A 144,179-nucleotide genomic window follows, 5' to 3' on the forward strand; every position below is an offset into this window, starting at 1 on the left:
GTTGTGTGGTCCAGTGGTTAAAGAAAAGGGCTTGCAACCAGGAGGTCCCTGGTTCAAATCCCACCTCAGCCACTGACTCATTGTGTGACCCTGAGCAAGTCACTTAACCCTTTGCGGTCCATTGTCGGACTGGGTCCGACACTGCAATTATTCCTCACAGGTCCTTTGTCGGACTGGGTCCGACATCATTATAGCAACGCAATAAACTGGTGTTTAGTCGTTTTTTCTCTGGAAAAAGCCGAGAAAACCATTCAATTGCCGAGTGGGAGCGACAGGAGCCGAGACAAGTCGAAAAAAAATAAATAAATAAAAAGGCGTATCTCATGAATAGTCATACATGGTATCAGGTATCAGATAACGGGGCGTTCATAGTAAACAAGCTGGCTGAGTGCGTCAGCGCACAGAGACTATCATGGACATTTGCAGAGCTTTTTTCAGATGTTATAGTAATAAAATAATGACTTGGATCGCATTATTGAGGAGTTTGGTGATAAAACGAGTGATCCGGAGATGATCGATCGGTATGTATGACTATTATTATTATTATTATTTATTTCTTACATAGCTGAACGCTATAGCAAACGAAAGGGTGGGGCGGGGCTGGAGAGCCTAGTGAGTGCTTTGTTGATATGCAGGGCCATTTAAACCCGTTTGACTGTGAAAAGAAAAACTTTTAAACAGCGCGTATAAAATTAACTGCGCGTGTGAAAATTAATTAGACCTGGCGTGCCTGACGCGCAGTTAATAAATGGACTGCAAAGGGTTAACCTCCTTGTGCTCCATCTTTCGGGTGAGACGTAGTTGTAAGTGACTCTGCAGCTGATGCATAGTTCACACGCCCTAGTCTCTGTAAGTCGCCTTGGATAAAGGCGTCTGCTAAATAAACAAATAATAATAATAATAATAATAATAATAATAATAATAATAATAATAATAATAATAATAATAAAGTGGAAAGAAGTTTTAACAAAGTGCAATTAAATCGTTCTGCAGCTCCATTTCCCGCTGGGTGATATGGAGTTGTATGACTCTTTGTTACTCCATATAGTAGACAAAGCTCTTGTATCAAATTTGACTCAAAATTTGGCCCTTGGTCTGAATGGAAGCGGCGAGGACAACCAAACTGTTGAATCACTTGTTTCCACAACACCTGTGCAGAAGTGGCTGCTGTTTGGTCACGTGTTGCCGCTGCCCAGGCAAATTTTGTGAAATGATCAATAATGATCAACACATTGGGGGAAGGATCTTCAGGTCGGCCCACTGCGAGAAAGTCCACAGCAACCAATTCAAATTGGGCACCATAGTCTGAATTGGCACCAAAGGAGCAAAAACTGGATTGGGAGGTAGCTTTCTTAAGGCACAATTTCTGCAAGCAGCACCCCAGGCAGATACTTGACTAGCCATACCAGGCCAATAGAATCTAGCACAAATCAACAAGAGGGTCTTCTCAACACCACCGTGTCCAGCTTGCTCTAGGCTGCCCAGCTTTGCTGTCTGCAAATGTACAAAGGGGTTGTTATCAGTGTACACAGAAAAATTTTATCCAGAAAGATATTCATGAAACTTCTCTGTAACGGCCCAGTGAAGAGCAAGAAATTCGAGTTTAAAAGAACTATAGTTACTGTCATTACGTTCAGAGGGGTGAAGACCATGGCTTGCATAAGCAATAACATGTTCTCTTGAATCTTGCACCTGTGCCAATACTGCTCCCAAACCCTGATTGCTTGCATCTGTGTATAAAACAAAGGGTAAGTTAAAGTCAGAATAAGCCAAAATAGGCACACTTGTCAAAATATCCTTCAATCTACCAAAAGCCAAGGCACACTCTTCACCCTACTCCCTCAGCTTTAGTGCAGAAGGGTTACGTTACATCAATGAAATCACAGTCAGTAACTTGTGGAGGTCTGCTATTTTTGCAAAGTCCTTCACAAAGCGACGATAAGAGCCAGCTAAACCCAAAAAGGATTGCAGTTGCCTCACAGTGGTAGCCTGTCCTCGCTACATTTGGCGTAGAGTCGGCAGGATTTGGAACCAACCAGAGGAGACCAGTACAGCACAAAGGTTTTATTTGGATTCATGTTTTTCTTTTTTTTTTGTATTTTAAGTGTATTATTGGAGAGGTTCTTGCAGATTCCTGTCCTGGCTATCTGACCCTTGTGCTCCACCTGCAGGCGCGATGGAGGACTCTGTCTGGAAGATTACAATACCTGAGCCGTTCAGGCTGAAGAGGATCACTATAAGAACTGTACAACTTTAAAGACTGCATACTATCCCCTGAAACTTTGAACTCATGGTGTTTTTATTTTAGGTTTACAGGAGTCAAAGTACCCGTGATAGGGCAGTGAACTGAATCTGCTGCTATCGAGAACCTGTGTGTGTGTGTGACCGAGATAATGAGGACCGAACAAAGACGAACAGTTGTGAGGACACAACTGTTTTCAGCAGGGAAGGATGTAACAGGGTGGATTTATTTTGTATTTTATGCACTTTTGTTTTGAATTTTCACTTATAAATATTTCTATTTTGCACTTTAGTTTATTATTTTTACATTCACATTTTATGATTTAGAATTGAGCACCTTACTTTTGTGTATGTCTATCCTCCCTTGAGTATTGTCGATATTTTCTTTCAAAATGAATCAGCAGTGGGCATGTAGTGGGAAAAGCTTGTTCCCCAGACTGTGGTAAGACCTCGTGTGATTGGGTGATTTTTGATTTTATGTCGTAACTTCCTTTTTCTTTTTTTTTTTAAAGTTGGCCTGGAAAAGATTCCCCTTTGTGTGTTAGACTCGCCCTGGGAGTCACGGTTGGAGCGGATGGCTGCAGAGAAGCAACTGAGCGATTAAGAGGCATTGTTTGTGTTGAGTTGGAAAGCACCCGTTTGCGAGATGTTGTGCATTTTGGGTAGAAAGCTCTGCTGCCATCCCTGATTCCAAGGGCAATCCTACCTTTTTTTGTTTTCACTTTTATGTTGAGCACTGTTTGTTTCGTTTTTATCTCTGTGTTTAATTTGGGAACCTCCTGTCTTGTCTAGTGCTGTGTGTATGTGTCTGAGTACCAGAGAGAAATGAAACAATGTATAGTTGCTGCTATTTTAAACTATGCAACAGTGTAATGCCTGAGAAAGAACGCCTGAACCCTTGAAACAATTAATCGAATTGAAGTATTTGGTTGAAACACTGTAACTAACAGACAGCACTAGTTTGTGCAATATGACAATTGAAACGAAATTGTGTTTTAAATAAATGTGATTATTTTACATCCCTGGCATTTTTATTGTGTGTTTGTGTTGTACTTGGTCAAGACCTTAGCCTCTGGCCCAAATAAAATCTTTAACTTAATTTTAAGGTAGTGCCTTCCGCGGGGTAGGCGGCTACCATAAATTATATTTTAAACCCAGCCTAGTTCTCGCTACAGAAGTCACCGTTTTTAGTTTCTTTGCAAGTAAAGCAGTCACAGTACTGCTCTGGATTTCCGCCTTTCTCTTTCGGTGAATACTTGCTGTCAACAGTCGAGTCGGTAACGTTGCAGGGCGTACAGAAGAGCTTACCTCCATTGCTGTGTAAGCTCCTGCTGGATACTGCTTTACACATTTTTAGCCTTTTTAGAGACATCCATTTTCTTGTTTACAGTGTGTAGTATTTTAATTTCCCGCTTAGTTTGCATATAGTCACATGACATAATCACTGCACAGCACTGTATGCATGGCGAATGTTACATTCAGGCACATATCAGAGATGTACAGTTTCGTTAATGTGATTTTTTTTGTATGAAATACATATAATTATGAAATTATTTTTATTTCTTAAGAATATTGTAAAAATCGCGGTATTGGGCTAATTTCACGATTTCCACGCGGCCTGTTAAATCGCAATTTTCACAGGGCCCTACCTATAGTGTCTGTACTAAATCCCGCCAGAACTGAACAGCTATGAAATTACCATTGCACATCATTGTAGATTAATAGCCTACTAAATATAAACTAAATGAAAAAGCACGGTGCACTGAGGAATGAGTACGTATGTCTATGTTAATCACTTAATAAAAATAATGTTCTTGATTACCCTAGTACCTTTTTTATTTTATTTTGTTTTCACTGCAGGTGCCATAAACTAAGTCATATAGGAAGCATTTTTTTCACCAGGACCTTTGGAAAACCGGGACATCTGGTCACCCTAGCTGTGGAACAAACTGAGTACCTTTGTATAGTGTAAAGTGGGGCATTTTTCATATTTTAAGGAATTTCTCATCCACTGCTAATCTATGTTTTTCACTAATTTGGGATCTTTTCAATCTAGATCTGCACAAATTAACAGCAACCTACTGTATGGAATACAACTACTTGTGAGAAGAATGCTCAAATTCTCTGCAACTAAAGTTAATTAGGAACTGTGACAAATCGGCAGATATACAATGACACAAATCTTTCTTTTTGCAGCATTTGTCACAAACCGGTTCCAAAACATCAGCAGGAAAAATGTCCTTGGAGTTATTCGCTCAAAATTGAACAATGAAATAAAACTATGGAAACCTTAAAGTTACCAAGAAAGCTATGACTTACGAGTTTATTTATTATTTTAAATCACTGTTTTATTGTTCAGTTTGCTTAATTTATTGAAGAACATATTAGTACCATGTATTTGCGTTCCTTGTTTGCTTTTTGGTAAAATGTTTAATGCAAAATACAATATAATGTTTGTTATGTGGTAGTATTACTCCTATCAGCAATTCAATAGAATTTCTACTTATAAAGTAAGGGTATAGTAAACATAACATTTTGGCAGATATTTTTAGCAGTGATAATATAGAACATAGTCCTGTACACAAGTATGATTTATAAGAATGCAGTCGTACTTTTACAACAATTTTGTAGTGATGATGTGGAAATGTTAGAATCATTTAGGTAGGAAAAGGTTAAATTATATAACCCCTCTTGTACATTTGAAGAATACTGTAACAAAGGTATATTAGTCATGCATGAATACTACAGATATCTATTAGAGTTGCAATGTAATGGAAACACTGCAGTAATCCTGCAGAATTACGTTAGGAATTTGTTAGGAATAATGTAATATTCTTGCAGAATTACTATAATAATGCCATAGTAATCATATAGGAATGTTATAGTAATGCTGAACTATAGGAATACTGTAGTACTGTAGTAATCCTGGAGGGTTACTATAAACTTAAATAGTATTCCTACAACTACTAGAAATAGTATAGTAATCTTACATAAAATGTATAGGACTACTGTAGTAATGCTATAGGAATCCTATAAGAATACGACAACATTCCTATTTATAAGATTTAAATATTATTTTACTATAGTATGTACCAATTTACTATAGGAATTGTACTATAAGATTCCTATAGAAATACTATAAGAATCCTAATAGAGTACTACAACATTCGTATAAGATTTATATATATTTTTCTATATTATGTCCGAATTAACTATAGGAATTTTACTATAAGATTCCTATAGTAATACTATTGAATTATTCACCCCCCCCCCCCCCCCCGTCTTTTTTTACGAATTACAGAAACGCTCAGTTAGTTTTTATTCGTCACCAATTTGGGAACTGTATCAGTGCAATTTTAATTGTTTTTACATGTATTTTTAAAGACTATCTGCCGACAGTTCTGGACAATGTAATTTTAAACGATACTCTGAGTATCTTTTTTTCCCCTGGACCTACTGTATTTAGTCTCGTCAGATAAAAAACCAACAAAAAAAACAACAAAAACAATGGTTCTGGTACTGTAATTTGTGAGAAAAAACAAAACAAAAGCAGATACAAAAATAAATAGTTTATAACATTACTTACCAGTATTTTTTTAATTTATTTAAAATGCATGTGTAGCACTTATTTATGCTTTTGTAATATATATGAAATCTAAAGGCAGGGTCGTTATTCCAAACCAGGTCTCTGCACTGACCGATATATAAAGCAGCTTTAAACCCGTGTTTATGGCCATAAGACGCACTTTTGAAAAACATTTTTAATATAAAACGAAAATAAATATATTATTTATAATAAATAATACAAATTGACATTTAAAATGTTTTTAGAGAATTTTAAATAGCTTTCAAACCAGCACTGTTTTTCTGTTTTTCAGATTGGGAGCACATGCAAGTACTTCAGAGGATCCAACACAAATGAGTTACTGGGCATTTCATATGAGAGTTTAATTTGTCATAATGTAGATTTATTTTGCTGGCAATAAATCAACATTAGCATCATTCGGCGCTGAATTCCAATATCTATCACAATACATATTGCAATATTGTCTTCAGTATTGCAATATATTGCAATACAGATCCTCAGTCCCAATAGCCACACCTACTGGCAATACATTGCTGTGCACTAGAGGGTGCTGGTGCGTACCAATATTAACACACTTTGGATGATCTAGCCTAATAATGACTGTCTGGTAGACAACTGGAACTGAAACAAGGGAAGTGCTTGTAAACATCATAAAAAGGATTTACCGAACTGTCCGAACACCTCTGTTATCCGCACAGCCCTTTGGTAACCTGTCTTGTTGTATGCTGTGCTCTTCTGCCCTGTGGACATAGACAATGCCCTACACAGCCCTCACTCTCTGGTACAGTATTTACACAACACAGCTGTATGTTCTATAGTATATTTAAAGCTAAAGGGGGTTGATAAAATCTTTTTAGGTTTCTTGATTGGGAAAGCCATATAAACAAGGTCACTGTTGTAATTCGATTATCCGAACACCACCTGGGGCCAGTCAATTTGGATAATAAAGGGTTGCTCTGTAATTCCCACCAACCAAGGCATCCATCCGTATGAAGTGGAGTCACTCGATTCACCTGAGAAATGGTCTGATTGCAATTCTGCAGTTAGTCCTGGATACAGTAACTTTAAAGTAGTATTATCTAGTGTTAGAGAACTGTACTGCAACACAGACACAGTACAGTATATTAGACAGTATATAGCGGACCCTGATATTGATGTGATGCAGCCAACTGAAAACTTTGTATCAGATAGTTAATATCCGATGGAAATGATACAACATTAAACAGTACTTACTCATTCACGTGGCATCAGATGTTATGATTACGTCACATTGTCACCGACACTGCAGCTTAAAGCCAGGTAAAGACTTATTTACAGACAATGATAATAACTCCATTTTGGAGTAACAGAACCTAGAATCATTGAAAACGCCATCAAACAGTAAGGAACTGTAAATTGACACTTGAAACTAGATTCATTAAACTGAATTAATGAGGTTATGGATGAAGCCCCTACTCACAGTTTGCAGTCTATGAAAAACACAGAATGGTGCACATGAGCAGCAGAGCCCTGTGAGAAACACAAGTTCCCTAGAAGAAAATGTTGAATGTATGTTGGCCAAGTGCGCCCTCTGGTGTGCAATATACTATACTGCAGGCAAAAGTGCAAGTTAAAAATCCAGTTTAAGCTAGCACAGTAGGACATTATTTGCCACGTTATTCATTTTAATTGTGTAAATAAATGTGTCATACTTGTCCAGAGATGAAAAAATGAAATAAAGCTGATTTTTAGTGAACCAGCATATAGTTGTAATTTGGAAAATAAAAACTTTAAAATTCACTTTGACCTGACAGAGGGAGACATGTATTATTGCAAGCTTGAATATGTTGGTTGAAATTTGCATTCCCATACCGCTATTAAAAAGAGCTAAAGCAGTGTGAAAAATGTATTAGAATACCTCATATTTGGTCATTGATATCCTTTATATACCTAATTTGCCAATTTTGACAATTTTCAGTCCCAGTGGTTTGATTTCATATGCACAACTGGTTTTCAGCTGGTCTTGCTGATTCAGAGACTGGGTGCTAGTTGAGGAGCTGGTTAAACTGGTCCAAGAAAAAAATAGATCCATTAAAAATCGTTGTTGGTGGTGGTGGTGCAGATGTGGAAGAGTATAGTCTTGTGCTGTGCATAAATACAGTATTTATGCATGTACTGACCACAAACATTTACCGTATGTTTTTTTTTATTTATTTTTTATTTTTTTACTTTTTACTAGGAACAAGACAATCCCCAAATATGTGCTGTAAGCGACGAAGAAAAATTGTAAGCGACTGTCTGATGGGCAAGCCCAATTGCGCTTGTTTTAAGCCGAACGGGCAACCCTGTCCAACTAGAATCAACACTGTCCAAAGAGTTCGTCCCCCTTGACTAAAACACTACATTTCCCAGAACACACAGCGAGACAAGCTGCTGCAAAAAGTGTCGCAACACATACGAGAACGATATATGATAGAGAAAAGCATCAACAACACACAGCAAGGAGCTGGGGTGAAGGAAGATTGACAAGATGTAACAATTTTGACATAAAATCAGCATATATTGACCAACTTAATGCAGGCCGTCCGAGCATCGTTTTACTGTCGAAACACTTAAATCGTCAGCCAGGATGGATGAGAGCATGGACGAGGATGCGAGTTTTGAAATGATGGACGACCACAACCACAATAACTGGGAGGCCAGTGCAGATGCCTACAGACAACACCCCCCAAATCCACAGCAACAAACCGGTCATGCTGCGCATTCTACCGTGTGTGAGGCCGAGGGCTCAACCCTGCCAAACAGCGGTGCACAGTCAGCGCCCGAGCCGGGGAACGGAGTCGGTGACTGCGAGGATTCTGCTGGAACTGGCGCTAGTGCTGGAGCTAGTGCTGCTGCGGGGGGAAAAGTCACTCTGAATATTAACAGTTCGACCTCAAAGTTTTGTAAGTTGTTTAAATGTATAGTCACGAACCCTGTAATGAGATATAATTTGATGTCAGCATTGATTGCTGGTGATTGTTTAGAAACTGACACGGAAACAGAGTACACACAAATAGTGGCTGGAGCACATCGTGTAATTCTAAAGACGTTCACTCCAAGTTATAGCTTACGTCTAAGTATGTCATAATAGGCTAGCTTATTGTAATGTATTTTGTTTATCAATCATTTTGTAAATGTAGGTAATCTTTCATTCCTAAACATGTAAATTCTGATTTGGTCACACGTATATTTGTTTGTCACATGATGTGATCCACTGTTTCAGTTTGCACTGTGGCCAGTAGGGGCAGATTAATTTAGTGATGATGGAAACGGCACATTGTCACTGTCCCTTTAGTTTAGCAGGTTGTATAAAAGGGTTATATTGAGTAACTGAAGTGGTGACGTTGTACCACATTGAGGTTTCAGTACAGTACACCCTCGCTATAACAAACATGTTAGGGTCCAAGCCTTTTGTTCGTTATATCGAGGGGTTCGTTATCGCAAAAGGACAATCAAAATGAATGATAAACGATTGGAGTAAGTTAATGAGATGAGATTGTCAATACAAGTAGAATTACATGTATCTGATCGTCTCGTGTATGCAGTATTCTGCCTTTGCTTTATCCAATTCGTTGAAGAATTAAAACGCAATACAAAAAGCAAAAATCCCGAAGTAAAGCTAAACTTTTATTCAAAATCAATCTGACACGAATCTTTTCAAAGTGCACCAAATCTTAATTCATCATGCAAGAATCCCAAACTGAGTTTTTATTCCAAATCAACCCGACATGAAAACTTCATCAGATCCTCAAGTTTTTCTTTAGTTGTTTTTTCTTTCTTTACAATTTTGCTTTACCGCATGGTTGTTGAACAAGCTAAAAGAGAGCTTTTTTTTACAACCTATATTCACGACAGAGATATGCCTGCGTTACTGTTTTTTTTTCAAACGATCAATATAGTTTCCAGCTTTTTTGCAGCATAAAATGATTTTCGTTTTAGAGGCAGCTACACAGCGCGTGCTTTTTATGATAAAAGAGTGGACTTCACTGTGGAGGTGTATCCCGTGCCTACAGATCAGAATGTTGACAGTGTGTTAATGTTAACATTTTTTAAAATATATTTGGGGTCCAGGGGCCAGGTTCATTCTAATGAAGGTTGTTATAGCGAGGGTGTACTCAGCTTGTTAGGGATGGGAATAAGATTTACATGCATTGCAGTTTGATCCATTCCTGGTTTTACAATGAGACACTTCTGAACTTGTTACCTACTTCTGAACTTGTACTGGGGCTAATCAAGCACATCTTTAAACCTGGAATGGGTCAAAATGTTTTGCAGTAGGAGTCTTATTTCCTTCCATGCTGATCTTAACTTCGCTGTGGGATGCATGTCACCCAAATGGGGCTACAGTGGAGTGTCCTGCCTCCGCTATGTACATATGTCTTTACTGTATATAACAACTTATCCGATTGTGAATTTGGTAAAGACACTCCTTTGCACTAGTTATTAGGAATATCAGAATGGGTAAAAATGGTAACTGCTGCTCAGCTTCATCAAGAATCATGCTGGGCTGTCCTCTTTCTTTTTGTTCAGTGATGAATGTTATAACCACAGAAGACTACAAGAGCACATACTGGCCAAAATTGGAAAGTGCCATTGAGCAGCTCCTGACCCAGAACCCTCAGGACTACATCCCGATCTCCTATGAGCAGATCTACAGGTGAGAAGGACCTGCAGTGACACAGGCTGTGCACTGTGTGAAGAAACACCAGAGAGCGCCAGTGCATGGGGATGTTCGTGTTTGTAAATGCATACCCTAACTGTAGCTACCATACGACAGGGTGTGCCATAAGTCCGGCATAATTGTTAGTATTGGTAGTCATTGTGTTTTTTTTAGGTGTGATGTGTATCTATGCAAAGAGGAACGGATTTGGATCATTTTAATGTGGTGCAGGAATTTAAAGGGTTGTAGCTGCACTACTTAACAGAGAACATTAAGAGGCAATATATGAAGATGCCTGACTTGCAGGGCACCCAGTTTACAGCTAACACCTTGTCTGGGATTTCTGGGTATTGTTAGGTTTATTGCCTATGTCTTCATTCTGAATGTGATTCTCTGCTGTACTGTGCTTCCTGCGCAGAGATTATGATTATGATCTTCCAATAGGGGAGCGTCTTGGCCTATGAACTTGTTCCTTCGTGAAAATACATTGAGCCTACACCATGATCGTTCATGGAGTGATATATTTAAATGAGTGAAATGACCACAGCACTCAATGAACAATCATGGAGTAACCTAGTCTTTTTATATAGCAAGCATAATGCATGGAAAAAACCCATGCTTTAACCCTAAATTAAATAGCTGAATTGAATGCATTACTGTCCTAAATCAAGCTCTGCATCTGCTTAACAACACCGTGTCATAGGGAACAATTAGTTTGGTCATCTGTATCTGAATGAAACCATGAGATATGGTAAAAAAATAAATTTCACTCCAACATTGAATTCTACAAAGTAATTTCACACTACCTCTCTCAATATTTGTATAAGGATTTATTCGTTGAACACAACTTTCCAATTTCATGGTAGCATAGATCTATAAGCTAAAAAACAAATCGAACATACACATGCTGTGCAGAGTATATATAGTGTGCTACTGTAGGTGGCGCTGTGGGTTAAGCATGACTATGCTGTGCCAGTGGGGATGCATTCTCTTGGTTCACAAAAAAAACCCTGTCTAGTTATCCTCTCCCTTTTCTCTTTCAGCTGTGTGTACAAATGCGTCTGCCAGCAGCATTCTGAGCAGATGTACAACGACTTGATACACAAGATAACGGGTCACTTGCAGCATATCTCCGAGGAGCTGCAGGTGAGTCTCCACACGGGCCCATCACAGCATAGGGCATACCTTGGGTCAATTCTATTTCTAATTACAATTACAGTAGACCTGTTTGCTGAAATTGCAGTTAGTTACAATTACATTGCTATTTTGTTCCATTACAGTTACAAGTATGCTGCAGTAATTACAAGTACAGTAATCCGTCGCATATCCGACTTCGGTGGGGCCAGAGTAAGGGTGGATATGTAAAAAGTCGGATAAATGAATCCTGTTTTAAAAACCATTGTAACAATTCCTATATTCACACAATTATTGTTTTGAGATTCAGCTTTTATTAGGGAGATCCCCTAAATCCCTTGTTTAGAAAGATACAGGGTATTAATGCTTGTGACAGGGTAGCCGTCTGCCGTGTGGGTCCGTGCATTCGCTGCTGAGTGACAGGCAGATCGAGACGGAGGTTGAAGTTGATACGCCCCGCAGGCGAACAGGATTTATTTACACATCAACACACTGAACAGCTCAAGTGACACTACCAGCGATGGCAGCGCACGGAGCACATACAACACAGTGTACTAAAACTTTGGTGGGAGCTACAATTTCTGAACTAATCTTCTCTGTTCAATAATAAACCAACTCTGTCGGCGCTTTCGACTTGCTTACTCACTCTTCAGTTTCCAACCCTGGTTCTAGTTGTAATTTACACAGTAGCAAAATGCATAGGCTTACGAGAAAAAAACCCATGTGGGTGACGTTGCTGAAGAGCTTGGTCATGGCAGATAAATGACAGATTACTGTATACTAAACACCTACACATCTTCACATGTTTATTCTATTTATTGCAAATAACCAACAATAATCACAGGCTTTCAAACAAATGGGGTCACGAAAAGTGGTTGAAAATACAAGAATAATGATTGAATGACAAATCAATGTGTAATTGAACTGTAATCGCTCAATTACATGGCAATTCCAGTTCCAAGGTTCAACTCCAGAAACTCTCATTAACTGCACAGATATAACACAAAGAACCACACAAGTAGGGAAGAATATTGCTGGCACTTCTTATGATTACCAGATTCAGTGTCATCATTCAGACTGTTAGCCAGGTTTGTAAAGGAGTGCTAACTGGTGCTGTAAAATGTAATTTTCTTGTGTATTGTTTGCTTTACTGAGCATCCTAGTGAGGGAAGATTAAAAGTTTTTGTGACTCTGGGCCCCCCACCTTTTGATGGCAGTAATTTTGCTAAGCGGACGCTGCTACAGTGCTCGTATCTGAGTCCATGTCATACTGATTTGATATGTACAGGGTTATAGAAACGCCACATGTCAAGTATATTGATGACATTGACCTCTGGTTGAGGTCACGTGACTTGGCGATTTTGGGGTCTACAGATATTTTAAGTGTTAATTGGTACTATAGGTTTTTTAGGTGACATGCTCGACTTAGTTGTGAAACTCTTTGGTATGATACGTGGTTAACTTTTATTTGTTCTGTACTAACATCAGACTCTAGTTAAGAGGGCTGTAAAGATTCAGTTCTCTGGTCACTTGAAGTTAAAGTGTAGTGAATGAGCAATACAAATGTTTATTGTTGCATTTATAAATGACACTTTTAAAGCATCAATTCAAAATTAATTATTTTAGTGCTGTGGTGAACGTGATCTTTGATTGTACAGTCTTTCAAAATTCATTTAGATAATTTTTTTTTTTCATTTTATATCTGAGTAAAAAGTAGCGATGTAAGAGTTAAGAAGCCCTGTACCCAACCCAAACAGCAAAACAGAGAGGAGAAAGGCTCACCTGTGCTTTTCCAAATGATTTCCAAATGAATTCTAGTTATTTTTTTTTATTTATCAGCCTTTCCAAGTTGATGCTGTTAAGGAATGCATTTCTAAACTAACCATTATCAAATAAAATCTTTTTTTTTTTTGGCTGCTGGCCTAGCAGAAGGCACAATTCCTGACTTCTTGAGGGAGGCTGCCTGGCAGTTTGCAGAAAATGACAGTTTTCAAAAGTGATTGTATCAGACACTAGATTGGTATAATGGTCCATGGGAAGATTCATTAAGTGTTTGAAGGCTTACAATAGACTATGCACAGTGAAGAGCTGTTACTGTAAGTGTAGGACCTGGCTGTTGAATATTCTTTGTTTAGCTTTAGCTAGCTGGCAGGCACAATTCTGTTATTATACAGTGAGGCTGTCAGTTGGAAGGGTAGAATGCACTCTGTGGTACCAGAAGGTACATCTCACTTTGGAACACCACATACTGGGCAAAGTGTGCTCTATTTTTACCTGTATTCTTTGTATCATGGAAGTTCTTACTGTTACTGAATTCTAAATGGATTTTTATTATTATTAAATCCTTTAAAAAAGTGTAAGTTGTGAACAAGCTACTTTTATATGGCAAATGAAGTGGGTTTCATGCTGAAATGATGCAATTATTTCTTGTCTTTGTTCAATTATAATGCAATCTGTAGCTGACGCCGGTCCTTTGTCGTGGAAATCTCAGTATGGATCTAAAGCACATTTCCATTCATTTTGTGACTGCCTCACAATTAGGATGCGTTCCTGCTGTGCTGCGGTAAAAATAAGTAACTTCAAATGACATGCAGGGATCGACAGAAAGAAATACACAAGCAGTCCAGTTCATAGTGGGAGTGATTCTCATTGCAGTTACTCATATATTGTTTTCAGGGTTAGGGTCAATTCCGTTTTTCAGTTCCAATTGCAAGTCAAAGGAATTTGAATGTATACTTTAGATTGTTGTGATTGTTCAACTGCTTTCATTTGAAGCCAATTTTAATTGACTAACAGTGACTTCAGTTGAAGTCATTTATTGGCACTGTGAGAAGCAAGTTTTTGCAGAATATTGCGAATTGCAATGATCAGTGTCATATTGGAATTGATTAAAAGGGTATGGGAACTGATTTTAAAAAAGCCCAGAATATTTGACTAGTTTGCATTAAGAACCACGGTAAGACAGCTAAGGGAAAAGTAAAACCAAGAGCATCTTTGTTAAAACTCCTCACTGGCTTGCCAGTTTTGTTACATTATCCAAGGTGGATTTTGTGGCAGGCACACAAGGTTCCTCCCCCTGAAGCTTTTTGGCTGCTAGAGAACTAGCCAGCCATCCTCCTGCTACTTCCGGCAGCAAGAAAACTCTGGAAGATTTGCATTTCTTGAACACTAGGGTTGTGAACAACTGCTTTATAGTGGTGTTTTGCAATTTCCCGTACCAGAACATAGTTTAACTGTTGCACCACTGTTTATCCACAAGATGGCAGTGTATATCAGTCTACGTGCACTGCTAATGCTTTTAGGTTGTTGAAAACACATCTACTGTTGAAGACTGAATTGTTCATGTAATTCAGTCTTTATAAAAATACACATAAAACGGTATACGTTGAGGCAGCTGTCCATGTCTGTGTCAAGCTTACATTTTTAACACAGCGACTGTATGTCATGGCTCTAACTTTGTGTTTACAGCTGTGGCGGAGGATTTGTGACATACGTTAATGAGGTTAAACTTCACCCCTAAAAATTTCAGAGTGAAATATATGCCAGGGTCTCCACAGTCCGTGCTGCTAATTAAAGTAAGGATGACTTTTAGCTGATTGCAAATTTATTTGAGGGATTTTTGTCATAAAGAATATTCTCTTTCAAGTGATCTGGTTGATACGGCCGGGGTAAGGTTAGATAACTAATCACTTCTAATTATATATCACACCAGTTACTTCTGAATTTAATTTGAAATGGCGTATGACATATTACTGCTTTTAAGTCATTTAGAACGTTTCACAGCCCCCGAATCGCACTAATCTAGTTCTCCGCAGTGCTACGTTAGGTGAATTAGTCCAGGATTAGTGCTAATCAGGGTCTGTGAAAACAGGCAATTATGTTTTGGCAGCAAACTTATTTGCAGTTATCAAGTTAAATGGATATAATGAAATGAAGAGCTACATTAGTACTCTAGTGGCTGCCAGTGTGCCTCTTCATGAGAACTACTTATCCAGTTAATATGAAAAGGACATTCTTTAGCACCAGTTATTGATAGCATGAGAATCTAGGAGTCTATGAATGCAAAGTTTAGAACTTGAATATTAATTTTACTGAACATAAATATTTTATTCTCAGTGATAATCGTGTTTCTGACAGGCATCTAACGTGTATTTTGCATAAAGAGTTACTGGGGAATTACTTTAATGCAGTCCAACCAGTGAAAAGCAGGCAGAGAGAAAGAGAAGAGCTACCGTTCTAACAAGCGATAAAATCACAATTCATGGGAGCTGATCTAAAATCATTGGGGCTATTGTGATCATTAAATTTAACTAGCCCCAGTGGATGTATGTGTTTGAACTCCTTTACATATACAAGTGTATTCATTTGTGATGACACTTGTACCTGTCCATTGTCTGGGGGCATAGCCTACTGTAGAAAGTATCTGTGTGCATGGCTACCTTTATAATATAAATGCGCATGCATTGGTGATCCATTTCCTTGTCATGAAGCTGATGCCTTTCATTTTTAATGTACTGCCGTGGTGGAGGACGAATTACTGGCGTGCTTGAAAGACAAGCAGGGGGGTGGAAAAGTGCCTGCTTTTCAAAAACAGAGATCATCCTCCTCTTTAAATAAAACAACATTGCACTTCAATTAAAGTGTTGGCAAAGGGCAATTTTAAACAAGGGACAGACGTTTGTTCCTTGACGCATTTTGTTATCCTGGAACTGGCTCAGGAAGATGTTCAGATTAGACTGTGTGTAGCGCGTGTGTTTCACTAGCACAGGGCAGGCTAAAGGGCATGTTGCAGCGTGATAATTATTTACTTGCCTGTTCTATTTTTGTTTGGTCTAAATAACATTTTGATACATGATTGATCTCCTCTTCCCTCCTGTTGTGAAATTACTTTCAATCGAATGAACCTTTTCTGTATTACTTTCAATCGAATGAACCTTTTCTGTTATAGTATGAGCATCTGCATGTATACCTACAGTATGTCTGACTGTGCATAACTGACTGGGTGTTACAGAACCCCCCTGCAGACTCTCTTGACATTTTTAATCACACATAACAGGGCTCTGTTATAATTTTTCATGATGGTTTTTATTTTCAGTATGTTTTTAACTGTGTATGGTAACTAAAGAGAGCCCACGTCTCAAAAGACAGTGGCTAAACGAAGCCTTCAGCCATTTAACATGCACACATTTGTGTGCTTGTCAGAAAATGAAAATACTATTAAGATTTGAAAATGTATGTGTACAAATGATACCCATTTTTTCACATGCAAACGCGCTGTTACCATGTGGTCACAGCAACGCTAAAACTGAATTATAATAATCCTAATTAGGGGTAAGTGTAGTCGAATACACGACTACACGAAAATAAAAAAACTGTTCTAATAGCATATTACATATTCGAGTCCAGGGAAAAGCCTTGTACATGAGCTACTAGTAGAAGCAAATGCGTCTTTCTTTTATTTTTTAATGCTGACGCTTAACACGTGTTATGTCAGTCTTAAACCCGTTGTTATTTGCATATTAAAGATGAGGACCCTAATTAATTATGCAATGCTTGTAATAGCAACATTCTACAGTAATTGTATTCTGTTTGAAATTGTTGCCAATTTTATTACCTCATTTTTAGCCAATGTTGCTGCTTGAGTTATTATTATTTTATTATTTATTTCTTAGCAGACGCCCTTATCCAGGGCGACTTACAATTGTAAGCAAATACATTTCAAGTGTTACAATACAAGTAATACAATAAGAGCAAGAAATACAATAACTTTTGTTCAAGCAAAGTACAAGTGTGACAAACCACAATTCAATAATACAGCAGATAATAGTGATAGTTACATCAGGATATGATTAAATAGTGATAGTTACATCAGGATATGATTAAATACAAAGTACTACAGGTTAATAAACACTTGGCAGATTACCGTATTCTGAAGTACAGGATTAAATACAGTAAAATAGGGGGCAGATAAGAGCAAAATAAAGCACATTTACATGAAGGGTGAAAGTGTCCCAGGATACAAACAGAGGAGTTCTACAGGTGCTGTTTGAAGAGGTGAGTCTTAAGGAGGCGCCGGAATGTGGTCAGGGACTGGGCAGTCCTGACATCTGTAGGAAGGTCATTCCACCACTGCGGAGCAAGGGTGGAGAAGGAGCGGGCTCTGGAGGCAGGGGAGCGTAGCGGAGGTAGAGCTAGTCTTCTAGTGCAGGCGGAGCGGAGAGGTCGAGTGGGGGTGTAGGGAGAGATGAGGGTCTGGAGGTAGCTGGGTGCAGTCTGGTCAAGGCCTCTGTAGGTTAGTACAAGAGTCTTGAACTGGATGCGAGCGGTGATCGGGAGCCAGTGGAGCGAGCGGAGTAGTGGAGTAGCGTGGGCGAAGCGAGGCAGAGAGAACACCAGACGGGCAGCAGAGTTCTGGATGAGCTGGAGCGGACGGGTGGTGGATGCAGGGAGGCCAGCCAGGAGGGAGTTGCAGTAGTCTAGGCGGGAGAGTACCAGGGCCTGGACCAGGAGCTGGGTAGCATAGTTGGTGAGGAAGGGTCCTGTGTACAGTCATTACAGAGTTCCTCTGTAATGACTGTACACAGCAGCTTCTGCAGCTGTTGCTAGCCAGTCGTGAAACAACTTCTGGGAGCATGGCACCGGTGAACTCTGAATGTGTGAACAAAAATAAAATAATGTATATAGCTAGTGCAAAAAGAAGTAATCCAAACTTGGGTAACATTGAAATTAGAAAGGTAATTTAACGTTATGATGAATATAAAGACATACTAAATGTTAAGCAGAACAACGCTGTGACCAATAAGAAAAGACTAAACTTTACCGGCTTACACTGTTATGCTGTCTGCTTGTACACGCATTTGCTTTTTACTCTTGGGAGCGTAAGGGACCAGAGTTCAGGTAATCGAATACACACAAATGTTGCACCCTGTGTATTCAAATAGGAAACTATTCAAAATTTCCATCCGTAATCCTAATAATAAACACTATTAAAACAATATTCACAATACAAAATAACAATCCTTCTCAGAGCGTTGTCGCTTGTGTATCCTGTAAATTACTTTCTTTATGATTTATTGATTTCAGTGCTTTCAATTTAGCTTATTGGTTGCTTAGTTGTAGAAAACCCAATTTGTAACAGATTTGCTATGTCATGGGAACGAGTACCAACACAGCACTTCAGTACGCAGTCTCAGAGTCTGACTGTACAACAAATATGACGTGCGGTGGGAAAGTTAGGATTAGTTAGTAGTTATGTTTTTAAAAAATGGTTTGTAAATTAGTTTTCAGCTTTTTGGCACACTGGCCCATTTTCCTGGATTCATGAAACGGAAGCCGTGTGCTATAAGGTGGACCTTCGATGGACAAGGAAAGAAATAGAATTTTTAGATACCATAGTAAAACTTGAAGAAGGTTCAGTTGAGACTGACCTCTTCTGTAAACCTACTGACATGCACCAGTATTTACACATGTCCTCTGCACATCCGATACACACTAAAAGGGCAATCCCAAAGGGTCTAGGAATAAGAATACGAAGAATATGCTCAAAAGAAAGTGACTATGTAAAACAAAGAAATGTATTAAAAACAAATCTTAAAAAAAGAGGATACAAAGAAAGAATTATAGAGACGGAGTTAAGAAAAGTGGATAAACTAAAAAGAGATGGTCTACTAGATTATAAAAATAGAGATAAAAAGGTCAAAAGAGTCCCATTAATAATGACTTACTCTAAACTTTTGCCCAATATTTCTAAGATAGTTTGGAAACACTTGTGGATTCTACATAATTCAGAAAAATTAAAAAAAGTATTTCTTAAGGCCCCAGTTGTAGCATTCAAAAGAGAAGCTAATTTAGGTGATATTTTAGTTCACAGTAAACATAAAAGAATAATTGACAAAATAGGTTCTACGAACATATGCACTAGTAGATGTAAAGTGTGTAAATACATAGACAAACGTAAAAATATAATTAAACATAAGAACACCACATATCCACTAAAAACTAATACCTACTGTAAAAATAGCAATGTTGTTTATGGAATAGCCTGTGAAAAATGTGATGAAATCAAATATGTTGGAGAGACTGGAACTACTTTATATAAAAGAATTCAGAACCACCTTTCATTAATTAGGAATAAAAAAATGAATGAACCAATAGTGCAGCACTTCACCAGTCAGGGACATGACATAAATGATGTAAAGTTTGTAGTATTAGAACAGCTCAAATTAGACAATGCGACATATAGAAGAATAAAAGAAAGTAAATGGATAAATAGACTTAACACGATTATGCCAGCAGGACTCAACAGATAAGAATGAACTAATTAACTTCAATAAATATATAACATTTAAATAAATAAACAAAATTCATTCAAAAGTTGTGCATGCTGATGCGCTGGGGAGGCCAAATCTAGACTGATCCTCAGAGCCAGCATTGCATGATATAATAAAAATCTAAGTTTATATAAAGTAGTGTTAATTAGAATGATACAGATTCAAAGATAGAAATAAAAATGATGTCACAATATATAGAACACCATTACATCATGTAAGAATAAATCATGAATTTGAATGTAAACAATAACAAGTAGTTGTCATGCTGTCAAAAACCTATAAATACCTCCAATGTTTGGATTCAAACACAGGCTCCCTTGAGAAAGATATGTACAACATATCGAAACGTTGGGCAGCTGGCTCTTTGAGCTATAATATATATATATATATATATATATATATATATATATATATATATATATATATATGGTAGAGCCACATTTCGCTGCAATAACAGCTTTAAGTCTTTTGGGGTAAGTGTGTACCAGCTTTGCACATAGTGTCGGAGTGATTTTGGCCCATTCTTCTTGGCAGATTTGCTCCAGGTTGTTCAGGTTGGTTGGACGACGTTTGTGGACCGCAATTTTCAAACAGTGCCACAGATTCTCAATGGGATTGAGATCAGGACTTTGACTGGGCCACTGTAGGACATTCACCTTTTTGTTCTTGAGCCACTCCAATGTTGCTTTGGCCTTGTGCTTGGGATCAATGTCCTGCTGAAAGGTGAATTTCCTCCCAAGCTTCAGTTTTTTAGCGGACTGAAGCAGGTTCTCTTGCAGTATTTCCCTGTATTTTGCTCCATCCATTCTTCCTTCAGTTTTAACAAGATGCCCAGTCCCTGCTGACGAGAAACATCCCCACAGCATGATGCTGCCACCACCATACTTCACTGTAGGGATGGTGTGTCTTGAGGCATGGGCAGTGTTAGGTTTGCGCCACTGTGGAAGGGTGAGGGTATTCACTGACACGGGAGACGACAGATTTTATTTGGAAACACCGCACAGGTGCCCAGATTTATTTATTTTTCTTATTAATTGTTTCATTTACTTTAGCCCGCAGAGGGCGCTGTTGTCCGTGGTCTGGATACTGCCGACAGTAAACCAGGACCACGGGGTTACCAACACAGGTATCCAACTCCGTGCACCTTCAAGTGCTCAAAAGTAATAATGAAAACAGAAGGCGAAAGAAAAAGGGAAAATAAAACACAGTAATAAAACTACAAACAAAAGTGCTGATTATGCAGTGCCCCCACTGCTGCTAAGCCGGTCAGCATGGGTCTCCGTCCTACACTCCGCTGTGCTTATACACTGGGGTTGGCCAGGGTTCCCCGTATATCTATACACGTCCCCTCGGGTAGGTAATTGTTTCTTTTATTTTGTAAATTATTTTTACAGAAGGCTGTCCCCTCAGTCGGATTCGCCTGCTCCTTATTTCACGCTGGCCTCTTCTGCCAGCGACACTGTACTTTCCCCAACCCGGCCACCCGAGCGCACAACCAAGCCAGTTCTTATGGGCCGAGCAGTCTCCCAAGGCCCACCCCTCAGCCACTCAGAGAGAGGGAAAGCACACACACACTCTTCCCCACCTCTCCGTGTCATCGCCATGGCCGACAGGCGGATCCCACGAGACTGCTGCCCTCTACCTGCAGTAATACGGATGTGCCAGACAGTCAGTCCAGATCTCCCCTGTTACAGCCACACATGGCACTTTGAGTTTTGGCCAAAAAGCTCTATCTTGGTCTCATCTGACCACAAAACCTTTTCCCACATCGCAGCTGGGTCACTCTCATGCTTTCTGGCAAACTCCAGACGTGCTTTCAGATGGTACTTTTTGAGTAACGGCTTCTTTCTTGCCACCCTCCCATACAGGCCAGTGTTATGCAGAGCTCTTGATATGGTTGACTGGTGCACCATTACTCCACTCCCAGCCACTGAACTCTGTAGCTCCTTCAAAGTGATTGTTGGCCTCTCTGTGGCTTCTCTCACAAGTCTCCTTCTTGTTTGAGGGCAGAGTTTTGAGGGACGGCCTTTTCTTGGCAGTGCCTGGATGGTGTGATGCAGCTTTCACTTCCTGATTATTGCTTCAACTGTGCTCACTGGGATATCCAAACACTTGGATATTATTTTGTACCCTTTCCCTAATCTATGCATTTGTATTACTTTGCCTCTAACTTCCGTAGAATGCTATTTGGTCTTCATTTTCCTTCAGATTCACAGCCTGACCAATGATCCTTCAACAGTGGGGTTTTTATCCACAAAATGTGACAGCAACTTTAATGGTTCACAGGTGGAGGCAAATGGTAAGGTAATTGTGTCCTCGTTAGGGCAATTTCTTTCATCGGTGTAAACTGGGAGCTTCCACAGCACAGGGGTTGAATACAAGCAAGATATTTCAGTTTTTATTTTTCTTAAAAATATTTCCCAACATAAAACCAATGTCACCTTACAATAATTGATTTTGAGTTTCAGCGTTTTAAAATAAAATATCAAACAGAACGAAATTTCAATGTACCATTTGTAATTCAGTAATATGAGAGAATTGGTCAGGGGTCTGAATACTTTTGCAAGGCACTGTATGTATTATACTAGTTAAATGTAGCCGGCCCAGTCGGGCCTGTGGTGCTTCATAACTAAAGGCCAAACTGCGATCTCTACCAGCCCCGGGCCGCCGCGCCATGGTTAATGTTAAACCCTGCATAATGGGTTTAAATCCACTGGGGAATACATTTCTCAACATTGCAGTGTATACAGATCACGCTCTCTCCTCCAGCAGTGCTGCTTTTTATAAAATAATTTTATTATGTACATCAATGGCTGGAGAGAGAATATTAAAATTACACATCATGTGGATGCCCTACAAGTTAGTTTTTTAGATACAATGATTTTTATTAAGGATGGTATTTTGGGTTCCATTTTATATACAAAGGATACAGAAAAGAACAGCCTATTGCATGCTAACAGTTTCCATCCTGGTGCGCTGAAAAAAGATCTACCTTATTGCCAATTTGTGTGTTTTAAGACGTATTTGCTCTACCAAGGAAGCTTTTGGTTATCAATCAGATATACTCTATCAAGACTTCATTTGTAGAGGCTATCCTGTACAGTGGTTAAACTCTGCTTCATTAAAATGTCGTAACATTTTGAGATTTGGATAAAAAGGTACCAAAACAAAAAAGACATTTTCTTGTATTTCTAAGATTACTTATAGTAACATCTTTAATCCTATCAGGAGTATTGTCAGTACTCATTGGCACATATTAAGTAGTGACAGACAAATGACTAATCTTTTTAAAAATCCTCCATTGTATGTATACTTAAGGTAAAAATCTAAGAGATAGATTGGTGAGAGCAGACACTAATTCACAGCCTGGTTGGACAGGCACATTGAGTGGGGGTGTTGGGAATTTTCCTTGTCAACAATGGTGGTGTTTACATGCAAGTTTTAATCACGCTGCTATAGTGCATTCATGACGTGTCACGTGCAAATGACGCATGATTGTGCTCGTTCCAAAAGTACACGGCAAAAAAAGTGTGCGACTTAAGTGTCATTACACTTTGGTAAAGCACGGTAAAGTGCACGCCATTTGGCCTAATTAGTCCCATAGCAACAAATTCCACAGTCGTGCAAAATACTTAACGATAGGCTTTCATGAAATAACACGATACCTCCTCCACTTCCCCTATGTAAAAGAACGCTCTTCTCTGGGAACGGTCTTTCCACCCTGCTGTCCTCCTCTGTAGCGTAAGATTTTCCTTATCCCAATCTTACTAATACAAATCAGTTAAATATACATCCATCCATTATTATCAATCCGCTTCTCCTGGTGAGGGTTGCGGCTAAATTATATATAAATTGTATATAGAGATGTTGATTTATACCAATACAATGATGTTGGCAGTTTATAACATTATTTATTCATTTCAGTGTATTATGAACGTATGAGAACTACTAGATAATTATTACCAGCATTATTATCATAATAATAATACTACGAATAATGTAGCTTTTTTTCCCCCGCAGGATGTTTTAAGCTTCCACCCCTTCTGACAGGACGCAACACCAGGTCTTATGAGGAAACTCGTTCCCTCCTCCAAATTATTGTGGACCTGGGGGTTATGGATGAACTGGATAGACCTCGCCAAAGAAATGCCACCATTTTCACCAGTATTACTGGTGCTCTGGCTTAACTTGGTATAAATAGAACGCTCCTGCAGGTACAAGATAAATTCAAGAAACTGAAATATCTGTACCTGCAGGAGAGACAACGCCTGCAGTCCTGCGTTCAAAGCTTGAGGTCCCAATTTCGGTTTTGGGAGGAAATGCACCTGTTAATGGGTGACCAGCCAGTGGCATCGGGCCATTTGCTGGAATCCTCATCCTCCCAGACGCCCTGTGAAATACCAGCCCTATTAATACAATATGGTAATTGCGCTAGCCATCATTTACTTTTCTAAACTAAAATATGCTGCTGCGGTAAAGTTAGCTTGATGTTTGATATTCTTTTGATATTCGACTCAAGCTAACCCGACATGAATGAAAATGGCTGTATCTTGCCAACCACAGAAGCTAGAGTGAATAATTTGTGAAAAAGCTAGCATTTTCAAAACAACTTTAATTTAAAGAATACCAGTTGTGAATTGTTTCACAGCTTCTGTTTTACATGTGAATCCTAAGAATAATTTCTAGAAAATAATAACATGCCACATATACGCACACACCTATCTGACACGCGTAAAATGGCTTTATCTCCTCAACCACAGCAGCTACCGCACTCAAACCAACTTTAATTTAAAGGAGGCCAAATGTGAATTGTTTCAGAGTCTGTGTTTTACCGGTGAAGCCGAAGAATAATTTGTGAAAAAGCTAGCGTTTTCAAAACAACTTTAATTTAAAGAATACCAGTTGTGAATTGTTTCACAGCTTCTGTTTTACATGTGAATCCTAACAATAATTTGTGAAAAAACAAATGGTTGGGGATATCAAGCCATTTTACGCATGTCAGGCTAAATGTGTGCGCATATGCAATATGTTTTGTTTTTCACATATTATTCTTAGGATTCACATGTAAAACAAAAGCTGTGAAGCAATTCACCACTGTTCTTCTTTAAATTAAAGTTGGTTTTAATGCTGTAGCTGCTGATCCAGGAGCATCACCTGATGCGCCTGGAGTACAGAAGGATGTACCGTCTGATTGCACGCACCGCTGCCAGGCAGGATTGGCAATAGAGCCACCTCTTGGAAAGGCTGGACCACGCTGATCAACAGCACCAAGAGGTGGTTGCGTTGCACGCCGGATTTGTGCGCACACTAACAAGAGAACTGCAGATGCCTACCCCAGCTGAGGTGGGCACCCGTTCTGCTGTGCGCAGTCCTGCCGAATCAGCGGTCCAAGAAGTTTGTACAGAACAATACCCACTCGCTTCTGCAGCGACACAGGTGTACGGACATGTATTGGCGACGGCTCCATGTCCACCCTTACAAGTTCCAACACTTGGTCAAACGTAGCTCGGATGACCTGAAATGTTTCAATCCATTGTTCGTCAGAGAAAGACTTGTGAAGCACAACCTCCTCCCACCAAACAGAGGGACAATGATGCGCCCGCATTCGTCTTTCCTGCCGATGCACAAATAGAGGTCTACATAGGGATGAAGTGGATGAGGGTGTCTGCTGGAAAGAAAGCTTTAGATAGGAAAGCAATAGATGCATGATTCCTTTCCTGCAAACCCATTGCATGAGACTGAAGGAGTTCTTCCCATACAAGACTTAATCTAGCCAGTGTTTGTCTGCGTCTTCTCCATCCATCCATTTTTGTTGCAACTAGGTTGTAAGTAGGCCTATGATTTTATATACCCTTATAGCTAATTAGCAAATACACACATTATGTATTTATTATATTAACAGCGTTTGTGTAAGTTTCCACATTTTCTGTATAATTAATTTTAATATTTCAACAAAGTACCTGTGTTTGAAACCAACACATCATGAGTTGTTTCTAATATATTTGTTCCACATTAACGCATATTTGTGATTATTGAACGCATAATACTTTTGTTAAGCACATTAACAGTTAAGCAGTTGGCTAAGACTAATATATATGGGTATTTGAAAGGACATCAGTAGCGTAAGAAGCATAAGAAAAGCAGTAACGGGAACTGGTGAGTGCTGTTGATTTTTGTACACATGCTACTTCTACCATTTCTAGAACAACTAATTCTTTACAATAATAGTAATAACTTATTATTTTCTTCTTCTTGGCAGCATGAACCGTTTTAACTGCGAGTCCTTTGCATTCTAGACAGATGGGAGGTAACCTTCGCTTCATCTCTGCCTAGCGCGTAAAGCCTCATGTAAACCCCTATGCATTATTTGAACGATATCCTTTATCACGCAGCATCTCTTTTCAATGCGTTTGGTGATATTTAAATAAACCCTCCTGATATTTTATTATTAATGAGGTCGTTTGCATTTGGACGACTAAATTCTCTCTCTAAAATAAACTCTCATGTAAACGTGGAAGCAGAACTGTCATGACCAAAAAAGCACGAGAGATCTGGTGTCACGCTTTTCAGTTTTTGCTTGTAAACTGCCCCATTGTGCAGCTTGCGCTCAGTCTTAAAATTAAAGAATTTATACATCTGTTTTTCAGCATTTTAAAGAGGCACAGCATCCTCTTTCTGATTTACATTTTTTTTGGTTTAGGAAGAATTTTACCCCATCGTAGAGGTGGGACACTAAAATATTACAGAGAGAAGCCTTTTGGATATTTACATTAGATACACTATTTCCTAAGGGGTGAATGAGGATTTGGGCCTGTCAGGCTTTCTTTGAATTTATTCCTGTCTAGCGACAGGTAATATATTTGCATCAAGCCAATGTGTTCGTTAAAGAATGATTGTATTATGTAATAACTTAAGTTATTTTGTATTTGTAATTTGAGGTTTATTTATTTGTGTTTTTGCCATACATATATTTTTCAACATTTAACAAATACTGCTATGGACTTTGGTCTATGTAAATGATGGACTGCTGCTGGTAAATGTCTTTTGACTTCAGCATTTTTTTTTTTTATTATTATTTTAATCTGTATTGTGCTTTGAAATGTAATTGACTTGCCTTAATGATCTGACTGCTGCTGTTTGCCCAATTAACAATTGGGTCCATTGCCCATCAATTGATAAATCCTTTTTGGATACTAAGATCTAAAACTAATAATAATATGGCTTTATAAAAATGTTTTTTTTAAATGCTAATTAGAAAAAAAAATGCTACAAAAAAATCTAATTGAATCAATATATTGTGTTCTAATACGGAATTAGTTTGTCATAATCTAATTGCCATTGCTCAGATTGTCTGTCTCAATTACCACTTGGATTCATATGTATATTGTTAACACGAATGATTTGAGACTATATAAATGGTAAACATGTGTTTAAGTGTTATGCACTGATGTTAGCAGCGAGGGCTGCTGAAACGTTTGCATTATAGCACTTTTGAGCACTTTTTTCACTTATTTGCACATGTGAGTGTGAATAAGATTAAATATATTTATGCTTTGGACTTCTTTTGATCTTCGTGACATTTTGTGATACACAGTGTGCGAGCATTAGAAAAAAATAAGTTAAAAAAATATATATATATATATTCCCTAGAGATGATTGACCTTTGTGTGAATAAAAATATCAAAACATAATCGGGTTTATGTTGAGTAATATATTGCTTTGATATGGACAACATGGGATACCCTTTAAGGAGATCAGAACTACAGGACTAGACCACTAGAGGTCTTTCTGATTCTCTCAAAGCAAGTTAGACATGATCTCTATACTATACTGTAAGTCCTTATTGGTTAATTTTTCTGTAAATTGCATGCACTCGACATAGGGGTAGACTACTAATTTGACTAGTCGCTACATTAAAAAATAAAATAAATCATGTATTTGCTCTGTTTGTGAACATAGTATTTTGAAACATGTTTTTAAAATTGTCATTTATATGTAATGGATTGCAAGCGCACTTCCGTCCATCTGAAACTGTGCGCTTCATGATTACTTGACCTGCAATTAATCGACTACTTGTTTCCGACTGTGACTTTTCTACTAGACTATTGGTGCTATCCCTATCTCAGCATTGTTCATCCCTCCCCACTCTGGCAGGCACAGTTAAAACGTATATTTGAACATTGTCAGTGGAAGCATATGGTATGCAAGTTTAAGATACACAAATTGCAGACATCGGTGTGTATTGTAAAATGCAGTGAGCGGTTTAGTTGGAGTTCACTGATAGGAATGACACACTGCAAGCCTGAGTTCAATTGAATCCCCAAGCAGGAGGCTGGAGTCCTGTTATGGATCTAATTTGTAGCCAAAGTGCAGGAACTGTTTTGCTCTGGCAGAAGGAAACATTCAATAAACAAGATCAGATGAAAATGTTTCTTTTTTTTTCATGCTATGAAGGCAGTCCAGTTAGGTTTGTCCTGTTGAATGGGCCTCAGGCTTGCTAATATCTAGTACAACCCACATCCTGTTGTCAATGCTTAAAAATAATATTCTTCTTGTTAAATTATGGAGGTATCATACAATGTATTATGTAGAGAAAGTATCTCATTACACGCTGTTCATATTTGTGTGGCTTGGTTCTATGAGAGCTATTTGAACTAATTGACTTTTAAATAGGTAGAGATACCTCGTTTGGCGAATGTATCCCTCATAAACCGGGTCATCAAGGGCAATTTAATGACCAGCATTGATAGCTGTAATTGCAGTCTGTCCACTGTGGCATTTACCGTGACAACAATCACAATAATACAGGCCTTTAAAAGTAAAAACTAAATAGAAAGGAGATCATTTCAGAAGAAATCTTTAAATTCAGTAAAAACCTGTCTAATCCGGCACCGCTTGGGACCCTTACTCTACACAGTGCTGGATTTGAATCGAGATACTTTCTCTACATAATACATTGTATTGTAATAGAGATATGTATCATTTATATTATGATACAAGACACAACATAGCGTATTTGTAGGAGTTGAAATGAAATAAATACTGTGCTAGTGTTTTATGGTTGGGATGAATACATACTGTCCCTGTCTCATTTCATTGTTCTAGTTGGGGTGAATACATACTATCCCTGTCTCATTTCATTTTTATCTTTTAAACAAAACAGTCCATCAGTAAATGATCATTTGATCTTATTAAGTTTATCATTGTGATACATATCGCATTGCGACCTGCATACCATGATTCGGATTGTACCATCATAGTTGTTCCTGATTTGTCAGCTTATAGACATACTGTACAATGATTGCACATATTGAAAGGGTTATCCTGTTATTCATGGTTTAGATAGTCTAGTTTAATACCTGCATGTTGTTTTAGGTACTTTGGTATTTAGATTTTTCATTGTGCAGCATTTTAAGGGTGTCTTTCTTTCAAGTAGCAGCACACACTGCGGCACACACAGTGCACAGTACAAGCAGCCCAGTGCACAGCTGTAACTTTGTGATCTTGCAAACTCCATTATTATTGCAATAAAGGAAACCTCACACCGTGCCGAATGACAGTTGCATTGTCCCGTCTAGACAGGCTGAAGTTTGTAGGGTTATTTTGATAGGGATTTGGTTGGGCTCAAGAATCCTGTTGAATTATATAGGATTGCACAATGCTGAGTGGCTGATTGATATGGTTATTGGACACAGTTTAGTGAATGCGTGATATAAACTGGTTGATTGGAGCGGCTCAGGGACTTTAACAGACTTTATGAACCCAGAACATGTTTGAACACATGTGTCTCGACAGCCCTCCTAATGCCTCAGACATACAGACCAGCAGCTGTATCGTCAGGCTAAGTGAAGATCAGTCCGAATGGATTTCTGTGGCATGACAAAGCAGGTGCGGCAACAAAACATACCGAGATCATGGCATGGTCGGAATCCTTTTTAGGTCCAGGCCATTTTATGGAGTTGAACATTAGACTGTGAGGCACTCCATAGAAACTGATGGTGTAATTTGAGGGCGGTCACACAGTCACAAGTTTTTGTTTTAAGGCGTGCTTTAGATTTGAGTCTCTCTTAGTGTACAGTCAAACCTGCTTACTATCACTCCTTAATTGAAATGTCCCAGACAGAATATAATGGGAGTCAATGAGGGACATAATCCTGATAATATCACTGTGGTTATTGTCACAGTCCAGGTTGTATCACTCGCATTTATCACCCCACATAATACCACTTTGGGACATAAGTGTACATTTAAGTTGCTGTAAGAAGTGTAAATATCATAAAATAAAGTTTGGTGTCACAATATGGAAAACAGAACACTCCATGTTAAAGTTTGTAAGATTGGTGCCATTTTAATCAGTCAAACAACTGTGGTAGTTGGACCTTCCACTTCTTAGATCAATTGAAATGACCTATTGACTTAAAAACAAAAATTAGATTCCTCTAGGGCCATGTACTAAGACTTAATAAAAGCCCTTTCACACAGAGAAACAAAACACAGCCTTTAAACAGGATTTATGACTTTTTATTTGCAGGAAACAAGCAGCAGTGTAGCCTATAGATCTGCCTAGCCTTGAATGTCAATGGGAGCAGGAATGTGCTGTATAGGAGAGGCAGCTGGAAGACATCTCCAGAACCATATTCTCAGGATCTGGTGGTTCAGATCAGTCATTTGCAATGCTAAGAGAAACTAGGCATAACTCAAAATTGAAAGAATTTTTATTTATTTATTTATTTATTGTTTTGGCACCAAGTAGCCTTTATGCCTTGTTTTACACAAGGTTTGTCAGTGTACTGGCAACATTAATCTTGGCAATACGTTGCCTATGATGTCCACACATATGATAGATATACAGAGGATGAACTCTCCCTTGATTTATAGTTGCCCTTTTACTCCTGTCCAATGAACTTTCAGTCTCAAGGAGGAAGAAAAATAACATTTTTCAATGAAGCAATCTTTGGCAGCATTTTTTTTTTTTTGCTAGATTAGTGACAGAGGGAGATGTATCCTGATGAAAAAGGACATGAAAGTAGCTTTTATGGCAGCAAAAATAAAGCTGTTTTCACATTCTGCATTACGAACTTGAGAGCAAGTAATATGGCGCTCTATGATTAGTATAGCCTGGAACTTTTTGCTTGTCAGGATTAATGTCTGCTCAGACAGAGTGTTGTATGAAAGTCAGCAGGTATATTATAGTGGTCAGTGCTTGATTCCACAGTCCTTAATCAGTCTCACCCAATCTACAATACAGTTACAAGACTTGTTAGTCTGAGCCATGTACTCATGTAGTGGTAGGAATGTTATATCAATATCATAATTCTATGAGGTACAATAAAGTACTTTTTTGCATATAAAATGTACACCACAAAAGTCTCTACTCCAGGACAGAAGTGGGAACTGAACTAAAGCTTTTTTTTTGTATTTTTTATGTAATATAATGAGAAATGTAAAACTTATGTCAGGCAAGGTTTCTACAGTGTGATACACATTCCGAACAGCACTCTGAACGAATCCCAAATCTGAAACTGGTCTGATCCCAACTAGATTAGCGAGAGTACTTTACTTGCCAGTTAAGAAACGTTTTAAATGTTAAGTGGACATCACATTGAGTAAAATCTCAATCTAAGAGATAGCTTCTTTCAATTTATTCCGCTTGTGGACCTGCTTTGAGTTTGACAAAGCCTTGTCTTGTGTTGTCATGGTCAAGGTGTGCAGCCTACGTGGCCCTTGCTGTCTGATTAGTATTTCTATCAAGAGCTGTTTTGCTGGTGCAGCGCTGAACGCCCATGGTGTGTACCCAGCATGTGGGCAAGTGGACTTGAACTCCACTTTTTCTTGTTATGTTCAGCAGGAGCTATCGTATTATTTAACAATATTATTTGAACACTTCTCCAATATTATTTGAAAGAAACTAAATGGGCAGTATGAACCAGAAACATGTTGTGCTATGAAGCTATTGTGTGCAGGAAGAATGCTAAGGAAAATGTTCTTTGGTATATAATTAATGTTTTATGTTATTACACTTCTTACAAATAGCCTCTTGAGACCATGGCATTAGATACAGTAGACAATACATGAACAGCTCTTATTAGTAAACGTACAGACTCAGGTGTGATTTATTCATTCTATGGTAAGTGCAATGAGTTCAGAGCACATTTACCAGGAGCCTGATTGTTCAAACTCCTGCACAAGGTCATTTCAATCATATGCCTAAACAAGGGAGATTCTGAAACCCAGAACTGGGTGCAGGGCTCGTGTGAGTTTTAAGACCTGCTATTGTTTTAAAGGAAGTTCTAGTTTAGCCTTCAATACATAATCGGAAAATATTTTGTATTCATAGGGTATCTTTTGTAATGAATGTATTAGATAAACGTATGATGATCCATTGTTTGTGTGATCCCCTCTCCAAACAGCCCCTAACTGTTTCTGAGGTTTCTTTATTTGAACAGTAACTTTCTTTTCCAAACACATCAATATACTGTAGTAGGTGACTCGTGTTTTAGCAATGTAGGCTGTATTTGTTTCTGAGCCAGCTCTGTATTGAAACATGTTCAGTGTGCAGAGGATTTCAGGAGCTTGCTGCTTAACGCAATCATTTCCAGTTTATTCTTTGATTCTGATCCGCGGCTGGGGTGAAGAGACACCGAAGCTAAAGAAAATTGCAGCAAATTAAACAGGTGTCAATCATACATGATGCTTTCCTATTATTAACTTTGGATATCTCCACCTCACTCAATCATGGCATATTGTCAGCTCAGCTTGTCAGAAATGACTGAAAGTGGAGAAATCTGTTGTTTAATAAACATGTTCCATGGTGTTCCAGTGAAGAGCCCCAGTCAAACGCATACTCTAAACGGTCATTTATGGGGTTTTGTAAGCCCCTGAGAAATTAACCTGAAAAGGAGCGAGCCTATTTGAAACAAGGGGGTTTAAAATATCCATCCCGGTATGGAAACGATTGAAAACATGTCCAGCTTCAGGTTTCCATTCCATGTGAAGTGCAAACTGTGAATTTGCCTCTAAGCCTAAATTGCACATATTAGGCAAGCTGTATGATAAAGGTCAGGTTTTATCTTCATCTCTGGGGCTGTCCTAAAGGTATCTGATTGTGCCTGCAAAATATCTCTTTTATTTTATAACTGTTACTCGCGGCTTGTTTTGTCGTTCTTTTTGCTATTACCGGGAGTCACATTTCACATCTTTCCTGAGTCCAAACCTGGAAATAAATGTGACTGCTGTGCTGTTTAAAAAAAAAAAAGTCACAAAGTTCTGCTCTGTTCTTTCCTCTTGTGATTTTGTGCATTGCAGGCTGGTGCTACATTTGTATTCATTACCATTCATTCAGTTTAATCCTGGGCCTCACTCAAGCATAGCCTCCCAGTTGTGTCGTTTTGTGTATACAAATAATGTTAGCTGGGGGGTAAGTTGAGCAGAACACAGACCTCCAGAGGTGAAAGTCACAGAAACTCACAGGAATGTTAATTGCGCCAAAACTTTTTGCCCCATTTCCCCCCCCCCACATGATGCAAAACAGCCATTAGTTGCTGGTGATCCTACAGTAACTTGCCTATGGTTGTGTCATTAGCTGATGCATTAATGTGTTCTCCAAGGTGTCTGAATGCGCTATGCTGTGACACATAGCTGATATTGCCTTACATCCTCTAGGAATCAGAACTGCGATACTTTTAATACACGATTTTGCCATCAGTTTAAGTAATGAACCAAACTGTTCTGTGGGTAGTGTATAAGAATCACACATACGTTCAAAACCCAGACATGTAACACTTACAAAGAGGATCAAAAGGTAATGAGTGTCAGGAAAAAGTGAGAAAAAAATACCACTTGTAACACTGCTTCAAAGCACTTGAACCTTTAAAACTTGGTTGAACCTTTGTAACTTGGTTACAGAAATGAGTCTTTAAAACATTTTGCAGCCTAGTTCTTATTTTGCCCCTTTTGAAAGTCATGCTGATTGTGTAATCTGAGTAAAACTGGAGTTGAACTGGAGAGCTTAGCGGAGACGAGTTGTTGATCATCCTAGTTAATTTAATGATGGAAGGCAACAAGGCGAAATTCAACCTGTGTGCTATGGAAGGCCTTCTGGGTCAAAAGTGTTCTTGTACACATTCTAATTTGAATTACAACATGTATTAATTTGGACCAATCAGAACGCATTACAATATTGAGTGTTCCAATTCAAATTCGTACATGTTCTAAACAAATGTAAATTACCTACGCATACTTTCTCTTTTTATTTTTTTATTTAGTAGTTGCCAATTAATTTTACCCTGTTTTTTCTCCCAATTTGAACATGTCCAATTATATTTAGGCTCCGCTCACCGCTACACCCCTGCGCTGACTCGGGAGCGGCTGTGGAATAGCCTGGACTCGAACTGGCAACGTCCAGGCTATAGGGCGCATCCTGCACTCCACACGGAGCGCCTTTACCGGATGTGCCACTCGGGAGCCCCTCTTACGTATTTGCTACGTAGGAGTCTGGTAATTTTACGGTAGTACCTAGTCACAACATAGTTACAAGAGTAGCCAGTCACCTTCGGGATGACATCTATTCAGACATGAAACACATTTATACCAGCACGTAAAACAAGAGGTCACGCAAGAGCCAGACGGGAGCATTCAGCTGCTGTATTGGTTTAAAATGAATCTCTATTTAGAGAACTCACTTTTTTTTAATTTTAAATTCAGATTCAGATTTTTTTGCAAAACTGACAAAATAAATACTGTTTTCTAAACATTTGTTTCCAAAAACTGTGCAATTGTATAGATTTTATGTTTATTTATTACAGTGCACTCCATTTATAAGAATCGCTGACATAAGAATCAACCACATATAGTGATCAAAACCACTAGGACAAAATCATTCCTATACTAACCAATGTAAAATACTCAGCTTGTAAGAATCAAGCAATCTGCTTATAAGAATCATTTCTGGGCAAACTGACTACATGTAATACAGTGCTTGATCAAGTGCAATGATGTGTACAGCCAATAAAGCTGTTTTCGAATTTGAATTTGATCACATCTCTGGTGATTAGGCACGTACGCAGTGTGGATCGTGCAGTGATGCAGGAAACACTGCATTGTTTGTAATCAAACGTGACTGCGCCACTGCATTGTGCAGGTACGTTTTTTGTGTTCTCTGTTAGTGAAAATTTGTTTTCATGGAATACATACTGAGCATAGCAGTGTTATTGTGTGATGTGCATGTAGAGGGAGTGGGATTGCGGCATGGCGCGGTGAGGAGGAGGAAGGGAGGGGATTGCAGAGTTTTTTTTTTTTTTAAAACTTATATTTTTATTAATTTTATCTGGGTACAGAGGGGAAAAAAAAGGAAAAACACACCATAAGAAAAAAAAAAAAAGACAAAACATAAAATCTTGACAAGGCAACAGTTTAGTTAACTTGTTGTCCAGAGTTCCCAAGGTCCATTGTAGGGTAGACTTTGGTGTCCTTTATAAGTTTTTCTATTTGCCTTCAAGTGTGATTTTCTTCATTATACACATCTGCTTGATTTACTGGACATTTTCTCTAGCATCAGGATCTCCAAATATGAACGAAGCCAGTAGTCCCCAGTGATGTCCTTCCAATTAATTACAATAAGACGTTTCGCTGTCATACATCCTTCTGATATTAATCTTTTCAGAGATTTGTCTCATGACTTGTCACTTCTTTGGATCCAGTTGTTCTACAAATTTTGGATAAAGAATCAACTACCACAGACCAGTATCTCACCAGTTTTGGACAAGGACATACCATATGAACAAATGTACCAACTTTCCTGGTTACAGTGCCAACAAATGTCCGAATCCCTTACCCCCATTATATTTAAGCTTCTAGATGCACTCTATGAATTAATCTATGAATTAATTTATAGTGTATTAGTTTATTTCTCACAAATATTTTATGCATATCCTTCCATACCCTGGTCCACATTTCAGGGGTCAATTGTTCTTCAATATCTCTCCCATATTTTCTGTACTGGGCTACATATTGTGGGGTTTGTGTTGTTGAGTTTTTTTTATAAATATTGGATGTAATATGTGAGGTTTTTCTTATAATTCCCATTAATGTATTTTCTAGCTCTGTAATTTTGGGGGTTGCTATTCCTTCTCCAAGAAATTTGGTAAGGTGACCCAGTTTGCAAGTATATGAAGAAGTTTTTGTTTGATATATTTATGATTTAATTGTTGAAATGTTATTATTGTTTTATCTTCAAAGAGATATTTTCATTTGGAGATACCTTTGGACTCCCAGATAGCATTCTTTAATGGTCTGCCTTTGCTTACAGTACCACCATTACACCATAGAGGAGTATTGGGGGACCGTGTCCCTTCAAATTTTAGAGCTCTATGTAAGCGGCAGGCAATATCACATGAGAATTTTATAACTGGGTTATTTATAGATTTCCAATATTTGAGGGTGAACCACAGATAATTTAAGGATAAGTTATATTTATTTACGTCCAAGACCTCCTGTTCTATAACCCCCCACCACATTTGATGAAGGTTTGTATCATAAGCCCATTTTAATCGATATCTTGCATTGAATGAGATATAATGTTTAGAAGTATCTTGGAGACCCAGACCCCCTTTATCCCTGTCCATTGACAACTTCAGCCTGCTAATTCTATGAGCCTTTCCTTTCCACAGAAATGTACTGAATAACGCATTCATTTTTTAAAGCCATGGCACACATAAGAGAGAGTATTCTTGGCAGAATATGCAGTAATTGTATCTATTCTACTCCAGTGTGTCAAAGGTAGGTCATTCCATCTCTCTAAGTCCTCTGAAATTTTCTCAAACACATTGGACATATTGTATGAGACAGTCTCCTCTATCTGTGGTTTTAGAGTCACACTAAGGTATTTCATTCCTTCAGGTACCCATTTAAAAGGAAGTGAAGCTAGGCTGCTTTTGTAAAAGGAGCATGTTTAACCCAGTTAATAAGACAATGCCACAAGTTTACAGTCCAGCACAGGGGTCTCTACCACAGAAAAACCATACCAGTGCACCTCAATAATTCTGACCTGACAGACTGCCCCTGTCATTCAGTCCTGGGTCTCTTAAACAGCACTTGGATTTATTTAGAGTCCATTTCAAAACGGTGAGAAGAAATATGACCCTGAACAAGTCACTTAACCTCCTTGTGCTCAGTCTTTCATGTGAGATGTAGTTGTAAGTGACTCTGCAGCTGATGCATAGTTCACACACCCTAGTCTCTGTAAGTCGCTTTGGATAAAGGCATCTGCTAAATAAACAAATAATAATAATAATAATATAGTATGGATGCAGGAGTCAGTGAGTTCTGTGAGATGGTTGATATAAGGATTATAATGAAGTATTGCCCGAAGTGTGTGGCATACAGTGGGGTATAATATCAGATTGCCTGAGTTCCCAAATAAAAGGAAAGTCTAAAGCCCATGTTTGTGTATTGAAATGTTTTAACCTCTTAAAGCACAAGTAGCTGCTTATGATATTTTCAATTCAAATTCTCTCAGTAGTTTCGATTTTTAGTTTTTGTATGACCTGGACAATGGCTTTGAACTGTTTTGAATAGCGCAGCAGCTTATTAGTGTTGCTAGAACTTCTAATTTCTCTTGCACGTCCTTTATTTCAGCTAGTGGATTTCCATGGCTACCTGTAGTGTCGTTGCTCTAAAGATCTGAAACATTCTGATTCTTTCACATCGTATACACAGTGTTATGAGAACATTAACAAAAATTGACCCAAGTATTACTCAAGTAAACCCTTCAATTGTGGAGACCCCACTGTCGAAACACAAAGCTGGTCCAGGGAGGGGGTCAAACTAAAAGGGCACTACAGGGAGTCATGGAGATGCACGAACCGCAATGAGGAAGAGCAAAAGAATAGGTATCCCTGTACACACCAGGCTTATATTAGGGGTTCTGCGGTACTATTTACTGTTTTTTTTTTTCCCCATGATTATCACTGTTTTCTTGACCTTTTGCAGGCCAGTCCTCCAGACCAGTACATTGAGAAGTTTGACACAGCCCTCGCCCAGTACATGGCAGCATTACAGAGCATTGTGCCTCTATTCATATACATGGTGAGTGGAGCCAAATACATTCCATTCTTTATTGTGGGTGCACATCTTCTTAATTACGCTCATTGGACAAAATATATTAAAGAATGGATGAAAAAGCAGGAAATCACCCTAGCTTGCAGTGTATGGTCAAATCAATAGACCTCTATAAGCTGGGAGAGAGTTGATGGGAAGGATCTACATGACTTCACAAGAGGTATGACAGTAGGGCCTGTGCAACCGGCCTCGTCCCTCAACACAGAGGCTGCATTGACCAACCTGTCCACCAAGACAGTCTCCCGGATGGAAAACCGTGACTGGAAAGAACTCCACTTGCTAACAAAGCATGACGAATCAAGCATGCAGACTATTTAACCACGTATGGTGGGCTATCAAGACCATTCTCTAATTGTTTGGCCAATCACTTTATGTATGGTGATGGTGTTCCAAAACAAACTAGAAAACACTTGGAGTGAATGTTGGATATTTAAAGCAGATTTTTTTTTTTCTTTTTTTAATCAGCATGCAATGTTTGAAGGGCACTATTAGATAATCCTGTTTCCAGTTGTCGTCTAGATAGATGGATAATGTTATTTCCCAGAGTAGCCTGCAGTGTTGATTTTAATTAAACCTTTACTGTAATACTGAGGAGGAAACATCAAGGTTTTTAAGCCCAGACCACCTGTTTCCTGATGTATTGAGCATTATAAATCATGTATGAGAAACCAGCCAATCACACTTGAGGATTTACTAAAATGTACATGTTATCTTGTGTATAGATCCTGTGCAAAGAGCATATAACACAATACAAAAGTTATCAAAACAGCTTTTAATAGGAGTTCCTTAGTGCAGTCTTTGTTCCAATGATTATTAATTTAATACGTTGTGTGTAGGGTGTCTCTTGTATGTCATTTTTAACAGTTTGAGCTTCGATTTGCTTTTCTCTTGCCCAAACTATGCATGATGACATCTCTTATACAGTGAGACGCCCCACACACAGTCATTTTTTCTTTTGAACTAATGCTACAAAATATGCATTGTCATTGAATGTTAATGTTTCATTAATCAGCCATACATCAGGCACAGGCAGGTCTTCATTCTTCTAGCAGACGATACAAACCCTAAACCCAGCAGTAGAAAATACATCTTCCATCTGAATTAACTGTATACATTTTTTGCCTAAAGAAAAATAATTAACCACATCTATTGTTGAACAGTAAAAACCAGCAAAGGTATTTACTTTTAATACAAGAGGGCTGCAAATGAAGCACTCAAGCAACAGTGAAGAGAAAGGAAGGACAGGGGAATTGTGCATACAAGAGACAACAACAAAATACTTGAGGTTATGAAATTCTGCTCATTTTTAAGGTCATTTTTCTTACTTTGCATGCATTTAGTATCATCTTTTAAACAATATTTTCTTTTACTATTATTCTCACCTCATAATGCTAAACCACATACTGATGTTGTTTAAAGGTGGCGCCTATTGAAAAATGGTTGAAAGCAGGAAAAGTAGCCTTGAAATTAGCAAAAATGTTCAAGTGAAGTTATGTGGGATTTGATACACATGGAAAAATAGGAATGTGGCAATTCACAAGATAATTTCTTTAAATATACCCAATGGCAGTTCCATTAAATGTGAACAAACCTACGTGGTAAATGTAATTTCTTGGGCATAATTTGAAGGCAAAATTCCTGTCTTATAGACCCTTGTCCTTCCTAAACTCTACTACTCATACAGAAAGAGGAGTAATGAGCTGTAGGTTTTTATTCAGCATTTTCAATTAAAACAAGAATATAGTAGAATCTGTCACCTGATTTTAACTGGTTCAGAGGCCCATCAGATATGTAAAGACATCAGCTCTCAGAGGGACTACATTGAAGTTGCTTTATTAACAAAGAAAATCCAAAAAGTATTGCAAAACAAAGCACTGCAATACAGTATTTGGCCATTTTCAATTTTCGAAACATTCCCTCGATTAATGGAGGGTATTTACCTTATCTACGGTTCTGTTATATATTCTATTTTGAAGATTTTTATTGTATATGAGGATCTGTCACAAAGACGGCCGGAGTGGGTGGCGTCAGACCAGATGCAGGAAATAAACAGACAGAGATTTGGGGTTTGGTGAAGCTGAGCGAATGCTTTCGCTCAGCATTTAATAACAGAACAGAAAATAAAAGGTTTGAACAGACAAAAAACACTGGACATGGCACTTGCGCCGAAATAAATAGACAAACAAAACGGACTAGACAGTGCACAGACAGACGAACAAAACACGGTGAGCAGATAACACTAATATTTACGCTTTTTCACTTTTAGTTACTCCTTCTCTCTCTCCCGTTCTCCACTCACCGAACACCTAACCCCGACTGCATGAAATGTGCGTCTATATATACTATTGTGCTGGGATTCAATTACTAATTAATTATTCACTTGAATCCCAGCACGTGAATTAATTAATTCTGTGCAACCCCGTGCTCGCATATTGCATTTAACCAGCACGTGAAGTGATTTGTGCCCTCCTCGTGCCTAAATACAAATCTACATTTTTAAATCACATGTGAAACACAGACCCGTTTATATCCCGTGTACCAATCTATACACCAACATTTACACACGCACACATAATAAGCACACAGGGGCGGGGCACATTGCCACATATACTCCCCCCTGTGCAAAGCACACATGGCCTCAACGGCCACCTCCCCCCTTAAAAATCCAGCAGTCCAGGCCAAAGTCTCGGGCTGGGAAGGGAGGCTTCCAGGGGCCCACAGGTGGCAATGTTGCCAGTAGCCAGGCTGCTACTGGCCATGCTGTCAGCAGACGTGCTGACAGCTCCCAGACTGACTCCTTCAGCCGGGGCAGTCCTGGCAGCGGAAAGGCTGCTTGGGGAATGGTCTCCTGACCTCCCCTCTTCTTCGTAGCCGGCAGCCCCCTCTTCCGGGGCTCCGGCCACAGCACTGCCGGCAGCGAAGAAGCTGCAGTGGGAGCAGGTCTCCAGACCTCCCCCACGATCTCCGGCAGCGAAACTGCTGCTGGGGTTGATGGTCTCCAGACCTCCTCCCCCTTCTTCGTGGCCGACAGCTCCCCTTTCTGGGGCTCCGGCCACCGTACTCTCCCTGGTGGAGGTACGGGAAGCAGAGACAGCTCCTGCTGTTCTGCTTCTGGCAGTGGCAGAGGCAGAGGCAGCTCCTGCTCCTCTGCTCCTGGAAGTGGCAGAGGCAGCTCCTGCTCCTCTACTCCTGCCGGTGTAGGTGGCGGAGGCAGAGGCAGCTCCGGCTGCTCTGCTCCTGCCGGTGTAGGTGGCGGAGGCAGAGGCAGCTCCGGCTGCTCTGCTCCTGCCGGTGAAGGTGGGAGCAGCGTGTAGTCTCCTGCCGATGGAGGTGGGAGCAGCGTGTAGTCTCCCCCTTTTCCAGGGGACTGGTGCTGCTCTGCCTCTCTTGCAGGGAACTGGTGCGGCTCCGCTTCTATTGCAGGGGACTGGTGCGGCTCTGCCTCTGAATGGAAAACCAGCAGGCATTCTTCCTCTGCTGGTTGTGCTGGGGAAACCAGCAGGCATTCTTCCTCTGCTGGTTGTGCTGGGGAAACCAGCAGGCATTCTTCCTCTGCTGGTTGGGCTGGGGAAACCAGCAGGCATTCTTGCTCTGCTGATTGTGCTGGGGAAACCAGCAGGCATTCTTCCTCTGCTAGTTGTGCTGGGGAAACCAGCAGGCATTCTTCCTCTGCTGGTTGTGCTGGGGAAACCAGCAGGCATTCTTCCTCTGCTGGTTGTGAGGGGGAAACCAGCAGGCATTCTTGCTCTGCTGGTGAAGGTGGGAACAGCTGCCTCTCAGGCTTCGGATTCCCGCGGTCCCCCCGTCTGGGCGCTGGACGCTCGCGGTCCCCCCGTCTGGGCGCTGGACGCTCGCGGTCCCCCCGTCTGGGCGCTGGACGCTCGCGGTCCCCCCTGTCTGGGCGCTGGACGCTCGCGGTCCCCCCTGTCTGGGCGCTAGTTCCTCCTCTTCATACTGGGTGGGGCATATGGCTAACGTGTGCCCATAAGCCCCACAGCCAGCGCATAACTCTGCCACGAGGTTCTTTAAAAAAACCTCCCAGCCATCATCCCCGACCTCCTCCCTTTTGGGCTGTAGACGCCCCGACTCCTCCCTTTTGGGCTGTGGACGTTCGGGCTCCTCCCACTCAGGCGTAGGAAGTTCGGGCTCCTCCCGCTTGGGCTGTGGACGCTCAGGCTCCTCCCGCTTGGGCTGTGGACGCTCATGCTCCTCCCGCTTGGGCTGTGGACGCTCAGGCTCCTCCCGCTTGGGCTGTGGACGCTCAGGCTCCTCCCGCTTGGGCTGTGGAAGCTCAGGCTCCTCCCGCTTGGGCTGTGGACGCTCAGGCTCCTCCCGCTCGGGCTGTGGACGCTCAGGCTCCTCCCGCTCGGGCTGTGGACGCTCAGGCTCCTCCCGCTCGGGCTGTGGACGCTCAGGCTCCTCCCGCTCGGGCTGTGGACGCTCAGGCTCCTCCCGCTCGGGCTGTGGACGCTCAGGCTCCTCCCGCTCAGGTACTGGAGAGGGCAGCGACTGCTCCTCTCCCTCTTGCTCACTGGAAGGCATTCCTCCCATGTCTGCAGCTAGGTACCCCAGCACCACCATGGTGAGGTCACGAACGGATGCCGGGTTGTGCTGTTGCTCCCAGTCCTCCCATCATTTCCCATCTCGCATCTGCAGCGCGTGAATAACCCAGGGGAGGTCACTGGCGAAGTTCCCCTCGGGGTGCACCAGCCAGTCCCATATTTCCCGGGACGGTGGGGAACCCGGTGGCAGTGGGGTGGCTACTGCCCCGTTGTGGCTGTCCTCCTCCCAGCCCGGCATGCAGGATGAGGGCTGCAGCTGTTGTTGCTGCTGCTGCTTCCGCTGCTTCCTGCAGCTCTTTCTTCCCATCCTCGCTTTACTATATATTTTTTTTTTGTAATCCAAAACCCCCTCTCCTGGTCTGACGCTTGGAGGCGCTGTTTATCCCACGATGACACCACGTGTCACAAAGACGGCCGGAGTGGGTGGCGTCAGACCAGATGCAGGAAATAAACAGACAGAGATTTGGGGTTTGGTGAAGCTGAGCGAATGCTTTCGCTCAGCATTTAATAACAGAACAGAAAATAAAAGGTTTGAACAGACAAAAAACACTGGACACGGCACTTGCGCCAAAATAAATAGACAAACAAAACGGACTAGACAGTGCACAGACAGACGAACAAAACACGGTGAGCAGATAACACTAACATTTACGCTTTTTCACTTTTAGTTACTCCTTCTCTCTCTCCCGTTCTCCACTCACCGAACACCTAACCCCGACTGCATGAAATGTGCGTCTATATATACTATTGTGCTGGGATTCAATTACTAATTAATTATTCACTTGAATCCCAGCACGTGAATTAATTCTGTGCAACCCCATGCTCACATATTGCATTTAACCAGCACGTGAAGTGATTTGTGCCCTCCTCGTGCCTAAATACAAATCTACATTTTTAAATCACACGTGAAACACAGACCCGTTTATATCCCGTGTACCAATCTATACACCAACATTTACACACGCACCATACAACACATAATAAGCACACAGGGGCGGGGCACATTGCCACAGGATCATATGGAAAAACAAAGCGGGAGTGACAACCAACCTGTTTTTAAAGAGGGAACTCGACGAAGCAAGTCTCCTTGCCCTACAGAGTCCCTGCTCCAGTAAGACGTGAAGACAGAGGCTTGTCCCATAGGGTAAAGTGGTCCATTGTAAAGGATTCAATCTCCACATAGCAGCTCTACCACCGGCTGAATTAATGAGAAAGGAACTCAAGTAGAATATGTTATTTTGATAACCGATTAAGCATCCACAGTGGTTTTAATAAAAAAAAAAAAAGAAAATCGTGCCACTGACTTTTTAATTGAGCCTTCCGAGTTTCGTTCATGTTGCAGTGTGCAACATTAGAGCTCAATACAACATATCGCTGGGGAGCTAGCTAAGTTATAAATCATCTCAACAAACTGCCTCCTAAAACATCCTAGTTACTCCACAAATACCCAATTGCTGCCAAAATCAAGCACAACCATGTAGCTTTATTGGTTAGGTTCTATTGTTGGTTTCAGGGTTGTGGTCAATTCCTTTTTTTTTCAATTCCTTTTCCTTTTTAAAATCAATTTCAGTTTCAAGTCCTTCAAATTAATTCCTTTGACGAACTTGGACATGGAATTGATTAAAAAGGAAATGGAATTGGCATTGACCCCAGCCCTGGTTGGTTTGGAATGCCTGCCTGCTTCAGAAACTTGGTACGGACATTCTCGTTGAGAGCAAATCTTTATCATAATCTGGCAGGAGGGGTATTTTGGATGTATGTTACAGATAAACTTAGCACACGGTTCTTCTAGTCTGGATCTTTGTGCCAGCTATGTCCTTAATTACCAATTCAAACTTTAATAGAAAATGATACATGTTTTCTGGACTCTGCAAACTAAACTGTTTAGCACTAATTAAGTTTTAATGTCAGAAAAAAAGTCATTGTATAGTAAATGGCTATATTCTTTTTTCTAGACCTATTTAGATGTCTGCAGTTCTGGGTTTATTTTGTATACCAGGCCCTTTTACAAGACAAAAATGTAAATACAGTAGCTCTCCCTAGTTGACAATTCTGGACAGGGAGGCAAACAGGACTTAATGAGCCTGACATATAGGAATATCCTGTTGCCGTGTAAGGCAGTAGAGCTGGAGACAGAGTGAGATACCTCACAGAGTTTCTCATTACAGAGCTTTCGACAGATAACAACATATTCCAACTACCTTGAAGTGTTTGAAATGACAGCATACCAAAGGGCACTTCCGTCCAACATATCTTTTGTATCTCTAATTAACATTTAAAGGAACTGTGAAGGAAACTTATATTTCAAACTAATCTCTCTCTCTCTCTCTCTCATTTCATCCTTGAAGACCAGTACAAAGTGAAGTACAAGCCACTTAAAGAAGTTCTAACGGGGTGCCCCCATTTGTCTTGTTTTAAAATCTTTTGGTTCTTTGCTTTTACAGTTATTTAGGCTTTGATATTTTATTGCAATACTACAAGTGCAAAGTTGCTGCTGCTTCCTGTGCTGTAGTTCAGCCTCCTTACAGTGAGCTGCAATCAATAGCATTGTCTTTTGAAGTATTTGAATACCGTACATCCTCAAATGAATGCTGGCCTTGAATAAACTCTACGCTCGACAAGAAACAAATAAACATGAAACAGATTTACCATGTTTAACAAGTACAGGAAACAGATTTCCCATGTTGAACAAATGAACAGGAAATAATTTGCCATGTTGAACAGATAAACAGGAAATAGATTTGCCATGTTGAACAAAGAAGGTAATCACCCTCAAAAACTGTACTACCAATAAACGCCGCCCTTGAAAAAACATTGCAGCGTTTATTTGAAGATGTATGGAATCCTTGATTTAATGTTAAAAAACCCCAACAAAGAACCAAAAGATTGTCATCACAATACAAGGGGGACCAGTAATAATGTTGTAATTGATTGGTTACCAGTTAAACTTTTAAGTTGTGATGAGAACAGTAATGATCCTGCTTGTTTGGTTCAAAGAAATCGTGCCTTGAGACCTGTGTAGAACATATGCATAAAAATATACGTATGTATTTGAACCTTGTATTAATCATGTCTGAAGTGTCTCATTCCTGGTGCAGCACTGGCGTCTAACACATTGGATATAAATATGCCTGGCTGTGGTACAAGGCAATGGTGGACTCAGATTGAGGGATGATATTAGGTGCTCAGTTGGCGGGTGCTTCTGTGTTGTAAATATATTTACACAATATATTTGTGCTGTGCCTGGACGAATACTGAAATATATAAGATGCCATTAGAACACCAAGTTCATATCCCATAATGTTTCTGACATACTGCATATTCTCCCATTATAACAGCCAGCAGACCGTCTGTTATTATAAAAGCCAGCAGACTCTCTGTTATTATAACAGCCAGTAGACTCTCTGTTAATATAACAGCCAGCAGACTCTCTGTTTTTATAACAGCCAGCAGACTCTCTGTTATTATAACAGCCAGCAGACTCTCTGTTATTATAACAGCCAGCAGACTCTCTGTTATTATAACAGCCAGTAGACTCTCTGTTATTATAACAGCCAGTAGACTCTCTGTTATTATAAAAGCCAGCAGACTGTTATTATAACAGCCAGCAGACTCTCTGTTATTATAACAGCCAGCAGACTCTCTGTTATTACAAAAGCCAGCAGACTCTCTGTTATTACAAAAGCCAGCAGACTCTCTGTTATTACAAAAGCCAGCAGACTCTCTGTTATTACAACAGCCAGCAGACTCTGTTTCCTCTTTGGACACATCATGTGCTTCCACTTCTCTGCTCTGGGTGCTTGCAAGCCATTTTGCTGTATTGAATATTTTGTTGAAAGCACAGTTGTTGTGTTCAGTAGGATTTCAAAATGATATTGAAATGTACCCCAAACAAAACATAATGTTGTGGCTGTACACAGGAGCGAGTGCTGCATAAACAGCCTAATTTTGATCTGTCTGGTTGCTATGGAGACTGTTCTGTCTTACAGTACAATTTCATAAACAATGTCACTGTTTTGGTGTCTGCAGCCATTACCTAAAGTTGGGAGGCAGGACCTACTTATGTTTAACAGATTTTCTTGACAATTAATAGAATGTATTTCTACAGGTCAAAAATTGAATGCATTTACTTTAAATGCAAAGGAACCAAATCTATACCTAAATCAGTAACTCTGCAAAAGAGTATCCTGATGCAGAGCTACTGTCGGCTGTGGTTGACCATTTTTTCTCACATACTGTAGGAGTTGTTGTAGTTCTTTGGATACAACACAAATTGGTGTTATTTCAATGCTTCGTAATTTAAGTACATTTGTTAATATTTACCTTTAAACAACATAACTGTGCAAAATGTATGTTGGAAACCATTTGAGGTATTGACTTAATGTATGCCGGTTTCTGTATGTTTAAAGCAAATCAGTGAAATGGATGTAGGGCACTAGACTTCCTTTGTTCCTATTCTGTTTTCTGTTAAACTGAGGTGCTGAAATTGAGCAGGATGGACTGTCATTTTATATATCGGTAAGGACATTAAGAAGTTTGTAGAAAGAGAGAAGTTTTACTTTTAAATAAAGCCTCAAGCATTAAGAAAAAAAAAAATCCAAACATAATGTTCCCAGTAGAACACTACTTGTATCACTCCCTTAGCATCAGAAAAATGATGTAGAAATACCGCTAAGAATAACCATGAAATGAAATACAGCAACTTACTCTTAGCAGTCTTCAAAACTCCATTTAGGGACATTTTACATTCCAGGGAAAACATATTATAATTCCTTTTAGATGTTGCAGACTGAATTCTGAAAAACATATTTATGTATTTGGTCTTTAACTACAGTACGAGTTCGGGAGCTGCTCTTTAATTCAAGTTGGCTGGCAGGGCAGGCCAGGACAGCCAACGTACCTTTAGAGAAGTAAGAGCCAGCGCCATCTAGTGTTCTGACACTTTTGATGAAGTTTCTGACAATCAGTCACCCAGATCTCAGTGTTACCGGGGCCAAAGCAATCAGTATGAACCTGATCGAACAGCAAGCTTGATACTTGATGAATGCCCACCGTCGGAAACCTTCACAGTGCTCCAGCCCTGAAAGATGCCCTCCTTGAACTATGGAACACCGCACATACATACCCCAGGAGAAGACTGTACAACACAGACCTGATCAGGTCTGTGTTCTGCATAGGTTGAAGCGATGATCTGCAAGATATTAACTCATAACAATAACGCTACTTTGTTTTCTCTCTAAACGTGTACATTCAAAGGTCTGTATTATAGGTGTTTATGTACACCCTCTGGGAAGGTGTTGGGTTCCTTTAACATTGCTGCCTGTTTTCTCTCTAAATGTACATTTGATGGTGGTCTTTACCATTTACCGATGATTTTGTCTGATGAGTTTATATCCTGTTGGGACACATGGGTTGCTTTATTTTAATTTGCAAGAACAAACATTTCTAAGTTTAATAATTGCAGCTGAAGTACAACTGAAGCTGTGAAGTGTGTATCACAATATTGAATAAACTAACAGACGGACTGGGTCAATAGTTGCACACTTTATGGGGATTGCTACTTTTATTGCAGCAAATTCTCAAATTCAGCAAATTCTCAAATTGTCAAATTCTCAAATTCGCAAATTCTCAATAGTCATTATGTTTATCTCGGTACAGCTGCAGCGTGATGGTGGAGCATTGCAAAGGTTCCAATTTATGTATTGCATAAAAAGAAAACAAAAGTGCATTGTGATTGTTTAGTGACATTTCTGAACGCGGCAGCTTCAGGGATTACTATTTCAAGTTTAGTTCAGTTATGCTCGTAGATTTAGTAAAGTATTTTCATAAATGCAATGGTGTCATGAATCTCTGCACTGCTGTAACTCAGATTCGAATCCCGCCTTCTCCACACACATGTAAATATTCTGGTAAATGAAAAATCCAGCATGCCACTGGCTTCTCTGTATGTCACTGCGGTTTTTTTTTTTTGGTTTTTTTTTTGCACGAACCAGCCACCAATCCATTGTAATAAGAGCAAACTTAACGTGCTTACTAATGTGCACACCATGTAGTAAGCCGATAAACAATGTACATTACCAGCGGACTTCGTCCAATAATATGGAAGTTTAAATAAAAGGCACCAGTCAGATGCACAGCCATTTAGAAAAGTTGACATGCCAGGAGGAGTCGGCAGTAAGATGTGCTTTAACTTAATATAGGTTAAGATGTGCACTGTAATTTAACCTTCTCACACCCGCCCCCGCCCCCTCGCCTTTGTTAGACCAGCCAGTCTGAGGAAAGCTCACATGCGAGCCATGGGTCACTAATGTAACTACCAGCATAGGGATGTTTATCTCTGTGTTACTACAACAGCTCTGCAGAAAATCAATACTCTTCGGCTTTTTCACATGCACTTAATTTCCATGTATAGTTTGTTGCCGATATACATGAAACTTCCAAAACAACTGGATTTGCACCAAATCTTGGTCCGATTGCAAACTGTCTTAGTACTGTACGTGTGGCCAGTTGTCAAACACTTTAGCAAATTAACTGCCAAGGGAAAGTGAAAGCTGAAATTGACATCCTGTACAGGACCTACTACAGTGAAACCTTGATTATCAGCACACCTCTGTTATCCGCACATCCCAAAGGTAAACTATCTTGTGTGCCGTGCTCTTCTGCCCTGCTCTCGTAGAAAACGCCCTATTCATCCTGCAATCTCTGGTATTAACAGTACCATGCAGTGCAATACTGGGTTATATATTTGAAGGGGTTGAATTGAATGTTTTTAGGATGTTTTTTGAATGATAAAACCAGTTCAATAATTAGTCAGCGCTGTAATGAGATGTTTTACTGTACAGTGTATTAGCCGCACAGTTTATATTGCTGGTTCACTTCCACATTTTCAGAAACGATTTTTGATTTCACACTGCAGCAAACAAACCAAGCTAATTTTGGAAGGAACCGAGACCACCTGAAGGGAATTGAGTTTGCAGTGTTGATATTGCGGTATGATTTCAGACAAACCGAAGTCTGGATGGGTTCTTATTAGTAACTTGTATAAACAAATGTGATCTTTTTAGTCTGTGAAACTAAATGACGTGATTTTCTTCTTTATTTTTGCAGAATAAATTTTACATTGAAACCAAGCTGAACAGAGACCTGAAAGAGGATCTTACAAAGCTGTTTACAGACTATGTTGCAGAAAAGCATGTGTGCACCTTAATGCGTAAGTATACCCTCAGTTATATTGGATTTAAATTTTTGCTCTGCTGCTATGCATGGTTTACCAAAGCCAATGTCTACAGTATTACCCAACACATACTGATAACCAGGGATTACAGATTACATTTTTATTTTACTACCCTTACAATAGTGGAGGTATATGCACTTATGTATGTCACACTGTGGAGTTTTGTCTAAATCTAGAGAGCCACTTAACTTTAAGAAACTTATTTTCCAGAATAGTGTCATCATTTGGCGGTGTATTAGCTCAGTTTATTAAGTTCATTGCAGTCAGCTGTGGATGGATGTCACTGAATTGCTGTTTAAGGTTCTATATTTCTCTGATCGTGTTCATATTCTTTAGGAAGTGTGTACTTACTCAGGTAAATAAAGATGAGCACAGCCTGTATTTATGAGCGCTACTGTCACTTCGCTTTGATCTGTGCTTTTCATAGAGCAGCATTACCTACATATTGTGACTCAAAAGTACCAATATGTTGTTAAGTGGCAGACAGAAGTTCACATTTATGGAGATAAACATCAAAGTAAAATTGCAGTACTAATCCTGTGAGCAGCTTGGATCAATCCAGTTTAGGTACTGAACGAAGAGTTGGGCACTTTTGTGTAGAACAACTTGATATTAATCATGTTATTTAGATTCACGCTATAATTTTCTCCTTGTTTACACATCCCAGTGACTAGAGCTCATTCAAGCTCTCCAAATCACATCTAACCTTCAAGTACATATGAACCTATTAAAGTGATTGCAGCTAAGAAAATTCAGTGTTTTGCACTTCTATCAGCTACACAGGGCTCAGATTTTAAAACATGATATCTGCCACTACTTTAGGTTAAATAAAGTTTCACAGTCCCATGCCTTATTCTCAGAATATCTATTACACTTCCACTTCCTGGGCCATTTCACCTTACCAATGTCTTCTGGGTAATGTTACTGGCAATAGGGGAAGCAATTGGTTGGTTAATGACATGAAAGAAGCCATTGAAGGGGTTCCAGTTGAAAGGACCAAGCAAGTGCAACACTAACTGAAAGCATAGATTACAAACAGAGGTTTCGTTAACCAAGAATAGTACCAGTTTTAAAATAAAAATACATATTTATTATAACATGTGTTAAAGATCAGCTGGACCTGTATATCTTGCCTATTTGAAATGCACACCTATTAAGAGGTATTCTTTCAGCTACACTCACTGTAACCTGTCCCCCTGCAACACTCTTTCCCTAGCGGTTGTAATAAACACATCAATGAAAAAACACCACAAAGAACAGACGTTTTAAAACTAGGATGCGATGCCTCAACGAGAAAATGATGAAAGTGAATCTGAACAAGAAGAATACATTAGTTAAGAAAAATAATGCTCTTTAAAATGTGAATTTCCAATTTCTGTTTTGACATTTTTATTCCAACATCATAGTTAAATCAACTAAAGAACTACTGTTTTATTGGCTTTTACTTGTGAAAGTTCACCAGGAGAAACAGATACTTTTTCATCTCAACATCCAGTGTATCCAGTTCATGCTCCCTCCTGCAGCAATGCTGGTGCCCTGATTGAAATAAGCGGCTTATTGTGGGAACAGTAAAGCAGAATGGTTGCAAGTGGGAGCATGAACTGGACACACCACAATCCTTAAGAGAAATGATCTTTCACCTGGAGAACGCTCCCGAGTAAATTAACTGGACACACTGCGATCCTTAAGAGAAATGATCTTTCACCTGGAGAACGCTCCCGAGTAAATTAACTGGACACACTGCGATCCTTAAGAGAAATGATCTTTCACCTGGAGAAATCTCCCGAGTAAATTAACCGGACACACTACGATCCTTAAGAGAAATTATCTTTCACCTGGAGAAATCTCCAGAGTAAATGAACTGGACACACTACGGTCCTTAACCCTTTCCGGTCCATTTATTCAGCACGTGTCAGGCGCATCAGGTCCACTTTATTTTCACACGCACAGTTTATTTTAGACACGCTGTTTAAAAGTATTTTTTTTCGCAGTAAAACAGGTTTAAAAGGCACTGCATATCAACAGGACACTCAGTACTACATCTCCAGCCCCGCCCCACCCCTTGTTCGCTATATTTTTTACATACCTCGTAATAATAGTACATACCGATAAATCATCTCTTGATCACTCGTTTTATCACCAAACTCCTCAATAATGCGATCCAAGTCGTTATTTTATTACTATAACATCTAAAAAAAGCTCTGCAAATGTCTGTGATGTTCTCTGAGTGCTGGATGCGGAAGCAGCTATCTTCTTTGTTTATGTCCGTGTTATCTATGTGGTGTCGGGTCTATCAGTATTCACCCCTTTTTTAATTTTTTTTTTTTTTTCCGGTTTCACTCGGCTATTGAATGGTTTTCTCGGCTTTTTCTGGAGAAAAAACGACTAGAGACCTGTTTTTTGCGTCTTTTTGATGATGTCGGACAGGGTCCGACATTAGACCGGAAAGGGAAAATTGCGATGTCGGACCAGGTCCGACATAGGACCGCAAAGGATTAAGAGAAATGATCTTTCACCTGGAGAAATCTCCTGAGTAATTCCTTCCCCTGTTGGTTTATGACCATGATATGGGACTAAAGACTTTGAAAGAGTCATCAGTATGTTTAAAAATACGGGCAACACAAGACACATCAAACACTGCAGGGTGTTCTGTAACACCGTGCTGCTCCCTTTCAAATGCTTGAAGATGTACCAGTCTTGGCAGTCGTCACTGACGAAACTCAAAATGTCCCAATTGCTAATTCTATACTGCTTAAAGTATACCTCTGCAAAACCGTTATTGTAAGAGGGCCGAATGCAATGGGTGGGGAGGGGAGGTTTTTAGAACATGTGAAAATGGCTTTGTTGAGAATGATTACACCTTGATTTTACATTTATCTCAAGTCATATTAAACTTGGCACACTAACAACATTCTTGTCTGTCTATGTCACTCTTTATGTTGCACACTATTTATATTTATCTAGAGAACGGCTTACGCAGTTATGATAACATTCTTTACCACAAGGTATTGCACATATCTGAATCGGTGGTTATATGGATGCACGTGCAACACAGTCCTGACCCAAACTGAATGACTAAGTAACTAACCCTCAGTGATTTTCACCAAATACCCATCGAGGCTGTGACCTTGGATAGAAATCTGCAGTACAGTTTGTTCTCCAGAATAGTCTTCTCTTCTATTGAGTCAGTTCCCATGGAAACAGCAGCTATATTCTTGGATATTCACATTCAAAGCCTACAGTGCTTTACAAAATAAATAACTTGTTTTATATAAAGAAAGTGATTGTCTCTCTCAGTTTATGCTTATGAAGTAGGATGTTTATGCCGGGAATGTTCCAACAAACCTTCATCCTTATGATTCAGGACTGCAGAGAGAACCTGGTCGCTCACCATGCAGTTTTTCTTATTGATTCACACTACTCAAGTTTTCCAAGATTCAATTCATTTTATTTCTTTTGTTGAACAAACTTCAAAAAACAAACAAAAAAATTAAAAATATTTCTGATCCATGTCCATGATGCGTTTCAGCTTTTAGTTTTCATCAGGTGGTGAATATTATCAATTAGAGCACACCCTATTTATACAACTCTTCATTAATCACATTCAATTAGTTCAATTATTTACCAGTTTAAATAATTAGATAATTTACTAAAATCTTAATATTACAATATTATTAACACACAAACAGGGTTGTCAAAAGGATATTTGTTATCTTAATACAAACATACATAATTAACAATGACATACAAAAAGATATATCTTAAATAGCGTGACTAACCCTAAAACAGCTCTAATTCCATTTTAATCTATTACCAATTGAAGAGTCATTTACCTTATATCACAACAAGACTAGAAAACAGACGTTCGCTGGGCTTCATATGTTCAAACCTTATTATTAATTGGAGCACAATCTGTTGCTATACATCATTTTAATATGTAATCATATTCAATTAGAGATTTAGATTGATTACTAGTGTACTTGAATATATAAATTAGGTAAAACTTTATTAATTACAAAAGGATACTCTCAATACCATTAGATCCAATATATCACAACATGATTAGTAAAGATTTTAAAAATAATGATATAGGGCATAATTTATGAATTTCCAGCCAGTAATAAAGGTTAATCTAATTACAAAAGAGACACCTATCTTATTAATTATATCATTCTTAAATCTCCAACCAGTCACCACGAGACTTTAACCAGATTGCATTTACTAATATAAAATAAAGCTTCACATGAGATCCTTAATGAGAACTTTTCAAAAAATGATCATAAATGTCTTTAATACTGAATAGATTTCCTATATTAATGAAAATAATTACAAATATGAACTGAGGTCTAAGTTTTCGTTTTTAAAGTAAATATTCAGAATGCCTCCCTTCTCAATAATAATCTTACTATACGCCACCCTCTTTCTGGCACAAACATTTTCCAAACTGTAGGAAGAATTCAATAATTGATAATTTATTGTTTATCTGGGTTGATTAGTTCTCTTACTAGCAATATTCAATTGACATGTTACAAAGATCGAGGCTTTACTATGAACACACATTCACGCGCAGACACAAGGAATGTTCAATTTATAGTAGTATTTTATTAAGCACACAAATAATAAACAGAAATCATCAAAGGTAGAAAGTAAATATCTTAGTCTAAGCACAAAACACAATTCAAAAACTCTCATTGCCTTAACTTGACTAGCAGGCAATTGAAATATGACACTGCCTGTCTCCTCACACACCAGCAGGCTGTGACGTAGTAGCTTGCGCACACACGCGTGCACACACACGCACACAATTCCGAGAAAAAGTTTGTGAACCCCAATAATTATGGAAATTCCATAGTTTTACCATGATAGCCTTCTTGAATCAAAACCAGTCTTTTCTTAAATATCCAATAGGGTTTATATTAACCAATTCCATGTCTTTTGAAACAAAATGATGTATGAATTAGACAAACAGTGAGTAATTAAGATTCAGGGTATGTGAAAAAGTAAGTGAACCCCTGGTTTTATCAGCTCAGTTAAGGGGATAATTAGAATCAGGTGTTTAAATAATTAGGTAGATCTTCAGGGGTGAGTTTGGGAGGCCCCACCCTATATAAAGATCAGAAACTTTGTGAGTTTGGTCTTCACCATACAGGTGTGTGGAAACATGTCATGCCACGATCAAAAGAAATCTCTGAGGACCTCAGACAAACAGTTGTTGATGCTCATCAGTCTAGAAAAGGTTACAAAACCATTTCTAAGGATTTGGGGCTCCACCAATCCACTGTCAGACAGATAGTCTACAAATGGAGAAAGTTCAAGATCACAGTCAATCTACCCAGGAGCGGTTGTCCTACCAAAATCTCTCCAAGAACAAACCGGAAAATCATCAAGGAAGTCACAAAGAACCCCAGAGTAACATCCAAGGATCTGCAGGCCACTCTCACCTTGGCTAATGTGAGTGTTCATGACTCCACTATCAGAAAAAGACTGAACAAGAATGGTGTTCATGGAAGGATAGCCAGGAGGAAACCACTGCTCTCTAAAAAGAACATTGCTGCCCGTCTGAAGTTCGCCAAAGAGCACATAGATGATCCACAAGACTTCTGGAACAATGTTCTCTGAACAGACGAGTCAAAGGTACAACTTTTTGGCCTCAATGAGAAGCGTTATGTTTGGTGAAAACCAAACACTGTGTTCGAACAGAAGAACCTCATCCCAACCGTCAAGCATGGTGGTGGGAGTGTGAAGGTTTGGGGCTGCTTTGCTGCCTTGGGACCTGGACGGCTTGCCATCATTGACACAACCATGAATTCTGCATTGTATCAGAAGATTGTAGAGGAGAATGTCAGGCCATCCGTCCGTGAGCTGAATCTGAAACAAAAGTGGGTCATCCAGCAAGACAATGCTCCTAAACATACAAGCAGATCTATAAAAGAATGGCTGCAGAAGAAGAAATTCTGCGTTTTAGAATGGCCTAGTCAAAGTCCGGACCTAAACCCTGTCGAAATATTGTGGCAGGACCTGAAGCGAGCTGTCCATGCAAGGAAGCCCTCAAATGTCACAGAGTTGAAGCAGTTCTGTAAGGAGGAATGGGCCAAAATTCCTCAAAACCGATGTGAGAGACTGACCAACAGTTACAGGAAACGCTCAGTTGAAGTCATTGCTGCTCAAGGGGGTGCCACCAGTTACTGAATCTAAAGGATCACATACTTTTTTACACATGGATATTGAATGTTGAATCATTTGTGGATGAATAAATGTTGAAAAAGTATCATGTTTTTGTGTCATTTGTTTAATCAAGTTATCTGTATCTATTATTAGGACTTAGATTAAGATCTAATAACATTTTAGGTTTGAAATATGTGAAAATCCTTAGGGGTTGAGGCACTGTACAATCACAACCTCAACTGAGATAATGCAGACAATCCTAGAATATATCACATTTAGCTTATTAATGGTATATAGATTAAGTATATGGCAAGTTTACTTTTAAAGAAATTCTTCATACAACAATATGAGGTAGATTACTTATAGTTACTTCAAGTTTCACTTAAAGTTATTTCACACTCAAAGTGTGCAAATTAAATAATTAACAGTTCAGTTGTATGTGAATGTGTTACAATTAATTAATTTAGTTCCATGAAAGGAAAATGCAACTGGAATTATACTCGGCAGTTCCTTGAAGCTTAGACTTTTGGTCTGCTGGCTTGGAAACTCAGTCTTTTTAAGTGTCCAGTACAAAAACTCTCCTCTCCGCAACAAAGTCTTCAATCCCACGTTGGATCAAACTCGGCAACAAAGGTTTCAATTCTTAGAATCAACAAACAGCTGCAACAGTCTTCAGTCCTCAGTATAGGATCCACAACAGCGCCCGTCCACTCTGTCCTCTTTGCTGAATATTTTAGCTACGCAGGTAGCAGGGCACAGTTTCTTTTGGATACTGTGGTTTTAGGTGTACACTGGTTTGTCTGATAAGTCTCTGTAAGTTTTACGGCAGTCCTTCAGCCGGGCCTCAGTCTCGTTGTTTGTGGTCATTGAGTCCCAGAGTTGCAGCTTTGCTTAGACAGCACCTTGTTTAGCATTCGATGTGGAGCGCAAAATGTTCAGTTTGCGTAGATATTGATAATCTTTCTCACTCTTCTAAATAGCCACTTTCATGAGATAATCTTGCCTTTTTTAAAACTCACTGTCCTTTGATGTTTTAATGTCCTTTTCAACTGGGGCATCGCTAGTTTATGTCTTCCTTCCATCCAAATGATTGTTCTTGCATGTGTGAATTATCTGTATATAATTCAACTGTCTGCTCAGCCTAATCCAGTTCAGGTGCTGGTCCTCTAATCAGTAGGTCACATAGTTCAGTATGTCTGCTAGGAACCAAGGGGCCCTTTTTGTTAAGATACAGCAGTTAGCTTTTTTCCTAAGACACAAAAGTTTCATTAATTAGTCCAGTTATATCACGTTCATGTATTATCATATTCAGAGAATATGTCCCACAAAACCAATAAATTTCAAACTGGATGCTGAACCATGCTTCATCTTTTGGTAATGTCTGGCAATTGCATAATCTAAATTATAATTACGAATAGCTGCCTTATGTTCCGCTATTCAAATTTTAAGATTAATTTTTGTTTGACCAATATATGCTAAGCTGCAAGGGCATTTTAGCATATAAATGACATGAGTTGTGTTACAATTAATCAATCCTTGAATTTTGTATTTTTTACCTGTTTGTGGATGGTTAAAATACTTAGTGTTTTGAGTGTTATAGTAGTGTATGCATTTGCCACAACGATCATTTCCTTATGTGGTTGTCGTTAGCCAATTACAACTAGAAGGTGATTTATACATAGAACTAACTAATTAATCTTTCATATTTTTGCCTCTTTTTTTTTTTAAAACAAAATCTTGGTGGAATAGTAACCAGTGAACTAAGTTGAGGATCACATTGCAATATTGTCCAATTTTTCAAAATCATTTTTTTAACCTCATTGGAAAAATGATTATATTCAATGACAAAAGACATTCTTGATTGATTCTATTAGATCTATTTGTTTAATTTTTCCACTCTATTATAGGACGTTTTTAATGTTATGCTGTTATATCCTCTAGATAAAAAATGGTTCTGCATGTCCAAAGCTTTTATTTTATAATCTGCTGTATCGCTACAAATGTGTTTTAAGTATAAAAATTGCCCATATGGTATATTGGAAATCATATGTTTAGGGTCATCACTTTTCGCATGCAGAATCGTATTTCTATCGGTTGCTTTTCGTGTGTGTCGGGGTCCAATACAAATCCACTATATATCGAGGGCCGCGATATAGCGAGAGACCCATAGAAATACAAATAGGCTAATAACAAATAGTGTACAACCACTCTCTCGTTTTATCGGGGGCGTCAGGGTCCAATATAAATCGTCTACGCAACCTGCTTTTTCTAATTTTTCGTATAAAAAGCAGCACACTGTTTTAATTCATACTGCGGAGGCTAATTACTTCTGATCAACTTAAGTCTCCAATTAATTTCACGAATCTTCCTCTCCTTTCTCAAATGCCCAAACCCGCTGCATTGAAAGAATCCATTCCCAACATAGGAGGCCTGTTGCTAGGGAGCTGACGTCACTGCCCTGTGACTTTTGCTAGTGCATTGCTTAAAAAAACGCTACAGCAAGTAGATATTTAATTTGCTTTGTGTTATTGGGCAATGCATGTGTATATGATAACAGTACGATATTAATGCTTTGTTTTTAATTGTTTTGTATGTTTTTGTTTGTGATGTGCAGTACGAAATAAAACAAACAGTAATTCTAAGTAGCCTATATATATTGCAGCTAAGGCATGCGCAGTTAAGAAACCCTTTAGTCTTGATTTTTAAAATGCATAATAACTAGGGCTTCTGGTTTTCGGTGCTTTACCCCGACTTTTCTACTCTCCTTTTAAAAATTCAATTGATACCTGTTAAGCCATTGGTGTATCTCAGTCACAACTAAGAAACGTGTTAGTGAAATAACTAAATTGGCTTTTAAATTGGCCAAGCCTTAATTATTGATTAACAAGCAGAACGTACAAATGAGATTGCAACATGTTAATAAGCGATTCATCTTTATTAAAAGCTAAAATGAAAGCCCTAAGCCCATTTAGTTGTTTCATAGAAAAACTCTGTAAATTAAATTAATTCTACCATTAACGCATTTCTCAGTTGTGATTTAAGATCTATACGAAAGGCTTAATAAGTATCAACTGAATTTTAAAGGAGAGTAGAAAATCAGAAGCCCTACTAATAACCTAATAGAGACAGTGGTGTCTGTTTGGATTCATCTAAACAGCACTGTACATTCATTCTATATTAACCCTGCTAGCTTGTCCCCTCAGTGGTCATGTAGACAATCTGGGTTAGAAATACCAGAGCAACATTATTATAGGTTTTTCTCAATTGGTAAAATACATCAATCAAAACCCTCCACATAAACCCTAAAACATGTATAGAAATATCTAACCTGCTAACACAAATTAGATCATGCATTCACTAGTAAACACACACATAGCAAAACTGTGAACAAACCCTCTAATTCTGTGAACTCATTCCTAACGCACCCGTTATGGGAGTGATTCCTCCTCAAAATGTGGGTTCAATCTTGTTCAATTGCCAACAATCCGCTCATTTATTTCAACAAATGTTCCACACATGGAAACTCAATCGGCACTACTTAATAACAAAAAAAAAATTACATGAGAATTCTGTATAAAAGGTCTATATCAAAGGAAACACTCCCCCCCCCCCAAGAGATTTTTATTTATTTTATTTATTTATTTATTTATTTATTTATTAGCAGAAAGGTCGAGACAGCGATAGGCGAGTACACTAGTACAAAGGCCCTTCTGAGAGGAATAGTGAAAGAGTAAAGGAATTAGCATCTTCAAATAGACAGCAAGGAGACTGCATGCCATTTCTAGCCAATGGTCAATGTACTTATTATAAATATATACTGTACTGCATAGACATCAGTGCTCAACCCACCCAATACAAATAAAGGGCAGAAACGGGTATTAACTGAAAATATTTAAAGGGTTACTATAACAGTTTAGCAGTTACTGTTCCTATGTTAAGAACCATTGCATTTTACTTTGGATGATGTAATATAACTTTGTGCTTGATGTATTGATGCGAGTATTATGTTTTGCAAGGTGTGTGAAATAGATTTGACATACACACTACATTTTGCAAATATGTGATGCGTTTTGAAAATGTGCAAAGTGTTTTGGCATTTGTGTTAAGTGTTTTGATAATTGTTTTGGAGTATACAAAATTTGTGTTTTATCAATTGAGAAAAAAACAAACAAACTGTAAGATCCACTGCTGGTAATATATTTAAAATATAACTGTTGATAATAAGTGTAATTACACGGGGATGTTGGCTTGACAGGACTGATGGACATGCAGGCAGAGGATCCAGGGAGCCTGTTGTGAGTCATCTTTTTGAAGGCATTTGAACTGAGACTCTGGTAAACTAATCAAATGAAACAGATGCTGTGGGCAGAATAGGACTAAAAGTGGGGATCAAAGGTGCACGTTAACTTAATGGTGCAGATTTAAAGTGCATCTATAACTTGTGCTGTTTTGTATACAGAATCCAGCCAAGCAACTACTATTAGCCGTTTGCCATTGCCTGTTGTTGTTCATCCGTGACCTGAAAAAGAAATGTCTGAAAAGGCTATTGCACAAATCAAAACAAGGTGCTGCAGCATATTCTGCACTAAATCCATGTTCCTTTGATCTTCCCATCTAATAAGGAACTCTCTCTCAGGTTAAAATACTTCTGTGCCCTCCAGAGCACATTCATTTTGCTGTGTCCTTCCCAGTGTGTGATGCTGGCGAGCAGCAACAGTGTTGGTAGCAAGTAAACAAGCAGCGAATTCCCGAGCGTGAAGCAACAGTGACAGCAGCTGCTGAGAGCAGTTTGTGGAAGATTGCAGCTATCTACCTGAAATAAATTATCGGATCAGTAACAACCTTGCCAATAACACCCTCACCCTATGGGATTTATTACTATCTTTTAATGTATTTCTGCCTTTGTGCAGCTCCCAGTCACAATTTCACTTCAGCTGACATAGAGTTTAATTCAAGCTTCTACATAGTAGTAAGCATAGCTCTCTCGAAGTGAAAGCTGTGTCTTGGGTATACACCTAAAATAATATTTTTCATAGCCTGAAAAATCCTTGTTGAAGACATATAGTAAATAAAGACGGATCTTCATGCATACTTGTAGGTATTGAGATGAACCAGGGAAAAGCGCTTATAATATTCTATGTTTCTACCATGTCGTGTTTTTTTTTTTGTAGTTTAATTTAGTCGTTGCCAGTTACTTTTATTATTTTCAATTTTAATAATTTGATATGTCCAATTATTTGTAGGCTCAGCTCACCGCTACCATCCCTGCGCTGACTCAGGAGCGCCGAAGATGAACACACACTGTCCTCTGAAGCGTGTGCCGGCAGCCGACTGCTTTTTTTCACACTGCGGACTCACCATGCAGCCACCCAAGAGCTACAGCGTCGGAGGACAACGCAGCTCTTGGGCAGCTTACAGGCAAGCCTGCTGCACCTGGCCAGACTACAGGGATTGCTGGTGCACGGTGAGCTGAGGACACCCTGGCCGACCTAAACCCCCCTCCCCCCGGGCGACGCTCGGCCAATTGTGCGCCATCCCCTGGGAGCTCCCTCCCGTCCACGGTCGGCTGTGGAATAGCCTGGACTTGAACTGGCGACGTCCAGGCTATAGAGTGCATTCTGCACTCCATGCAGGGCACCTTTACTGGATGCGCCACTTGGGAGCCCCCCTACCATGTCTTTTAAAAATAATGAAAAATCTAGGGACCCATACAAAGATGGGATATCTACAGAACAGACTGACGTGAACATAGCTCCTTCTGTAGATAGCACATCTTTTTATAGATCTGATCTGTTTATTCGAACGGATATTTTGGGTCAGATCAGATACCATTTACTAGCAATGCAGACGGGACACAGTTCATTTAACATTAAACTCCTGCCCCCTGATCATTTAAATACTATACTTAATTGAGGGTACTGTAGTTTTGAAACCCAGGACTGGACTTACTTAACTTAGTTTCCTATAAGTTTTATCTTAGAATTTTGATTGCGCATAATGGTTTGGATATGTAACTTGAAAAAAAAAAAAAGCATGACTTGATTTGAAAAAATATGGCAGTTAATGATTGACAAGGTGGTCCAGATATTCTGAATGTTATGTTAGTGACTACAATGACTTTAATGAAATTTGTCATGTCTTTTTTTCTGTATTAAACTTTACCCTTGCAGCACTCCAGAGATTGGAGCAATATATACAGATCGTTTTTTTTCGGTTTACTGAGTTATGGTGTAACTGTAGTTCTCAGACATTATTAATTCTTCATTGGCATGGATTTAAAGCCCTAGTTAGCAATCCTGTATTTTTATTAAAACCAGTGCATGCTCATACAGAGGGTCCTCCATAATCACATAATAATCGCACAGTATAAAACCGAGAGATAATGATTGGTGCCATTTATCGGACTGACACGAGGGTCCTGTATATACTTAACAAGGACCCTAGAAATATACAGTACCATAAGAAGTGTGGGGAAGGGCCTTGTTAAACTGCTACAATGCTTGTCACTGGTTGCAAAGCTTGCCTATACTTAGGTAGCTGGTTGGAGATTGAAACTTCTTTCCTGTTGGCCTCAGAGCCATTGCTGAAGTTGGCTTCAATCTGAAACCCTGTACCAAGAAGAGCAAAAGCTTACAAAGCTGTCTCTGCTGCACTCAGTCAGGAGAATAGAAAGCTTACAAAGCTGTCTCTGCTGCACTCAGTCAGGAGAATAGAAAGCTTACAAAGCTGTCTCTGCTGCACTCTGTCTGGAGAATAGGAGGCTGTCATTTTTTGTGCTTGGTTTACAAGGTGTACACTGGAAATGCTCCAAGTGACCTTACATCTCTGTTAGAGTAACTCTACCTATGCATTAATATCAAATGATGTGCCTACTTTTAAAATCCCTAGATTGAGATCTAATATGGGCAGGCATGCCTTTGTACATCCAGCATCTCATCTTTTGAAACTCATTGCCTTCGAACATAAAAACAGCCACTTCACAACCTTTTAAAATCACTCATAAATATGTATTATAAATCTGACAAGGGTTGCACATCCTGAAAATACTGACTATAGCCAGGATCATGTGAACTGGAATTGTTCTATTTATATGCCTTTATGTTGTATTCCTGTTTTCATGAATGTCTTAAGTGTTTTTGTCCTGTTTTGAATGAGTGGTCTGCTTTTGCTGTTGATTTTATAATGTTGTTTCTTGCTGCCTTCTCTTGCCATGACACCCTTGTAAATGGGATGTATATATCAAGGGTTCTATCCTAGTTTAAATAAATACATTTGCAATTTGAAATTATATCTCGAGCATTTCATATTTACAGGGTTATATAAACACTGACTGCTGATTTCCATTACACGAGAGTAGATGTTAAAACTTCATGCTGATCTGAACTCCGCTCTCGCCAAGATAAGCACCAACTAAGACGTAGCTTTACAGTAAACTAATGTGATCCATCTGTGTCTCCATCCATTTGCGCTTCCTTCCATATGATGATGTAGATATCCTTCTGTCTGGTGTTGATGGCTGAAGTGTAATGCTGGCTCCAGGGATCAGCTTATTGCCTCCCTAGCGCATCAGCACACACAACGGCTGCGATGCTGGCTCCGGGGATCAACCACAGTGCGGTCTCCCCAACGCATCAGCATGACAACCGTCTGGATTGAGCTAAGTAGGGTACATCTCTGGGGTCTTCAAGTGGGCACCTTCCATCCTCGGTGATTCGTCGACTAGCCCACGACACCTCAAGAGGGCTCGACGGTGATTCTGGCGTCCCAGCATCACCCCCCTCAGTCCCCTACTAAACTCAGCCCAGCTTACTTACCTGTACATCAGCTTTCCTTTCTATTGTGCTTGAGATCCCCAGCCAGAATCTTTCCATCTCAACCACAGCCAGTTGCTGCTCCTCTCTGCTGCTTCAGATAAATTCTTCACTGTGCGACGCAACTCTTGGCCACTGAATCCGACGTCTCTGAGAAACCGGGTTGTAGAGTGTGCCACAAATCCTCGACAACCCACCTCCACTGGGTAAACCCGGACTCTCCGTCCTCGCTGTTCCGCTTCAGAGGCTAGTTGAGCATACCTCAGTTTCTTCCTCTCATACGCCTCATCTACAGCATCCTCCCATGGCACTGTTAACTCTACCAGGTGAACAAGGCGTGCTGATCCAGACCACAAGACAATATCTGGTCGAAGGTTAGTGGTGGCAATCTCAGGTGGAAAAATAAGCCGTTGACCAACATCTGCCAGCATTTTCCAGTCTCTAGCAGCTTCCAGTTGTTCTGGGCGAGGCTTGGTTTTAACACCTTTTCTTGGTGGTTGCTCTCCTGGGTGGAGGAATGTTGTCTTTTGTGTGTAATGTTTTGATGGAACAGGTGGCAACTTATTAGTAGTGTTACGCTTGTCTTCCAATGCTAATGCCAAACATCGCAGCACCTGGTCATGGCGCCAAGTAAACCGTCCTTGGCTAAGAGCCACTTTACATCCTGTCAAAATGTGCCTTAATGTTGCAGGTGATGAACACAAAGGACATGAGGGATCCTCTCCTACCCAGAGGTTTAGGTTCTGTGGTGATGGGAGAACATCATATGTTGACCTGATGAGGAAACTGATCCTGCTCTGTTCCATTGACCATAGGTCTTGCCAGCCAATCTTGCGTTGTTCCACACTCTCCATCTCATCCATTCTCCCTGCTTGGCCTGGGAAATGGCCATTATACGCCTCATCCTCTCCTCCTGCTTTTGCACCTTGTTGACTACCAGCTTCCTCCATTGAGCTGGGGCTGCCTTGTGCCATGTAGGAGGAGCTGAACTGAGACCAAGACCCCCTCTTCCATACTGAACTTGCCCCATGATATCACCAATTCGAAGGGCAGCCTTTGCATCCTCCACAGCTTTCTTTGCCGCCCACTTTCTTCCAGTTTTCAACAAAGGTGCTGCCTCCATTACGCATTTGTCACGTGGCTCTACTAATGTCATTTCCAGTCTGACCTTGGCGCACTTAAACTCCTCGGTTAGAGCGGAGACTGGTAGCTGCAGTATTCCTTTACCATAAAGTCCCACTCTACTGAGGCAGCGAGGAACTCCCAACCATTTCCTGATATATGAACTGATTAAAGCTTCCAGCTTCTCTACTGTTGTCAAAGAAACCTCGTACACAGTCAGTGGCCACAGCAAACTCGGCAGTAGACCAAACTGAAAGCACCAGAGTTTTAGTTTGCCTGGTAAAGCGCTGCTGTCTATGCTCTTCAACCCTTCCACTGCTTGTTGTCTAACTTCTCCCACACGAACTGTGTCCTTTAGACCTCCGTCGTACCATCTCTCAAGACTCTTCACTGACTTCTCAGACACTGTTGGTATTGCCTCACCATTAATGAAGAACATTTTATTTACTACTTTACCTTTAATTATAGAGATGCTCCTTGATTTAGTGGGCTTGAATTGCATTCGTGCCCATTCAATGTTATTGGTTAATTTGCCCAATAACCGATTAGTGCAGGCTACTGTTGTAGTCATGGTTGTCATGTCATCCATGTATGCTCGAATTGGTGGTAGTCGCATTCCAGAAGCCAAGCGCTCTCCTCCCACTACCCATTTTGAAGCCCTAATGATTACTTCCATTGCCATGGTAAAAGCCAGTGGAGAAATGGTGCATCCTGCCATTATTCCAACCTCTAGGCATTGCCATGTAGTGCTGAATTCTGAAGTTGAAAAACTAAATTGCAAATCTCCAAAGTAGGCTTTCACTAAGTTTGTTATTGTCATCGGTACACTGAAAAAATCAAATGCTGCTAAATGTGTTGCTCAACTTAACAACAACAACAAAAAGAAACAACACTCAGTGCGTTTACATGAGCATAAGAATTCCGATATCAAAAGTCATGTAAACACAGTTTTCGGAAAATGTATCGGAATATTCCTTAGGCCAGGAAAAGAGCACCTAAAAATTTCCGATTCAATTCCAAAAATGAATCAAATGTATATCATGTAAACGCACTTTTCGGAAAACGTATTCTGATAGCGTTCTGCACATGTGCAAACTTTGCCCTTCATTCCTGTACGTGGTTTTAGAAAACAGAAGATAATAATAATATGTATTCAGTCTGCGTGGATCCATTTGCTTCGTTGAATCGTATTTTGTAATATACTTATACTTGCTAGAACCGAAGTCATTGTGTTTTATCTTGCTTTTAATTGTATTAATACTTGTACTGTGATTCTTGAAATGTATTTTTGTTTACGACCAAGTCGCCCTGGATAAGGGCGTCTGCTCAGAAATAAATAAATAAATTAATAATAATAATAATAATAATAGTAAGTTAGGGATAAAGTAATATTTGTCCGTATGTATTTTTTTAATATCCCATACTGAAACAGTACATTTTTTCCAGCTTTAAAATGACGTGATAATTTAAAATAATTTCTCCAAAAGAAACTGGTAATATAGAACAGGATGAGCTGTTGGAAAGGCTGATTGCACATTGTGGGGAATCTGAATAGAGGTATAGGATAGTAATCTTTGAATTTAAGACCTGACACTTCGATAAAGCACTTGTTATTGGATTGGTCTCCGTTCTATCGCAGAAAAAATGTCCGGTCTGTTCAAATCGTACTTGGGGTACTACAGTACTTTGCATGCGAAAATATCCTGCGTTTTCCGAAAACTTCAATCCATGTATACAGCTGAATTCTAATTAGACTTTTTATCGTTAATCATGTAAACACAGAAAAGCGACGTTTTAAGAAAATCCGTTTTCTGATTCAGTTTTCCGAAAACATTAGTTTTCAGAAAACACTTTGTCATGTAAACGTACTGACTGTTACATTGGTCTCTGCCATTGACCTGCACAGTAGATCTTTGTGCAGAATGCTGGGTGTGAATTTTGTTGTTTTGTTATTAATGAATCACCCTTTTATGTTAAACATTTCCCAGATAATGCTGTGAGAATGCCCTAGAGCTGAAATCAAGCCAAAAGCTTTGACAGGGTTGAGAATGCAGGCACTTTCCAAATATCAAATACAGTAGAAACACTCGTAGCTGCTATGCGTCTGCAAAATCACAAGGTGGCCCATGTGAGTCACAAGCTGTGAAATGTTATTACAGTCCACCCTCGCTATAATGAACCTTTTGGGGTCCAAGCCTTTTATTTGTTATATCGAGGGGTTCGTTATAGCGAAAGGACAATCAAAGTGAAGGATAAACTGTTGGAGTAAGTTAATGAGATGAGATGAGATGGTGAATAAAAATAGAATTACATGTACTTGTTCATTTCCTGTATGCAGTATTCTGCTTTTGTTTTATCCGATTCATTAAAGAATTAAAACGCAGAAAAAAAGCACAAATCCCAAATTAAAGCTGAACTTTTATTCAAAATCAGTCTGACATGAATCTTTTCAAAGTGCACCAAATCTTAATCCAACATGCAAGAATCCCAAACTGGAGTTTTTTTTTATTCCAAATCAACCCGACATGAAAAGTTAATCAGATCCTCAGTATCGTTTTACGTCGTTTTTTTTTTTTTTTTTGCTTTGCCATATGATTGCTGAACAAGCCAAAAAACTAGTACTTTTTGACAACCTATATTCACGACAGAAATATGTCTGCGTTAGTACTTTTTTCAGACAATCAATATAGCGTCCGGCTTTGTTGCAACATAATAAAATGATTTTCGTTTAGGAGGCATAGTTACACAGCGCGCATTTCTTAAAACAAGAGAGTTGACTTCACTGCAGAGGTGGCATGACCCTGTGCGTACAGACCGGGATGTTGACAGTGTGTGTATATTATAACAAAAATCCTTAACGCTATAAGAATGAGCCTTCAGGCGATTCAGGGCCAAACTCAATCTTATTACACTCATAAATTATCAAAGACAATCTGCCAGTTGTTAACTAACAATTAACAGGTCATTGGGGGCCACGACCTACACCGCTAAAACTAATACATTTTTTAAAGGAATCTCAGGGTGGAACTGCTCTCTCTGTTTATTCACTTCTCTCTCTGCTTTATAACAATAACAACAAACACCCCTTGTCACTGTTCGTTAGTCCCCCCCAATCACCAGCCGCTCCTGTGGTCCGTGCCTATCGCCCATAGGCTGTTCGACTGATGTGAAACACAGCCCCTCCTACTCCAAACGTCCCTGCACGTCACAGACCTCATACGTTACAATATTATCTTTTTTTTATTTTTCATTTTTTTTTATTTGGGGTCCAGTGACCAGGTTCGTTATAATAAAGGGCATTATAGCGAGGTTACAGCATTGTTTACTACTGTATTTTAAGAAAATAATAATTCAAGCAAAGAGAAATATGTGTATACAGTGCCGTGAAAAAGTATATTTTTGACACGTTAAAAAGTATATTTTGAATGTAAAAAGTATATTTTTGAATGTTATCGGATCTTCAACCAAAACCTAATATTAGATAAAAGGGACCCTGAGTGAACAAATAACACAAAAAATTGATACATATTTCATTTATTTATTAAAGAAAGTTATGCAACACCCAATGCTCCGTGTGAAAAAGTAATCACCCCCTTAGACTCAATAACTGGTTATGCCACCTTTAGCAGCAATAACTGCAACCATACGCTTCCTTTAGTTATTGATTAGTCTCCCACAGCGCCGTGGAGGAATTTTGGCCCACTCCTCCTTGCAGAACTGCTTCAACTCAGTGACATTTGTGGGTTTTCGAGCCTGAACTGCTCGTTTTCAGGTCCTGCCACAACATCTCAATGGGGTTAAGGTCTGGACATTGACTAGGCCATTCTAAAACTTTAAATTTCTTGTTCTTCAACCATTCTGATGTAGACTTGCTTGTGTGTTTCGGATCATTGTCTTGCTGCATGACCCAGCTATCGCTTCAGCTTCAGCTCACGGACAGATGGCCTGACATTCTCCTGTAGAATTCTCTGATACAGAGCAGAATTCATGGTTCCTTCAATGATGGCAAGGCGTCCAGGTCCTGATGCAGCAAAGCATCCCCAAACCATGACACTACCACCAACATGCTTGACCGTTGGTATGAGGTTCTTACTTTGGAATGCAGTTTTTAGTTTTCGCCAGACATAACTGGGCCCATGTCGGCCAAAAAGTTCCACTTTTGACTCATCTGTCCATAGAACATTGTTCCAGAACTCTTGAGGATCATCCAGGTGCTTTTTGGCAAACTTGAGACAAGCATTCATGTTCTTCTTAGTGAACAATGGTTTCCGCCTTGCTACTCTGCCATGAATCCCATTTTTGCCCAGTGTGTTTCTGATGGTGGAATCATGAACACTGACCTTAGCCGAGACGAGAGAGGCCTGCAGATACCTGGATGTTGTTCTAGGGCTCTTTGTGACTTCCTGGACGATTTTACGCCTTGCATGACGGCCACTCCTGGGAAGATTCACTACTGTCCCAAACTTTCTCCATTTGGACAATATGGCTCTGACTGTGGTTCGGTGGAACCCCAGAGCCTTAGAAATGGCTTTGTAACCCGTTCCAGACTGATAGGCATCAACAACTTTTTTTTCCGGAGGTCTTCAGGAAGTTATTTTGTTCGTGGCATGATTATTATTATTATTATTATTATTATTATTATTATTCTTATTATTATTTATTTCTTAGCAGACACCCTTATCCAGGGGGACTTACAGTCGTAAACAAAAATACATTTCAAGAATCACAGTACAAGTAATAATACAGTTAAGAGCACCTCTAGAACCTGTGTGCTGACAACTTCACTCTGATGGTAAGGGCCAGAGTTAGTTAGATTTTATATTGGGCAGGGCTGGCCCAAATCAGGCCTGGTTGTTAACCAAAGTACTCAAACAGCTGACCCTAATTAGCCCTTTAATTGGGTTGAGTTAACTAGGGGGGGGCAATAACTTTTTCAGACCTGAAGATTGCATGGTTGATTACCTTGCACACCAAACAAATGAAAGAAGCACCAAACTTCGGTGTCATGTTTTCTCTGACTCCCTCTATATACTACTACAACCCACAAAAAAATCTGACCAAATACAATGTGAAAAATGTGCAAAAATGCAGAAAATCAGACGGGGCAAATACTTTTTCATAGCATTGTACAGGAGGTATATGCACTTTTTTGCTGTAGATGAAAATATGCATTATGTAAAATGGTGGTGTTTTTTATTTATTTATTTATTTATTTATTTATTTATTTATTTATTAGGCCAAAGCATTCCTGAAAGGCAGTAGTATGGCATGCAAATTAGCCTTGTGCTTTAGTTCTACTGACAGGTCAGGTACAGTGAAACCTCCCCATTAAAACCGGGCTGAAGATGCCCATTTCCATTGAAGTCAATGGAGATAAATTGGACTGTCAATATAGGGCTTTAATTGCAGGCTTGCCTTTGTAGTGAGATGCCGTTATGCAAGATATCACTGTATCAGTTATGCAAGGTAGAGAGTAATAGTGGCGCATGCTGAAGTTTATTCTGCATAATTACAAATTAAAGAACAAATGGCTTCCAAAGTCTCTTTATTTGTCTGTTTTGTTTTTATTTTGCTTACAATTGCATGCTGTTTGCAGTCATTCTGCGTGGTTTAGGGTTATGTTGATCCAATAAGATTTTTCATTCTGATTCGCCTACTCAGACAATAATATACTTGGCCATAAATATTTCAAGTCTCTGTGGGTTTTAATTTTTTTAAAAAAAATTTAAATTTTTATTTAAACCTATAACTTTAACACATTTTTATATTACCTGAATGAGGATTAAAAAGTGTCTAAATATTAGCTTTTCGAATTGAAGCTTGTTGTCAAGGGTAAAGATCTGCATCCAAACAAGATGCTGCTGAATTGAGGCAATGTCCCTCTTCATTGAAATACTGCAAACAGAACTCCTGCTAAACTCTCTTGTAATTAAAACAAAGCTGTTCTACAGCCATGTTGTGAAAAGCCTGTCAAATTGCTGAATGCTGCCAGTGTGCGAGTAGCAGAACTGAAGAGGACTGTCACTCCATTAAGCTGCATCCACACTGGACGCGAGTGAATAATTTAGAAGTCACTGCAGTCAGATGGGAGTATCCACACCAGAAGAGAGTGACGTTGCTCTCGGAAAATTTTGCGTCGTGACTGGAATGAAACTGGCTAATCAGAAGCAAGGTTAACACCCTTGACACACATCAAACACATGCCTCAAAACACGTCATGCCTGAAAACAAGTCACGCCTCAAAACAGAAAAGTTAATTTATGAGGTGCAGCAGTAGCCATACTGATTGTAAATTGAATGACTACAAAGACATCCAGAAGTGGCTTGCAGGTGGTGCATTTAGCAGCACTGAGACATTTTCTTTCCGATTTATGCAAGTTACATAAAAATAGGTTTATTAATAAGCAATGAGCATACATGCAGTCTACATATTCAGCATTTAAATGAAAAATGAGCACTTTTGCTGGCTTTTAAAAATGACACAAAAAAGGTCCCGCATTCACACAACTTGAACATGTGACCTAATTTTAAGCTTTTTGGTTGGTTTGTTTGTTTTTATGATAAATAATGTTTTGTTCACTAAATTGTTCTGTGCCACAAATCAGTGACAAGAAGGTGGTCTTTACATGCGCATAAAGCGAAGTTTTGTGGAGAGTCACCAAACAAACAAAAATATTAGGTCCTACTATTCTATACGTTGTAAAACAAAGCCAGCAACACGTTTGTATTCTATGTGACACATCCCAAGATTACCAAGTCCATACATACATGAAGATTATGAGCTATATTTATAAAGCATTTTCTGACAAGTTCACCAGACTGTTTTAAAAGGAAAAACTAAATACAAGTAAATAATATATGGCAAGTGGTGACCTGCGCACAATAACATGGATTATAATAATAATAATAATAATAATAATAATAATAATAATAATGAAGATGGTGGTTATATAGTGCTTAACAATAACAACAACATCATCATAATAATAATAATAATAATAATTCTGTTGGATATATAGGGATGTTGATCTATAGATTTTACAAGTCCAATCTTTGTTTTACAACGGAGTTGCCGGAGGTCAGGGTGGTAACCAAACAAGACCTGTTTTGTAATGGGGCAGCCCATCTCTAGTATGTCCAATAGGAATGCACGGGCGGGGCCATGTATTTATTTCCAGTGTTTTGGATCATTTCCAAGTCGCGTCTGGTGTGGATTGACATTCGGTGACTTCGCTCGCATTGCTCTGTCCAGTGTGGATGCAGCTTTAGGGACATTACTACTTATCACACTTGCTAACACTGTTGTTTCATCAACCCTTAGAAAACATCCCCATAGTAAAATCAAAGCTTAGTTAAGCATTGTAAAGCCCAGAGAGGTATGATAAAGCATTTTAAATCACTATGACAGACCATGGTACACTGGTCAATGCATAGGGAAAGCATAGGAAAATGCTCACTTACAATGCAAATTTACTGTGGTGGACTTTTATAAGGGAAGTTTAAAAAACAAACAGCAGCCCTTTAAAGGAGTGCTAACCAGTGCTTTCAAATCCAGTTGCTTCCTGCTTATTAGCATTACCTTTATCACTTGTTCATTTTTTTTGTCATTAAATGCGTTGTATATCAGTTTGGTATATGGAGAAGTATAGAAAGTTTAACCTGCTCTTCCTCGTACCTTATTACTTCCTGTGTCACTCATTAATGTGGTGTACCAGATGGATGTTTGACCACAGTTTGACCACATGGGTACAGTTGCATACTGTAGTACCAGAAAATCTCCAGGAACAAAATACATAATGAAAGAGTAAGTACTTTCAAAGTGTCATTTTAATTGTTTCTGTGTTTCCCTTTCGGTTCAATGGTGTCTGCGGTTATGCTGAGTAATTCTGGGTTCTGTTGGTGCAATATTGAGTAAGTTATCGTGTTTTTCTAAAGCTGCTTTTACCTGGCTGTGAGCTTGGCTGGAGAATCTGGCGGTTGAACAACCATCCTCAATCCTTTGAAATTATCTGACAATTTAACTAATTTTGAGTGAGCTTCCCTGTAATGAATAAATCAAACTGTTTGCATCTCGTTAGCAGCAGCAGATAACTCAATATCCCTTCACAATGCAATTGTCAGCAGAGAAGATTGCACAGGTGTTGAAGTGGAGACTAATAATCTAGTTAGTCTCAATCTCAGATTGATGATGCAAAAAGCCCTTGAGAAACTACCTAGCATCAATGTTTTAATGGTCTTCATGAGAGAACCTATTGTACGAACCATGCTGAGCTTAAACTTCTTAAATACATTTCAAGGATTTAAGGAACAACATAAGCAATGGGTAAGAAATGGAAACCAAACAACATGAATCCTATGTGAATACTTCAGTTGTGCACACACTATTTGTTCTGCCATTTTAATTGTGGTGGGAATCGGTTGGTAAATGTCAGTGGTATTAACTGGAGTGTCATAATACAATATTAAGAGCTTGTCCCCATTGCCTCCCATTCACTTCCGGTATATCGGAGATTGTAAGCGGAGGGGGGCATTAACAGAGGTGATATTAAGTACGTTTGACTATTTTTTTGTTTTTGTTTTTCAGCTTTACTTATAGAAGCTCATTCCACACCTTTTCAAATAACACCATCGGTCATGGCAAATATTGTGAAAGGCCTTTACACACTGAGACCAGGTAAGTAAAACCTGCAATGTCTGCAACACTACGCTATAATATCACTTGTATTCATAGTTTATTTTGGATGTCACAAAGTTTCTCAGACTCTAATTGACACTTACAAGAAAATACAACAGGTAGACAAAGATCAGTGTTAATCTGGGTCTGTGGAACCTACTGATAAACCATTTGAGATGCAAACTTCATATTTTCAATGATCTGGAAACTCCTTGGGCAAGATCGAACAGCACCCCTTCCCTTTTGACCTGTGATATAAGGTGGCTGCTGCATTAGGGTCATATGAGTAACTTGGTTTCCAGATTATAAAGACCTAATGCTTTGACTTGTATTCTGTGATTCTTTCCGTCAAGTTCGGTCATGGGTGTCATAAATTCCAGGTTCATTATCATCATTTATGAAATGGCAAGAATAGTGTATCCAACCTGTGAAAATATGTCACCATATCGGCACGGCTTAGCACTGTCATAACCACTCTGCCTGATTCAGAGGAGCCGTTTTATAAGCACAATAAGGTATTTAAATAAGGTCCAAAGTCCTCAGCCCTCCATTGTTTAAGGTGTTGGCTTCGCCTCGAAACGACCCCATCACGATGCAGAAAATTCACTGTAACCGAAGCCGATCTGAAGAAGATCCGCTTTTGTATTTTTTAAATGTAAGTCAATCGGATAGTTTGATAATTTTATTTAAAAGCATTTATTAGGCCACGCATTAATGTTTTTATATGTATTTATTTTTATTTATCTGTTTATTTATTGCATTTATTTCCAAATAATGTAGTTTGACTCGATGCGGTCATTCGCAAGACAACACCAAGCCGAACACAAAAATATTTTGTGGTTCCAAAAATGGCAGTTAACATCGATGGGGTCGCTGGGCTTGAAACAATTCCAGGGGAAGTTGTGGTGGATTTACTCTGCTGAGAACACATGTTTTAAATTGAAAGGTTTCAAAGGTTGTTTTTTTTTTGTTTTTTTTTCCTTAACCATACTGAAAACATTATGTCTTTAACCCTTAAAAGGTCACATAGGCATTATGCATAAGTAAAAATGTTTTAATTGTATTTATTGGACATACAGATCACAAATGAACATATTTCACGTTTTTAACATATATTAATTTTTACAAAAGTTATTAATTGTATCCTCCAGTGCACATTGCCCTAAAACGCATCCCAGCTCAAATTCTTTAAATTTCATATATTTATAAAAAAGATTTTTTAAATAAGAAATCTAAAATAAACATTACATTTTGTTTGTTTGCTTTTAGACCTCCTACATAGCCTATTTAGCTTTAAAATAACACATTTCTGAAACAAACAAAGTCATACTAAGTCAAAATCCTGCTATTTTTTTTCTTCTTTAGATATGTCTGTTTTTGTTATTTACATCATCAACACTTTCAATTTGTAATGCAAAATGCATCAATATAATTTTACAATTTGATTGTAAGTAGAAGTTTCTGAAGTAGTTATGTGGCTTGGCACCAGTTACAATGCACAGCGGCACATGGCATTTTTCACACCAGACTGGTTTGCCTGCTGGTCTTTTACGTGCGGTGTGTCCCTGGATATACGTACAATTAATATAAACTAAATAAATAAGCATATTTTTTTATTGGCTTTAATATGACCCTGTCTACTGATTGCTTAAAAATAGAATCTGAAATGTATTGCACTTTTATCATGTGAAATAATATGTAAAACAATGTAAAATTACCACTCTGCTGTCCCCACATGGACTGGAAGCAGCCATGACATTTGTCAATCAGGCCTGATGAGTAGATAACTGAGAAGCAGATGCTAGAGGTTTTGCATGGATACTATAAACATGTTGGAACAGAACTTGAATGTGTCACATTTACTACACCCCACTGCTCTAAACGGCAGCAGAAGAGTCCAATTAGAAGGAAATATTTATTTTAAGAAGAGACGAAGCGTGTGTCCCTACAGTTTCTTCACAAGAGGCTAATCTATAGAGGACAAAATTGACACCAAGGAATTGCATTGTAGTTTAAAATTCACCGCTTTGAATAAAATAGCAGGGTTCCAGTTGTGCCCTATCTTTGTAAAGCACTGTTTGTGATTTCGACAATATTAAACAATGCTTATTCTCTGCTCTTCATGGAAGCTTTGCGGTCTGTTGTGATGTTTGTGTGGAATGTATTATAACCCCCCCCCCCCACCCCTGACTTTCTGTGCAGCAGCTTCATCACATTGAGTGTTAACACTGCAACAGAAGGGACACAATGTGTTTCTTTTGTGGTTTTAGGTGCTGAAAGAGCAAGGTTTGGAAATCCATTAAGCCAGGCCAGTTATGAGATTTATTTCTTCTCTGTGTCAGTGCTACAGTTTGCTTTTACAGAAAAGCCAGGGTCAATTCATATTATTTAATTTAGTACTGCTGTGCTAATTTAAAATGAAAAACTACACTAGTGTTCCTCAGGGCTTAATACCTCTGACAGAAGACAATCATAAGATGTAACCTACTAAAACACAGTATACCAATTTGACTACAACAAAATAAAATAAACACCACCTGGGATGTACTGTAATGTAACTCCTGCTGTTTATAAATTATAGAACATTACTAAAACTAAGAGAACGAGGAAACGGGCTGTCTCTCCAGTCAGCCCAGTCGGAATATCAGTCACATTCGATGAGCCGGTCGAGTGGAAGGCTTGGTCTTGGCTAATTTCATGTTGTTGTGGCTGCTGGGCTCAGCTGGACACATTCAGTCACATTTCAGGATGAATAAATCAGCTTTTTGAAAGAGGTAACATCTGCAACTCTGAACTGGGAGTTGTTGCTGGTATTGACAGATGTTTGCGTTTTAACTCTGAGAATCAAAAAACATCTATGAAAAATGACACAGCTTGTTTATCCATTTTTCTTTGCTAAGTAACTTTACAGAAAGACTTGAAAATGCTTGAAATTAAATTTCAGCAAAGGTATACATACTGTATCGGTATATTGGATTAGTTTACTGGGCTGAAATTGTCTTTCCTAGACTATGCAGGTGTGCAGTCTTGAAAGATCTCAATAAATACCTGATGTGTTCATTTATTTTATTATTATTATTTTTTTAATTTAGTGGGCCCAAATATTGCCTCCATCCCAGGTTCTCTCCCCAGTTAAGAATGTACAGTTATGTTCCCTAAACACAGTAGTCCCCACAACAGCTCAGTAGAACTGAAGGTCAGTGGGTGCCCTCTTTACACGCAGGAACTTGACAAGCTACCAGCCCCTGTAGGACAAAGTCCATCCTTGCAAGTGTCCACTTGAGCGCACCAAGCACCTTGATATATACATTTTTTGTGAGGAACAGCACCCTATTTTCTCCAACTGAACTCGCCCTCTAATAAAAAAGCCTCTACACTGAAACCTCCTAAAAACAATTCAAGCCACCCTCAAAATAATTTATCAGTTTAAGCCGTTTGCAGTGAAAGCTGTTCAATGCCACAGGCTACAAATTGGAGCAATAGGTAATATTTTGCCTAGATACCTATGTAATACAATTTACAAATTCATTATAAATTGCAGACCGCAAAAAGGCTAATTTTATATAACAGTCTTGCATTTCTCAGTGTAAAAGTTGGTATTATTGAACAAAAGAAGTTACCATTTAAAGTTTCAACTGTTTGTTATTAATGAACTAAAACAGAAGGGAATATAAAATCTGGAAAAAATGTTCAATATTATTTTTAAAAAATCAAGTTAGAACTGATGAAAACAGTAAGATTATTTTTGAGGATTCGCTAGTAAAAGCAGAGAGGGCAGAGCAAAATGCAAGAGAGTAATAATGTGCAACAAATTGCCATTAATGTGAACCTTAGGCCTGCCTGTGGGAGCAGAGTCGCTTGATCCAGGGTGGAACTGAAGACTTTTTTTTCTCTGTGCGTTAACGTTGTTTTCCTACACAGTCAAAAATCTCTCCCAATGCGCTGACTCGGGTTGCCATGGGCGACCATGCAAAGCGTAATACGGTTGGTCTTGCTTTGCAGGAGTGTTGTGTTGACGAGTTTAGAGTTCTTTGCTGGAAACAGAAATAAAGTACTTTTTTTGGTACAGGTTTTAATATATTTGTAATCATTTTTTAGACTTGCTTAAAAACCGTTTATTAGCTGAATACAGCTTGTTTACTTATCAGTAACCATGACTTGGTGTTATACCGTCGGCCTCTGAAATTTAGCGACACGCTTGGGCAGCTGTGGCAGCACACCGCTTGGGAACCTGTGCTCTAGCAGGAAAAAGTAAATACTAATTATTATGTGAAAAATTAAAGACGACACACAGACAGACGTTTGTAGGGCCGCTGCACTTGTGGGACATCATGCTTATTAAAAATATTTAGCAATTTTTTGAAGAGTGACAATTAATTGTTCAGGGATGCCAAGATATTTAGTAAACAAGGGGTCTGAGTGGTGAGTAAAATGGTAGACAACAAAAACAGCAAGGCTACTGAATCCTTTTTTTTGTAATGGGTGCTAGACTATACCCCCTGCTTCTCCATGACTTTCAGTAATAAACCAGGCTGACTTGCTGACTTCTAGTGCCCTGTTCAGAATCAACTTCAAACTGTAGAGCTTATTTGGCAGACTTGGGACAACTTCCAGAGATTTCTCCCAAATGATTTGTTTGTATAAGAGCGAGCTGTACTTGAACCTGTCTTTGATTGTGGCATTATCAAATATTTCAGCAAATAGTTGATGTCATAAAACAAGTACGGCTAAAAAAAGTACTTTTTCTATAGACTTTGATCTTATAAAACTATAGCCAGACAACTTACAGTAAGCAGACATGGAATCGTTGTGAGCTCAGTGCTAAATGGAAAGCATCGTTTTAACTTGCGCTAGCATATTGTAGCTATTTCAGTGCACGTAACTTGAGCCCTCGTGTTCGTAAACTTCTCTTGGATAGAGCTCTTGCTGTCAAACTATCAGAGCGCTTAAAAATAGTGCTGGGGGTTTGAGGTTTGCCACAATAAATTAATAAAAAAGGTGAATCATGAATATAATTCCCTCAGCACTGTCTGATTACATTTCCAGTACCTCTGCGGTTTCCTATATCACATTACCACTTGTATGCAGTACCCTTCTTTTAATCTTAAATAGGAAATTGCCATTCCTAAATAGTCAATTCTATGCAACAGCTTCACAGGACAGTCTTTGTCATTTGGAATGCTGGAGGATGTCATATTACTGATAGCTTTCATTTTAATTTACAGCATAGTTGGGGATATACATCTCTGACTTGAAAAGCAGGTAAAACTGATAGCAGTGGCCCCTGCAATCTGTGCTTATGTTGTTACATTGAGCTGAGTACTGATAAGGCTGGAGGATGGTCCATGTCTGCACTTGTATTGTGACTGGATCGGTCTCACTTAATACAGATTTTGTGAAGGTGATATCCTTGAACAGCTGTAGTTATGGTTGGAAATAATGGATTGCAGTATCTGCTACCATTGTAAAATACTTTTTAGTTTATTGCCAAAATATGAGCCAGCTGGGCACTAACCCCCTTGATCAGATCAATGCCGTGTACATTTCTCAAACGTCCTTCTGACTGCAATCGATCTGAAACAGGCCTTTCGCTTGCTGGCTGTTTCGATTACATGTCGTTACTTTATTGCTAAACTGCGGTGCAAGTCAGGCTTGACGCAAACAGTAGCTTGAGAAACCACAGCTCAGCAACTCAGGACATCACTGTTGTCTTGAATAGCTGTAATGTCTTTATGGGAGGTTCTTGATCAGCAATTCACCTCCTCCTGGTGTAGCTGATGATTCACTTTAATTGCCCATCCTAAGAGAACACCTTTATACTGTAGGATTTACAAATAATGAACTGCTTTCACATACATGCATGCTTTCTGCTGTGTTTAACCTCTTGACTGCCATGCGAATGGAACATGTGGGTCCCTGCAGCACCACTGTTTAAACCGCACTTTGCACATGGTTCTGTTCAAAGGGTCTGACAAACACACAACATCAAACTGTTATATAATCAAAGAGAAAACATTTCTCATGTACAAAAACAACCAAGTTACAATAAAGGGACCAGCCATGTCAAGATGTGATAATTATACAAAAGAAAAGGTCAGTCCTGTTGACGTAAAAACAAGACAGAACTGGGGAAACACTTCTTTTTCATAAGGAAGTTTACAAATGAGAGGAGGCATTCGGCCCATCTTGCTCGCTTGGTTGTTAGTGGCTTATTGATCCCAGAATCTCATCAAGCAGCTTCTTGAAGGATCCCAGGGTGTCAACAACATTACTGGGGAGTTGGTTCCAGACCCTCACAATTCTCTGTGTAAAAAAGTGCCTCCTATTTTCTATTCTGAATGCCCCTTTACCTAATCTCCATTTGTGACCCCTGGTCCTTGTTTTAGAATTTTGAATGCTTGAATCAGATCACCGCGTAGTCTTCTTTGTTCAAGACTGAATAGATTCAATTATTTTAGCCTATCTGCATACGACATGCCTTTAAACCCGGGATAATTCTGGTCTCTCTTCTTTGCACTCTTTCTAGCAGCAATATCCTTTTTGTAACGAGGTGACCAGAAAGAACAGTGGATTCACTCGTATGGGTTCCATACGTAACTAGTGACACTGCTCATCTTCAGCAAGCTCTTGAAGCTGCCCTTGTGACTGTCAGATCTTTGGAGTCAGACACTCATTTTAAACCGCTCTGTCTCATCATCAAGCTAACACATCAGCCTGACTCCATCTATTAAGCAGTACAAAGCACTCTCACTGATTCCCCTAGACAGTAATGGGGTCATTGAAGCAGCTAATGATTCCCACATTAAGTCTATTCACACCGTTCTGTCCATGTGAGGTGAGGAAGTAGTTTAGGTGTCATTATTATTATTATTATTATTTATTTCTTAGCAGACGCCCTTATCCAGGGCGACTTACAATTGTTACAAGATATCACATTATACATTATTTCGCATTATACAGATATCACGTTATTTTACATACAATTACCCATTTATACAGTTGGGTTTTTACTGGAGCAATCTAGGTAAAGTACCTTGCTCAAGGGTACAACAGCAGTGTCCCCCACTGGGGATTGAACCCACAACCCTCCGGTCAAGAGTCCAGAGCCCTAACCACTACTCAACACTGCTGCCACAGTATGATGGCAATGTGAGTTAATGCTTAGGGAATTGTATCCATTTTAATTATTGAACATAATAAATCCATCAACTTAAATGTACTTAAATGAGAACTTTATGCTTTTTATTTCTACAGGCTTATAGTAAGTCAGTTGTCTCACTTACAAATGTTTTTGATATTTTTTGAAGCATAATAAGAGGTGCTTTTCAGATTGACTCCCATTATATCCTGGTCTGGACATTTTTAATGTGATGGTAATACTAAATGCAGGGTGACAGAAGTAATATATAAAGTCTTAGTCAGAATATATTATAATGTTCTGAAATTACTTACATAACTTCAGAACACTCAACCCAAAGTATAAGGTAAAGCTAATAAGTGGACTTTAAAGTTTTTGTCTCTGAATACATTGAGAAATTTTTGTTTGAATGTTTGTCCACAGGACTAAAAGCTTAACATTCTGCTAATGAACTGTATCAGAGCTGTTCGATCGAGTGAAACATCAAATCGCTTTGTTACAAAAGGTAAATGCACCAGTAGTTTCTAATGGACAAGGCACATTTTTTCTTTTTTGCTTTCTACCAAAGGAAACAAAGCATCTATTTATAAATACCAAGTTATCCCAAGATATGTAGTGATCACACTGTCTGGGTGACGTAGAACTTGGATTTGAGCAGATAGATTCCTTATCCACATTGCCTAAATAATACGTGATCAACACACAGTGAAACCACACACTTATGATCGCTCGACTCCTGTCGTGAAACGTCCCAGCGTGTCCTGATGTGCATGGGAAGACTGGAGCTGTGGAGTTTGCTTTCCTGTTCTCATTCAAGTGGTGTTTAAGCAGTTGTTTCCTCCTAGTGGTAAATGTATTTGCAAATCACAAGAGCCTGTTTAACCCTCCTCCCACTTGTGGATCATTTTAATTAGCAGTTTTTAAAATATAAATAGACTGGTTAAACCGCGGTTGGAAGTTCAATTCGAAGCGACAGACAAGCAAACCAAGTGCGAGAAGGAGAGCGGGTTGGGAGAGGGGAAGAGGGAATGGGGTCGCCCCAGGTTCGGCTGCCGGAGCGAGGCTGAAGCGTCTCGTCTCCTGGAGAAAGCTGCAGCTCCTCTCACAGCAAAAAAGTAAATACATTAGGAAAGATAACACATAATAGGCCTAATATTTATTTAGTTATAAAGCAAATGCTGAATAAGATGTCTGTGTTATAAAGTGCCAGCGCAGCTTTACTTCAGTTCACATACTGTATCAAAAAGGAGAGACAGAAACAGAACTTAGACTGAGAAGTTGTTTACAGTTTGAAAAACACCAGTACTGTATTTACTGTAGAAATATTGCATGAATCACTAGTATAGTGAATTGGGGAACATGCTGTAGGAGTGTTATATCCGAAGCGCGTTTTACAACCGAGAGCCTTATAGCGAGGGAGCACTATGCAGTTGTAGTCAAAAGTTTACATACCCCAATGGAAATTTATAATTTCTAGAAATTTCTCAAAGAATTTTAGGAAAAATCTTTTGTAGTAAAGTTTTGCTTTTGTGGATGAGGAAAAAAGGTACAAGAAATAGACGTCTACAATTATTTATTACAGCAACTTTTTTCAAAACTCCAAAAATGCTAATTCAAAAGTATTCATACCCTTTGATTATATGATAGTATTGTCTGCAAAGTGCTAGAAATTTCAATATGATAATGCAGAACCTAATTCTAGAAAAGTCTAGAAAATGCTGGATTGTGGGTGAACATTCTTAGAGAGTATAAAAGGGTTAGGCATAGGATGATTGCTGTCATTACCAATAAGTCAATATGGGGAAAAAGTAAAGAGCTCTCTGAAGACCTTAGGCAGAAAATGATTTATTGTCATAAAGCTTGTGAAGGATACAAGAAGATTTCCAAGCATTTGAGTATCCCAATTTCAACTATTGTTTCTATTATCAAGAAGTACAAGACTCATGGTACTGTCACAATGCTCCCACGGTCTGGAAGAAAGAAGGTTCTTTCACCAAGAACAAGAAGACGACTTGTGAGGAAGGTTAATAACAATCCGAGATTGACTGCCAAAGATATTCAAAGGGAATTGGCTGCAAGTGGGACTGGGGTTTCCATTTCAACCATAGGTCGAGTATTGCATGGGGAAGGTCTCAATGGTCGCAGGCCAAGGAAAAAGCCACTCTTAGGAAAATGTCACAAGGACAATTGTTTAAAGTTTGCAAAACAGCATTTGAATGATGGATATGAGTTCTAGTCAAAGGTTTTGTGGAGTGATGAAACAAAAATCAAGCTATTTGGTCACGCTGATAGTTGTTACGTTTGGAGAAAGTCTGGTGAAGTGTACAAAGAAAAGAACACCATACCTACTGTCAAGCATGGAGGTGCTAATATCCTTCTATGGGGCTGTTTTTCCTCTAATGGCACAGGAAATTTAGTTCCAATACATGGTAAGATGGATTATATAGCATACCAAAAGAGATTGGCCAATCATTTGAAACCCTCCGCTAGAAAACTTGGTTTAAAGCACATCAAAACATATCAATACATTGATATGTTAAAGTGTAAATGTCTCATTTACACTTTAACATATCAATGTATCTACAGTAGTGAATCTGGTCTCTCACGATTATAGTAAGTCCTGTTGGTCTGACAGATTCCAGGCATTACATTAGATTGATAAAAAGCAGTTCAAGCCATTTCAGAATTGTTTTATTAGTCACAGCTAAGCTCAGATCTGACTAATTCAGATCACAGTACAGTAGTCTTATCTTAACTAATTGGGCTGTATCCATTGTTTTTAATAGTCTCATTTAATGCCTTAACTCTGTCAAAACTGACATCTGATGGCTGTAAGACTAAAGCCTGATTCTCACAAGACTAAACATCCCCACATGCACAGACCTAAAGCAGATGAAGCGGCACACTTTTATGAGGTTTTTCTGAAATCACTGAATCATGTTGTTCCCTTATTTGAAAGTAGTGTTAAAATGTGCTCCAGATGGTTATTCTTCCGTGGAAAAAGCAGTGAGCTGCTACCTCATTAACATGTTGCCATGCAGTCGGTTCACTCAAATAAAAACACAAGAGGTCAAAGTTCACAATAAGCTCAGTGTTTTTCAAATGGATTTTCTTTATCAGCTGTTTGGTGTTTTAGAAATGGGACACTGTATACAGCATTGACATCCTTGTCACTATCTTTTATTCCCCTAATATTATAATCATGCCCATAGAGGAGTTAATTGTGGATTTGTTTTAATTGGATTGGGTCTCCCTCATCCCCAGCCCCCCCCCCCCACATTGATTATTATTTAGTGCCCAGTATTGGTTGTTTGTGATGGTAATTTGTAACTGTCAATCCGCTGCAGTTGTTTTTCTTTACCTTTTCTCTGCCACAGTAAATCAATGCTGGTTTGCTACGGTGTAAATTCCAACACAGTTTAAGCTTTTCACCGCTATGAAAATAGAACATTTGAGTTCCTATGCAAGACACTGTGCAGTTTGTGTTCTGCGCAATAACGAGAATACAGGTGGAATGTAATGGCATTATGGGGCAAATGGGAGGCCATGACCGTACCGCCTTATAACCTGTTCCACTGTACAAGGCCTTATAACAAGAAAACAATGCATTAATAACAAAGATTCGGGTGGAAAATCAGAAATCTGTAGGAACTGGGTGTGTTGTCAGTTTCAGAAACAGCACTGTCAAATCCTAATCACTTGCACATAGGTATCTTTTCCCATGTTGGTCTTAGAGGAAGGTCCTTTGTTATTGTTATACAAGATTTCATCTCGTGCTGTTCAGGTGAGATTACCAAAATGTGAAATTGAGCGGTTCTGTCTGCTGAAACTGTGCAAAATAATGTATTGTAATAAGGCACCTACACAGACTGTATTAACTTATTATAAAACACAAAAAAGGAAGAACTGTTATTTACCTATTATTAACACTAGAACCGCCAGGTTTATGCTACGACCTAGAACCGCCAGCAGTAGTCATTTTGACGGGTACATTTTAAACAGCTTCGATATGAAAATGAAACACAAACTATCAGATACAACTCAAAAGTTTTATTTATGAACATCATATCTAACATTTGCATAGCAGACACACAAATGAAAAAATAAACATAAAAGGCTTTATTTTCAAAATTAGGGCATATAACGCGTGATGTAAAAAAATGAAAAACTATAATAAAACATTTCAAAAGAAGATATTGTGTAAACAGATGTAAACTGCTATATGTACATACAAAAGTGTAAAAATGAAGTAATTTACAAAAATAAGCTTTTTTCACATTAGCCTACAGCATAGCACAACTTCAAAAAATGAAAAAAACTATAATAAAATAAACATTTCAAAATAAAATATTGTGTAACCAGCTGTAAACTGGTTATATGTAGGCATACGTACACAGTTGTAAAATCTGAATAATTATTTATAAAAAATAACTCAGTTCCTATTGTGTAACCGGAATGCGCATTCAGGGAAACATACTTCAAAGTAGCCTCCCATATTCGCACAATCCACACAGATGTAACGCTTATCATCTTGTCGTGTGCATTTACCACATACTGCTCTTTCACTCTGGGCACAGATATCAGAAGTTTTTGCTGTAACCGATCAATTTATTTTCTTTTACAGAGTGGGTACAGCTGGCGCCGACCCTATTTTCCAATTTTATACCCAACATCCTTCCACCAGCACTGGAGTCAGAGCTGTCGGTGTACGCAGCGCAGGACCAGAAACTTCAAAGGGAACTAATGCAGAACGGTTTTACCAGGTAACCACATGCAGTTAGATTGACTTCAGTGTGCTTGTGCAGTCTGAGTGTGTGAGAGAGTATGCGAGTATGTGTGAGGGAGAGTATGTGATTTTGTGAGAGAGAGTGTGAGTTTGTGAGTGTGTGTGAGAGAGTGTTTGCGTGAGAGTGAGTGTATGTGAGTGTGAGAGAGTATGTGCGTTTGTGAGAGTGTGAGTATGTGAGTTTGAGAGAGAGTATGTGAGTTTGAGAGTATGTGAGTGTGAGTTTGTGTGAGAGAGAATGCGTGAGTTTGTGAGTGTGTGAGAGAGTGTGAGTTTGTAAGAGTATGTGTGAGAGAGTGTGAGTGTGTGAGAGAGAAAGTATGTGAGTGTGTGAGTGTGTGAGAGTATGTGAGTTTGTGAGTGAGAGAGTGTGAGTTTGTGAGAGTGTGAGTGTGTGAGAGAGTGTGAGAGTGTGATTTTGTGAGTGAGTTTATGAGAGTATGTGTGAGTGTGAGAGAGTATGTGAGTTTGTGAGTGAGTTTGTGAGTGTGAGTGTGTGAGATAGAGAGTGAGTTTGTGAGAGAGTATGTGTGAGAGTGTGAGAGAGTATGTGAGTTTGCGAGAGTAAGAGAGTGAGTGTGTGAGTTTGTGTGAGAAAGAATGCGTGAGTTTGTGTGAGAGAGTATGAGTTTGCGAGAGTAAGAGAGTATGTGAGTGTGTGTTTGTGTGAGAGAGAATGCGTGAGTTTGTGTGAGAGAGTATGTGAGTTTGCGAGAGTAAGAGTATGCGAGTGTGTTTGTGTGAGAGAGAATGCGTGAGTTTGTGTGAGAGAGTATGTGAGTTTGCGAGAGTAAGAGAGTATGTGAGTGTGTGTTTGTGTGAGAGAGAATGCGTGAGTTTGTGAGAGTGTGTGAGAGAGTGAGTGTGAATTTGTGAGAGAGTGTGTGAGAGAGTGTGAGTTTGTGAGAGAGAGAGTGTGTGAGTTTGTGAGAGAGTGTGTGTGAGAGAGAGAGTATGTGAGTTGTGAGAGAGTTTGCACTGGTATTCACAGGGTTCACGGTCACAGGTGTAAGAGGTTTGATTTCTCCTTAAAAATAATTAATCTTCTTCAGGAAAAGTTAATCAAAAATAGTTTATTCAGGAATCAAAATGCAGACAGGAACAAAGCAAATCAAATGTGATACATCAGTGATCTCACACACAGGCCTCAGCTTATGGTGTTCTCAGCTGGCATCAGTGTAGGTGTTATTTACTTCTGAGCCAAGCTGAGCTTTCATGGTATCAGAAATGTTGTTTTTTTCTGAGCCGGCATGGCACAGAGATGTTAGTTTCTGAGCCACCATCAGTGTAGATGTTAGTTTCTGAGCTGAGCTGACCTGACCTGACCAAAGAAATTGCTTTGTACAGCACAGATATACAGCTAGCTTACATAATTTCCTTGACCAAATTTGGTCTTATTTCCCTAGCATGGTGCATGGTGTGAGACAAAGCACACTGGTGTTTCTTCTTCACTTTACCAATGTCAGCAGAAACCCAGATAGCAAGAAGTTACATTTAAGGACAATGCTATGAGTTTTGCTCAATTCTCACAGGCAGCAATGCGCTATACCCACGCATCACAATGTCGAACAAGACTGGTGATTGCAAATGGCTGATGTGCACCAGCTATGTACAGCTTACTTTTAAGAGTTTATTAACCCTGCGTTGATTCAGAGCTTACATTAAACACAAGAAAACCACACAATGTTTACAGACAGTGTCAGTGATTTCTTTACCATTTAAATGGGAAGCACAAGTAACAGTAGTATAATGAAAAAGGAATAAAGGCTGATGAAACGATAAGAGCTTGTGCCATTTAACTGGAACAATGTGTACCCTGCCCCACACACGGTGCGTGGTTATCAGAAAAAGCCTACATGTTCCAACAGTGTGTTATGCGTTCTGTGACACTTACCTAAAGTTATAGCATGTCACTTTTAACAAAAGTAAATGGTTTGTACATAGGCTCAAAACAGCTTATTAAGCAGAAACAATTTAAGCGAAAACAAAAGTGTTCTCTGTCCCGAGGTCACAGCTGCACCCTGAGTTATGAAAAGCCAGTCACTCCCTACAAGGCCAGAACAATACATAGGCAAAAATCCTTACACAGGGATTTCTCAATGCTGAGACCGTGGTCATGTTGATGATAAACATTTTTGCAAATTCTTTCACCTGTGTGTTTTTTACTATGCTTTTACCTATACTGTGCATTCTCCCTGGATCATGATGGCTCCCATGATTGTAAACCATGTGAAACGTAATGAGTTGGAATATGTTGGGGTTTTTTTTTTGTAATAAAGCCTCTTCTTTTAAGGGTATATTGAGTAATACATGTATCTTGCGTATAAAATCTAAAAAATGTTCATAACTTTAGCTGCCACACCTGAAGAGTACATTCTGTATGTGTACCCTGGATTCTAAGCACTTTGTACAGGGTTACAATATAAATCCACAAAGGGAATTGCTGTCCCTGTGCTGTATTGCGGGATATTCTCTACCCTGTTGCTCTTTGAGAAACAGTGTTCTGTTTATTTCCCTGCACGGCTTTGTTTCAGTGTGACTCATGCACACAGCAATGCGAGGCCTGTCTCATGCTGCACACTCCTCTTGGCTATTTTTTCTTTTCTCTAAATACCTAGAAGGGGAAATATTTAAAAGATGTACCATATCATACTGACATCCCAGTATTTTAAATGTAGCCTGCTTTATACAACAAACGTTTGAGATAGCTTGGTATTGAAAACGTTTTCATATCCAGTGGTCCTGAGTATCTTTCTTACTGGATCATAGTTGAGCCTGTCTTGCATTCATTCAAATACAACGACAGAACGACCAGGCAAATCACATTGTTCCAAATTACGCTGCGTTGCTAAGCAGATGAGGAGCTTGATCTGAGGAAAGTAATTCTCAGAAATCCGTTGTTTAATTTAGGTTTGAACATATTATCTTGTGCGGAATTATTCCTGCTATATAAACAGAATACACCATGACCCTTCATAACATCCTGTGGTTATTTCACTCATCAGGATAGACGTTAACAACCTCCAGTATTTACCCCTTCAGTTATCCTCATTCGGAGAAGAACTATAGTACTCTAGGAACATTCATAGTGTAGCATCTATTTTTCAATTCATAATGAATACTTTTTATAATGGTGGATTAAAAAAAAAAGCATCTCCCTTCTAAAATACTGATATAATAAAACAAATCCACAGTGTGTACGTACGTTCCACAAAGATTACCTTGTTCTTTTCGTTATATATTACAATCGGCAATCAAAAGTCTAAAGATCATTAGAATGATACAGAATTCAATTTTGAGTGATTTGGGATTATCTAGAAGTAGTATTTCATGTTTGTAAAACAGTGTTTTGTTTTTTTTTTTAAATGTAGCTACCCAATAGCAGAATACAGAGGTTATGTAAATATTATAGTTAATAGTTTATGTTGTACATATCAGTGTTTATGACTTTGTATGGCTGTGTGTGAGCTTCCCCCGAGACACAGATCAATCTGATCTGCAGGCATTGTTCCTCATATGCCACAAAGAAAACTCATTGAGAGAGACTTCTAGTGGGAAAGTGTTGAGAGAAATATCAGTGAATAACTTACGTATTCACTGCACGAGTGAATATTTATTTTTATCATTTTGGAATCTTTCTTCGTGTTATTCAAATCCAACAACAGTAAAGTACGGTTAGTCCTTTCTTTCTTTTTTTCTTTCTTTTCTTTCTTCTTTGTCTTTCTTCCCCTTATACATTGTACTTGATGTATCAAAAGAAAATTCCATTGAGATTCATGGAGTGCTGTGTTTATTTCACTCACGAGGATGGCCATAAACAACCCACTCACCTTCTTCTCCAGGGGCTTAACAGTGAACTGGTTCTTATTGTTTGTACTTCCACAAACATACGAGAGCAAACGATGGGAGTTCTATTGCTGTAGCTCAGGTGCATCAGGTCACAGACTCAGGTAATACTGCTGACCATGCTTGGCATTGGTGTCTGAGGGAGGAAAGATACCATCTCCTGAGGACATTAAATAAGAAAAACAGTCGCGTTGACCTTTTATGTGCAGTGCAGGCCTATTATAATTATTATTATTATTTATTTCTTAGCAGACACTCTTATCCAGGGCGACTTACAATTGTTACAAGATATCACATTATTTTTACATAAAATTACCCATTTATTCAGTTGGGTTTTTACTGGAGCAATCTAGGTAAAGTACCTTGCTCAAGGGTACAGCAGTAGTGTCCCCCCACCTGGGATTGAACCCACGACCCTCCGGTCAAGAGTCCAGAGCCCTAACCACTACTCCACATTGCTGCCCACAGGCCTACCTTCAGCGTCTGTAGATTGGGACGGTTTCACAACAACGTTAACTGAATGTCTTCAATAAATAACTTATTTGATTTGGACATCAGCATTAACCTCACTAACTAACTTACTTAGTTTAAATATAGACCTTGTTTTCTTAGTAAACACAGCACTTCACAATTAACATCCTGGTCCCGGCACTGTCTGTGGGTGTAGGCATAGTGCAGCGCTAATATGAACAACATGTCACAACGAAGAGAGTAGAACAACATGCTGACTTATAGATAGACAGCTTCATTATCAAGATCATTGGGTGAGCTCATAGATGGAGAGCTTCATTATCAAGATCATTGGGTGAGCTCATAGATGGAGAGCTTCATTATCAAGATCATTGGGTGAGCTCATAGATGGAGAGCTTCATTATCAAAATCATTGGGTGAGCTCATAGATGGAGAGCTTCATTATCAAGATCATTGGGTGAGCTCATAGATGGAGAGCTTCATTATCAAGATCATTGGGTGAGCTCGTCTTTGACTGTTTTTTATGAATCTATTCCTAGGAATTTAAAGAAGCTCCCATAATAACCTTAAAGAGTAAGTGTTAGTTTTGCTGGCAATACACTGCTGTGCATTAGATGGTGCTAGTGCTAATATAAAGACACGTTGGCTGATGTAGCCTACATTACTGTACATGTTTCTGTGACAGGCAGCTAGAACCAGAGAGCAGTTCTGGAAATGCCATTACCTTAAGAATGATTGCAAACATCATCAAAGTTAAATTAATACAATGTTATGTTATGCTTCTTACTCTTTAAAGTTGTTGTAGCTAGCCAAACAATTCCTGTTTGCATTTCTATTAGCTACTTTACATAGGACTCAACTGTGGTTTTGAGTATAGACATGTTATAGCAAACATGTATTTCCAGTTCTCAGTTTCCTTGCCTTATTCTTAGGAATTATGTTACACTTGTACTTCCTGGGTCATTTCACTTTAGTTGCATCTTCTGGGTAAAAGCATGTCAGTCAATAGGGGAAGCAGCCGCTCGGTTAATGACAGGAAAGAAACTGTTGAAGAGGTGGGTGCAATTTCTAGATGAAATGACCAAGCAAGTGCAACACATTCTGAAAGCATGGCTTGCAAATAGAGATTCCTATAACCCTTTAAGGTGCAAGGGACATATGGTACTAACTTTCTTATTTTTGCAATGAGGTGCATGAAACAGATTTAAAATGTACTGACAGGTTGGATGTGCTCAAGGGTTAACCTAGTGGGAAGATGGTTTGTGTGGTTCCTTTTTTCTAGATATCTGTGTTTCAGTGCTCTAATGGTTTATGCTGTTAAATTGTGAGAGTTTCTTGCAGACTGTAGATCAAGTATATCAATGCACATAAAAATGAAGGTAACGCAAAGTGAATTTGCTTAGCTATGTCCATGAAAAATGCTCTGCCGACACTGTACATGTGGGATTTATTTTACGATTTAGTCCTCAGCATGAGACAGGAGAGATGAGGACTGAGTAGAACTGTATCAAGGTCTGAGTGGACTTCATCACCACGGGTGCAGCACAGTTCACAGCTTGTTTAGACAGACTAATGTAGCGTTCAATGTGCTTGCCTGGAAATTATTAATGACCTTACTGTATGGAAAGCAGAAGTCTGCCTTGTAATTTGGTTAAATATGTCTTATTTAAATTCAGTGATTGCTTGCTTAATGTGCCACTAGCTCAAACCTAATCTAACAGCTTGTGATTTCCTTTGTACTGTATAATGTGCTGTCTGTTGTGACTGAGCAGTTTCATGTAACATTTACCATAGAGCTCACCCTTTTCAGAACCCGCTCCTCTTGTGAAACGCACCCCTCGGGTATGCTGAAAGCAGACGGGTAAAGCAAAGAGAAAGGCTTTTCAATGCATCAGTGAAGCATAAACTGTACAATTGTTGTAAGGTCAGACAATTCCAATATACAATCTTTAGTTTTAGTTTTTTCTCAAACAAAGTTTTGACTGGACTGCTACATTAGCTTTTGATGAAAATCAGGTTTGTATTCAGATAGGTTATGAATTGTGATACAAGTATGCCGTGCTTCTTGCGTAACGCACATCCTGCTTCTAAAATTGGTAAAAGGATGCACGTTACATATTCTTAGCTACAGTATCCAACCTAGTTACTAGTAATGTATGCATGTGTATTGCTTATATACAGTATAAACTAGTTCCTATCAAACCAGAAATGCATGTAAAAGAAACAGGAAAGCATTTTTCTAATATGTGTACTTTACTTGTTTTTTCAGCTCACTGTGTTCTGTGCACATATTTACATTTATAAAAAAAACCGAAACCGAAAGCGGTTGATGATGGAACTACTTTAACTAAAACATGCATTAGGCAGTACTCCAGCTGAAAATGTTTTCAATTTTAAGAGTATGTTCAATGAAAAATCTTTTTTTTTTTATATTGCCGGCTGTTGCTTTGAAGAATTATCAATCGCATGGACACAAAGTGCAGAAACATAATGATAATGCAAATGTGTGTCTCAGGCAGAAGCTTACAAGGAGCATCAAGGAATTTCTTGATACAGAAGACGCACACAAAATAAGTATGAAATTAAAAATAACAAGAAGATAAAAATCAGGGAACCATGCTACAATATCATTTGGGGTTTACCAGAATGCCAGAATCTTTATGTGCCAGAAACAAAAACATTTACCACATCAACGCACAGAAACGTTTACCACAGAAAAATAACTTCCCAGGCTTTTTAACCCTAACCCTTTAGTTCTTTAATTTTTCTTTTAACTTTATATTGGAGCATGCAGACACATCAAAGTGTGTCTTGAATTAAAATTGTTGTTGCTTCTGGGTATCTATTGATTTCCTGTGCTGTTATTGAACGGTCTGTCACCTTCAACACAGGAAGTGAATAGGTACCAGGAAGCAAATCAGCATTGTTCTTAAAAAAAAAAAAAAAATTGATCCCAAATGAAAGTGAAATAAAACAAGCAACAAACAAAAGATTACAATGGACCAGTGATGAGTTTGCTCCAAAAAGAAGTAAGAAATGGATTTGAAAGTGTTTAGAATGACATGGCATAAAAAGCTCTGCCAGGAATAGAAATTGGGGCTCAGTGCTTCATAGTCGGGTGTGCTTGAAAACTGGGCTAGATTACTGTACGGTTGTGTCTTCTTCTTAACAATGTATTGATAGGATGTCCCAGAAAACACAGCAGTTTCTGATTTGTGGGAGATCAAAACAGATCTAACTCATAAATCTCAGGCAAGAGAAGCCTGGACTTGCGGCAGCATGAATTAGGAGAGTGTCTCCAACTGATGGTCCCGTTACCTGACGATTTTAAACTTGTTTTTCAGGGGCGACCAGTCGCGGAAAAGGGCCGGTGAAGAGCTAGCCTACAGTAAGTAAATCCAGTCCAGTCCACTTTAATGATGAAATAAACAACAAAGACTGAAACAGCAGAGTTTTCAGACCTCGTTAGTGTAACCATGTTCTCACTAGTTCTTGTGCAGTGTGTACAGTACAGCTGCTAACTAGCCAGCTGCACATACCACAGGATATTAGGTGGGTGCCTCAGTAACCTGGTGTGCAGTAAAGGAATCTACAGGATAAGTGGACTTTACCTTGGTCAAAGTGAAAATGGAGTCTGGGAAAACACGCTACAGAGCAATGAGAAAATCTATTTCTTTAAGCCAAACATATATGCATGGAAGATCTGTGGTGTGTCAAAGTAAGGGCCTCTAGAGGTTATTTGATGTTGCTGGGTGATAAGTTTGCAATAAGGCCCGAACAGGGTGTCCGTATACGTCCAAAATACAGACGCCTCGGGGCATTGTTAGGCACAGGACGAAGTAGAGTGCCTTCAGCCCCCAAGAAGTCCGTCTGTTGGATGTATACAGACACCCTGAAGGGCCTGATTGAAGTTATAATCCAGGTCAAACACTGGATTTGGAAAAAAAAGCATAAAAAACATTATTGTTTTTTTTTATTAAATATCCTTATGCCAATAAAGTAGTCCCATTTATAAATTTGAACTACACACTAAGTTAAGGTGAGTAAATTAATTCAATTGAAACATGCAAAAGTAAGTAGATCTTAATTTTTTATATGTGTTGAATTGTACATTGCCTTTGAAAAGATCCACCAGGAGGCAGAGACAGCACCGAGTTAATTTTTTCCCCCTCTCAGTGCAAGACAGTGTTTGAGCAGAACAGAGGAATGAGAGGAATACAAATAAATGCAGTGCCGTCTCGGATTTCAATAATTTAAGGACTGTGTGGGAAAGGGGTGGATAAAGTGCTTCCCAGTCGACCCTTACACCACAGGCAGAGGTGGAACTCACCCTAGCTCCTTGTTACTGGGGTTCTGAATGGAGAGCTATAGAGAGCTTCCTTATCTCTACTCCTAAATATTATTTTCTGATAGGCAAATCTGCGTGCGTCACAGTTGTTTCGAATGGATGCTCATGAGTGGTATACAAAATCAAAAATAGAAAATTGGTCCTAAAATGACTCTGTATAGTCTATTATTCTGCTTGGTGAACCATACAATTATTGAGACGCCTTTGCTATTCTCTGATGTATACTTCTTTAAGGGAGAGGGGTTGTTTGTGTAAATGATGGTGGTGGTAGGGAGAGGAGTTTTTGTAAATGATGGTGGTTAAGGGAGAGGAGTTGTTTGTGTAAACGATGGTGGTGGTAGGGAGGAGTTGTTTGTGATTGTCCTTGTTTCTGAAAACACAAAAATAAACAGACGCAAATATATTTGGTATATTTTACATTAGACAACTTCATCGAGAGAGAGATATACATACATACAGTACATTCTAGGGATGGGTCAGTGTAGTCGAATACACGATTATACAAAAAAAAATATATATGTTCTAATAGCATATTACATATTCGAGTACAGGAAAAAGACTTATATTAGCAAGTAGTAGAAGCAAACCCGTCTTTTCTTTTAAATGCTGACGCTTGACAAGTGTTCAAAATCAGTGTCAAACCCAGCGCCTTCATGTGAATGAGATTGGCATTAAATGTAAGGACCCTAATTAATCATGCAATGCTTGTAACAGCAAAATTCTACAGTAAACGTGTTCTGTTTGAAATTGTTGCCAATTTCGTTGCCTTGTTTTCAGCTAATGTTAACAGATCTGCTGCTTGAGTTCCCCTGTAATGACTGCACACAGTCGTCGTTGCTCGGCAACTGTGAAACAGTTTCCAGGAGCACGGCACCGGCTACCTTTAAATTGGTAAACAAATGGATATAACAAGTGCTGAAAAGGAACTTTTAGTAACATTAAAATAGAACGCTAATTTAGCTTTATGTTGAATATAAAGACATACGCTAAGCAGAACACCGCAGTGACTTAGAAAACAGCGTTAAAGTAGTTCCCTTTCAATTCGAGGATGACCACCAATGACATTACGTATGGGATATGCCTGCCGATTGGATAGGTATCTCTGAGCTCTCAATACCAGAGCTGCCGATACATGCAGTCACCCGCGAGTGGTTGTTTATTTCTTTCTGAGAGTACACAGTTCCTCCACAGGGCTAGGCCTCGCCGTATCCCCACTGTTGAGTGACTCTTCCAGCCGTGCTCTCCTCCACGGGGCTAGGCCTTGCCGCATCCCTGCTGTCGAGTAGACCTCGCCGGCTGCGTAGGCCCGCTCACCCACAAACAGTGTGCTCTCCCCTATACTATCTTTCTACCGTGGTTTTGCTGTCTGCTTCAACTCGCCCGCTTTGGCCCTTGTGTCCCCCTGGTGCACGCTACGCGCTGACCAGGTATGTGTGACCGCACGGTTAGAGTAGGCATAAATGCATAACAGCCCCCCCCCCCCACCCCCCGGTGCTTCGGTACCGGGGTGCACGCATAGCCCCTCGTATCTCGGTGCACAAGTGCTCAATACCCACTGCTACAGCGCTAGTGCACAAACGCACTGTGCTGCACAGTACGCGGTACACACTGTACACGGTACTCGGTGCGCACGGAGCTCAATACACATGGTGCACGCGGTGCACGGTGCTTGGTGCCACTGCTACACTAGTGCATGGGCATACAGTGCTGCACGGTACTCGGTGCCCGCGGTAATCGGTGTGCACGGTGTTCAGTACACTTTGAAGTGGTGTTCAGTGCACAGCCCATGCACAACACCAGGCCCATGTCAGGCAAGTCAGGGTTCCAACCCTGCACAGCTTGCAATGCGAATATCCCGCAAGAGGATAAACATACCCTCTGTGTGCAGTGTTTGGGCGTCTGCAGGTGAGAAGGGTGAAGCGTTCTAGGCAGGCCAGGGACATTATGGACCTCAAAGATCAGATGGCCCAGGTCCTGGAGCTTTTGGCCAAACAGTCACCTGCGGCCCCGGGCCGCAGTCCAGGCTCCGTTGCAGCCGCAATTGCCATACCCCCCACCCAGGGGAGATCAAGGTGGATGGGATGAGGCGTCCCAGCTGGCACAAGAGGACACGCTTTCTATAGCGGCCTCTGGGGAGGGGGCCTCCTTCTCCTCTGACATGCAGGTAGACACTTATGGGACGCGCTGCAGCCTTCCTGCGGGTCCCCTGGACGCCAGCGGCAGAACCACGCTGGTCCATTTTCCGGATGCTCCTCGCCCTCAAAAGTTCCCGGTCTTCCCAGATTTCATAGAGGAGGTACGCTCCTCCTGGGATTGTCCGGCCTCAGGTCCTAGCGTGCTAAAGCAGGCCGCACCGCTTTCCTCTCTAGAAGGCATTGAAAAGCTTGGCCTAGCGGGGTTCTCCCAGGTAGAATCCACCATCGCGGCCCTCGTTAAGGCCCCGCCGGTGGGTGGGTTGACTAGACACCCGGCGTGCCCGAACCCTTAATGCAGGCGTATGCAGCAGAGGTGCAGGCGAACTCGCCTGTCAAACACGGCGAGTGTGCTCACTGCTTATTTGGACGGTATACTGCACGAGGCCCCGCTCCCTGAGCCGATGACCACAGAGCTGTTTTGTTCACTCTCAGGTATTGGTGTCTCTGGGTTTGTGAAACCAGCAGTTACAGTTCACTTATTATTTGGTATACATTCTAATTTCAGGTGTAATCTGAATCTTAGCTTCATTCAATTTGGGTTCTTAAGCTAAAAATCCAACACAGCCTTCGAAACTATTCGAAATTCCCATCCCTAATACATACATACTTGGGATTATCAGAATCTGTGGGTAAATTAAGGCATCTCAGTTTTTCAAACAGTTGTTGTATTTATTTATTTATTTTTAACATAAGCATGTAGAAAATATAGGTTGTGGTCTAGTTTTTCAATGGCTATGATTATTTTGAAATGACAGCGTGGGGATGAATGTAACTGCTGGTTTAAATGCCTTAACTGCGTCATACAGAACATTTCAATACAAATCTGAACTGTGAGTTATTCAGGGATGGCTTTACAGAGCACATTTCTGAAACTGAGCAAATCCTATTGAACACAAAGATAAATAGAGGGTTTCAGAATGGGCACAATATTGATCAGATAACTGGAGGGTATGTGCAGGATGATATGCAAAGGAAAAATGTGACACTATGACACACTGTTTAGCCACCAGTAGGAGGCAACCGCTAAAAAAAGTGCCTGTAATTTTAAACTGTTTTATAACTTATTTATGCTTTGCCTTATTTTATTTATCTGTATGGCTTGGTATTGAAGCTCTAACATGTTCACTGAGTTTAAGAATTTAATGTTAAAATATAAGTAACGTAGTTCGTTTGCAGAGTCAGTGTGATACCTCGATAAAAATGCAAAATTGAAAAAGAACTTTGTAGAACACACGCGTGGTTGTACAGTAGTTCAAAGTAACATTGCAGTTAAAATGGAAGGCTCTTTTTTAATGCCTACCCCATTAACGGTTGTACAGTATTTATCAAGATTACTCATGACTTCAAGGTAATATTGCATTTTACTCTCTGTGTTAAAATTAGAGGGTAAGTTACTCCCAGACCCCAAACCTTATCTGGAGCGCTGACCACAGGCAACTACGATGAGATACAAAGTATATTTTTTTTGCTTCTGGCAATCACAAAAAGTGCTATTCTTGCGTCTTTAAGTGGAATAAGTAAGCTTGAAATAGCAGTAGTTGTCATGGATACTGACAGTATAATGGGAAACGTGTGAATTGATTCATTTGAGGACCTTTTGAAAAAATGGCTTTCAAAAGTAAGGGCAAACAAGGGGTTGTGTCAGTTTTCAAGCTGCAAATGGAAGTCTCTTCCACCTACAGACACATTATTCCCTTCCAGACTTCATGGGAGGACTAAACCTCTTTGTGTTCCTTTTGTATATTTCAACATGACAGGAACCAAAACACATTTCAGACAAGGTCCTGGCAAGACTTTTGATTGCACTAAATGCAAACCCAATTGAATGGTTGCAGACAGGCTTGAAGGTAATAAGTAAACCACTGTCCTCATCACTTGGAGGTAATCTGGCAACAACAGAAGGAAGTCAAGCAGAGAAATGTTTTAGCTAATGCCTGAATCAGTGATATAGATAAGATAGATCAGTTTAGTGAGTTTGTCTTTTTTTTGGTGCAGTTGAATACTATTATTGTCATGGTTTTGTATTCTTACAAAATGTATATCCATTTTTTTTATTTATGGGTTTGTGTTAGCCAGTGGCTGCTAGACACAGAAAGGTGTTGCCATTAAATGAATGACCTTGTGTAAGATTTGAACTCAAAATATCTTAGGAGTAAAATAAACCTGATACCCCATTGCTTCTTAAGGAAAGGAGAGAAATGCTTGTTTATGTAGTAGAATGTGTGTTATTAATTTAAGACATTTATGCATTGGTTTCCTTTGCATGATATATTTTTGATGGTCATTTATAAATTCTGATTGATGAACGAATGTGAGTATGGGCATGTTTTACACCAAGTACAGTTCAAGCATGGGATATAAAAAGAATGTAATATGAAGATTTCACTTAGGGTCATATCAGTCGTAACCATTTTCAGGAATAGGTGTTGTGTTAGGCTTTTAAATGAATATCCTGGTTTATCAATAGCATTTACCTAAGCCATTAAATACAAGATTGATGATTGGTACAGTAGCCATTAAAAAACACCTGTAAAGTACACTCAATAGATATTTTCCTTTTTTTTTTTTTAATTGACTTGGCTGAGGACAATTAATCCTGCCACCACAAGTGTACATTTACATCCTGTGTAATAGGTACTTGTTCCCTGCCTGAACCCATGCATGTAGTCCTACAATGCCGGGTCCTGGTACCTGCTGCATGCAAACTGAATGTAACGCCATGGGAAGTTTCAGGCAAGAAACTCTAAATACGCCTGCCAATATTATTTGATTTACTGGAAGATCCTTGCAGTCATTGGACTAAGGAGGCAAGTCCACATTCAGTTGAGAACATCTGTTTTACCAATACTATTCAAGCCACGTAAATGTAAACCACTTTGCAGTGGATACAGTGCTGCTGAGTTTACCACCTCCTCATTGCCAGGGGGCTTGGCAGTCGAACTGTTCGGCTGAGATTTCAATCAGAATTTCAAAGCAGCACCAAGTGTCCTGAAAGACAAGGCAGAGAACCAAAACAAAGCAAGTCAAAATTGTGTGATACATGCATATGTATTTTATTCTCCAATATTTATTTATTTTGTTAAATCACAACCATAATCCTAGTAATAGTACAATCTTGAAGACCTGGGCAAAACAGCAAGGGACATGAGAGAGTCAATATAATGTACAAGCTGTCTGTCCTAATCTGAACTCTTCCACTGTGCTCCTATTCCAGATGGGTCCTCGTCTTCTTGTGCCACCTCCAGAGGGTACAGATAGGGGAGATATGCGAAGCTGACCTTTTCTGCACAATACCACTGGATACTGTGAAGAAACTTGGAGCAGAGAACTGATTGAGGTCCTGGAGAGACTCCATTCACTGAGCTCAACCAGAGAAACAGGAATCTGTGATGCTGTGCTCCATTCTTTAGTGTCCTAACAACTGGACTCCTGATAAGACTGCTGGACTTTTTAGAGGATTTCTGAGGATTTGCAATGACTGTGGTCGGTGTGGCCAGTGATTCATGGATTAAAAAATTATAATAGAAATCGCAGATAGCCAGCTTTCTGGAGAAAAACTAAATCCTGTAAAACATTTTTGTTTCATTTTTATTTTGGAGGGAGGTGACTTTGTAACAAAAAAAAAAACTAAAGTCAATTTAAATCAACAGTACTCTTAACATCCGTACTTTTTCAACCATAGCCTTTCTGGATTTTTCTTGTAATAAAATGAAAGATGATGCTTAAAATGCTTTGGAAGCTGAAAGAGTTGCAATGACGTTTCAAAGTGTACTAATTTGCCTTTTGCTGAAGAGCCTTCAGTCTGTACTGTCTTTACAAGTAACACGATGGCATCCTCAGTGTTTTCTCCCCTTATCAACAGTGGAAGCAGCAATGTATCATGTGACTTGTGATGTAACTTGAACTGGTTGATAATGGATAGAAGGCACAAATGACCGATTTAGCGACTATATTCAGCTTCTTAACTCTTTAGAGACGTGTTCTGCAGCACATCCTGCACTGAGGTTCATTAAAACATGGCATTAAATTCCAATGTGCTTCATGATTTATTTATTTTTTTACAAAAACATGTTCATTTGAAAGCTTTGAAAGTGCAAAGACCCCAATTGTATGTGTTAATTTCACCACCAGTGAAACACCAAACTTGATCAAGATTCAGAAGCGCTGCTGTATATATCTTGTACAGCAATTTAAACCAAGAGCCTTCTGTCTGGCTTGGAAGTATTACAGTAATGTACTCATGCATTATAGAACCCCCTGCGGTGTTTACAAGAAGCGTATTACGTGACCTTTACTTTGTTTACCACTAACTTTTCGGGGGTGTTATTGGGAGGATGAATTTTGGTGATGAATTGTCAATTTTCTTTGAGTACTTTTAGTTTAATTCTGTTTGCTGATTCTCAGAGGTCATGTTTACATTTAGTTTGGACAGTTTATTACAGTTTGCTTTATATGGGCTTGATCACGCTAACGGGGATAAATAATAGGCTACATGTCAAAAGAAGTGTTCAGAAAGACTTGTTTTAAATTCTATCAGTTTAATATTCTAATTTAGAAAAAAGATTACTCTTTTTCAAAATATACACAGATTTGTATTATTATGCAGACAACGTCATTGAAGACAGAGACGATATATAGCAGGACTGGATTGCAGTACTATAAGAGAATAAGTTGTGTGCAGGGTGTCTCCTGTTCTAAGAGATGTCATCTTGTTGCAGCTTGGATTCTGGCTGCTCAGACTGAGAACTGAAGTCATAAAATATAACACACAACGTATTCACTTATTATATATCATAAAAATGAAAATTGTACTCGGGCTCTTCTTAAGCAATAAGACCATGTGTTTCAGGGTTGTATCAGATTTTTGTATTGTTACTGTAATCATTGTAAACAGTTTTGCAAATGTTATGATGTTTTTCTTTCCTTCCATTTTGCTTTTAAAGCTAGACATTCTTCCTGAATTACTTTGTGTTTGTTGTTCCTCACCCACAGTAATTGATTTGGTACTGGAACTGCCTGGGGGTAAGATTAGTTATTTCAGAAGTTAGTCACATTTTGTTTTAAGGTGCTTTCACTGAGTTCAGGAGCTGCTCATCAGTTCTATTTGCCTGACAAGTGTTCAGCTTTGCTTGCAATACACTACTGTGCACTAGATGGTGCTGGTATGTACTTATAGTGGAACCTCAGAGTTACGAACACCAAACTTACAAACTGACCGGTCTACCGAACACACTTTAACTGGAATTATGCAATCACTCAACCACGCATGCGATACAACCAGATAGGCGTTCCTATAAGCGGTGTGCTGGTCACGCAGAAGGCACAATTACTGTACCAACAAATGTTTCCAGAAAGGTGAGGCAGATATCAAAGCAAGTACAGGCAATGTTACTTAGAGCATTTTAGTTTTAAACAAAGCACTCCCCCCCCCCCCCCCTCAAGCCAAAATAAGTTAAATGACTGAACTGCATGAATGCATTTTATTTAAAAAATAATCACTACGTTAACCCAAGTTTTCCTGGACATTTAAATCTGTGTTTTTGCTACAGTTACGATTTCAATGATAACTTAAATGTAGCCTTTGTCCATTTATAGTACTGTTTTAAAGACTTTAGAACCATAACAATATGAGTATTGTATTACTGTGCTGTATCCTCCAGATTGAGGGTGTAGAGAGCAGGTGTACGCATTTTCAGAGTAACAGACATGTCCGACTTACGAGCAGCCTCCATTCCCAAGGTGTTTGTAACTGAGGTTCAACTATAATACAAAGACACATCTAGCCTGAATTCCATATTACTGTGGCAAGCAGCTAGAACTGAAGAGCAGTGATTGAAACATTATGAAAAGGAATCAGTAAACAACTGAAAACTATTTACACTTCAAGTACACATGGTGCAAGCGCTGTGAGGCTGATTAGAAATGTGACTCGCACAGAAACATTTTAATTTGAACAGGTGTTTGTCTTAAAATGTGACATCTTGAAAACCGTTCTGTCTGCCAGGAAACTTGGTAAGCACAACAGCAGGTCTAATCAACCAAGAGCGGGCGCCAGGCTGTGCTGCATGCTCCTGATAGTCTTTCAGCACACTGACAGAGATGACCTAGCAATCATTCAGACCTGCAACGCACCCTGTTTACACTGCAAGTGACTGAGCAACAACACACAGCTGATTGATATAGTCTGCTGGCTCCTACAAACGGCACGTTGCAGTTCTGAAGGTAAACCATTCATGATTTGGAGAAGTTGCTGAGTTCTAATTCAGTGAAAGTCTTCAGGCTGCAGTTTATCGACAACTTTTATTGACTAAGAAGTTGTGTTTTTCCCAGAGAAAGCAGTTATTGACAAGCTTGGGCTTGTAAGCACCATCATTGAGAACATGTTTTTTTATTTATTTTTTGCCAGTCATTTTGAGTGTCTGGGTCCTGCTCCAGTACAGAGTTACAATATATTTTTCCTTTAACTGCCTTTGAACTTGTCTGGAGAATCCTAAGAGCCAGGACAGAAACAGCCTTCCTCATTCAATTAAAAGCATGCAACCTTTCAGCGCTCTCAGCCCCATCTACTCAATGTCTATATGAATGTGGAGTAGGTTTGGCTGGCAGAGTTGAAATGTCCCATTGTCACATGACTGGAATAGAATGAAGAAGGCTATTCAGACCCAAAACTTGGAATTCTCCAGACAAGCTTCAAGCAGCTCCTCTGGTAACCCAGAGCCACTCGGAAGGATTGCAAACACTACATTATTAAGGGAAATGAAAAAAAAGGAATTTAAATGTGAGGTGAGAGAACTGAAAGCTCTCTTCCCCAGGCAGTGTGGCAGCCAGGTCCTGACTCATACTCTTTTTGATCTGTAATGCAGTGTTTCTGGGATACAGTTGTTGAAGTGGCAACAGCCATAGGTTTAAAAACAGTTTCCAGCCTGCAGAACCACAATCTCACTCAGATTAAGCTGTTTTTAAGTAATATTTTGAAGCAAGTGCTTGAGACCTAAAAGGTGGAAATACCTTTTCAGTGGGGACATTGAAATGTTGGCAAAATTGGTAGTCAACAGCAAAATGTTTTTCTGGGTATGGTTAATCCAATGTATGGATACCCACCAGCGAATTAAAAACTAGTAAATTTCTGAAATCTGCAGTTTTTACTTCCCCTACTGAAACAGCAGAGACCTTTTCACAGTTCCCCATAATGCCTTGGTCCCGGTTTGAAAGATCTTCACTCGTGTGAAAAGGTTATTAAATGCCAACACTCTTAGTGCTTGTTATATAAAATAACATGTGTAGTGAGGAAGGGGTCTGTGGGATGAAGCAGGCATCAAACACCCACCACCAGTTATTGCACTTAATTTTCTTTGTTAATATATTTGATAAAACAAGGGGTTGTAATATGTGGGGTAAAACAACCACCAAATATCCCACCCCTTTCTCCTTTTATTTTTGGATATTGGTATTTCTGGATCTTTTCTTTAGGGATTTAACATTCTACATTCCTTTTTGATTTCTGTTTTAGAATTGGTGCATTAGGTACTTTAGCTAAAATCAAAGCTGAAGATTATCACTGCGTCCTTTCAGATGACTGTACATGCAGTATCTTCTTGGGATAGGGATACGGCTATAAAAGACTGCTTTGTTTTAAAACGCATACAAGAGTTATTCTGCTCCACAGCTTGAGGAGGAGTGATGTGAGGGAAAAGGAAGGAGGGGAGTGGGAAGAGGAAGAGGGTGAAGAGGGGAAAAGGGCAGGAGAGGGTATGAGGAAAGGAAAGGGAGTAAAGGGGGATGGAGAGGGGGAAAGGTTGAGGAACAAGGAGGACGACAGAAGAATAAAGAGAGGGGCAGGGAGCTTTCAAACATGCATGGTGACCCGGTGACTCTCACGTAACTAGAACAGTTATATTTTGGTGGGAACTGAGAAAATAAAGGTCTGAATGTCTGTGGTTTAATGGCATAATTATCTGTCATCAATGAGGTCCAGTAATTCAAGTTCACCTCTGTAATGACTAATTCAGACAATGTATCAGGTAATGAATTCAGAGTAGCTGACACTGCATTGCGTGCAGCAGCAGCACACGAGTTTCTGTTTGTTGTGCATGAGTTTTCACAATTTTATACCAAGGCTGTTGGGTTTTTAACTTTTTTATTCTGGATATCCCTCCAGTTGCAATTTTATACAGTGAAGCACCCAACCAGCCAACATAGAAACATTTATAAATAATCAAAGACAAATATTTGTTAACACTACATATCATTTAACAAATATGGGAGTTTCACCATAAGAAACGCTTTCTTTTGTCACTGACTTAATTTCAAATCAGACTTGTTCATTTCCATCAGCAGCAGATCGAGATAGAACACATTTCCATTGTAACTCTGACTGGCTGTCGGCCCCAATTGGGACTGAAAGGCTAGAAAAGTCCACCTTGTATTAACATGCGTACAAGAGTTAATGTGATCTACAGCTCAGGGTGAATGAGAGAGGAGGAAAAGGGGATGCGATGGTAAGAGAAGGGAAATGGGGGTGAGGGAAAGGAGGAGAGGTGTGGAGTGAGAGAGGTAAAGGGATAAGCAGAAGGGAGAGGAGAGGAGGAGTTAAAATTCTCGTAGTGATGGTGGAAGTTCCCTAATAAGCATCCAGTGAAGGAAGTGATAGACATGTTTTAAAACTAAAACATGATGCATACAAGGGATCCTTGACTTTTTATTTACAGTTGAAGATGGAACCAGTTGCAGCCCCAGTTTGATATTGGAACGAGGTGAGACTTGAGTTTTACAGAGTGGTTTCATGGTGCCGATGGAAACGTGGCAATAGTTCATTGAAAACAGTCAGCCGTAACTATCTTGCTCTCTTTGGATTTTCGGATGGATCGGTAGGACTGACAGCTGCTGTCCTAATCACTGCAGGAAGGATAATTGAGAGCTGGGTTAGGCTGACTCTCCAATACAGATTGTTTGCAATACTGTCCTGTTTGTTTGCACCGTGTATTTTGTGAATAAAAAAGAAAGAAAAGTACCATTGCATCACAAACCTGTTGAAGACCCCTTTACAAGAGAACATGTTCGACAGGATTTCAAAGCCTCTAACAAGCCCTTTGGCGCTCCTACAAAGTTTTCACGTTTTTGGCACGGTTCGTAAAAGAGGCTGTGAACTTGTAGACAGCTAAATATTTTCCCTGCATCCTCAGCTTGTCTACATTCAGGGTTTTTGAGATACATTTAAGCTTGTTGCCACGGTAACCAGCTTGTTTCAAAAGACAGGGATCAAAATAAGCAGCATTTGTTTTTCATGGAGTACCCCTTATGTAAATACAAATAATAAATAAAAAAGAAAACATTTACAAATTAAAAAATACACTTTTTCCAAAAATTCCCAGTACAAATGTTAGTCATCTTCTGCCACTAACACACCTTGGATAAAGGTGTCTGCTAAATAAACAAATAATAATAATAACAATTTGAAAAAAACAATACAAAAACGAGATGGACACCAGTTAACCTGGCAAAAAATATGGCATTGGTAAAGACTATTGTGGGTTATTGTTATATAGTCCAAGTTTCAAACCCATTCAACACATTAACTGTGAGACGGTACAATACATACATACTTAATTTTCCTTGTTTTTTAAAATATAAATTATTCTTAGTACTTACTAGGGCTGTGCAGATACTCACCTTTAACATGTTTCAATCTGTTAGATATTAATTAAAATGTGTGTTAACGACACAACATCTACACATATTTCAAGTACCAATCAATAACAACCTGTGTGCTTTGATATGTCGTATTCAAAATAACTAAAACATTATTATTTATTTCATCTTGTATCTGATTGACATAAAATCATTCTGATTTCACTTCACTTTCACTTTGGTTGTTTCCATCTCCTTATGTGTGCAACATCTTTGTAGTAACAGTGTGGCATTGTAGTCTTAAACCTCAGATTTTCAAACTGATTTTTTGGGAGATGGAGACCACACCAAACCCAGGCATCTAAAAATGTCAACCAAAACTGATTTAAACACTCAAGACCTTGAAAACATTTGTCGTAGAATCGTATATGGTAGCTTAAATATTACTACATTATCTATTTTCATACTAGTGTACACTACAGTTTACAAGATAGCAACAGTCAACAAGAATGTAAGGGGTTGGTAGAAAAGTGCTTCTAGTATTGAGCGCATTGATCATCAGATCATCCCAGTGCCTGTCTACAAGACTCAATATAACCTCTTCAACAGACAAAAACACAAAGTAACACAATTAAAACCTCCTACTGATTTGCCACCTTCCCTGCATCTGTGCAACACAAATAATACATCACAATAATACACAGCCTCCAGGTTCCTCTTTACAACCAGCTAATATGCATCCACAGTCACGCCAAGGAAACAGTTCCTGTCATCCTCTTATGACTGGGGAAAAAATTGCAGCAAATAAATAAATTGGTCAATGGGGGAACTGCAGCCCGTAGCCTGTTGTCTTTAATGAGAGAATATGAGAGGGATGATGTGGCAGTCAATTCACTACACTGGATAGAATGGTACAATAACAGAGGAGGAGGAAAAGCAGAAAAGGGAATGGGCAGCGGAAAAAGAGTAAGGGGAGAAGGGAAGAGGGAAGAGGAAAGGGTGGAGAGCATAGGAAAGAGGAAGGGAAGGAGGGGGGGAGAGAAGAGGAATGAAAGTTGAAAGAGTGGGGGAGGAGAGGAGAGAAAAGAATAGAGCAATGAGGAGAGGGGAAGGGGAGAAGGAGAAATAAATTAGATGGAAAGGGAGCGAGGAGGGATACTATCAGACTGCACTGTTATGAAAACTAAAGGATACCAATACTATAACAATCTTCATATTGTATATAATCTCCGATGGAGTCTAGGTACTAGTGAGGAAGACTGTTAATATCTCCCAAGTACACTCAACAGATATTATTCAACAAGAGCTTTGGGCTTGCCTTGTTTTAAGGTGCTATTTACATATATATTGATGGGTCGATTCCTTATACTGTATATATACATATACTGTATATTGATGGTTTGATTTTTTTACTGAAAAGAAAGACAGCGTTGCAAGAACACACTAGATTACTATTGATCTGTATGGTAAATATGCACTAGCTGCAGGTTCTTCCCACCTGCTTATAATAAGCATTACTATAATTTACATTAACAGCCTTCCTGCAACCTTTATAACAGTTTTGTTTGGTATGTTCCAGTTCCAAGAAATTCAATTTAAAGAGGTCATTGTAGGAATGTGTTATTGAGATACCCAAGCATGTGAATTTATTAGAAGCAAGTTTAAAAGGAAAAGGGGTAATTTAGTGCAGCAGTTGATGGGGAATAATTCACTCTAATGGAGATTCAGTTTATACCTAGATAATTTACCAAATTGATTTAATAAAGAAAGAATGTGAGGGATGGAAGATGAGGGGTCAGAGATGTACAAAAGAATATCATCTGTATAAAGTGAAAGCTTTCCCCACCCCCACCCCTCTGTCGACCAACTTTTAGAAAGAAGAGAGAAACAAAAAAAACATGAAATACATGACAAACTCTTATCTCCATGTACAATCTGCATATATAACTGGAGACTTAACAAATTCTAAACCCTCCTCGCTGAGAAGGCAGACATCCTGAGCAATACCAGAGGACATTGATGACCGTATCACTCAGTTACCACATATAACAACAGACCACGCAATGCAATAACTCAGAGACCATGTTCCATAAGGAGAAAGAACGCTATCAAGGTCTTTGGGCAGGGAGTCAATTTAATATTTTTGTATTCAATTTCATACTTTCATCTTCAGCACAAGTAATCAATGGTAATTCAGCAGAGTGAAACTACTAATAATGAACTACTACCCTCAAATATAATTAGGTTAGTATATTGAGTACAAAGTTCTAGGAAGCTTTTGTGACTGAAAAGGAAAAGAACATTGAAAACCACATTCACAAGCTAAGCCCTACATCCCTATACATATCGTATCGTATTGTATCTAAACAATAATGTTCAATGTAGAATGAAATGTGGATATTTGGAACTAGCAGATGTTAAAATTTGAAACATGGTCTGGTTCCCCCAATCATGACCTGTATGTACCTGTCTAACAATGAGCTCTGCCTGGTTTGAGATGCAGATGGCATCCTTTTAGTAAACGACTCCACTCCTTGCATAGCTGCAGAAATCTGTTCGAAACGAAAAGGAAAAAAGGAGAGATTTTGTACAGAGGTAAAGGCAGACTAATTTCAATAGATCAGTGTCTGGTATTGCTCTGGAGAGTCAGATGATCAGCTGTTAATTCGTTCCTTTGGTAATGAAGGGCACACCATTTTAAATTCTCTCTGCTCTGCCAAGCAGGAGCAAGCTGTCAGTAGTATCCATTCCTCACCACACTTATACATTCAAAATTATCAGCATGATAAAAAATGAACGTCCATGACTTATATCAAGAGTATGTACAGAATAATACAGAAAGATGTGTAGCTACGAATGGATGTCCAGATTGATGTTAATCTTAATGCCAAGTTTCATCACAATGTAATAATCGGTTTTCTAGATATATGAAAAGGTAGGTGTGACATACAGATGTGTAGAGACTGAGAGGCACCCCCATGTATCCCCCCAATCTAATACTCAGAATTTGTGCTGCTGTCACAGTGCAGTCTATTCAGGTTTTGAAAAAGATTGACTTCTCTTATTCTTCATGTAAGTCACAGTTAGTGGTTTAATGCCTTTTTTTAACAATCAGTATGTTAAGGTAACTACTGTGTTAGTAGAACATGTATGAGTCCAAGCCAAACTGCTATTGTATTTCAACACATGTATTTTACTTCTGACCAACTAGACAACGTGTGCTTTCCTAAATAAAGCCTTTGGAACCCACTCACTGTATGTTGGCAATCCATTCAAACCCTTACACAAGCAGTACAGACACTGGTAATAATATAAATAAAACACAGTAAATGATGGGCTGTATTTCTAGTTTTGACAAGTACATATGTCATTATTAATATTGTTAAATTAACTTATTCAAGAATATTTGCAAAAGAGTGGCATCCAATGGCCAATTTAATTAAGAATCATTGTAATAGTTTGAAGCCGTTGGCCACATTGAAAATGAAAACCCATAAAACTTGTGCATCACTACTTTTGTTCACTGTCATAGATTTGTACAACTATTACGAGTACTGAAGCTTACAAACACAAGCAGTACAAAGCAATGGGTGGCTTTATTCATGTGATCCCCTGAAGACAGAAGCATGAATACACACAGGAGTGGAGGTATTGTAACAAGTTCAAGGAATAATGTTCATGTTTTTTCTTTACTAATTAATAGAACAAAATACTATTAAAATACACAAATACCATAATGTATGCAAGTGTCTTTAATACAGAAAAATAAGAGACCTACAAAGTAAATGGTTATACAGTATGTAAATAAACAAGATTTACTGGAATTATGTCTTTAGCTTTGTCTTTTAATCCAGAGCCAGCATGCTTGACACTGGACAGGGCAATGTGTACTGCAGCTACTGCTTTAAGACAACACTATAAAACAATGTAAGTGTCTCAAACAGCAAGTAGAGAGAGCATACAACTTGCTCTTATGTAATGTGCTAGTTCATCACTGTTGAATGGTGCTTGAAATGAGTTCAAACAGATATACAGATAATCTCAGGAAGAACAGCCATCACGTACAACCACTACTGGGGTAATTATAATTGGTATTTGTGATCAATTGCAAATCTTTACAGCTGTCATTGTAATGATTGTTAGCTCCACCATGAGAACAAGGCATGCTGAGACTGACCACTGATCAATGTCAGGTTGAAGGGTAGTTGTAGCAATCTCAGGTGGGAAAATCACTTTACTGTTATATTGCACAGTCTAGTTCAGTCTTTAGGCAGAAGACTAGACAGAATCCTTCATGATCGTCTCCATGTAACAGCCAGCATTCTTGACCCCCGCAGTTAAAACCATTCTGAAACAGCACAGACCCAAATAAATCATATTGCAAGAATTTACCACAGGACTAGCACCAACTGAGGACACTGAAGAACAGCCTCCTCAGCAAAAGGGAGTAAGCTCTTCTTGTTAATGAAACAGACACCCCTCTCACAGAATAAAGGAATTGAATGAGAAATGGAGCACTAATTCCAAGAAGACCTCACTGATTTTTGACAGCTTTCCTGTGTTTTAAAATAAGGAGACTTCCATTTAGATGTATTGTATTGCTTTTGTTGGTACAGTACTATATTTTTTAACAAAAGTAGTATTTTAATTCAGAATGATATGATTCTGAAAATATCATTTGGCAAAACTAAAGAGACTAAGGCCTTAACGCAGGGGTGGGCAGTACTGTGAGTTAAAAGAAGAATAGAATAGTTTGTTGAAAGGAAGCTGGGATAGCTTGACCTTTTGTTTAGTTGGTTGGTTGGCCAGTTTTGTTCTGAAATGTTCTCAAAGCTATTTACTCAAAAATGTAATTCGCGCAATTGTGTTCTGAAAGTAAAAAAACACCAATTATTAATTACAGCTTCTTGAATACAGTCAGCACTCAGATATCCGTTACCCAGATACACATCAGTAGCATTTTACCGGCCTTGTATTAAGAATAAAATAATTCCCCATTATATAAGTAACAAATTAATTATTATGTATTTCTTAGCAGACACCCTTATCCAGGGTGACTTACAATTGTTACAAGATATCACATTATTTTTACATACAATTACCCATTTATACAGTTGGGTTTTTACTGGAGCAATCTAGGTAAAGTACCTTGCTCAAGGGTACAACAGCAGTGTCCCCAACCGGGGATTGCATTAAAAAGTTAATTGATTAAAAACCATAAATATCTTTATTTACAGGTAGACTTAGATCAATGACACTTACTACTGCAGAAAAACAATGGCGCTACCGTGCACGCCGTGATGCAGATCCAGAATTATTTAATTGAACCCTTAATTGAACTAATAATTTGCCTAATCAGAGCATTTAAATTATTTCTTCAATGGAGATTTTAAGTTACATATAAAATTGTATAAGGAACTTGAAATCTCCAACTTTTTATAAGCTAAACAATAAAAAAAAAGTCTAATTAAGTAAATTATTAGTTCAATTAAGGGTTCAATTAAGTAATTGAGAGACACCGGCAGACACATGGGATCTCCAGGACTAGGGCTGGGAAACATTGTTTTATGGCCATATTTGTTGAAGACATTGTTGAGCTCTTCCACTTTGATAACAGTAACATATTGCTGATGTGTACAGTGTGATATGTTACATCTTGCCTGGCTTCTCTTATTCATTGATGTCATGTACTGACAGAATTTGCATTGCTGAATGCACTGTTAGAATAATTTTGTTATATTTGAATTTTATTTTTATTACTTATTTCTTAGCAGACACCTTTATCCAGGGCGACTTACAATTGTTACAAGATATCACATTATTTCTACATACAATTACATTATTATTTTACATATTATTTTTACATACAGTTACCCATTTATACAGTTGGGTTTTTACTGGAGCAATCTAGGTAAAGTACTTTGCTCAAGGGTACAGCAGCAGTGTCCCCCACCCGGGACTGACCCCACAACCCCTCCGGTCAAGAGTCCGGAGCCCTAACCACTACTCCACACTGCTGCCCCATCAGCTGAATTTGCTGATGGGTTGCATATTGGCAATATCATTAATAATAATAATAATAATAATAATAATAATAATAATAATAATAATAATAATAATAATTCACATTCAAAATAAGCCTTCTGTTTTCCCATTATTGATGTGGAATACGTGCACAATGCTTATTTGGGCCAAGAGCATGCATTGCAAAATAGGGATTGTGCAGAATCAGCATACAGAACAGCATGCATCTGTTACTGTTCTCTGCCCCACTAGGACAACTGAGGACTGCCAACAAAAACGAATTGCACAATTTGAGTGATTATCCCTACAGAAATTAAGATAATCACATCACTTTACCAGAAGACATTATCTTCTGTAACAGAGCCTCCTGGCTCAGGTTTGGCACCTGGTTAAAGTAGACCCCAGACACAGAACTGTACGTTTTAGCTCATGTGATGGGGTACCCCCTGCCCCTGGGTGTATTATATTATTTGTTGTATTATTATTTAAAATGTATTGTTTAGGTGTGTAAAAACATGTTATTTTTTATTGTTAATTGTTTTGCAGCATGGATGGGGTTAAACCTCCTCATCTATGCTAAACTCATGCAGAATGTGACCATCTCCAGATTGATTGATTAATTTCTTACTAATTTGGAGACAGTCACATGTACATAAACCCGCAGCTTTGGCTGATCGAGGAGGGTGTGTTCAGAGGAGGAACGTTAAAAGTAAGAACTAAATTAGAGAATATAAGCAATTGCTACTCGTGCTGGATCTGGATCAGCACGACACTTGTTTATACAGTGTTTTGTTTTGTCTGTCTATTTTGGCCAACGTGCCTTTTGTTTTATAACGTGTTTCTATTATGTTCAAACCTTTTATTTTGTTTATTTATTAATAAACAAACAAAAACCTAACTCCACTCAGAGTACTAACTAAACTTTTGGTTTTCCTAAACTAAAGGGTTGGGACGGCTAAGCTGTTTTCCCAATAAAATCACTCTTTTTAATTTAACCAGGCTGGGCAAAGCCTTCACTGGTTTTCTTCTTCTAAACCGGACAGCTAAGATGTTTCCTGGTCACATACATTTTCTTCAGGTATAAACACCATACCTTCATGGTTCTACACACAGCACTTCCTCGGTTACCAGCTCCTTGGTGGTCCTCTTCAATGGAGCTTCAAGCTCCCGTTTTATTCTGTGTGGCTGTTCCCAATCCACACCAATTACCTCATTTGAGACCAGCTACATTCTCACAGATTTTTTGCAGGCTGGGGATTAACCCCATGCTTGCCAACCACCACCATAACAGACATAAACCCCACATTATTTACAGGAAGGGATCTGCCCTGCCACACTTCCTTATATATTTCCTCCTTTCTATGTATTTCCATTTTCTTTTATTTCCTAAAGGTACTTTTGTAACAATCTTTGCCATGTTTCACACATCTTCACACCTCTAACAGACTCCAGATCATCCACCACTGACAGACTAATAATAATGATGGGTGCTGTTCACAGATAGCTCTTATAGGAAGTGCTGTCATCCCTAACTGTTATAAAAATACAACCATTGACTATTCCTAATTAGTGCAATGAAGAAAGTACTAGCAGTTTTATGTTCAAAATGGATGTTGGCGAAAATACTACACCAAGAGACTTTTGAATTATTTCAGATTATGTTTTATTTGGTAGGTTGCTAGAAACAGCATGTTGATAAATCAAATCTAATTCACTGTTCATGTAGCTATATACAATGAGAAACCCCCCAAATAAAACCATGTCTTTAATCAATACACATCTAAAGCATATTAAGCTTAGTCATACTGCAGTTTAATTCGTGTTTGAGCATATGGATTATATGGAAAATAATGTAAATTAAATGGCCTGAAGTTGAATGCTAAAAACAGCAAAATCCTGGAACTCAATCTTATCTCCACCAAACACTTGATGTGCAATCATGAATAAACAAAATCCCCACTTCAGTTTGTATATCACGTGAGCCCCTGTGGAAGTTATTTTGATGGGGCGCTGGCTAGATTAATCCCAGAGGTTTGCTTTGGTTTACTGGGTTGTTTTGGGCTTCACTCAAGCACCATGTTGCTGGGTCCTGACAAAGGTCACATGGAAGGTGGAGATAGGAGAGGATTAACAGCAGAGTCAAGCATGAGTATATAGCTCAGAATGGAGCAGGGTGTGAAAAGTATCAATGGAGACGATAAAGACTATATTAGCTCTGGTCTTGAGCTCAGTATAGGACCTGCTCAGAAGACAGAATAGGGATCTAGGCTTGGCTCTGGGGCCTGTAATGTTCCGTCTGCAGTTAATAAAAGCCCCCCCCCCCCCAGTGCCTGTGCTCCAAGGTGGGGGGGTTTGTACAACAGGCCTCCTGCTTTGTTCGAGGTCAGGACTGTGTGTGGTCAGTTTTCTTTTTGTTTTCCCCTTATCTCATTTTCTGCTTTGAAAATAAATAATAAGAATGTGAGAATTAGAAAACTGTTACAAGAGGGAGATAAAATTTAAATGAAAATAAACAGATGAGAAGATATGAGAATCGTAGAAAGGGAAAGGGTTTAAGTGGGAAATGTTTTAGTATTTTTAAATTCAGCACTACTGAGTGTTCAATAGACATGGATGATACGACATGTGCCTTTGATGCTAATGGAGGGACTTTGATCTTTACAAGGTGATTTTCTCCTTAACTCTCAGCAATACACTTATAATAATTGGTATACACACTGCCATTTTCCCACTGCCATTTTCATTCCTTAACAATATCGATGCCGTCACCTTTTGATCTTTTGATTGATGAATTCTACAAATTGTTACGCTGGGTAGATTGGTATCGGTGAGGATTGCAGGCCAGAGGTAAATAAAGGGAGTCCAAGCCAAGGGATCTGGGTAAAACTATAGCACATTTATTAAGTAGTTGTAGGACACAGACCATACATAGCCAGGTCCCACGGCTCCCATAATATACATCTTTAAAAGGTCAGGCACTGTACCAATAAACTCATATTACTCTGGATTATCTTCACGCATCTCTCGTGCTCTCACTAGTAAACTGAAAATGTTGGGGGGTGACGTCACCACGCAGTATTATTTTCACTTACAACAGACACTTGTGTTCAGGTAGGCAGAGACAGGGAAAAAAAGAAACATAGTCAAACACAACCACCAGAAATCAAAACGTCAAACAAATTTGACCCACTTCAAAAATTAGGTGATCAAAACCAGCATCAAGAGAACAAAAGGAACAACATCCAAGACCCCATAAACGGTGCTGGCCAGCCAGCAAAAAAAAGGGAGGTCATGATTGTCGGGGACTCCATTGAGAAACACAGCAAGTTCAGTGTGCAGTCTGGATCCCCTTACAACAACAGTGTCCTACCTTCCGGGAGCCTTTGTCATGCACATCACTGAGAACGTGGACAGGCTCCTAGAACGAACATCGGTACAAACAACATTGGAAGAGATACCTGAGCTAGGAACGAAATTAAAAGACAAGACCAAAACTGTGGTAGTTTCTAGGATATCTTGCAAAGGACCATACGGATAGCTGGAAATAAATAATCTAAATGCATGGCTGAAATTGTGGTGCACACAGGAAGGCTTCACCTTCCTTGACCATTGAATCACATTATTATTATTATTATCCGAGAGTGATGGAGACGAATATAATATTAGTGGGTATACACTGTATAGGAAAGACAGGCAGGACAGAAGAGGCGGAGGGGTAGCGCTATACTTCAAAAATAGTCCTGAAGCCCAGGTGTTAAATCTGCATTTTACAGATAGTTTAAAAAGCGACCATGAACAAAGTACACAGAAAGAGTACTTGAAACTGCAAACACAAGTCAAAAAAGAAGTTAGAAAGGCCAAGAGAGAGATAGAAATGACATTGCGAAGGGGGCTAAAACCAATTCCAAAATGTTTTTGCAATATTATAACAGCAAAAGAACATTCAAGGAGGAAGTAAAATGTCTAAGAGATACAAATGGCAAAATAATAGATGAAGAAAATGGTTTTAGGAAAAGGAGATTGTGTCTAACCCTGCTTGATTTTTTTTCAGGATGCAACATTACCAATGGATAATTGCAAAGCATATGACATGATTTATTTAGATTTCCAGAACGCTTTTGACATAGTCCCGCATAAAAGATTAATTCTCAGACAAAATGCAGTAGGGATTCAAGGAAATGCATGCACATGGATTAAGGAGTGGTTAACATGTAGAAAACAGAAAGTACTGATTAGAGGAGAAACCTCAAAATGGAGCGAGGTAACCAGTGGACTACCACAGGGATCAGTATTAGGTCTTCTGCTCTCCTAATATACATTAATGACTTAGATTCAGGTACAGTAAGCAAACTTGTTAACACTAGAACCGCCGAAATTACTGACTAGTTAAAACCACCGCAGCGGTTCAATTGGCATCTATATTTTAAAACAGCTTCGATATGAAAATGAAAATCAAACAATCGGATACAACTTAATATTTTTATTTATGAACATCATATATAACATTTGCACAGCAAAAACACTGTATATACATTGAAAATTTTACTTTTTTCTTTTTTTTTCAAAAAGAGCACATAAATAAATATGAAAAACTATAATAAAATAAACATTACACAATAAACTACTGTGTAAACAGGTGTAGAAAGCTGTATGCACATTCAAAATAATAAAAAATAAATAACTAGCATAAAACAAAAATATAACATAACTTATGCGACGTGAATGCGCTTTGAGGGAAACAGAGTTCAAAGGCACATCTATTACAGCTGTCTAATTAGTACAATCCACACAGAAAACACGCTTTTTAACTTTACCAGTGCATGTACCACAGACTGTCTTTTCACAATGGGCGCAGACATCCAAAGTTTTCTTTCTGTTGCATTTAGCAACCTGGTATTGTCTTTTCTTCTGTGTGCCAGTGGTCTGAAGGTTGAGGGGCATTTGCAAGCCAGCTTGCGCTTCTCTGATGAAAATGTTTCTCCTGCGTAGCTCCAGGGCTAGCTGCAGAATGAAGTCCCTCCGGGAGATTGTGTTCCCAGTGCACTCCTTGTACAAAACAAAAGCCAGGTCCAAAACATTATAAAAAACAGCCACAGGCCACCTGCAAGAACCACCTTTGACAGAATACTGCCATGCCATTTGATCAAGTACATCCATACCATACTTTGTTGCGTTGTAAAATGCAACAGTCTCTGGCTTTCATTTAGCATCAGTCCCGATGGTCACTGATCTGTGCAGAGAGCTTAAAATAATAATAATAATAATAATAATAATAATAATAATAATAATAATAGTAATAATAATAATAATAATATGATGTGTAGAATGACTTTAATCAATGTTTCAAGCACTCAACAGGATTGTGTTCTTTCACAAAGACTTTGATTGTATTACAAAGGCCAGACTAAGTTGTCCTGGTGCCCACAACCACCAAGTGGCATAGTCTGCCAAAACAGTTGTCCCATGACACCCCTACCTCTTGTGACACTTGCTCTGTCGCAGAACTGTGAGGGGAAACTCTCATTGCATCTTCCTGTCTGCCTGGCCACCTGCCTACCTGCTGGCCCGCCTGTCAGAAAAGTGGCTTACTGTAGCCATTACCATTTGTCCAGTGTCATCATCTATAAGTTCATTAGAAAAGTGATGATTATTAATTAGGCGTTCCTGCCTTGTGGAGCTAAGAATGGAAGAAGTGGTGTGTGAAGTAGGAGCACTTCAATTACACAGTGAGCTGAAAACATCAAACCATTGCATTCATTTAAAAGGGTCTGCCATGGATTTTCAGATTTAAAGCAGCAACATTTTAAATGGTCCTCTTTTGATCACAGAGCCAAATGTGGCAGTAAAACTAGAGGACATTATTTTTTGTTCATTAGAATGCATTCAAGTGCTCTGCTACAATAAAAGACCTTTGATTTATGAAGTGATCGTAAAGTCTTTAATATAAGGGCAATTTACATTCTCCACTGTCATTGTCTGTAACAAGGATTAGTATAGAAATGCTGAAGCGTGTTAAGCACGAGGTTTGGCTTTTAATGTCAATCCTGATTAGATTTAGACACTTAAAAAGGCAGAGGTCATTAACTTTGAAGCAGTAAGACCAAAGTGAACCTGGCGGTACGGTTCAGTCATTTGGGTATCACTAGATATTACTTCCCATTCATATCAACATGAAATAACCTGCTGGACTGACATTTAGGTGCCAAGCAATTTAGAAGTTGAAAGCAGGCATATTACGTGAGATATTTCAGATGTCACACTGCTCTGGAGAGATTAGTTAAGCAAAGACAGTCAGAGTAAAATGCTAAATTAGGATGAAGATCAAATTGTACATGTTTAGTTATTACAGCATTTTTTTTTAACTTGGCTCATTAAAAATAGTTCACTTTTCCTTTTAAACGTATTTTGCAGTGTTATATAACATGAGGCTAGGTGGCACAGTGGGTTAATGCTTTAAGCCAGGTTTAAATCCATTTTAGGTCACATTATACAAATCTACGTGATTAATACTCAACACAGTTTTGAAGGCTGACAATCATACTACTGTGGATGTATGTTACGAACATAATTTCATGAGCTTCTCTCAGGCTTTGTACCAATCTTTTTTTTTTTTTTTTTTTTTTAACAAATGCAGCATAAATATATCTGTACAATATGTAGCTGTTAATGTAAGCCATGTAGCAATGTAATTTACTTGGGCTGTGCAGCTATTAATGACACCAAAACAAGCCTTTTAAAAACGTGGTCATTTCTCTACAAAAAAGCTTCTCCTTTATTGTTAGTCCTTGTAATAGGGCAGAGGCTGGGCATAAACTGGTAACCCTCCATGCCACAGGAAAGAGCTGGGCTCTTCTGCATTCATGGTTATAGAGCTTTGAACCTCATCTCACTGACTGGGGACGGAATTCGTAACGTCAGTGCATCACGCAACACTACCCGTTACACCCTCATCTATACAATTGAGTTCCCAGTGATTTAAAAGCTGATCGGAAGCAAATTTCCCTTTCACCCAGGACACTGACATTTTTACTGCTGTACTGCCAGGTTGTGCAATAAACTTACACAAAACTTGTTGTGAAACTAGCAAATGCCACTGATTCGCAGTGTACACATAGCTTAATAGTACTTGAGCCAAGACCTGAAATGCCATCAATCGATGCCACTTGGGGTGGCAAATTCTAGTAATGTTTTTTGAATAAGTATATGTCTCTAGATGATTTTTACATGTGATAACCTTTGCAGAATGGTAGCTTAGTGATGGTAATCAGCTGCTATTATTTATTATTATTATTATTATTATTATTATTATTATTATTATTATTATTATTATTATTATTATTATTATTATTTATTTCTTAGCAGACACCCTTATCCAGGGTGACTTACAATTGTAAGCAACCATTTAACCTACTGATTTAACTTAATGAACATACATAAGAATTATACAATGCAGGCAATTGAAGAAATGGTTCATATAACAACCATGGCATTCACAATACAACATTTTAAGTGAAGAAACTTGCCATTTGTGTTTGTCAGAGATACAACATTCTTATACTTGTCTACCATTGCCTGTAAACTGTAAAATGTAATGATATAATGTATAAAACAATAAACTGTATTGTTTAGACATTATCCTAATCATCATCATCATCATCATCATCATCATCATCATCATCATCATCATCATCATCTAAATCTTCCAAATTAGTTTGCATATCCTCATCCTCATTTTCATCCTCATCATTCTTCTGGTTTGCACAGTTTTGCAGCTTCAGCTACACTTCAAACTGTTATAAATGCAACACATTATTTATTATTTATCTTGCAGCAACAGACACAGTTGCATTTCATAAGTTCCAGAACAGCTTTGGGTGCTGGTGAACCATCTACTGAATGTCCAAATTCTGTGATGGTCCATACACAACTTGTGGGATCTTTTTCAAATTCCAGTTTGATAGTTAGCATACTGTGCATGCTATAATAACTAGTCTTTGCAAGGAGGAAGCTGACCAGAGTCAATTTTTCCTGTTTACGCACAGAAGAGCTGCTAGCTTTCATTGACATCAGATGTTGTGCTTGTTGGGCATACACACAACAGGTGAATGACTGCAAATTCTCAAACAGCTCCAGTGAAACTTCCCAAGACTGTCCAAGTTCACCAAAAGTTTGCTGATATGTTTGCTCTTTTTGCAAGAGTTTGAAGGCTCCTATCTTTCCCTTGCCAGCAAAGGCACTAATAATATCGCATCTGGAAAATGCATGACCAATCAACGCTGTGCATAACTTTCTGATAAATTGAGCAAGATATAGAATTGCTGAATGCAAGACAGAAAACAAGAGTATCTGTGTCTCCAGCAGTGATTACGACTGCTTTGTACCCATCACTTGAGACATGTAGTGCATGAAGAAGAACATGAGTGTCTGCTTCCTCATGTGTTGATTTGAGCTCCGCGATTTCCTCCCAGTGCTCTTTGGTTAGCTTGAAGTGTACATAACTTTGTCATTAAGTTTCTCTCTGTAATCTGGCTCTGTAATCCATTCTTCAATCAATAATTTGATGAGGCTGGCCTTGTTGAATGAGCTACTCAATAATTATGACCAGCAGCTATGTTCTTGAACTGAACACTTGCATTAGATCCTCTATTTAACCTCTCAGCACCTTTTATTGATAACTCCCGATAAACATCAAACACTACATCAATACTGTGATTTTTTGCACCTTCAAGCAGCATCAGTGACAGGGCATAGTCTGAAACAGGCTCATCCCATCAATAATACACACTGATGGTCAAGGAACAGTTTCAGCAGGAGTCACATTCGTTCTATTGCTCTTCCAAAAGTTGACTTGTTTGTTTTTTGCAGGGAACCATATGATGTTGCCAATGGACCAAGCGGGTGTGAAAATACACCTTTAATGCCAAACTCTCTTCTCTGAACACAATTATCATGTCCAAACAAATTTCTGTCTGCTTTCATGATTTGTTTTCCTTCGGTCTTAGCCATGCGTTTCTTCTTGTTGAGATCTGAGAAGGTTGTCAGTTTCTGCTTGGGCATCTTGTCATGAATCTTCTTAGAGGGAGGATCACCTTCAAGCCTGTTCTTAAAATCTTGGTATGCCTGTTCTTCTATTTTATGTGCTTTGAGGAAGTCATCAGCATCATCTTGTGGGGCTAGCTGACTGGTGGAAAGACTGACAAAATCTGATTCATCATCGTTTATTAGATTTATCCAGTTATTCTCGAATATCAACTAAAGCTTCAACATTTGCTTAGTCTTTATGATTCTGAGGCATCTGAAGATCTACATGAGTTAACTTGGAACCTTTCAGCTGTGTCATTTCTCTCAGCTGCTTTAGGCATGTGCAACGATATTCCACTGTTCAGTAGTCCCTGCTGACTGCACCTGGTTTCAAACTAAATCCCGTGTCCTTGTCTGCTGTCTTCTTAATTTCCTGATCTACTGGAATTCTTCCAAAGGAATTATGAACTCCCATCTGCACAGAGAATCCTCCATTTTGAACATGGACATGAGCATTTGGATGGCTTTAGGGTAACTGTGTCTTCTGGGCGTAGTAGACTGGCAAGTAGCATGCATAGTGCATCTTATCGTAGGCAAAGCTCCACGGAATCATTGCACGGACAGATGTTAGGTGTAACATCCAGTCTTCTTCCTTTGATGCCCTTAGCAGGCCCAGTATAATGTCGACCATATCCACATAGGACATCCAGAATTCTGTTAAATGTCTGTTGCCACCATCTCGTAGGTAATTGAGGTATATCTCAAATAAAATCAGTATTATTTGCATGATTGATCATTTAGCGCTTCTTTGCAAGCTGCTTGAGAGATTTCATTACATGCATTGTTCATAAATTTTAGAGTCTCCTCCAAGTGCACAAAATCAGCAGGGTGGTTAGCATGCAGCCAGGGAAGGAATTATTTCCATGCTAATCTGAGAAGTGCCTCAACACTAGTTTGTGGAGTCTGACTGCATGATTACATTGGTGTCCTTCAAATAACCCCTTGGATGGATCCTTCTGCATTCACACCTGATTCCAATTCTCTGAAACCTGCATCTTGGAAATGCTTTCCAATGGCAGCCAGAAGATTGCATATTGTATGAAAGTCACCCATCCTGAGAATAACATTTTCAAAAGTATTGTTGTGTTTCCATGTGATTTCAGTAGCTTTTGCATCGAGAGCTTGGTCAAACACACACATGATGTTTGGTAACTGAAATACCTGCATGCTTTTGAGTGATTGGTTCAACATCTCACTGACAGTGGACATTTGTGTTGCAGTAGCATTGATGGTGGGCAAGTAATACTATCTTGGGTCACTGAGGCATCGTTACGCACCAGGATGTTGAAACCAGTCCAGCTACAAAAAAGATATATTGAATTGTAGACAACGTGCAATTTGAACAAGCCTAAAAGTGGATTGCTTTTATTAAATCCTTACCTGCTTCTTCAAAATTGCTATGTGAATATATATATATATATATATATATATATATATATATATATATATATATATATATATATATATATATATATATATTTGTTCCCCTTTTCAGTTTCATAAACAGCTCCACTAAATTAATGTGAGATGTCACCTTTTGAGATTGACAGTTGTTTTTTTTTATTCAGTTATATTTCAACACAGCAATTTTATTTCACAGCAAATTGGCTTTTTACTAAGTTAGGTAACAGCAATTTGAAAACTAGGGAAGGTGTTCCAGTTGGACATAATTACACTTTGTTCAAGATTTTAAAAAGCCAGGAACTGTTTGCAAAAAATATTTGTAGAAATTATATGAATCCATAATTTTGTTTTAACCAGGTGAGTACCTATTGAGACCAGCTGGAAGAGCCATTAAAACACAGCTCACTTGTACACAAGCATTTCAAGAACAAAAATGAAATAATTAGTACCAGTACTAAGAAAAACAGTTGTGTGCCCCTGTGTGTATTTTGTTTATTTTGTATTATTTGTATTATTATTTAAATGTATAGTGTAGTGTTTTCTGGTCTGACGTCACCCACCAGCCATCCTGTCCACACTCCCTGTAACAGGAATGCCTTGTGGGTGACATCAGAGAGAGCTGCCCAAGACGCTGGACTGGGAGTTGTGGGTCGCCATCCACCAGCTAAGTGTTTTGTTGTGGTGCATTATGCTTAAACTGCAGTAGAGTCACACACATTTTCATTGAGCTATTGTTACTTTTTATTATAACTTATCAGCTGAGTCTTTTCCCCGTTCCCTGCCTTACATTACAGCCAGAATTAAACTGATGCCGGGCTGTAGTTTATTGCTACAAATGCTGTTAGATTATACTTGGCTGCTACACTAGATAATGCTGCTAAATTGGATCTGCTGCTAAAATGATATAATGCTGCTAAATTATATCTGCTGCTAAAATTATATAACGCTGCTAGACTGTATCTGTTGCTAAACTACATAAAGCTGCTAGGTTGTATATGCTGCTAGGTTATATCTGTTACTAGATTATACTGTGTATTTATATATAGATCTAGATATATGTGTATTGACATATGGTTATAGATATGTGTTTGTGATTAATTTTAATCAGTAATTCGCTTAATAGTAATCTCTTTGGTTTTATTATACTATTTTAATTTGTTGTATAAATTAGCAGATGAATTGAAATGTCTTGAAGTGCACTGATCTTTTGTTTCATTTTTATCAGGAAACCTGTGTCGTGTGCAATATCTTATTTTAGATCGAGACTGGAGGCCCTGCTCTGTTGCAGATTGATCGTTCTTTCTCCACTCAATTGACTCTGGGGAAGGCTTGGTGTTATTAGTCTGTTGGCTTGGACTCAGTGGTGGAGTGGCGCCCCCTGTTGGGGAAAGGGATAATTGAGCAGTTTTGAAATTTGGGGTGGCAGGAGATTGGAACCACGTCCCCTACCGACAATCCAGCCAGGGCAAGTGCAATATTGAATAAGGATTGGTCATGCACATTATTTTACTGTACTACTTTGACTTTTCTTGTTAGTGACGAGGTGTGCTATACTAATGCCAAGTTTTGAATATCATCTGTTTTTAATAAAGAATTGCATATTGCTTCTTGTTTGTGTTCTTTGATGTGGGCTAGTTGCTGTCCCCCTTTGTTGATAATTCGAACCTGTGTCAATGAAAGTAGAAGGTAATTATAATAGAACAGAATTCCTTATTTTCTTTAAACATAATGTGGCGTAGTCTGGCTATATTTATTTCGGGGGCGCGACACGAGTAGGTGTTAAAACTTCATGCTGATATTGGACACCGCTCTCGACAAGATAAGCACCAACTAAGACATATTTTACTGTAAACTAATGTGATCCATCAGCGTTTCCTTCCATCTGATGATGTAGATATCCTTCTGCCTGGTGTTGATGGATGAAATGTAATGCTGGCTCCAGGGATCAACCTATTTTGCCTCCCTGGTGCAGCACACACAACGGCTGCAATGCTGGCCCCAGGGATCAACCACAGTGTGACCTCCCTAGCGCATCAGCATGACATCCGTCTGGACTGAGCTGAGTAGGGTTCTTCTCTGGGGTTTTCAAGTGGGCACCTTCCATCCTTGGTGTTTCATCAACTAGTCCACAACACCTTAAAGCATCCCTGCATCACCCCCCTCTGTCCCCCACTCAGCTAAGCCCATCTTACTTATCTTCCTTTACATCAACGTTGCTTTCTTTCTACAGTGCTTGAGGTCCCCAACTCGAATTTTTTCATCTCAACCAAAGCCAGTTGCTGGTCCTCTCTGCTGCTTCAGATAAGTTCTTCACTATGCGTCGCAACTCTTGACCACTGAATTCAAATGTGCCACAAATCCTTGACGACCCACCTCCACTGGGTAAACCTGGCTTTGCATCCTCGCTATTCCATTTCAGCAGCTAGTTGAGTGTACCGAAGTTTCTTCCTTTTATACGCCTCATTCACAGCATCCTCCCATGGCACTGTTAACTCTACCAGGTGAACAAAGCGTGCTAATCCAGACCATAAGACAATATCAGGTTGAATGTTAGTGGTTGCAATCTCAGGTGGGAAAATAAGCCGTTGTCCAACATCTGCCAGCATTTTCCAGTCTCTCGCAGCTTCCAGTTGGCTTAGACGAGTTTTGGTTTTAATACCTTTTCTTGATGGTTGCTCCCCTGGATGGAGGAATGTTGTTCCTTGTGTTATTGTGTGTTCCTTGGCATTGGTGGCAACCAGTTGGTCATGGTGTGCTTGTCTTCCAATGCTAAGGCCAAACATCGCAGCACCTGGTCATGACGCCAAGTAAACTGTCCTTGGCTAAGACCCACTTTACATCCTGTCAAAATGTGTCTTAATGTAGCTGGCGATGAACACAAAGGACACCACGCATAGTCTCCTACCCATAGATTGTCCATCCTTCCTGCTTGGCCTGGGAAACTGCCTTTACGCACCTCATCCTCTCCTCCTGCTTTTGCACCTCGTTGACTACTAGCTTCCTCCATTGAGCTGGGGCTGCTTTGTGCCATGCAGGAGGAGCTGAACTGAGACCAAGGCCTCCTCTTCCATGCTGTACTTGCCCCATGATATCACTGATATGAAGGTCACCCTTTGCAGCTTTCACAACTTCATTTGCCACCCACTTTCTTCCACTTTTCAACACAGGTGCTGCCTCCCTCACATATTCATCGTGTGACTCTACCAATGTAATTTCCACTCAAACCATGGCACACTTAAACTCCTCGGTTAGAGCTGAGACTGGCAGCTGCAGTATTCCTTTACCATACAGCCCCACTCTGCTGAGGCAGTGTAGAACTCCTAACTATTTCCTGACGTATGAACTGATTAATGCTCCCAGCTTCTCTACTGTTGTCAAGGAAACCTCATACACAGTGAGTGGCCACAGAAGTCTATTGTCTCACTTCTCAAAAAAGCTCAAAATTCAGTACACACAATCATGCGCTCTATAGCCTGCAAGTCGTGAGTTCGAATCCAGGCTATTCCTTTGCCGATCGAGGACGGGAGCTTCCAAGGGGCGGTGCACAATTGGCCGAGCGTCGCCCGGGGGGAGGGAGGGTTAGGTCGGTCAGGGTGTCCTCGGCTCACCGCGCACCAGTGACCCCTGTAGTCTGGCCGGGCACCTGCAGGCTTGCCTGTAAGCTGCCCGAGAGCTGCGTTGTCCTCCGACGCTGTAGTTCTTGGGTGGCTGCATGGTGAGTCTGCAGTGTGAAAAAAAGCGGACGGCTTGACGGCACACGCTTCGGAGGACAGCATGTGTTCATCTTCGCCCTCCCGAGTCAGCGCAGGGGTGGTAGCGGTGAGCCGACCGTAATAAAATAATTGGCCTTTCCAAATTGGGAGAAAATAATAAAAAATAATTGGCAACGACTAAATTTACAAAAAAAAAAAAAACTAGGCAAAAGCAGATTTAGAGAAAAAGGATAACTCAATATTGGAGCAGCAGAACACAAAAGAACTCAGAATGAATGTAAACACCATAAAATAGTAAGGGAAAGTACAAAATACAAAAAGAAGCAATTAAAAAAAAACCTACAAGAAATGCATAGTAAAAACAGAGCAATACATTAAAGAGTGTGGCAAAAACCAAACTTTGGTTTAACTAAAATAATGAGAAATGAAAATTCTTCTGAAAGTGGAAAAACAACACCCCTGTTTGTAACAAGCTCCAGTCTATTTTGCAGACACTGCGGGTGTGTCAGCACAGCTTTTCCTCTGATAGCTGTGTTCCTGTGGGAGGTCTGTTTCAAGCCGTTTCTTGGAATTAGTACCAACAAACTGTTTCCAGAGATTTGTTTTCCAAGAATAAAATCTTCAGAAACAAAGATTGCTTATGAAGATGCTTTGCATTTCGAGAAGCCGATTGACTTTTGTGGATGAGAGACTTGACCTCCTATCTCGTCCCTCGATCCATCAGCCTATCAATTTGCCGGTAAAGTGCATGCAGCGAGACATTGTTACGTAAATAAATACAAATATTTTTTTGGGCAAGTGTTTTTTGAAAACTAGGTATTTTGTGGAGCTCTGTCAATCCTTTCTGCTTTACCCACTAGAGCAATGACCTTGTATCATGGGACTAGATTTGATCTGCCATCAATTATTAAATGAAAAAAAAAATCTGATATACAGTACATTGAACCAAATGTCAAGGTGATCTTTTTTTCTGCAAAAGATAATAACATGTTTAATGAGAGAATGAGGGATGGGAGAACATTGAAAAAGCCTTGGATGCATTCAAGCAGCATTTTTTAACTTACAGGAACAGCCATGCTAGTTCTATTGACTATTGACCACTAGAGTGGCTATCAGCTGATTTGTGGGCAATAGCACAAACTGTGTTTGGTGATAATAGGGTTTCAGTCCAAGGTGTAATAAATATATTTACAATGGGTTTGAGCTGTTGTATGTAGAGAAGGTTGAGACAGTACAGCTGTCTATAAGTAAGGAATACATGAAACACTACAATATAAGTTGTTTGAACTCATCGTATAGGAATTAAAAATCAAACAAACCAAAATCAAACAAACCAAAATGATAATGAAAAGGTAAAGATTATTGATAAAATGTCAGAAGGAAAGCAAAGCTATATTTTTATTTGAAAACGTATCAATTGGTGTTGGACATGTTTTACTGTGTACAATACTGACCTAGTGTAAAATACTGAGGGTCTAACTGGGAGCACAATTATAGGAGGCTTGGTGGTCCAGTGTGTAATAGGTTTGTTTTCTTCTTAAAAATAATGTCAGTCTTCTTCAGGTAACTTCAATCAAAAGAGTTTTATTCAGGAACAAAGTAAATCCAAAGACTGTACAGGACACAATCACAAGATATACCACAAGCGAAGTTACAGGTCTCAGCAGATGGAATCTTGAGCAACGAAAATACCTTTTACAAGCATTAATATACTCAGCAAATTACTGCCTACTGGGTGTGGAGACAAGTCATGAATAAACAAGGGTCATCCGCCCGAGGTCACAACTGCACTTTGAGTCATAAAAAACAGTTTCTTATCATGATTCTCAGACATGGAGGCACCTTGTGCTGGGTGCAAATTTACAGAGCTACAAGGACAGGGCAATGTTAAACAGTACATTAAAAAAACCTTACATTCAACACAGGAAAATTGTACAATGTTCAGAGTTTCAATGATTTCTCACTTCTTTACCATTTAAAGGGGCACATAAATTTATAACAATTTGTATAAAACCATACAAGTGGTTAAAGAAAGGGGCATGTTACCAGGAGGTTCCCAGTTCAATCCCAGCTCAGCCACTGACTCACTGTATGTGACCCTGAGCAAGTCACTTAACCTCCTTGTTCCCCATCCTTCGGATGAGACATAAAACAAAGGTTCTGTTGGAGTTGTGATGCATACAGTAGTTCAGCCCCTAGTCTCTTTAGGTCGCTTTGGATAAAAGCATCTGCTAAATGACTAATTAATAATAATTGCTCGTAGTATTTCTGCTTTGATGTCATTTTTATTCCAAGATTACGTTTTTAAGGTTAAAATTTGTTTTAGGGACTGTACTCAGCACACCCAAAAAAAACAAGGTTATTTTAAATTCACAAAATCCAACCCAAAAGGTTGGTAGATCTCCTGGTAATAGTTTTCTTTCCTATTTCACATTTGTAACACGTAACAACAGTAGGAAATGGGATTTACAAGGACCTCTGCATAATAGCAGGTCAGGGCTGACTCAAAAACAAGATTTGTTATAAGCTGAGACCAATGATTCAATGACAATGTGTAAAGGTAAGCAATTTAGCCGTGTTACGTATTAAATGCATATTATTAATCTCCTAAAGTGACCCTCATCTCATGGATCTCAACCACATATATTCTAAAAAACTCAATAAAACCTGTGCAGCAGAGACATCAGCTTCTTCAGTGCTACAGAAGCTTCTCGGTTTCTGTTTAAAGGGATGTCTCCCTTTCTACAACACTTTTTTTATATTATAGTTTAAATTTCATGCAATTGCTTTGTCGTCACAATCAAACCACGTACTTATAGTTGCCCATAATACAATTTGAAAGAAATGAGGAAGACTGTTCAATCCCAGCAATTCGGATTCCCCAAATGAACTCAAAGTAGCCAAAGTCAGTGAAAGGCAGATAACGATTACTCTGAGAACAATGAAAACTCAATACGGGAGCTACAGAACCCAGAAGCACTCAGAATGATTGCAAACACCACAGATTAAGAACGGAAAAGCAAAAGCAGCCACATCTCTAAATCACTGTTTCAATTACAATCATAATAAATCATCTCAAAGTAGCGGTACTTCCAGTTGCCAATAATACCTTGTGCGCAGCAGTGTTCCTGTGTAAATACAGGAACTGCTGTGAAGGAACCAACAGGCTCCAGTGAAATAAGGAATCAGACTCAAAATGGTTGTGTAAAATGGCCGATCTCAATATTATTGCTATGAAAAAACAGGAGAAGTAATGCTCAGGAAATATTATTAAGCCATAAATTGGACATTGATTCAGCAGCAAACCCACAGAAGATCTTATATTTTCAGATGACCATAGTGTAAAACCAGCAAACCACACACTTGTCACTCCCTCCATAGCTCTTTCAGTTATACAACAGAGAACAAAACAATAATCTCCAGCTGATTGTGAGTCCCAACCTCTGGAACAGGCAATATCTGTAATTGCTCCTGTACATAGCTACTTCAAATCGAAACCCTGCCATGCTCAAGAGAAAAGATCAATAGGGCCCAAGTCAAATAAAGTGTAAAATGTATTAAGATGTGTTCAAACAATCAAAACTTGTCACCATAGAATGCATTTTCTCCTTCTTTTAGGTGCCTGACAGGTGACATTTATTCTTTCTAGCACACCATTGACTGTTTAACACTAGAACGACCGCGTTTATAGGCATACCTAGAACAACCACGACTGGTCAATTTGACCGGCGTATTAAAAACAACATAAATATTATAATGAAAGGACAAACAATTGAATATAAGTCGTAGTGTTATTCAGGAACGTCATATAAAGCATCTACAGAACCGAAACGTAAATAAACGGACATTTGAACAGATGTGTTTATATACAGACATATTACATAATGCGCATGAAATACACAAATATTTGAAAATAAATGTGTATATACAGTTATGTAATGTACATACAAAACTGTACAAATGAAACGATGTAAATAAGTATCACATTTTTAAAAATAAATGGGTTTATATTGCCTACATAACAAGGAGCAACCAAAGTTATGCATTTATATACAAACATACTATAATCAAAATGACATGAATAAATAAACATTTGAACAGAATGGGCTTCATTTACAATTGTTTACAACATCTAAGTGCTAGCACAAACCACACAGATCCTGCGCTTTTCAAAATATGCAGTGCACTTACCGCATGGTCCGTCTTTGCTGCATCAGAATCTTGTTTGGTAAAATTGGCAGTAATTCCAAACACTCTTTTCTGTCCTGCTTTTTCAGTGATTCATTTGCAATGTGTTTTCGGGCAACAATGAATTTCTTAGAAAAACGTGTGGCTTATCAATCAATCAATCAATCAATCTTTATTTTATATAGCGCCTTTCATAGTGGATTCAATAACAACAAGAAAATCCATAATACTTTAAAAACAGAAAAGCATAATACATGATATACGGTAAAATACAATGCATAATAGATTAAATACAGTGGAAAATGCATAATAATATAATATGACTAAATATGATAATATAATAATTGCATAATACATGAAATAGTAGCAACAACACAGCAGCTAATAGCAGATATCAGTCTTAAAGAGCATGCAAAGCAAGCGAGAACAGGTGGGTCTTGAGAGTTGATTTAAAGCAAGTGACGGTGGGAGCATCACGCACCAAAGCTGGGAGAGAGCTCCAAAGACTCAGGGCCATGAAGCTAAACGAGCGTTCTCCAAGTGTGGTGCACTTTAGCTTGGGGATAACAAGCAGGCCAGAGTCGGAGGACCTCAGCTTGCGGGCAGGGACATAACGGGTCAGCAAGTTGAGGAGGTACTTGGGACCTGTGTGATAAAGGGCATTGTAGGTGAACAGAAGAGTTTTGAAATGAATCCTGAACTTTACAGGTAGCCAGTGTAGCTGGGCAAAACGGGGGGTGATGTGTTCATGTTTTTTACATCTGGTACAGATCCTGGCAGTGGCATTGTGAACTAGGTGCAGTCGGTTTATGGGGCGTGCCGGGAGAACACCATATAGAGAGTTGCAGTAGTCGAGTCGAGAGGAGACAAATGCATGACAAAGTATCTCCGCATCCGGGAGGGAAAGGTAGGGACGGACTTTGGAGATGTTTCGAAGATGGTAGAAGGAAGATTTGACCATGGAGGAGATGTGGGCATCAAAGGAGAGGTTGCTGTCAAGAAGTACACCAAGGCTTCTTACTGTGGGGAAGGGAGCAGCAGACAGTTTCCCATGTTCAGAGCAGCTATATTGAGATTCTTAAGTTGAGTTTTAGATCCTACTAAAAGGAGTTCAGATTTGCTAGTGTTCAGCTGAAGAAAATTGTCAGACATCCAAGCCTCGATGTCTTGAATGCAAGCCAAGAACCGGACCATGGCAGAGGTCCAGGGACGAGTTTTAAGTAGACCTGGGTGTCGTCAGCATAGGAGTGAAACATGAGGCTGTGATGGCGGATGAGGTGACCCAAGGGAAGCATGTAGATATTGAAGAGAAGGGGCCCAAGAACAGATCCTTGGGGGACACCACAAGTGACCGGGTTTGTGACACAACTGCATCCAGCATAAAAAACAGATGGCATGCGTCCGGATAGGTAAGAGGACATCCAGGAGACACAGGGTCCAGAGATCCCAGCATACTTCTGAAGGCGGTCAAGAAGAATGCCATGATCAAAAGCAGCTGTTAGGTCGAGGACAAGCACAGAGGGAGCACCAGCATCAGCATTGAGCAGGAGAGCTTTCACAATCTGGAGCAGAGCAATTTCAGTACTGTGATGCGGCCGTAAGCCAGACTGTAGAGATTCAAGCAGATTGTTATCCGTGACATGTTTCATCAGCTGACTGACTACAGCCCTTTTGAGAGTTTTGGAGAGAAAAGGAAGATTGGAGATGGGACAGAAATTAGGTAAGTCAGCCGGGTCAAGGGAGGGTTTTTTAAGTACCGGCGTAACTCGGGCAAGCTTAAGGGCAGCAGGAACCGAGCCAGAGTCCAGGGACAGGTTGAGAGTGTGCATAATGGAGGGAGCAAGATCAGAAGCACAGAGACGGACAAGGTTAGTCGGCCAGGGGCCCAGGGGGCACATGGCAGTAGTTGATTTCAACAGTAGGCCGGAGACATCAGCAATGGAGAGAGGAGAGAAGGAGGGGAGGGCAGGAGGGGCAACTGGAGAAGAGTCAAGGTGGATAAATAGTAAACTGGGTTTGTGGTGGGGGAGCGTAGAATAGATGTTCCGAAAGAAAAAGGAGAAATCATGACAGGTAAGAGAAGAGGATGAATGGGAGATGGATCTGTTGGTGGCTGGATGTAGGATTTGGTCAATGGTTTTAAAGAGAACATTGGGTTTACCGTGTCCCATAGTTATGATATCAGAGAAGTACTTCACCCTGGCCGCGGCGAGCACACGCCTGTGGCTCATGAGATGGTCGGTCCAGATCTCTCTGTGAACCGTTAGTCCAGACAACCTCCACTTGCGATCAAACATGCGGCAGGCAGACTTAATCACTCGAAGTTCGAAGGTGTACAATGGGCAGTTTCGATCTTTCTTGACAGGACTGCTTATAGTAACCAGGGCAGACAGACAGCAAGGGCGGGAGGAGCTGTCAAGACTGATTGATGGGCTATCAGAGGCTCATTGAAACAATAGAAATGTCAATAGACAGCTCACTTGAGGAATGCAGACTGATATAATCAAACTTCAATACAGCTTCAAATCCCGACTGATAAATACAAATAATACCGCAACATTTAATTGTTATAATATGTATCGGCCAATTTGACTGCGCCTAGTCGAAATAGGCATGACAGTATTTTATCTCACTAATTTTTGCAACTATCTTTATTTGTCAGAGAAATTAGTAAATATATTTAGGAAAAGTCAGGAAAACACAGCTCCGTATCTTAAACACACGCACAGCAATTTCAATTTAAATTCCAAAAACAGTCAAAATGACCACCTTGGTCGTTCTAGTGTTAACAAGACTCTTAACTGAATGACATTTTGATGAATGAAAGGGTAATTTAAAAAAGGTACTGGAAAATGGAAATTTCATATTTCTTTGTGGGCATGAATGGAAAGGCAATGTGCTTAACTTGTAAGCAACATGTGTCTGTTGTGAAATAATACAACATTAAAAGACGCTATGAAGCAAACCATGGTAAGAAATGTGATAAATATACAGGAAAGTTACGTGAAGATAAATAATCTGAATTAGCACAGTCATTTATAAAGCAGCAGTCATCTTGGACTTTTCCACATTTTATTGTGTTACAACATGGAATCAAAATGGATTTAATTTGGAATTTTTGCCAGTGATCAACACAAAAAAGTCCATAATGTCAAAGTGAAAAATAAAATCTACAAATTGTTCTAAATTAATTACAAATATAAAACAGAAAATAATTGACTAACTATTCACCCCCTTTGCTATGTCACACATTAATAAGCTCTGGTCATCAGCACATCATCCTGAGAACATCATCCCTACCGTGAAGCATGGTGGTGGCAGCATCATGCTATGGAGATGCTTCTCTTCGTCAGGGCCTGGAAAGCTCGTGAAAATAGAGGGCAAAATGGATGCAGCAAAGTACAGAGAAATCCTGGAGGAAAACCTGCTGAAGTCTGCAAGAGACCTGGGACTTGGGAGAAGATTCACCTTCCAGCAGGACAATAACCTACAGCCAAAGCCACACTGGAGTGGCTTAAAAATAAAAAGGTCAATGTCCTGGAGTGGCCCAGTCAAAGCCCGGACCTCAATCCAATTGAGAATATGTGGAAAGAGCTGAAAATTGCTGTTCACCAAAGGTACCCATCCAACTTGACGGAGCTTGAGCAATTTTGCAAAGAAGAATGGGCAAAAATGGCAGTGTCCAGATGTGCAAAGCTGGTAGAGACTTATCCAAATAGACTCATGGCTGTAATTGCTGCCAAAGGTACCTCTACCAAATATTGACTCAAAGGGGTGAATACTTATGCAATCAATTATTTTCTGTTTTGTATTTGTAATTAATTTAGAACAATTTGTAGATTTTATTTTTCACTTTGACATTATGGAATTTTTTTTGTGTTGATCAGTGGCAAAAACTCCTAATTAAATCCATTTTGATTCCATGTTGTGACACAATACAATGTGGAAAAGTCCAAGGGGGGTGAATACTTTTGAGAGCCACTGTACATATGAAATAATATAAACACATAACAAAACACATGCTGATATTGTCCATGATGGATTCAACACACATAAGACTATGACTGATTCAAATAAAAAATCCCATACCTCAATCCAGTTGTATATCTGAGATAATAACACTGTCTGCCTCATTTCTCCTATCCTAATAAATGATCTGATATTAGGAAAGGACAGCAAGTGTACAGCTTCTTCTGCCCTTTTATCAGCCAGCTGTAAACCAACTCAGTGGCACCTTTTCATATAATCTGTATGGAATTCAGCCAACACATTCATAACATATAAACAGATAATTTCTATATTCACTTTGAAGTGTATTTTGCAGAAATCTCATGCAACTGCTAAAACACGATTTTTCACTTCTTTACAATGTTCTGTTCTAAAGTAGCCATTCATAACACTTACATTTCCATTAGCAAATTGTTGTGGAGGCGCGAAATGAAAGGCAGCTACATTAGCATGCTACCATCAGATAACTAGTCAGACAAGCTGTTCAGTTCTACAAGGTCACTCTCGTCTAGTTTTAATATATCCTAGATTATTTGGCGCTCCAAAAGAGTGCATATTTGAATGTTAAAATGTCCAGTTTCATTATACAGTCCATCATCATTTTTTTGCCATTACTATTTATTTAATTTATTTATTTATTTATTGCATTTATATAGCGCTTTTTATACAAAAGTATCAAAAAGCACTGTACAGTACATAGCAGAAAAAAAAGAACAAATCAGAATACATTTGAATCGCATGTCACACATACAACTGCCACAGTAAGACCATTTAAATAACAGTAATAATACAAAGCAGCCATTTTAAAGTTACATTAAAACCCACTAAGACAAGAAAGCCATTTTATAAAAGTGCATTTTTAGTCTTAACTTGAAAACTGTAACGATCCCAGCTTCCCCAACAAACGAAGGCAGAGCATTCCATAATTTAGGAGCTCTACAAGAAAAAGCCCTACCTCCCGTGTTGCTTTTGTTGACCCTAGGAATAACCAGCAGACCTGCATCCAGTGATCTCAGAGTGCAGTTTGGAAGATATGGGGTCAGTAACTGATGCAAATAACTAGGTGCTAATCCATCCAATGTGCATTACAATAATAAATTCTAGATGAAACAAAGGCATGCATTAGTCTCTCTGTATCAGATACAGAAATAATTGTTCTCCATTTGGCTATATTTCTCAAATGGTAAAAAGATACTTTAGTAACTTCCCTTGAGATGACCCCAAAACTCTTAATAGAAATTAAGTTTTGATGAGAGACTGCAAGGGTCGAGCTCATGTAATCCCACATTTCCTTTTAGTTGGTTCTGTGATCTCACTATCATAACCTCTGTTTTATCTGGATTCAACATTAGAAAATTCTGTGACATCCAATGATTGATGTCTGTAAGGCAAGTAAATAATAACACCCAGGCAGAAGAAATTCCTGGCTTTAGGGACAAATACAGCTGGGTATCATCACATTCAGTGTCTTAAATGTTACTAATGCTTTCTTTGCTTAAAATATCAATCTTGAATGGCATTTTTTATGATGTAATTATATTATAAAATACTACAGGTCTCATTCGTTAAATGGCGGTAAATGACAAGAATTACTGCGGAAAGAAAAGTTCTGAGTTTGTCACAATGACAGCGACCAAGGAGGACAGAGTGAGGAATCTAAAGATTAGAGACCAGGAGCTAAATGTATTAGTAGAAGAAGTGGTGGGGATAAATGCGGTCAGTATATAGGAGGGCGGGGATCTTGTCCCAAATCACAGCGTCCTGCGAGACAGTCAAAGCAGAGAAAGTAATTGTTAATAAAACATTTATGTTTAACTCTGCAAATTAAACAAATACATATTTGTTTGTTCAACTTGATCTCGTTCTGATTTATTTTGTAATATTAATCAGAAGTCAGCAAAGCACTCGCTCAGTCGATTAAACGTTCACTGTTTACATTTCAAAAGGTGTTTGGCGAAACGTCACATTTTTAACATTTGATGCCATTTGATTGCTTGTATTGATGTCTGCACCTTAACTCGCACTGTGTTCATTCATTTACTGGACATTTACAGTTTATATATTTTGTATATTACAGTTTATACAGTTGTATATTTTAAAGCTATTTTAAGCATAGCCTACTGTGGCAAAGTGGATGGTAAGGGGAACAGGTGTAGCGGTGATGCGATGCAGGAGTGACAGACAGACAACGATAATTCGGTGAACAAGTGTTTATTGTGCTGCTTCCAGGTCTGGCGACCGTCAAATAATAAATCCCCGGCAGTACACAACAATGTGTAAAGCACGGGGAGCGTGAATAATCCCACACAGTCCTGAACAGAAAAACAAATGCACGGTCACCAGTCCTGGGTGAACTCAGTCGTGCAGGTGCTCTGTGCAGTGGTGCTCCGGATAGTGCTTTTGTGGCGACAGCTCCGGAGGTGTGCTTTAACTGTCTAGTAGTGCGACAAAAGACAGACAATTATAGACAGACAGAAATAACACACAACACGTAACACTTATTCCTTCTTTTATATTTCTGAGAGCTCCCCTCTCAGTCCTTCTCTCCTCCTGTTTAACCCAAACGAAGGAAAAGAACAGCGTTACCCTGGCCCCTATATGTAATCCCGCATGATATCTAGGTAAACGGTTGCAGCTGCCTTATTACTTGCAGCTGCCCCTTGTTTACCTGTCAGATCAATACGGTCTTACAACAGAGTCTCGCTTCCTTCCAGGCTGATCCACTTTCCGGTCCCGGAAACGAACTGTCAGGCCAGCCCTTCCAGATACTTCTCCTCCCGTTCTTCAGCGCCCTCACAGGTCGGGAGGAAGATTTATCACCAGAACTCATTGTATTTCTGTCACACCTACTTACATATCACAAGTACATGGTGACTATATAAATATATTAACACTGTGTAGTCCAGTGGTTAAAGAAAAAGGCTTGTAACTAGGAGGTCCCCGGTTCAAATCCCACCTCAGCCACTGACTCATTGTGTGACCCTGAGCAAGTCACTTAACCTCCTTGTGCTCCGTCTTTCGGGTGAGACGTAATTGTAAGTGACTCTGCAGCTGATGCATAGTTCACACACCCTAGTCTCTGTAAGTCGCCTTGGATAAAGGCGTCTGCTAAATAACCAAATAATAATAATGGCCGAAAGATATACACGTGCCTCGTAATCTTCATATATCCTGGACTGTCTGAGGATGTACGAGTACATTGTAACGTTGGAACTAAAGTCACTATTGAAACAATCTTTAAAAATGAAACAAACTTTTGCTGGAGTCATTTAAAATGGTCTGTGTTGGCTGCAAAAAAAAAAGTAACAAGCAGACATAATTGATTTTTTTTTAAAACAACCTTGAATGACATATTCAGCAACATTTTCGAGTTTTGTAAACCTTTAAATCATACTGTTGTGATCTCGGTTAACGCAGGCAGGCGCATCACACAGGGCGAGGCAATCCACACACAGGTACCGCGGTAAAGTTAGCTTGACGTTTGATATTCGTTTGATATTCGACTCACGCTAACCCGACATGAATGAAAATGGCTGGATCTTCCCAACCACAGAAGCTAGAGTGCTCAAACCAACTTTAATTTAAAGAATACCAATTGTGAATTGTTTCACAGTCTCTGTTTTACATGTGATTCCTAAGAATAATTTGTGAAAAACAATAACATACCGCATATATGTCCTGGCATCAATGAAAAAGGCTTTATCTCCCCAACCACAGCAGCTAGAGTGTCCAAACCAACATTAATTTAAAGAAGAACAGTTGTGAATTGTTTCTAAGCTTCTGTTTTACATGTGAATCCTAAGAATAATTTGTGAAAAACAATAACATATTGCATATGTGCACACACTTAGCTTGGCATGCACAAAATGGCTTAATATCCCCAACCACATTAGCTAGCATTTTCTAAACAACTTTAATTTAAAGAACACCAGTTGTGAATTGTTTCACAGCTTCTGTTTCACATGTGAATCCTAATAATAATTTGTGAAAAAAACAAATGGTTGGGCATATCAAGCCATTTTACTCATGTCAGGCTAAGTGTGTGCGCATATGCAATATGTTTTGTTTTTCACATATTATTCTTAGGATTCACATGTAAAACAAAAGCTGTGAAGCAATTCACAACCGTTCTTCTTTAAATTAAAGTTGGTTTGGACACTGCTGCTGTGGTTGGGGAGATAAATCCTGTTTCATTGATGCCAGGACCGGGGTGCATATATGCGGTTTGTCATTGCTTTTCACAAATTATTCTTAGGCTTCACATGTTAAACAGAGACTGTGAAACAATTCACAATTGGTATTCTTTACATTAAAGTTGGTTTGAACGCTGTAGCTGCTGTGGTTAGGGAGATAAAGCCCTTTTACATGTGGCTGAGGCTAAGTGTGCCTATATGCGATATGTTATCATTTTCCACAAATTATACTTAAGATTCACATGTAAAACAGAGACTGTGAAACAATTCACAACTGTTCTTCTTTAAATTAAAGTTGGTTTGAGCACTCTAGCTTCTGTGGTTGGCGAGATCCAGTCATTTTCATTCATGTCGGGTTAGCCTGAGTCGAATATCAAACGAATATCAAACGTCAAGCTAACTTTACACGTAGAGGGCCGACGCGAACCAGGGACCTCTCGCACTAAAGCATGGCGCCTATACCACTGTACAAAAGATCTGGTTCGTTTGCCAGGCACATATAGCGTGCTTATGTCTTAGTGTGTGATTACGTCACCTACCAGCCTTGCTGCTGCCTTCCCCAGTGCACGTTACAGTATGTTGACGTATTAATTACAATGACAGTGTAATTCCCATATACTATTTTGCTGCCTTTAATCCCAAAATATTAAACATGGGAGAAACGTTAACTGCAAACCTGAAATGACAAAAACAAAGCTTTTGTGTTTCTTTATAAAAGACACTTTAGGGAGATACTGAGTGTGTCACTGTTAGGCACAGCTCCACAATTAGGGATTTTTTTTTTTTCATTAAGGCTGCACAAGGCTTCCACTTATTCAAACGTGTTGACATTACATGTTGTTCCACTTTCTGTACTATTTTTAAACAATCCTGTGATCGTGACCTGCTTGTTCGGTAATTGTGTATCCTGAACTTCAAGTGTGATTTTCTTGTTTTTGTGTACTGTGCTATCATGCTTGTCAATAGTAGGCTACCTTTTCTAAGATGATCCAAAGACACATTACAAGTTGAGCAAAACAGAATCCCACCATCTGCATGCAATGTCCCCTTTTCTTAGTTCTGAACGCGATCTTCTGTTGAAATGAATTTAGCTTTTTTTTTTTTATTTGTCAGCTGTCTGCATTTTTAATGTTAATCATAGACTGCAAGCTAATAAATCAACACTATTTAAACAACCATTTTAAACTTCCCGCCTCTGACTCGTATGTCAGGTCATTGTACAGTATGACGAATTCACCAGTCATGAAGCTGGTATTTGTTTGACCCCGTTGCTGTAGTAACCAAATGCACGGCATTGACGCCGGACCATGTACAGCTACTGTAGCGCTGCTTCTACTTGATAAAAGTATGAAATTAACTGGGGAGTCGAAGAGTGATGTAAAATACTGTAAGGAAAATAAATGCATATTTTTCACTCCAGGTAGGCATATTGTTCTTTGAAATTTGTGATATTGTGAATTTTCCGGGGCCCTACGTATAAGGTTAGTATGATTTGTGGTCAATCTGTATTTAGGTATTACCTCCTCCTTACACAGCCCTGGTCTGAAATACTCTCTCCCTGACTTCTTCTCGCTCTCCTGTGCAGCTCTTCTGCTGGTTCTGTGACACCGGTTTCAATAAGCAGTAGGCCTACTTTTAACACACGCTGAGGCACCTAGTAAAGTTAGCGCCCTTACCTGAATATGGTTTCATATCAAATACCTCCCTCGTGGTATTTTTGTGACATGATTTGCATACATTTCCACACATTAACATTATTCATTATATTTAAATGACTCGAACGCAGTGCTTTTTCCACGTGCTAGGTTGCCTGCACCTGGTTAGTGAATACAACACGTGTGCAAAGCACACAGGAAAGGGGCTTACTGCATGCAAAACACATTACCGCTGTTTAGTGAACAAGGCCCTACATGTTAAATGCTAAATCCCCAAGACAGACTCATCTTGTGCTCCAAACCCAAATGCTGCTGGTAAGCTTTATTGCTACAAAGTGTGTGCAAATTGATGGTTTCTGCTGGAGAAATGACAATAAACTTAAAACTTTTTTTATTATTATTATTATTATTATTATTATTATTATTATTATTATTATTAATAATAATAATAATAATAATAATAATAATAATGTTGGTTGTGAAAGAACACACTAGAAGGAACTGTATTTAAAGGCTGCTCAAACAATGAGATGCTCATGACAAGCGGAACGATGCTGGTGACTAATACAAAAAAAGACAAATATCCACCTGAATTTCCCACTGACTAGAATCAATCAATCAATCTTTATTTTATATAGCGCCTTTCATAGTGGACCACCGTCACAAAGCGCTTTACAAGATGCAGTAACAACAAGAAAATCCATAATACTTTAAATACAGATAAATGCATAATACATTAAATACAGTAAAAAATAAAATAATAATAATAATAATAATAATAATAATAATAATAATAATAATAATAATAATAATAATAAATACAAAATATATAACAAATGATTAAAATATAACTGTTATTGTTACAAAACGAACAACAAATCACTTCAACACACTTTTTAGTCTATAAAATCAGTCCTAGGTAGTGCTTCTGATTTCCAGTGCTTTACCCTGACTTTTCTACTCTCCTTTAAAAATTCAATTGATAGGCCTACCTGTTAAGACACTCATGTATCTCAGTCACAACTGAGAAATGCATTAATAGTAAAATTGATTTGATTGTGAGTTGTGAGTGTGAAACAACTACATTGGCTTTCTCAGTTGTGATTAAGATACACAAATGACTTAACAAGTATCAATTGAACAGGTATCAATTGAATTCTTAATTGGAGAGTATAAAACACCAAAAATCAGAAGTCCTATTTATATGGCACAGCTTTACCAACAGCTTGACAGTCATTACTGGCTGTATCTTTATATTAAATCCAAACTTCAAGTTTCAGAACAGTTGTTACTCTGAACGCTCTTTGACTGTCAGTGTTTGTCTTGTAATATCATTAACCTATTAAACCTATAGGGATCGGTTGTACCATTTAGAGTTTACAAAGTTAGGTAAGTGGAATACCCACAAAACTGCTCTTTCTTTCTAAAGATACTAATTATATTTGGAAGAGAAATGGTATACTTGATTGTACAATTTTAATAAGTGAGGCCCTGTCATTAAAGCAGTTCAGTATGACAAACTTTCTTTTAAGCAGAAAGAATGTTTCTGAGAATGATATAATTACAGTATCTGTTTGACAGCTGGTACATTCAAGTGCACGATATTCATTATCTCTATATTATCTGCACCAATGCAATATGCGACTGAGTGGAGGTGTTTTGGGAAACTGCTATTTTTATGTGATCTGAAAGACATTAAACATGATTTATTAATGTTTTAGAGTGCAGATGGGGACTATACAAGAAAGAATCGGAAAAGAGTGCTCAAGGCTGACTGTGGGGAAGCATATCCTTGTAACACAGACACAGTGTGTCACCCTATAGCAGTGCTTTTCAACCCCTCTCCTCATTTGCATCAATCAGTTTTCAGTTCAGAGATGAACAGACATTTAAGAAAATAGTTTTACTGTATGGGGTTTACAATCATTCTTAGTTCTTCTGGGTTCAGTTGCTCCTGTATTGAGTTATTACCATTATTCTCTAAATTATCTTTACTGTAACTGCTTTAGCAAACCTATGCATGTGTATTTTGTATAGTTTTCTGTTGCTGTTTTTGCAGAGATTACCAATTACTAACCACATGTGCTGCTTTTGGAGAGCTCTCTTGGCTTGATTTCCATTACACGAGAGTAGATGTTAAAACTTCATGCTGATTTGAACTCGGCTCTCGCCAAGATAAGCACCAACTAAGACGTAGCTTTACAGTAAACTAATGTGATCCATATGTGTCTCTATCCATTTGCGCTTCTTTCCATATGATGATGTAGATATCCTTCTGTCAGGTGTTGATGGCTGAAGTGTAATGCTGGCTCCAGGGATCAGCTTATTTTGCCTCCCTAGCGCATCAGCACACACAACGGCTGCGATGTTGGCTCCGGGGATCAACCACAGTGCGGTCTCCCCAGCTCATCAGCATGACAACCGTCTGGATTGAGCTAAGTAGGGTACATCTCTGGGGTCTTCAAGTGGGCACCTTCCATCCTCAGTGTTTCGTCGACTAGCCCACGACACCTCAAGAGGGCTCGACAGTGATTCTGGCGTTCCAGAATCATCCCCCTCCGTCCCCCACTCAACTCAGCCCAGCTTACTTACCTGTACATCAGCGTTTCTTTCTTTCTATTGTGCTTGAGATTCCCAGCCAGAATCTTTCCGTCTCAACCACAGCCAGTTGCTGCTCCTCTATGCTGCTTCAGATAAGTTCTTCACTGTGCGACGCAACTCTTGGCCACTGAATCCGACGTCTTTGAGAAACCGGGTTGTAGAGAGTGCCACAAATCCTCGACCACCCACCTCCACTGGGTAAACCTGGACTCTCCATCCTCGCTGTTCTGCTTCAGTGGCTAGTTGAGCATACCACTATATTTGACCTTGCATTAATACAGCACACATACATTAAATCTTTGAAAATAAGATTTCAGCATTATGAACACCCTCCATTCCCTCTGTGTTCATGAGATTCATGGGATAGATTATCTTGTACTGTGCTCGCTATCCATGTCATATAGTTACCTGTCCCCCACAGTAAACCTGCTACCTGACGTGTATACAGACAGTATCATTAATATGCACCTGGGATCCTGGCACTCAGATGCCTTGTGGTTCATCTAGTGGATTCTTCCCAGAATCATTGTGACAGGTGTCAGCAGATTGGCTGCACCTGTCTACATTAATTAGGTAAGGCTCAGACAGTCTCAGTGTGTGCACAGCAATGGTGCTAAAACACCGGTCCAACGAAAGCAATCTATCATGCTTTATTCATCCTTCCCCTGAGTTTATACCACTTGTGAGGCTACGTTTCCATGAGTTACTTTAAAATTATGTCATAAAAGTGACCAGATATTTTTTTTTTCATTTCCACATACTGCAACAAAAACTATGTACAGAAAATGCCAAATGAAAGCTTTGTGGCTGCCAAAAACAAAAAAACAAAATACAGCAATTTGAATGTACTCCAATCCAAACCAATTGACAGCCCACTTTAAGAATCCATTTTACTGAACTAATATTATCACGTGCCTTCCAGGAGTTCAAGGATTGTCATTTCTCTTTTTTCTTAAGTGGAAAAGTAGACTGGTACAAATTAAAATTTTCAACAACAAAATAACTGTCTTGCAGGCGTGGTACTCGAGACTCTTAAAGAATGAATAATTCATAACTGCAATATGATACCAAATAAAGGACTTCAAAAGGGGGAATGGATGGTTAAAGCTTACTGTATCTAATTGGAACTTCCATTCAAACTCTACCGCCCTAGAAATTCAAGTGGTTGTGGCTAATTCAATAATTCCATTAGTCTTACTGCCCTTGCATTTCCATTGTCTCTACTGGTCTCGCGAGCAGATTTG

The 144,179-nt window shown here is 39.1% G+C and overlaps 1 protein-coding gene across 2 annotated transcripts; it reads left to right on the top strand.

Annotated features, from left to right (window-relative positions):
- The first annotated feature begins 8,225 nt into the window (after window positions 1-8,225).
- On the top strand, window positions 8,226-100,474 carry cacul1 (CDK2 associated cullin domain 1). 2 transcript variants are annotated; one of them, XM_034030044.2, is made up of 9 exons: window positions 8,235-8,751; window positions 10,379-10,505; window positions 11,552-11,654; window positions 37,961-38,056; window positions 49,759-49,861; window positions 73,568-73,657; window positions 85,420-85,558; window positions 93,243-93,286; window positions 99,656-100,474. In XM_034030044.2, the coding sequence occupies exons 1-9, from the start codon at window positions 8,436-8,438 to the stop codon at window positions 99,697-99,699; spliced, it is 1,062 nt and encodes a 353-aa protein (XP_033885935.1). In that variant the 5' UTR covers window positions 8,235-8,435; the 3' UTR covers window positions 99,700-100,474. The 2 variants fall into 2 exon arrangements, with proteins under 2 accessions (XP_058891694.1, XP_033885935.1); XM_059035711.1 differs by lacking the exons at window positions 73,568-73,657; window positions 85,420-85,558; window positions 93,243-93,286; window positions 99,656-100,474 and adding an exon at window positions 61,294-62,244 and having other exon boundaries at window positions 8,226-8,751.
- The last annotated feature ends 43,705 nt before the right edge of the window (window positions 100,475-144,179 follow it).

Source organism: Acipenser ruthenus, chromosome 13 (assembly GCF_902713425.1).
Source record: "Acipenser ruthenus chromosome 13, fAciRut3.2 maternal haplotype, whole genome shotgun sequence".
In the NCBI taxonomy this organism is placed as follows: Eukaryota; Metazoa; Chordata; class Actinopteri; order Acipenseriformes; family Acipenseridae; genus Acipenser; species Acipenser ruthenus.

Bases quoted from the DNA above. Each gene is read 5' to 3' on its own strand.
- cacul1 (XM_034030044.2), top strand. From the start codon at position 8,436: ATGGATGAGAGCATGGACGAGGATGCGAGTTTTGAAATGATGGACGAC. The intron at 11,655-37,960 runs GTGAGTCTCCAC...GACCTTTTGCAG, and splicing joins ATATCTCCGAGGAGCTGCAG to GCCAGTCCTCCAGACCAGTA. The intron at 38,057-49,758 runs GTGAGTGGAGCC...TTATTTTTGCAG, and splicing joins TGCCTCTATTCATATACATG to AATAAATTTTACATTGAAAC.